The sequence below is a fragment of the Microtus oregoni genome, unplaced genomic scaffold, assembly GCF_018167655.1.
Source record: "Microtus oregoni isolate MIOR12 unplaced genomic scaffold, Mior012 000026F_ref0000081, whole genome shotgun sequence".
NCBI lineage: Eukaryota > Metazoa > Chordata > Mammalia > Rodentia > Cricetidae > Microtus > Microtus oregoni.
The window spans coordinates 1,499,652-1,643,830 of NW_024543085.1; the positions used below are offsets into that span (position 1 = coordinate 1,499,652).

A 144,179-nucleotide genomic window follows, 5' to 3' on the forward strand; every position below is an offset into this window, starting at 1 on the left:
TGGGTCTTTCCTTCTGCTGCTATTCCAAAAAGAAAACTTCAACCTGAACACTCATGGAACCTGGTGGATAAAGACATTAGGATGAGGAAAACTATCACAGGTTAAAACGGTAGAGGAAAAAGAGAGGCATGAAGTCCTGGGTAGCTGTTCTATGTATATCTGTTTGTGTGAACTCCTTGGTCTTTGAGGCTTTTGAACTTCTCTGAGAGCTTTCTACGAACCCTGGGAGAAACAATTAGACTTAAAGGCTCATGTGTTTGAATATTTGGTCCCCAATTGGTAGACTGTTTAGGAAGGATTAGGAGGGGTGGCCTTGTTGGAGAAGTGTCACTGGGTGTAGGATTTGAGGTTTAAAAGTCCATGCTAGTCCCAGGTAACTTTCTCTGCCACTCACTTGTGAATCAAGATGTGAGCTCTTGTGAATCAAGATGTGACTAAACCAGAAGTTGGTATGAGGGAGTGGGCTATAACTGTGACAGGCCTGACCATGCTTCTTGGGGGAGGACCATGGAAGACTTGGGAACTTTGGATTAAGGAAGATGTTGAACACTCTAAGCATGGCTTAGTGAGTCATCCTAGTTGGAACTTGCATCACAAAAGTTCTGAGAGCAATGTGGTCTACAAAGACCCATCTCAAGGGGTTTCAGAAGGGAACAGTATTAGTAATGTTAGAAAATGGGTCCATTTCCCCCCTATTTTCACAAGGAAAGTAGCTGCCTTTTCCCATGTCCTAAGAATCTGCCTGAAGCTAATTTTAAAACTATTGGATTACTTTTCTCAGTAAAAGAGTTTTCAAGCCAGTCTAATGTTGATCTGTTGAGTTGTCATTAGCAATCTCTCTTATGCAGGTCTACAGTGAAAAGGATGAACAGAGTCAAAATAAATTCAAATTGTGTAGTTTGAGGTGAAAAAGAGCACCAGGAAATTTAATGCTGGAGCCAAGGCTTTTGCTGAGAGAGATAGAGAGAGGTCTGATATAATACGGATAAGAGGACAGCTGCCCTCAGGGGAAGATCTCACCCACCTAAGTTTGTTAAAAAGAAAGGCCTGGGATGTTTTTCATAAAAAGCAGCAAAGGACAATTTCTGGAAATGTAATTCAGGGAAGAGTCAGGCTCCATCCCAAGTAAGCAACCAAATTTGGTGGTGCTGTTCACATGAGCTTGGCTTTAGAATAGTCAAAGATTCAAGAGTAAAGGGGTTGTGAAGTCTTTTTCCATGAGTAAGGAAAGCCACTGAGGCCACACATGGTGTGGCAGGTGTGGCAGTGGAGTCCCTGCATGAGAGGTCATTGCATGAGGCTGTGAATGTGAAGCCTGGGTCATCTTGGGGACCCCAAGATGTTGGACATGCCAGAACCGTAAGATCCCTGCCAAGGAGAGCTGCACACAGGGAGTGGAACCAACCAGCTCAAGGGAGAGAAGCATATTGCAGTCAGCAAAGCTGGAAAGGCAGAGTCATCTAAACATTTGACATCAGAAATGGAGTTGTAGGTTTTGGAATTTGCCCTGCTGGGTTTTGGTCTCGCTTTGGTCCAGTATTTCTTCACTATCCCCCCATTCCTGTATTTTGGGATGGTAATATATATTCTGTGCCTATATATATTATATGCTTTGCCTTTTTATTTTACAATCATTACAATTAACAAATTGCCTTAAGTCTCAGGAGAGACGTTGGGCTTTTAAAATGTATTCAGATTGTAAATTAAGGGAACACTTGAAATTGCACTAAATGTATTTTACATTTTGATATGGCCGTAAGCCTATGTGGGTCAGAGAGAAGAATGTTGTGGTTTAAATGATAACAGCCTCCACAGGCTTATATATTTGAAATTCCAGTCTTCAGTTGATGGGAACATTTAGGAGGGATTAGCAGGTATTGGCTTCCTGGAGGAGTTGTGTCACTGGAGATGTGCTTTGAGGTTTCAAAAGCCATTATCACTCCCAGTTAGCTCTCTTTGACTCTTATTTGTGTTTCAAGATGTAAGCTCCTGGCTACTGCTCCAGTGCCATGCCTGTGTGCCTGCTGCCATGCTTTCTGCTGTGATAGGTCGTGGGCTCCAGCTCTGTGAAACTGCAAGATCCAAATCAATTTTTTTCTATAAGTTACCTTGGTCATTGTATATTTACAGCAATAGAAAATTAATTAATTAATATAATAAGACCATTTACAGTATTAATTGCGTGAGTGATATTCACTATTTTTCACCACCCCATATATTTCGGTTGCAACAATGCCTCAAACAGCACAAAATATAGCCCTGCCTACTTAGGCCCAAGCTTCCAGCAAGTGCCTTGTGTTTATTGATTATGGAAAGTTTCCCAAAATGTTTTGTTTCCCAAATGTAGTACTTTGAATAGGTATGACCTCCATAGACTTATGTGTTCGAATAGGAAATTGCACTATTAGGAGGTGGGGCCTCGTTGGAGGAATTTTGTCAGTGTGGAGGCAGGTCTTGAGGTCTTATATATGCTCAAGCCAAGCCAGTGGCACTGCTGCTCCTGTTGCCTGTGGATTAAGAAGGATAACTTTCTTTTCCTTCTCCAGCACAATGTCTGCCTGCATACCACTATGAAAATAATGAACTAAAACTTTGAAGCTGTAAGTAAGCTCCAATGAAATATTTTCCTTTAGAAGAGTTACCATGGTCATTGCGTCTCTTCAAAGCAATAGAAATCCTAACAAGACACCAAATGTGTTCATAAAAGTCACATTCAAATAGAAAGGCTGTAACCAAATACTGTGAGAATAGAAGAAAACTTAAAATGTATGTGCATGCACTCATGTGTGTTTGTGTGTGCTTGGATTTCACACACATTTGGATATTAGAGGAGGATACTCTGCTCTATTACTCTCCACCATATTCCCTTGAGGTAGGGTCTCTCACTGTACTTGGGACTCACTATTTTCCAGCTAGATTGATGGGTCAATGATCTCCATCAATCTTGTCCCCAACGCTTGCCAGCCAGTGTTGAGATGATAGGCATCTGTGGCCATGAATGACTTTTGACATTGGTGCTAGGGATTGTAACTCAGTTCCTCATATTTGCGTAGAATACATGTTTGCCCATTGCAGTGTTGTTCTAGTCTTAGAAGCAAACTTTTAAACTGCATATGCATTTCATCCAGAGCCTTTATATTTGAATTAAATCTACAAATCAAAAATTGAGATAATTTTGGACTCAAACCATATGCAGTACAAACAATCCCTTCTGTTATTTTAACCATTTGGAATTTTTTTGTGTCCTTTAAAGGTAAAAAAAATGAAGAAATAGAACAATTATATTTGAGAAGCAAAAATGCCAAGTTTAAAATCTTGGGTTAAGGAGTTTTGCCAAATCTTGGCTCAGACACTACTGTGGACTGAGGACGAATGTTTTATGAGCTTATGTTTTAATTCTCAACTTTCAGGAATTGTTGTGGAAGCTGCAGAACCTTTAGGAGGAGAGCGTTGCTGGAAGAAATGGGGCAATGGGGGTATGCCTTGAAGTTTTGAAATCTGCCCTACATCTTGTGTATTTTCTGTTCTGTGTACTTTCTGCAGTGGTTTCTTCCCTGTCAAGATGTCAAGATTATAGAAATTATAATATTTTAAATTTATTCTTTGAGATTTTCTTATTTAGATCATATTCACACCTTCCCCATCCAACTCTTCCCTAGCCCCCAAATACGTGACAATCCCAACTTTGTGTCTTTTTCTTAAACCAGTGAGTTCAACGATTTTATTCATTATTAAGCCATTAACCAAATTGATCCTTTCTCCCTGAGGTTACTCTTATCAGGCATTTGATTACAGTAGTAAAGGAAGTAACTAGTATAACGACTAACCGTGATGTGTGGACAAGTTCTTCAAGTTCTCTTTATGCAGTGTTCTCATCATTAAAATGGAAAAAAGGAGGGGACCAGGTGTTATGAAAAGTAGAAGAGTTCGTGGTTATTGATTTGTTTTATAGAGTTCAGTGTTTCCTTGAATGATGTTTATCTTCTTGGCATCTTATTAGCTATGTAAGACCCACAGTGCCCATCTGCCCACAATAGTACGCAAAGGTCACAGTGTATTGGCACAGGAGATAGATAAGTCACGTCCAGCAAAATTCTCTCTGCACATTGACTAGCTACCCACTTGTCTGCGTAGATATTTTTGGAGTTTATAGCTGAGTCCGTACCTCAGAGCATGGTACATGTATGAGAGATCTATGTATTAGCTTTGGTTAGCCTGACTGGCAGGGTTGAACTGAGACATAGTTCTTTGTCTATTTGTGATTTTTTTTTTAAATGAAAGGCATTTCAACTGGCTTTATTGAATTTCTATGGAACTAACATAGTCTGAGCTTTGGAGGCAAATTTTCCTAATTAAAAGATAATAGATCACTTTAGCATTGGAGGTGGCAGTGACATTAGGTGGAATTGCGGGTCAATAGGGAAAGAGGGATCGCCCAGTTTGAGTTTCAGTGGAAGGGCTTCTGGGAAAGTTAAGATAGAATGTATTGAATTTCTTTAAGTAGAAAACAGGCATTGATCAGGACCATAAGGGACTGGTTGGCCAACACTTAAAACAAAATCTGAAATCCTCAAATACATTGTTAATCTAAGTGAGGGATGATATAGCATTAAAAACAATTTCAGATAAAATATTGTTATATTTTCAGGGTACTTTTCTTCAGCACTTCATGTGATTATTTGGAGATGTTGAAAGAAAATTAATTCCTTGTTGTAAACAAACAAGGAACGTTTTTATAGTTCTTAGTTTGGTAATATGGGGCTGGAGAGATTAGTGGTTAAAATCACTGGCTGCTCTTCCAGAAGTCCTGAGTTCAGTTCCCAGAACCCAAATGGCAGCTCACAATTTGATTCCCCCTTCTGGTCTGCAGGCATACATGCAGATAAAGCACCTCTATACATTAAATAAATATGTAAATAAATTAAAAAAAATCTTCAGAATTGTGTAGCCCAGTTGGCCTCAAACTTGGGATCCTTCTGTCTCTACCTCCTTCAGCAAATCCAACTGCAGTGCACCACACAACTGGCAGCAGGTCAAACCATCGTGAGGACACCTACTGAAGCAGTCTACCTGAGCTGGTGGGAGCTCACCAACTCCAGCTGGACAGGGAAGCGACCAACATAGGTCCAAACCAGTCCTTCTGAATGTGGGTAACGGCTGTATGGTTGGGGCAGACTGTAGGGACACTGACAATGGCACCAGGATTTATCCCTACTGTTTGTACTGACTTTTTTGGAACCTATTCTCTTTGGATGGATACCTTGCTCAGCCTATATATAGTAGGGAGGGCCTTGGACCTTCCCCAAAGCAATGTGCCTTACCATCTCTGAGGAGTGGATGGGGGATGGGATGGGGGGAAGAAGTGGAGGGAATGGGAGGAGGTGAGGAAGTGGGAACTGGGATTGGTACGTAAAATGAAAAAATGACAGTTTTTCTTTCTAAAAAATAAAATAAATTATTAATTTTTTTAAAAAAGGAAATGCTTCCTAACTTCCTTTGCCAATGTTATAACAGTGTTATTTTTCTTTATGTTTCCATGTCATTTTCCCATGCTTCACGCCTGTTATCAAACTATGACATCCATTTTACCTAAATCTGAGGTAGGAGTAAGACTCCTGATTTTTTTCTTTCTAAAGAATAAATCTAGTTTTTCTGCATGTATGTGATTACTTTTCAAATGTGGTATTTGATCTCTACTTTTTATGAACCACCTCATTTTAAACCCTAAAGTGTTAAGTCACATGATACATCATGAGCCATAATGTTACCTTGGAAGGACTGTGTTTTCCGCGTTGTTGTTTAGGAAATGAGTCCTAGATAAAACCTTATGCAGATGTTGTTCGGAGAACATTTCTGATGTCTGGAACTCTGATGCTACTTGGAAGGAGACCTCACATTAAGCTACCATCTCCAACAACACAGGCCATTTTGTTTTCCCACCCTCAGACTATCAATGATTGAGTTGTTACTTAGAAGGTTTTGATTTATATCCCGACACAGAAAGTAAACAGCCATCACAAACAATAAATGTTAGAATTATGGTAGGATGGGACATATATGAAACATTTGTACCAATGAGTAATGAATGATTCATGGTGATAACCATTTTCTAATGTCTTTTCCAATGTCTTCCACTCCCTCAGAATTATAATAGTCTCTTGTACACTAAGATAATTTTGAGCCATTTTATATTAGACAATCTAAGGAGATGATTTTATATTACAAAATCTAAGCTACCTCTTGCACAAGAAGGATTACATTTATGGTGTGGGAAATTAGTTTGGTTCTTCAAGATCTCAAGGTTATTGAAGTTTGTTATTTCTGCTCTCTGAACCATACAGGGAAATGCATCTTTGTGTTTCTCTCCTCAAAAAATTCCCAGATCTCAAGAGGCAGCAGTTTAGGGTGCTATGTCTACATATCACCCTTGTTTCTTTTATTAGTTCAGAGTGCTCACGTAATCCTCAGCTTTCCCATATCTTACGGGATCTGAAAAATCTTTCTAACAGTGGCCTTAATTCATTCTAATGGTATTTAATTAGTTACCTTTTATTAAGTCTGTGTCTTTTTCCTAAATCATTTTAGAAATTTGTAATCGTAACAATTCTAATGACCTGAGGTGATGCTGGACAGAACAAGTCTGGCTCCAGAATAATAATAACAAAAGGGTTTTATACTTTCCTGTCCTGGATTTCTTTGCTATAATTCCCAAATGTGTCTAATAAAAGACTAACAGTTATGGATGGTTTCATACTATCAAGAATATGAGCACTGTATCACTAGGATAGACTGAAAGTGGCTACACTAATAAAGATAAAGACCTTTTGATACATCTAAATCATTTAACCTATGCTTTTCGATCCTTCTCCGTTCCAGAAGAGCAACAAGGTGGGATGTTGGTAGTTTATGGCTGAAATGAAGGAAGCATGGAATGAGCAGAGACAAGATGAATGAATGAAAGATGAAAATATATTTTTCTAGAAAAATATGCAAATATACATTTTTGTCTTTTCAATATGCTCTGTATTAATTTATACATGTACACAGAAGAAGCATTTCACACAATTTAGGTATTACATGCAATACTGTGATAAGTGAGTTTGATTTCATCAGCTCCTACTACATCAGCACAATAACATCTCAAATATTCCAGCAATATATTATCACATTTGTAGCAGAGCTGCCTGAAATACAACGTGTTTGATGTTTGTAAACAAAAAATATGAACATCACCATGTAACACTGTAATTGGAAAAAAAAAAACACCTTCGTTTCAGTTCTCCCTTACATTTAGAAAAGGAGTCACGCTCTCAGTATCCAAAGTCCACGGTCACTAGGGAAACACAGTCTCCTCTGGGTGCACTAAATATGTAACCAGAACCAGTCATTTTTGTCTTTACACAGCTAAATCACTTCTGAAAGGCAATAATATAAAGATGTCATAGATGGACCAAGCTTCAGAGGGTTTTACTTAAACTCCTCATTTAGCATATAAGTTAAATAATGATAACCCTGCTGTTGCAGATCAAAAAATCAATAATGATATTGGTTCATTTGTGGATCTTTAAAAATATTATACTGGGGAGTAAAGAGAAATGCAGAAATATAATACTGGGTTTTGGTGAGAAGCTCTGTGTTCTAAGATGAATAGAGATGTGGCTAATGAAGTCTTATGTTGTGTTTCCCTCTCTTTTGCTGATAGCAGCAAAGAGGAGGTCAACTAGAAACTAATTTGTAATTAGCCACTCTGAGTTTTCCCAGAAAATACAGAGATCTTGTTAAGCTTTGAAGCTGGGTGTAAGAAAGCTAATGGACTTGTATGGAGTCTTTTAATTACCAGCCGTAAACAAATCTATCTCTTACTGCTAGATAGCACCCGAGGGCAAGAGGTAATCTGCTTTATAAACGTTGGAGTGATTTGCTTTATAAATCCTCTAGTTTAGGAAAGTGGAAAACTCTCTCTAAAGAGTGTTCTCTTTCATTGAGAATTATGTTTCTGGCAGTTTTGTGAGAAATTTGGTGATAGATTCTTGGTGACCTCCCAATTTATACATGTCAGTGAGCAAAGCCCATCCAACATTGAGATCCATTTCTTACAGTATTTGGGTCTTCCTGGTGGACAGGATTATCCAAAAGCAATCCGAGTATGGGACAGTTCCAGCAAATTCACTCTAAATGCCTTTTTATTCAAAGTCTATCTTCTTGCCCAGTGCACAGGTCATCTCTTTCTGTGTGTTTAAAAGTCACATCATCTTTCAGAGGTCATGTTATTTGTGCAGTTACATTGTATGGATGGTAAAAATGTAATATAGGAATTGATTGAAATAAAAAAATTAAAAATTAGATCCATAGCCAAATTAGAAAGAGTCTAATTCAAAGTCTAGTGTTAAAATTAAAAATATATAGAGTGTATTTTTTTTTAATTTCTCAAAGGTATAAATGGCTCAAGATTAACAAGGAGCACCCTGTATCTGAACTAGGTCAATTTAGTGGCATTTTTTTTTTTTGGATACCTTGCCTTCATTCTTAGACACTGGCATCTCAGTCCTAGATGAATGATAGAGTTCCCAAGTTGCAATGGGAGACTCTATTCCTAGACAGTCTTCCAAAGCAATAGTACCAAGAATAATTTTCTTCAAACATCACTATGGACAAATTCACTTAATAATTCTTCACGAATGATATGCTCAGCTCCTGGGAGGATGGGGAATCACTTGAAATGCATGGTCTATCTTCACCCAGGAAATGAAGGCTCAGAGGATCACAATGGCATAGCTTCACATTCAAGCAGAGTGTTCGGGGACGGCAGAAGGGTCTTCCTGGATGACGTTCAAGGGAATCACTTCAGTACGCTCTTGGACTGGGTTGTTGTTGACTGGAGGATTTCTCGGTTCCTGATGGCAGATGTAAATGGGGAGGCCACCAGGCTCAGCGAAGGCTGTAACGCGAGGAGCAGCGACCACGCGGTTGTTGGCGCGGCGGCGGCGCCTTCCCCAGCGCTGCCTCCACCGGATCTTGAGCTTTGCCCAATGGCGTTTCACAGCGACTTGCACCTGGAAGAACAAAGGGATGCTTGCTTTTAATGACTGTCAGCTTAAATGCTTGACTCTTGGGGCGAATGGAGGTTAAATTGTAGATCTGCTTTAAGGACAGAGTTTATAGCGTAGTTATAAAATTTTCCACCCTGGAATAACAATATGCCAGTCAAAGAAGCAAGTTACTAGTCTGAGCAACAAGAGGCAAGCTAGTCGCCATTTTTTGTTTGTTTGTTTTTGTTTTGGTTTGGGGGTAAAGTTTTCCGTCTTTGCTCCCAGCACCTGCGAAGGAAGGTTGACTAGTCTCATAATGTAGTAGGTAGGTCTTATTAGAGGAGAAGACTTAGGAAAATTTCTACTTGCTGCCATTTATGCTAAGACATGATTTCATCCAAATCTTAACTTGTGGATCATGAAAATGTATCCATAAACGACAACACAGTCCTAAAATTTTATGATAATAAACGCATGTTGTGGATTTACTCTTACCAAACAAGCCTCCAAATGAGGTGTTCCAGATAAAACTCTAAGGCAGCGAAAACCTTTTAAAAACGAGACTTTAGTCTCTTTTAGAAAAAACAAAAACAACAAAACAAAACAAAAGCCAATCAGAATAATGTAGAAGTCAGATCATTTGAAATCCAGGACTTCTCAGACAAACTGTGGTTATCCGTGTTTGGGTGTAGCATTTTAGATTCATTTATATCTTAAACAGACAGAGAGACAAATCTTGAAATGCTAACGGCGAGGGCATGCCATGCAGCTGGAGTTTGCCTTGATAACAGTCATACAGGCACGAGGGATGGCGTAAAGCATTTAGTTACCGCTTACTCACTGATTGCCATGGGCCGTATTGTAATCACTTGATTTGCATTAATTTATTAATTCTCGCAATAGCCTCCTTCCAAGGGCACTACTGTTCATGTTCACTCACAGAACAGAGGGCTTAGACTATGCCATGTATGCACAGTCAGGGAGCTGCAATGTGGCAGAACCCGAGTTCCAAGGGAAACCTGGCTTTATGTGTAGTGTAGAGAAACCCTTCGATGTTAGGCTTGTAATCTAGAAAGCATCAATGTACTCTTGAGAAACGAGGAGAGATGCCAGTTCAGTATCTTTGGAGAAAGGAAACCAATAGTTTCCACGGATTCAGTTTCTCTTAAATACCAAGGTTTGTCGTACAGCCAGACCTTACTTGAAGTTTTAGAGGCACTATTGCAGATGGCTACAAATGTAGTGATAGTTGGCATAAGTGCCCCAAGAGGGGGAAAAACCCTCTTGCTTTCGTCTTACCTGCCATTTCACAATCCCCACTAGAACATCCACATAGACTGAATTACCCAGTTCAACATTAGGCTGAAAGACTTGACGCCAATTTTAATTTTAAAAATTGTTATTACAGGAAGTCAGCCACCTTCTCTAGCTGCATTCCAAGTTTATTGGCTATCCTTTTGTGTAGTGATGACAATCTGCCTCCATTTATAAAGTATCCATAAGAAATAGGCCCTGAGTAGCATGCAACAGACACTGCAATGGCTATCGTCTAATAAGAGTAATTATCTCTTATAGGAGCAGATGGATCTGGTACACGGACTGAATGTACTTTGATGGTAAGAATAAGGGCACTAAACCTGTGATCTTGAACAAAAAGCAAAACCAACCCAATCCAGAAACTTTTATCACTTCCGGAAAACAGGAGAAACGTGTAAAGAGTAATAACACATCACATTCTGGATTATATATGTTTATTGCTCATTGTGAAAAAGCAACAAGCACAAATAACTTTAATTTTTCTCATTGATTTGTATCACTTTATTTATTGTTGAATTTGAAGAACGAGAGTTTGGTCTGTTGGTCTAAAGACATAGTTGTCCTCGCTTGGCTCCCGTACTTGGGGAGACACACGTTATACTGAAATATTCTTGGTTAGGTGTGAATGCTTGGGGTGCCTCTCTTTTTCCTTGTTAAGCTTATTATAAGCACCTGTACTTATGTGCTGAAGCATGAAAGGTGGGATTTCCCTCCAACAATGGAAAGAAAGTGTTCAGTCTCCCCCTTTGTTGTCACTCTGTCACAGTCTTACCTACCTGCCGCTCTTAGTCTGTCCATGCATCCTCTATATAAGGCTTTGTTTCCATGATGGTAATCACTGAAGCAACATGTTCATATTAAGTCAGAATTAAAATTTCAGTTTGTACCATTGCACTGTTGACCTATTATTCCCTTGGATCTTTGCCAAAACTCAATACTCAGCCAGGCAAAAATCTCATGACATACCTGTCCCAGATGTGGGTAGAAATAACTTCCTATGAGTGTGTGTGAATGCCTTGCTTGAGGTCAATGACAGAAGGGGAAAATGTATGCAGAAATGTCCAGCTGAGACCCAATGCCTGATATACTATATTTGGGGACTGTGATACTATATTTGGCCTAGCATACCATCTTTGTATTATTAGAAATGTCACTCTTATACCTTCCTCTAGCTACATGATCTTAATGAAAATAGAAATGTTTCAAAAACAGAGAAAACATACGCAATAAATTCCAGCTATTTCAACCATCAAGAATACCCCTTGGGTTTACTTTCTATGTCTGAGACTCCCAGTGACATTGTAGTTAAGACGCGATAAATATTATAGCATTTTTACAGATGAGTGCAATCCTCTTGTGCTTTATAAGGCCTGGCCCTTCTGACTGACTTTTCTATTAGCCCTGTTTTTTTTTTTTTATAATGTTTTAGATGAAAAAGTTTATTTTGTGCACTAAAAAACAACTCAAAATGCAGGAGTCTCCTTTCACAGAGTATTCTCATGGTGCAGTATTCTCCATGGGATGATAGAAGCCATGTTCATGTTTCAGTATTTACTATCAAAGGATGAAAAGAGGGCTAGAGGTTCCTCTATCAGCAAAAAACAGAAGGCCATCTCATTTTTATTCTAGACTCCGAGTGCATCCCTTAGCAATCATGAGTACACAACTACATTTTGCCAAATAGGGGAATAAACTTTTGGGTAAAAGAGGAAGATGTACCAGTGAAAAATGAAAAATAAATTTCTTTCTAAGTTGGACTTGGAAATGGGCATCAGGTAACAAAGAAGGCAAGTATTTTGATACTCACTATATATTATCTAAATAAATAATACAGCACGTATTAGCTATCAATTGTTAATGATTAGAAAATGTTTCTAAATATTAACAGGATAGTATTTGGTCATATCTTACCAAACTATGATTTGTCATAGTTACTTTTAGTAGAATTACTTTTAGCAGGAATTAATTTACAATGACAGAATACGTGTGCATTAGAACTATGTGGTGTTGGGAAAGTAGAGTACATTTTCTAGGGAAGGATCACATATATAGAGATAATTTATTTAAATTTAATTAATTTAACTGGGAGTCAGAAAGTCTGGACTCTGGTTATGGCTGTCACAATTGTATTTGTGATATTGGCTCAGTAACACCATTTTTTTTTTTCTGGAGCTTAGACTGATCACGTGTAATTTGAGTGGAACTTTCGAATTGCACTCCTTGCGATCACAGAGGCTCACTGAAGAACCTCTGGGGCTCCAGCAGCTCTCCTTTCATATTTTATAATTGACCTGTCAGTCAATATTCTGTTGGAGGACAGTGGACTCTGGCTGAAACTACTTGGGTAACCCGGTTGTGCAGTTTCTGCAGGACACTGAACCAGATATTCATATAAGGCTTTACTCCACGACAGCAATCAGTGCGCGTGTTTTGAGAATCCCTTTTCAGCCTCAACTTCAGGGTCATTTTGCAAAACATTTGAATACATGGTCTAAAATGGCATAAAGCAACTGGAAAATAGGAAAACACACTGACTGTTGCAGCCCGGGCGTGAGTTTCCAGAAAGAATAGGTATATGGCTTCTCATTCTGTGGGAAGTCAGAATGGCTTTTGCCATTGCTGTGGGGCATGATGACCCACTCAGCACGCAACTAAAGAAAGTGCGAACAGAGCATGCTCCTTGTGTCCTCTGTGTACCTGCACCTGTAGCCGAGACTCAGCTTGACGTCGTAGAAAAAACCCACTATCCCGTTCCTCACAAACCCTTAGGAGATTATGCAGAAAGGAGGTCTGGAGAAATTGCACTGGGGTCCTTAGGAAACTGTAAAACGCTGACTTTACATAAATGAGTGGTAGCATTTCAGGAAATGCATGCTTACCTCATGGTTGAAGAAACAGTAGATAGTTGCAACAAAGAATCCCTAAAAGGAAAAGAAACAAATGCATTTGAAGTTCTCTATATTTGCCTGATGCCATTTCCTGAAATCAACACACATAGACTGTCTAGAGAGGAATATCCCACCATTGCAACAGCATGTCATGGTTTGATGAAAACAGAAAGGCAGGGAAAATAATGATCTACCTCTTTCACTCAGTGATAAGTCACAAAAGTATTTCCATGAGAAGACTATTTTCTGCCCAGTGGTAGATCATTTACCTACCACGTATGACACCAGGGGCGAATCTTCAGCACAAGAAATTTAAAAATCCTTCTCTCGGTAGAGAAAGGTGTTTCTTGTAAAGATTCACAACTAGAAGGGCTCTAGTGGATTTGCTTAATCTATTGCTCTGTTTAATATGGAGAGTTTTGGTGAGTGTGCTGGCTTTGGTGGATTTGGAAAGTTTTGTACCTTAAGAATTAAAAGCTGTGGCCATCAGAGAAACCTTTTGCATGTCTGAGTAGGAAGCTGTGAATTAGTCCTGAATATGTCTTTAAGAAACCCAAACTCATTTGGGGCCTTGCTTAATCCTCGTAAGATGCCTTATGCTGAGGTTTAAATATGATCTCAATAGCTTAGGTTATTAAAGAAACACCCAGGATTTATTTTTAACCTAATTAACTTTGGCCTTCTCCTCACATTAGGCCTTGGCAGTTGGAAAAAAGGTAGTGGATTTGAAATTTACAACTGAGCGAGAAAAACTCTTGCTTCAGATCCTGGTTTAGAACCTCTCCCTGAGAACCTCTTCATGCCAGAATGACTTGACTCTCAAAGTGCCGAGCGGTTGCCTTTAGTAGAGTCTGTGAGGTGGCCCAAAGCTCCGGAGTGAGTGGAGATGAAATTCACTTGTCTAGGTTGGCTAACTGTGCAGCCCAGGACTGCTCTGGTGGCTCACTCAGTGCTCTCCTCTATGAGAAACCCAGGTCCACTGTTCCTGTCCAGTCCCAGAACTCTCCTGGATAGATTCTGACAAGGAGAGCTAAAGGAGCAGGAGGCATGGGCAGCTCTGTGTAAATGTGTTCCTCTCATCACTCCAGAACCACATTGGTTTAGGAAAGACATGCTTAGTACCTTCTAGATATACAATTAGTTGCCTGGGTGGGACCAGTAGAGGGTTATGATATCAATAAAGGGGAAACAAATGTCATATACAATCTCTTTTCCTTCAAAAGTTTTGTTTGCGTCTGCTGAGTTGAATATAATCTTACAAAGGCAATCATGGGTTTTCATCAGATGAACCTAGTAGGAAAATAAAGAACAGAGTAAACATGCGTGTTGGTTTCTTTACCTGGAAATGAATCAGAAAGTGCATGAAATAATCGTAGATCTTCCCAAGAATCTTGTTGGAGGGCCTCCAGGGAAACACAACAAACTGGATCCCCAGCAGGGGCACAAGGACCATGGTAGCCTTCACAGCTTTCAGGTACATGTAGGTTTCTGCCTGATGAGTTTGCCTCAGCTTGGTCACAAGAACACGGACGATGTTGAGCAGAAAGAAGAAATTGACCTGCAAAGATTCGTATGGCCAGATAATCCATTATTGTCATTGGAGATAGGCTGCCAGATCAGAGACTAGAGAACTTTTAAAATAAAACAAGTCGACATCTTCCGAACCTCAGATTTTCTGGCTCTGAAGATTAGTTTTGAAAATAAAGTTTTAAAATAATTTAATTGTAAGTGCTCAGAGTGAATTTTTAAATCCTAGCATAGAAATTGCCATTGTGCAAAACATGTAGACAAGAATGAGAGCTTTGATAGTAATTGAATTATCCTGACCTGAGTCCTCAACTGAATAAAGGAATAAAAGGAGATGAGAATAAGCATTCAGCCCCCGTCTCCTGCTGTGGGCACGATGATGTGACAGCGCCTAATCTGTCCCGTACGTGCTGTCACGAAGGCCCTTGTCAGCTCAAACCCAGAGCCGATCAAATTTTTCTTAAGTGAGAGACCAAGACGCAGCCTGGATGGCAATCCAAGCAGCACAGTTACTTAACTGACGACTCCTTAGTGCAGGTGAGTGTGGTTTAGAAACTGGAGAGTGTTTTTTTTTTTTTTTTAATTTTTCTTACTATGAGAAAAGAAAACTATCTTAGGGATTAAAATTAACACTGTTTTGAGTAATATAATTTGTTCCTACGTGATAGAATGGCATTCAATTAACTTTGTTTTGTAGCTATGGTACACGTGCTACATAGAAATATGTTCACAAAGCTGAGTGACGGCACTGATAACAATATCTCGAGAAACCGGTCCTTACCACCAGAGCCACCATGATGGGTCCGTGGACGATGTAGAGCAGGTGTGTCTCGACGCTCAGCCAGCAACTGCAGGAAGCGAGGGCGCACATCAGTACAAACATGCTTTCACTGTGGGATACATTAACGTCAAAGCTGGTGTGCACTTACTTGTCGTTGTAGTAGAGAGCACGGGTCACGGCATGGATGGTGGTGGGTATCACTGGGAACCCTAAAATTGGGAAAAGCACAGATCAAACTTGGATCCTATGCCAAGAGCTTACCTACAATTGTATGGATAATGGTAGCATTGTCACAAAGAGGGTGGCAAATTGAGCTGCCTATCAAGATATTCCCCTGATGTATTTGTATTCAGATCATTTGGTCAAGTCAGACTTGTGGAGTTTGGCTAAGAACATCCAGACAATTAAAAGCCTTTTTGCCAATTCCTAGGCACAGCAGGTACCTTGTAACTTGTATTATGATCCTTCCTAACACTGTTAAGTTTTTGAAGATGTTTTTGCTGTGAACTGGAACAAGCAAGTCTTTCACTGTGTGAATTATGTTCTCATATAGTGAGATTTTGGGTCATTCTTAAGGGATGTATCGTGGGATGCTAATTGCTATGAAATCTTTAATATTCATATGATTTCTTTTGGGTATTTTATTTTTTATTTACTTTGTGCACATTGATCCTGTTTCCTTTTAAGCAAGTGTTTCAGAGAAGCCAGTGTATTTCTATCTCTCTAAGTTCTGGTTGTGTCTTATAGAGGAAGTGTGGTATCCTCTTCCTTGACTAAATCAAAGTACTAGTAAAGATAAACAAAACTCCCTTTAGCTTTATTTTCAGAAAAATTTAGATACTATCTATTCAACCAGCGAAATTACATATTGTTAAAGTATGTTTTTTTTCCAAGAATGTATTTCAATGCAATAATTTTCCTTTGGAAAAGATTGTTTTTATACTCAGATGTACCTAGTACATGATAATACTATTTGATTTGATTGAAGCATCTGTAAAAAGAGGTTTGTTGTTATAGTCAGGTTATGAAATATGTCTCAGAAAAGAATTAAGCTGGTACCCTTCAAATTTTAGTAAATGAGATACAAAAAGAAAAGGTCTCAAACCTTATGTGAAAAGGTTTTCAAATAAAATAATATTGGTTTCTAAATGCTTAAATGAAATAATTCATACCACTGATTACATGTTGGGCTTAAAAATAATTTTAAGCTGGACTATTAGTACAACATATGATTGTGCTGCTCACAGCGCTTCTAACAGACCATTTCCTCATTTGAATTCAAAGACTCAAAATTATTCTCTGGATTTATTTTGAAGTACATATCTTAGGTTAAGACAGCAAAAAAAATAGGTATTTGGGAATTAGAGACTACGCGCCCACTCCACTTAAAGAAAAGCATGTTTCCTAGTGACTGGGGGAGACACTACATCTAACTTTTGTGGCCTGACACCATCCTATGGCTAGTGTGGCTTTTTCAATACAAAATTTTGGTTTTTTTTTTCTCTGTTCCTGCTTCTCTAGTCCCCAAGACTTACAGCAACCTTTCCTTTTTTACCAATGACAGTGAAAATAAGAGCAATACTTATTCTAATGGATTCCTTTCCTAAAACAAGGAAATCAAAGAAATTCTATTTGTTCGGTATGGAAATCCACTAGAAAGATTTTCTTCATTTTATAGAAAGGGGAATCAGTCAGAGCAGGAAACGACCTGAAGGTATGGCGCTGATTAGGTATCTAAGATGCCGAATATCTCGTGATGCCACACGGATGAGGAAAAAAGCATCTGGGAAGAATCCTGCTTTGATTTTGTGGTTGTTCAGCCACAGGATAGGTTTGTTATGTCTCTCACAAATCTTGGAGTTCTATTCCGTTTTAGATTCTGGATTTGGAAACATTTTACACACAGATGGCTTTGATGTCCTCTAAGGACAATTTAGTTCCCAGAAAATAGCTTTGGAGGGGTGCACAGTTTCTGTATCCCAACTTTGAATGAAGAGTGTTTTCAGATATGAATTGTGCGTTATTTTATTGAAATTGTAAATCCTAGAACCTATGCTACCGTTTTAGTATTTTCCAAAGGAAGTCGTATATTGCCCAACACAGTTTTCTCTGTTCCATTACATCTTCTAACATTCCCGTGAAATGTTTTTCTTGAGAAGTTGTTTGGGCTTCCCTTCACTTGTCTTCCTCTCACGCAGAGACAAAACTGTGTCAGGATATAAATGAAGGCTACTGCTTTAAAAATGTACTACTCTGTGGCCTCATATTTGTTTTGGGGAGTTGTATTTGGCTTTCTGAGTTTCTTAATGGTAAGGAATGTGGTAGATTTTAGTTTAGTTTTTTTTCTTTCTTTCTTTTTGGTGTGTGTGTTGGGTAGAATTTGAGAACAGACTTTGGCAGGCCCCAATAGTTGACTTTCTGTCTTTCCAAATACCTATATATAAGAAGAAAATCCTTCCTTTTGAAACTTTTTATTTTCTGTTGTGAGAATACTGAACAAGAGATCTACTGCCTTAGCCAGCACTGATTAGCAGTGCTCTTCTCTGTGGCTACTGTGAGTGTAATATTCTTTGATTCTACTTGGCTCATGCTAAAGAAGTTTTAAATATTGACTTATCAAGGAAGGTTAAGGTATTGTATAAATACTTACTTATTATTCCTTCCTTATTGATACAGGTAAACAACTCATTTCTTTTTTCTTTGTGTTGGTAATGTGCTAAGTAGAGATCTCTATTGAGCCAAAGATGCCAACAAGCTTTAAAATTAATTTACAGAGCACCAGTATGGAAAGAAAAATGTAAATGTTCCTTCTGTGTCTCTGTTTGACCGTCATAGGTGAGAATAAATTTATAGCTAGTGATTGTTTTCATGGGATATTTTCTGAGTTTGACAGAGAGATACTTCTGAAACACACTTATGGAGAAAATTCCATCAATTTTATTTCAAATAAATAAGTAAACTAGACCTGACAGAAATATATGAGAGAGGCCATGTTAAAGACGAGAATGCTGACTGTGTCTTCTGAAATCAAGACCAGAAGAAGGCTATAAACATGCGAATCCAGTTGGATCTAGCTCAAAAGTCAATTGTATGAAATACATACCCCAGCCAAGAAGGTAATACCAGCACAGGCGTTGCTCCTCTGCAAACATAGCCACGACAATGAGAGTGTGAAGATAGATCCCCTCACAGAGCATCCAGAAATAGTTGCAAGCCATCATGTATTGGTGAAAGAAGTGCAGAACCTTGCAACTTATCTGTTAGAAAGAAATGAAGAAACTTAGAGGAAGGCATGGTTATAGATCTGGTGATAAAGGGAGGAGTGCAATTATGAGCCAACATATCTGCATTGAACTCTCAAGAATTACCCTGAGTATTTGTTAACATATGCCTTCTATATTTAGAAATCAAAGGGACAGAATGTTAGTCACAAGTACTGTACGAAAATAGCCACATTGGCCAATGAAGCTGAGGCCACAGAATATTCTTTTCTCCATTAAATTCTGGAGACTTACCTAGACTAGAGCAGTTCATTTTCCTACAAGGTGTCTGAAACTAATAAGTTTCATCCAAATGTTTGACATTAAACTTCTGTACTAGTTTCTCATCCTGTGATCCATGAGGTAAATAACCCGAGACATTTTAAGTGCTGCTTCTGAAGCTGATGGGTCTGTCAGCCATGCCTTCTTAACCATAAAGAGGAGATGGCCAGGGAGAAAGTTATCTTGTATGGACCTGGAGCCCATTCTGACCTCAGCTTCTGTTTCAGAGGTAACCCTGTGTTTTATATTAGGAACCAAGTGTTTGTCAAATCCTCTCTGTACATTAGGATCAATGACTATTCAGAGAAGACTTAGGAAGCATACCAGTATAGACTTAAATCTTTTAACCATCTGTATAAGAAAACCACAAACCACATAACAGAATATCCTGTTATTTCCTAGTCATTTCTAGAGTGGGGTTCCTTTTCTTGGCAACATTGACATTTTGAGCTAGATAACTGGTTACTGTTGTGAAGGGTTGTCCTAGGTTTGTTGGCAGTTAACAGTATTTCTGCCCTTTAACTAACTGATGTCTATCGCATCATGGCTCCAGATGCTTCAACATGTTCTTTGTGGAGCAAAATGTGTCTAGGTAAGAACCCCTACCTGAGGGCACCTAGCATTGATTACCTTCTAATAACCACAAGACAATGACAACTAGACTCAGCATTCTGATTTTAGATAAAAGGATGTGGCTGTTTGCCCAGCGATTATTTTTTCGAATGATATGTATTCTATTACATTGCTCCTCCTGGGGGTACCTTTGAGTCTAGTTGGATTTCAATCTTTTTTTCATAAAACAATGAAATGAAGTGACTTTCATCCAAAGCACCTTTCTGGGCTTGTAAATTTCTATTGAATGCATAAGAGTTATAATTCATTTGGTTGGTGAGAAGCGATATGTTGAGCCAATATGTATTCTACTATGTTTCATTTCCCTTCAGGATTCATAGGAGAAGACCGGGTTGGTTCACAATAAAGTAGCTACTAAGCTTTCAAAGGTAGAATCAACCTCTGGTTCAGACCAAGAGGAATAAAAATGTTGAAAATAGACTCTGTCAGGAAATCTAAAGCAATACCTATATATGGTTTGGGAAAGAACACTTCTGACCTTGCAGTGCTTGCCATCAGATTCTCTTCCTTACCAAGATTAGTTGATTGACTCGTACATCAGTTTTGTATTTACTAAGTAAGTACTTGCTACGATGGCACTGACATTCATATCAGTAAAATGAGAAATTCAGTTTAGATTCTAGATTGCTTTTGAAGATTACTCTTTGAAATCCCAGCTTCTCCTGGATTCCTAGAGGCTGTGGTGACTTTTCTCTTGTAGGGGAAGAGATAAGAAGGTGGAGATGGCCTTTTGCCTACATGATTCAGAGTAGCTGAGGTTTCATGTTTAACCAACCTCATTTTCATTATTTTTAGTATTTACCTTCTGAAAGTCATTATAAATACTGAATTAGCAAGCATTGAGTTGTTCACCTAGTCATAATACAAGGTGAGGGCTCTTTGAGACCCTGGTCACAACTTTTTCATCAAGTAACCACTACATTGCTTTTGTTTTATATGTTTTATGTACAGACATCTTATTTGATACATATGTTATTGATTTATTAATACTGAATGCTTGGCCCACAGCACAAAAGCCACTACTTCAGAGAAATGTATTTAATACTTACTTTCTTTGTAAGTATATCAAGACTTTTTTTTGTTTTGTCTTATAACAAATGTATCAAAAGAAAATTAAAAATAATAGTCATATATTCCTTAAAGGTTCTATTCTTGCAGAGTTCAATGCTTATGGTCAGGGGAGTGACCTTCTGGTGGCAAGACAGACAAGTAAACAAAGAAATGTAATCATGCACAATGACTTCTAGAAATATATATTTTCTAGTTAATCTGACTATTAAATTATTTTAACAGTTGTTTTCTCAGGTACATAACAAAGTCTGGCATTTAGAAGAATCAATAGAGCCAACTAGAGGGGCTTGTTTTTAAGAACATTAAATTCTCTACTCAATTTGTGGACAACCAGCAAGGAGTGGAGTATTAGATTGTGTCAAAGCTGAACACATTGGTTGGTACTGTAAAGGCAAGGAGTGGAGTATTAGATTGTGTCAAAGCTGAACACATTGGTTGGTACTGTAAAGGCAAGGAGTGGAGTATTAGATTGTGTCAAGGCTGAAGACATTGGTTGGTACTGTAAAGGCAAGGAGTGGAGTATTAGATTGTGTCAAAGCTGAACACATTGGTTGGTACTGTAAAGCACTCTGTTCACGCTCTAGCCTTTGAACTTTTGAGGGTATGGTGGGGGGGGGATGCAATACGGACTATTTTATACTAAAAAAGGTGGCTGTCTATAAATTTACTTTTCAATTCCTTATGAAAATATTAAAACAAAATGGAGTGATACAAAGAATCTCTTTCCTCTTTCTTTAGTTATTGAGGGACAAACAAGTTCCTAGGGAAATATGGCAAACATTTAAGACTAAATGGCTTATTACATAAAATTCAAAGAGTTTCAAAATAAATTTGAAATGGGCTAGTGTGCTAACTCCAAAATGCCTTTTCCTGATCTAAAAATTCAAATTTTACTTCTTCCAAGCCTTGTATTTAAAACAGAAACAGACTTCGTTGCTCATTTAAGCAATCTCCAGTCATTCAGGATGTTTATTTGCATCTCCTTGGAGTTTCTGAAGATGTCATTTCATTAGTTCACTTTAATACCAAAACAGGAGGGTGAAGCTATGTTTACTTGATCAACAAAGATGAATAAATAATTCAATTTCTAAACATTTAACTTGATGTGTGAAAATATCAAAGATCTGCGATCTATGTTGATTCAATTTTTAGGTTAATTTTAAAATTTAATTTAACATATTGAGTGAGCCTGCAGTCGTTGTTACATATGCAACTGAGTCATCTTTATATGTCTGACTCCTCCACTACTTACATCCAATAATATTCAAATATAGGTGAGCAACAGATGCTGATTCAATTTCAATGAATATGACTTTGTATATGGCTCATCGAGTAGCTCAGCTGACTGTTCAACCCTTAATTAATATAATTATTTAATACATAAACCAGAATTGTCTATCAAGAGTGGACACAATTTTCAGGGCCTTTAATTTTAATAAAATACTACTGAAAATCTTGGCAATCTTTGTAAAGATCAGGACGTATCTGAAGGGAACAGGCTGCTGACATCCATAGAAAATGTACAAAACTGGGGTAAACTCTCCAGACCTGAACTTTTATGTTGGTTGCATTTGGATGTTTGTCATGCCCTCTGATGATGGCACTCCCTAAATAAAACACCCAAATAAATCCTGTTATCTTTTCCTGTGTCCATGCTAGAAGAGCTGCTTGACTGGAAAGCAATTTGCAAAAAAAAAAAAAAAAAAAAAAGTCTGCATATGTTCCATTGACTGTACACACTGTACACAGACACTCTCTAGTGGTCCACACTTAACTTCCATTAGCCCAATTTTCTAGTTTCCTTTACTAAGTAAACATATACTATGGTTCCACTATGGCTTGTTTTTCCACAAACTTACAAAACAACTTTCAGGTGTCAAATTGACAATTTAAAATATTTATGACTAAATTAATAAAGGTGTCTTGAACTTGATTTAGAATGTTCTGGTTTTTCCTGTTACATGCATTGACTTTCTAAAGTAAAGAAATTGGATGTGGTGTATTTTCAGTATTTGGTATCTTCTAAAATCAGGGTATGTGCAGCAAGAATTATGGCTTTTTTATCTAATAATCTGAATTCCTTGTTCAAGAAGTGAATTGTGTTTAAGAGAATTTATCTTTCATAAAGTTTAGGATTTTTTTTTTTGGCATTTTTAGCTTCATTTCGTTTCCAGCCAGTTCTTTGTTGTCTCTTCATCGTATGCATGATATCTGCATTTTGAATTTTTATGTATGTGCCTTACATGCTCTTGAAACTCCTCATTCCCCTGGTATTTTATGTATATTCTTCAGATTGGATAGTTACTCTTGATTAAGCATTGATTTCGCTGAGTCTTTCCTCTGTGGTTTCTGTCCTGCACATAAGCTAATCTAATGTCATATATTTAAAGTTCAGTTCCTCTTCTTTTTGGTTCTAGGATTTCCATTTTTAGTAATTTCAACTTTTCTGGTTAACATTTCTTGTCTTTTCATTATTCACTCACAATTTTAGCATAGTCATGTGACCAGCACATAGTCTGATAATTTAACATCTGGGTTAAATAACAGTTGACCTTAATTCTACTTCTTTCTTGTTGTAGGCCAGCCAGGCCTGACACACATGGGAACTTTTCTGTTGCAGCCTCCCGAGTGTTGGGATCTCAGGTGTGAATACTCAAACCCAGCTGTCCTTTCTCTTGACAGTACACCACATTTTCTAAAATTGTCTTTTTATCTGGTACCTCTGAACTATTTCTAGATATCATAATTATTGGGATGTTGTAGATTCTGGTTTAGAGTCAAGATTCTCTTATATTCCTTTGAAGTTTTCTCATTTTTTTTTGTTTGAATAGGTACTTTACATAGTTAAATCCAAAGCATAAATTCCCAGTTGGACTGTTGGTAACTTAAATATCAGTTGAGTTATTTTAGATCTACTAATACTCTTGGATTCCTTTGAACATATATGGTCAGATGGAATCTATCTATCTATCTATCTATCTATCTTGAAAGAGAGAGAGAGAGAGAGAGAGAGAGAGAGAGCACCTGAGTTCCTCACCTTTCTGAGAAGAATATCCTTTACTTTTAGGGTCCTGTAATTGCTCTGTTCAAATATTATGCAATATAGGAACTACTCAGCCATAACCATTTTCTCTTAAATTAGACATATAATCTATAACACTTTATGATGATTATAATGGCTGGATAAGAATAAACCAAATTTTAACAACGTATTTTTCACCACAGAACCGGTTTTGCTGTTTAAGTAAAATGAAGAATAGTAGGCCAGAGTAGACTGCCCATAATAGCATCCAAGCAAATGTATCACATCTGTTTGTTTCCAGTCTACATTCCCAGAGGATATTGAAATAGGTAACCCCATTTAGTTTAATCTATGTGGGCTTGCCATTCCTGTCTCTTTTCTCAGTCACCTCTCCATCGTTTATATGTTCTGCCTTGTACCCGCAGCTTTTGGCTGGGAAGGAGCAGTCTTTCTCACCATGGACTTTCCAATACCCCATGTCTAGATGCAGAGAATTCTTTCAGTTTGACCTTTCTGTAACCTCTTAGGATGATGCTTTGGTATGGTCTGATGGTTCAACTGTTGTGGACAAGTGAACGTCAGAAGAAAATCATGCCATTTTTGAGCTTGGGACTCTTTTGCCTTTACTTAGATAAGATGCTAAAAAAAATATAATCTGATTGTCTCAGCTTTTGAGATGCAAAGGGTTTCCAGTAAGAACCAATCTCCCCGTATTGTCCGCTTTAGAATAAGACAGAAAGTTCAGACAGATATTTCTTTCTAGAAAATGACAAGTATCCCGGCAGCTTTGTTCAGATGCAAAAAGAACAATGCTTTAAAAGCTGCCTCTTGACTCTACATAGAGATCATTGAATGAACAGATAGAACAAGAAAAGAGAAAATTTAGATATTATGGGAATGAAATGCTTAATGACAATGGGCAATTTTCACATCACTCAGTAAACTGAGGATCTATTCAGCCCTTATTTATGGCATGAGTTATTTTGAATTTAACTTGAAAAAAAAAACCAAAATAGAAGACGTGAAGGAATAAGAATCTTATCTTTAGTGATACAGGAAATAATAAACCTATCAAAAACTTTGGCGGGAGAAAGTGACTACCTTGATGGAAAAGGTGGTACAGAGCCACAGAGATTCACCACTGTTGAGTGGGATGTTCTATGTTCTTTCCTTCACAACTACATCAAAGATCTTATTGAAGGGGTACCACCACATTTGGGACATACGAGATGAGCTGACCTCTCTCATCAAGAATGAAATTCTTCTTTTTAATATATTACTTTAGTTATTGGATAGAAAAACTTTTGGGTACTGAGTCATTGGCTTGAGAACAGGGACAAAGATGGAAAATATGTCCCTTCACTGGTTTAGTTTGCTTAGGAGAGAAAAATGTCTTTGAAAATTAAGTACTGTGTTCTTCTTAAAAGGAGACAGATATCCCTTTTATTTGAAATGGAAAGTGTACTGGTGAATTAGCTTTTCTTCAGTTTATGACTATTTATATAATGTTCACCTGATATTTCGATAAATATTTGTAGATTGACAATGTCAATAACAACATTCCCTTTCCAAAAAGATTTTTCAGTTGCATATTCTTTCCTATTTATTTATTTGCACCCTTTTCCCCTCCTTCTCTCTATTTTTTATGGTGAGGGAAAACCTTCATTTTCTACTATTTGGATTGTTGCTGTTGTTTTTTTTTTTTAAGAGAGATAGTTCAAATCAGTACCTTAAAGTAACTTTAAATACATGATTCTGCATATGGCTTAGTGTGGCAGACGCCATGATTCTCCTGCCCGAGATGGACTTAGGTTAGAATCTTTCCCCGTAAGCCACGACCTTATGGTGCTACACAGATTTAACAGAAATGGGTTAATCAAGATGTGGAAGTTAGCCAATAAGAGGCTAGAACTAATGGGTAAGGCAGTAATATAATTAATACAATTTCTGTGTTGTTATTTCGGGGTTTAAGCTGGCTGGGCAGACGGAATCTGGATGGCGGGCTATGCTGGGCAGCTGGGAGCCAGGCGGGACACAGCCGGCTCCATTTTACTACAGGTTAGTACGATTGAGAACATAGTCCCTAGGCTTTATATGGTGGCATGGCTGTCTCATTAGACAGGGCAAATTTACTGCCAAGAAAAATGGAGTTTGGCAAAAACAGATGAACCTTCCATGTTACCATCTATTTTATTATCCTCAATTCTCTGGCAATAGGGACATGTCTTCTTTACTCATACTTCAATGGGGTCTACTAGAACCACAGAAACAATTTTCTGGATGAAAAATGATTTCCAAGAAATTGGGCTTTGATAAACACACTTGTAATAAACTACATTTGCAAGGTGAGATGATAGGATTTCACCTTGTGTCTTCCAGAGATAGCTTCAAGGACCAGAAACATTTCAAATATGCCTGTTTAAGAAAATTCCTGAAGCAATTTTTGCTTCCTTCTCCGAGTGGTGCTGTGCTACTTGTTTATGGAGGGTTTGATTTAGCCAGTTCTCACTGAAAAGCAGCAACGATTCAAATAGGGAAAGTACTGAAGCCAATCCCCTCATTTATTCCTTCTAGGAGAGGGGTAGGCTGTGCACTTTATGGATGTGAGTTCACCTTCAGATTATAATCATTGACTTTTGGCCTATACTATTTAAATGATTTGGTGAGAGGTTTGGGTTTCCATGCTTTCTCTCAGGGATAAAAATAGACATTTGGGAATTGTGAAAGAAAACACACTACGGCATCATTATTCACCATGTAACTGAGCTGATACCGGCAGCCCATTCTCATTTTGTCTAGACTTAGACAAAAGGAGGTTTCACTTTTAGATCCATGGAGAAATATATTCAGATTTGTGTTCTTTTCTTTTTTCATGATCAAAACAGTCACATTTCAAAACAGACGAAAGTATTACAGACTCTTACAAAGTGTGGCTGCAAAACACATTATGCTGTGTGAGCCCAGTTTCATTCCTAGAGACAAAGGAGTAGACAGAAGAAGGACATATTTTCACCTAATAGTATCATTTCTGTCCAGGCTGAAGACTAGCGTTAGAATCTTGAGTGTTCAGTAAACACTTAATTCTTTGTTATAGTGTACCATGTGTTTTCTTTATTTATTCCTATATATCTAAACTAATGAGTTTGTTAGATTAAAAAGGTACTGATGTGAGAACCAGCTTTTTGTTTTTCATGCCTCCAGGATAAACTTCTTTTCCTTTGCTCTAAGGCATGTGAGAGAATCAACCTCTTATCTACATGCTACTGGAAAGTGTCCTGTTTATTTCTCTGGCTGTCCTAAGATCTCGTTGACATTTTCCCAGGAAGTCAGCAGCGCAGTGGCCAGGCCAGCCCTCCAGACATCTGCTCACCAGCTTCACTAAAGGTTCTAGGCAATGGAGGAGCCACAGGATAGACACAGATGATTTTGTGATGGCTAAGAACAGCTTGACTGGAAGAATGCCTTGGCATGTCTTCCACTAAGACAGCTTATGAAAGGGAAATCATTTAGCAAAGACAGTTAATGAGACTATTATGAACAAGAAGTTGTGTAATAAAGTCATTGGAAATGACAAGCATGGAGATGCAAGGAATTAGCCACTTGGTAAGAGTTAGCAGAAACCTTGTGAGCTTACAACAATATTATGCTCTTGGGGAATCCTAAAAGTATTATCTTCTTTTGGTCTAGGACAACTTCTTAAGAACAAGCAAGGCTTTTTGTTGGTTTATTGTTTTTTTTTTTTTATTCTCATTTGATGGCTAAGTTTGCACTAGCTTCTACAGTTTCATAGTAAACTTGGTAATGGGGTAGAGACTAGCTTTTTTGGACTATTTCAAGATGATAATAAGGTCAGCAAGATCCTACAAACTGTGAGGGTCCTCTTTGCTAAGAACAGCAGGGGAGAAAGCTAAGCAGATGGGAGAAAATCCCTTTGTGAGCTTAAGTACTTCACAGTGTGACAGAGCACCAGTCTCAGGGCAGTGTGGTCGGTTATTCAATAACTGAAGTGCCACCCTTTAATGAGAAATGAAAAAGCCAAAACTCAGACAGTCCTGAGAGATGCTTAGTGCATTGCTTCTACTTTGATGGAGTTGGCTCATTAATTAACCATACTATGCATGGCTAATGACGAGAATCATTGCAATGGATGAGACTGCTTTTTCTTTTCTTTTTTTAAGAACATAAGAAAATAACAGACCGTCAAGAGTATAGAAAAGAGAGATAGGATTGAATGAGATTGGGCTAGTTTTGAATCCTATCTCCAAGTAGTCATAACAGGAAAGAAATTTTCCTTCACAGAACTTTAGTTTTCTAACTTTAAATATAGAGTAATATCCACTTCTCACTGGAAATGTTAGCATTAAAATAAATGAGATTAATTTTATTTCAATCCGTTGGAATTTAAAAAGAAAAGTCATCAAGGAAAATCCATTTGATTACACAATCAGGTAAGATAAGACTTTGTGTCCATTAGCAGATGGCAGGGGTTTTAAAGAAGAATCACAATGCATTTCTGAATATATCCAAATGGCAAGTGATTAGCACTGTAGGTTTCGTTAGAAGCCAAATTAAGCTTCTTTCCCATGCTATGCACTGTTATGCAGGATGCATGCTCTGGGCAGATTTCACGCATTTTTGTCATTGGGTTGGCATAACTGTCAAATGCCAGATTTGAAAAATGAGGCTATCTACAGATGCTCGCATAATACAGTTAAGCAGAGAAACAAAAGTTAAAATATGCCCTGGCCAGTTCTGTATGCTAGATAGTTCCAGTTTCTGCTTTTTGGTTCCCTCTCCTCCCCATTCCCACTGTTCTGGAAACATATAGACACCTATCTACACCTACTAAAGTTTCCTTGATCGCCAGTTTCTGGATTCAGCTCAGTGAATGAGACCCTCTACACAAACTAGTAGATGAGAATGAAATAGGAGAAAGCAAACCCCCACCCCCTCCCCCCTTGTGGTTTTGTCCCAGGTTGGTTGTGTCTGGAGACAGAGTCCCGAGTTTTTGAAGGCCAGTCCTCATCATACCACTTCACTGTTATTAGAGTCCATCTTTCCCTCTGCACTCTGGGGCAAGAGTGGTGACAGTTCCCACTGCATTGTCCACATATGTGTGTTATGATGAAATATTTGCATCTGTCAATGTTTCAGAACAGAAAGGATCAAATATTGGCAATTTCATATGCAATGTAATCATTATATCATTAAACTGTTTTGTAATTGACTTTATAGCAACTGAATTTCAGCATCATGCGAATAGTAACTAGCTAATATTTCTATTTCCCCAGTTGACTAAAGTGTAGACACATTTAGAAAGTATTATGAGGAGCACAATCTAAGAGAAAAAGAAAGAATGTTAAAGACAGGTGTGAATTTCATAAGCAACCCTCAGGAAAATTTTGGCAAAAGGAATCCATGGCAGTTCTAGGCGATAGAGCCAAATGACAAGTTCTCAATAATACATAGAATAATGGTGCACATGACATGAGTTTCATGAATGTCTGTCTGGTAGACCTTAAGTTATTATTTTTATTTCTTTATGTCAATATGGATCTTTTCCAAGTATGTAGACATAGAACTTGACCATGTTTGTGTGATTTATTTGAGTCCATGCACAAGGGCTTACAGCTGAGGTGACTGCAAAAGCACACCCTAAGAGAATAACAATCGCTTTTTTTTTTGTCCATATATAATAATCAGTGGCAAACTGGGATTTACGGAAAACCACTGATGTGGCACGTCTAGGATTATTTGTATTCCCAAGAAGTGCTCAGCATTATTTCCACAGATATTAGTAGATCATTGTCACTGATAAATCATTGGGTTGTCATAAAACATATGATTCATTGCATAATTCTTACTTACCTATGTTTCAAAGATCCCCCCACCCATTTAACGTGTAACAATTACGTTCATGAATCACTGATAGGCTTTCTTAATGTAAAACTCAACATCAGAATTAATTATGATTATACTTTAACTAACTAAGTCACACTTTGGCATTGTGCTTAATATTCATAGGTACTTAATATTTATAAAATTAAAATCAAAACCCAATAGTGCTTACTGGATCCCGTCGCACCAGATCACCGTTGGGCACTACCTCAACCAGGTGGATGATGATGATGATAGAGTTTAGAATGTAAGTGAGAAACATGTTCTTGTGCACCGTCACCCTTTGGCATCTCAGGCTCCTGGGAGAAAAACAATAAGAGATTAAACAGAAAGGACTGATAAAGCAACAAGACACAGAGAATCAATTGCTAGCATTAAAAGTGTATTTTCAATTATAATGATCAGAACACAGCAGAGCAATCACAACATGAGATTAATTTGGGGATGTCTCTTTATTTCTCAGTTGCCCTTCACCATGGCAAATAAATCATCATGACTCACAATAGTTTTCATTAAAAGGCATGATGCTAAAACCCCACCTTTGAATTCTTTTTTAAAATAAAACCACAACAAAAGTGAAAGAATAAAAAATATTCAAAATTATAATCACACAAAATAAATGTAGCCATGGCTCAAAGTGCTAGGGGCCATTTTTTTGAGTCCTTGTTTTGGTAGAGGATTAGTATCTTGCTAAGGATGTGCTCTCCCCTTGGGCTAATTATCTCTAGTATTATCAGGGTAATATTTTAATGAAAATTATATTAGCATTCTATTATTCAATCTATAAGTCACTATATATTCAAATGCATGTAACATACCTTAAACATAGAGAATTATTTGGATTTGGAACTCAAGGAAAGCTCTCCAGAATTTGTGTTATTCTCCAGTCATTATTAGTACCAAACACAATAATGATGATAGCAATGATAATTATACCAAACACTTATATTGCATTTATTTTGTGTCAGTCAATAATTTAGGTACCAGATTATCCATACTGATACTTTTTAGGTTTCTGTGTTACTGTGGTGTTACAATAAAGAACGCACATGTGGCTTACTTTAAATTTACACTTGTAACACAGGAGATGAGGCATAAATTATGGATGTTTTATTTTAATAAAGGTTCATTGTGTATATAAGCTTTTACTGTGGGATAACCCTTCTCTACTCTGTGAGTATATGTTGTTCTTATTGGTTAACAAAGAGGCTACTTTGGCCTATAGCAAAGCAGAATATAGCTAGGCGGGAAAGCCAAACTGAATATAGGTAGAGAGAAGGGCGGAGCTTGAATAGAAATGAACCAGCAGCCTAAGAAGCATGATGCCAGAAGACTGATTAAAGCCAGGGAAACATAGCCATAGATTAATAGAAATTTGTTAATTTAAATGTAAAGGCTAGTTAGTAATTAGCCTGAACTTTAGGACAAACAGTTTGTAATTAATACAAAGCCTCTGAGTGATTAGTTAGAAGCGACTGTGGAATGGGGAGGGACAGAGAAACCTCAATTTACAGCATTTCGAACTTATTTTGATTTGAAACATATGTAGGTGTTTTCCTGAGTCTGGAGGGGTTGGGGATGCAATTGTGTGTATATGAGTGTGGAGATCAGAGGTTAATATTTGAGTCTTCTCTGATTGCTCTTTACTTTTTGGGACATAGTCTCCCATTGAGTCTGGAGCTTGCCATTTCAGCTAGATTGAGTGGACACTGAGGACACTGAGCCTCTAGCAACCATATGTCTCTCCTGATGCCTTAGTGCTGGGGCTACAGACGAGCTGTACCTGGATTTTTACATGGGCGCTGGGAACCTCTGCTCAGGTCCTCTTGCTTTCACACTAAGCTCTTTACTCACGAGCCATGTTTCCAGTTCCAAGAGTTCGTAATACAAAATATAGTTATTTAAAAGATTTTTATATACATTCATTTAAAGAGGATATGATGCCTTAAATAGTAAGATTATTTTTGCAGTGTTTTTCTCATATTTGTTTCTGCTTTAATTGTTCATGTATTAAAGGAACAAGTACACCATTTGAATTAGGTTAGGCAGAGACATCATGCTGTGATGGCTTATTTTTTTTTATAATAATACCATTGTGTCTTCAAATCTCATCTTTCTGGACTCCTATCTGTGAAGTCATAGCAGATGTATATTGCCAGACAATATCCTTAGGCTATTTCACCTATTTTGACTTTTGTATTTGTCAACTATTGGTGATTGGCATATCTAAGGAGGAAATATTTACATGAACAAAATAAATAATACCTCTCCACAAGCTGGGAATTCTACAGAATTTCCACAGCACCTATTTATGTCCATGTCAGAATTTTGGCTGCTGTTCAGGTATTTAGCTCTAATTTTCTCACAGAGAACAAACAGACTTCTCATTTTTCCTCAGCAGTCTTATTTTATACAACAAAATATAGAAGAACTTAAATTTTATACTGAAGCTAGTGTAAACATTTAGGTGAAAGATACTATCCCAGAATATAGGACTTTTATAAAAGGGTAATGCAGTACCTCCTGCCTTTATTCTAGAGAATTATTTTCTAATATTTATCATGTCACAATCTTACCACATGTTAATGTCTCACATATCCTATGGATTCATGCTATAAAATACAAAATTATCATACTAAATTTCCCCACTATGGTGAAACTTTCTCTCTTCCAAGTTAATAACTTCATCATAAGTAATACAACCAAGTATATAGATACAACTTTAGGTTAAATCCTTCACTGGAATTTTGTTCCCAATTATCTTAGAAAGTTATTGTTTGAACAACAACTAAGAAGGTCAATAAATTGGCACTGGGCAATGAACTAAGTTCTTTCAGAAGCTTTATTTGACCTTACTTGATTGAATCAAAGTCACAGAGAAAGTCAGAATGCACTCTTCCTTCTCAGTGGGATGCTCTCATATATTGCCGGTCCTACTTATGTTCTGGTTAAATTCACTTATCATACAACTCATAATTAGGTTAGCTGCATTTGAACTTGAGGATGTGTGAGTAAAGAAAAGAGAGGATCTTTTCTCATCTGTCCACAGTGGAACCTTAGCTGTGTCAAGGGAATTTTTATTGTATGATCACAGGGCCCTTATGGGTTTGCAAAATTAATATGGGAAGGAGACACATTGCCTTTGAGGATGATAAGGAATAGATCTTTCTCTCTTTAGAGTAGAGATCAAAGTATGTTTAGCTCATTTCAGTTTTCTTGCTAATTTATCATGCTCCCACAATCCCCATAACTTTACTCTTTCAAGAGTTACTGTTATTTATGTAAGTGAAAAATGACGATGATAATAGTAATAAGTAATGAAGGGTGGCACTTCAAGAACTTTTGTATGATATTGTCTTGCTGAGAATAAAGATGCAAAATAAAGTTGACCCTAAAACAAAAACAAAGCGGTATTTTAAATGTGCTTACTTGAAAAACAGGTAGATCCCCAGGGAAGTAATCAAAGCAGCAATCGACAAAGAATGACCCACAAGAGCCAGGTAGTACAGGGCATATGCATTCTAGAGCAGAAAGAGTTGGAAAATCATTTAACAAGATAAACTGTGAATTGGAGAGAAACAGCAGTTTCTATTTCTAAATGTAGGCATAAATCAATAAAGGTTTACACCTTAAAATGCATCTTAAAATTATAACAAATATTTCAGAGGATGAAATTATTTATTCTATATTAATGGTGTACATAGAAACAAACTTTCAAAGGACCACTTTCACTTTCGAAGAACAAAATTTCTTGACACAAAATCATTTAAAATATTGCAGAAGTGATTTTTGAATAAATTAAAAGTTATTATCCCTAATCTTTGTAAACAATCTAGGTGGATTTTAAGTCCTGAGGTCTTGTATTCAGCAACAGGTATGTCAAATTCACTTAAGTGTAGATGAATAATCTTTCCAGATTCCTCTGAACCCTGAAACTTAGAACAACTCAGAGAGATTAGGGAGGTTGGTGGCAGAGCTTTTCACTTTTATTTAACTCTAAATTCAAGGAGATAATACCTTTCTATATCAATTTAAGTAAAATGAAAAATTTCCATTAGTGTTTTCTTGGCTGAAGAAGCCAACGTTCTCCTTGTAAGCAATTTGCTAATTCTATCCTTTTGATGGCCACAATTAATTGATTTCTGTTCTCTTGTTGTTATGTCAGCGTACTCAAAAGAATATTTTCCTTAGTAAATTCAGAACATTACAGTTTCTTTTTTCACATCTGGTACCTGAGAGTATTTCTTCTCACAGCCATATCTTTCTTACATGTGGTCAAGTATTTGAGGAGGTCAAACAGCAGTAGCGAGAGTCATTTATTGGTTTGTATTGCTCCTAACACCCTAACTAACATAGTCATATGAACCTAATTAACATGCACTCATGAAATTCCCTACATGGTTATATCACTTCCATCAAACTTCATTAGCTGACTAGTTCTCCATTAGAGAATAAACATATATCTATGATGTGGAATAATTCAATGTTTTGTAAAGGGGCCAAAAAACTTTGGTGACCTCATCTGATCTTCAAGGTGTCCCACTAGTCAACTGGTCTTTATTTACTTTGGTTTTGTTGTTGTTATTTTTTTTTCAGTTTTAATAAATGAAAACATTTATATGCTTCTGAACTTTTCAAAAGCTAAACAAAGCATGAAGTGCTTTTAGTTTCTGACTTAATGCACAGGTCTCTCTTTGAAGGAAATGATTGGTCCATGTGGTAGCTAGCAGGATCCTTCAGAAATTTTCTTTACAGCTGAATATCAATGTCATTTCTCCCAGCCCTCACAGTAAAGGAGCTAGTGGTAGATTTAGTAATATCTTCAGATTTTTAATGTAGCTAAAGACAAAATAGCATATGTTTCCCTCCTCAAGGGACTTAAATAAGAGTTTTAAAGCCAAGATATTATTAAAAGTATTTCACAGCCTGTAAGGCACAAGTATTATCAAATTGGAGTAAACACCTCTGGAAATTATCTGTACTGCCGTCAATATATAAGTGGATCAATGGGAAGCTTCACCATATGCAATAGTAAAATTGAGATCATATCCAACATGTGTGTTAAGAGGATGTAACTTTAACTTGTTGATTTCTGAAAACTGGAGGTTATGGAACTCTCTCAGGAGGAGCAAGATATTAGTGGGTCCCTTAAAAATGCTGCCTAATTTTTGGCACCAAAGGAAATCCCATTATGAGCTGTGTATAAAGAATTATCTTTATCATCACTGGCCTAATTTTACATTCAAACAGAAGTATTGCTACTGAGTACCAACAAGAAGGGAAATGCTATTTTCTCTAATGTCTTTAAGAAACCCTATTTCCTTACATAGCAATCTGTTGGTCTTTTGCTTGTTGGTTTTTGGTAACAGATATTTCATAGTTTTGCGTGCATTTCTATGTACAAAAAATGGCACTCTCATCCAATACTAAAATTTTAAGTAGAGCTTACATGCAGTTTCTCAGAAGTGAAAGCATTACACAGAGTATAGTTGGACCAGGTTCGATTGCTGTCGGGGTGTCTGAACCATTCTCCATTTTCATCACAGTATTTTGAAGCCTTTTCTGTTAATGGAACAGAATGGTAGTGCATTAATATCTCAAATCTAAAGAAGAAAAGTAATAGTCTAAAGCTCACAAGCCATTCCTAAGAGTGAATCAAATTGTAGAACACAAACATAGAGATAACATGGGACATCTTGCCACTTTGGCATTTACTGTGATAGAGTGAGTCTAGGTACAGGGTCTCAGAAGCCTCCTTGGTAAATGCTCCTGTTTACTCTCTACCACATTACTGTAAACTATGTCCTCTTCAGAATCCAATACTGAACTCACTTGTTCACTATTTGCTTTTGTGCTGTATATGTGTGTGTGTGTGTGTGTGTGTGTGTGTGTGTGTGTGTGTATGTTCCTGTGTGTGTGCGGTGTGTGCAGAGCACAGAGGTAGGTGTGTTGTAAATTTTCTCACTTGTTTTCCCTCTTATGCTTTGGGATATGATCTCCTAATGAACCTGGAGCTTGCCAATTTGGATAACGTGGACGTATCTTTCTGCCTCTGCTTTCCCAGCACTGGGATATGAGGGTGTGCCTCCGGGATGAGATTTTAATGTGGGTGTTGGGGAACAAACTTACATCTTCCTGCCTTTACAAACTTGCTGATTGAGACTCCTCAGTCCACCCCCATCTGTCTTATACCAAGCACTTCTTCAAACACGAAACCTCTTGACATTTCCCTGGAGTGTTTTTGTGATACTAAGATGGAGCTCTATGTCAACAAAAAATCCTAAGGAGTTGAAATGCGTTGAAGACAAATGTCTTTTTCTTTAGACGTGATTTTGACTCTTAAGCTAATATGGATCCATCTAAAAACTAGACTGAAAAAACAGACCTATGACTGGAAATCTCCACTTTGCTTATCAAAACCTTGCCTTTAAGTTAATATTTATAGCTACTTTGGCAAGAGCTCATGGCTAGTTTTGAACCGGCTTACTACTCTCAACTGCAGAACAGCTTTTTTCTTCCAGTCAAGTCACCTTAAATGAAGTTGCCGATCAAGATAAATGAATCGCCATGTGTTGGACAGAGATAATAAGGGCTTGAAGGATTCTCATCCTGCAGCAGTGTAGTTTCAGTTACAGGCACGCAGCTCAGAATCCTCCGTCATACAGCACCTTCCAGAACGAGATTCCTGGAAGTGTCTGGCCTACACTGTTTTTTTTTTTTTCCACATTATTTTTAAAAGAAGCCCTTGTAATTATACTTTGATTATATCTATTGTTCTGGGATGGGATTTTGGCTTTAATAAGTGAGATCTTTCCTTGAAGAAAGCCCCTAACGTATTTTCCAAATATTGCCTCAGGGAAAAGTTCATATCTGCTTTTATGGAGATCTAGAGAAACTTAAACACCTTTGGCTGGATCAGAATGCTTTGACTTTTGCAAAAATACCTCATCTTTTTCTAGAAACTGATATATTGTGTCTCTAGCTGATCCCATCTAGATTCGTTTTCTCATCTGGACCTCTTTTATAACTGAAGTTTATGTATCCTTCTCAGCGTCTTCTGGATTTAATTCAGTGGGACAGATCTTTCTTTTTCTTTGGTGGCTGAGTATGATTTTTCTGGCTCTCACCAGGCAGTTTCCGTAGTAAGTAACTACCCCCACTAACCCTTTGGTGTCTGCCTTCTCAAACTCATCTGTTGTACGCTGCTTCCTAAAGCAAGCTGTTCAGTATAGTTAATTGGCCTGCCAAGCCCCTAATCACTTCTAGGCCTGGATTTTCTTCATCTTTTATTAGATTCAATTTGCCCAATGCCATTTTCTACTCACATTTTTTTTCTGTATAGTTCTGGACTGAGGCTGTGAGAATCTACCCATATGCCACTGTACTATTTCTAAGAATTGATTATGGAACTACCTAAATTTCAGATCTCTATGCATGACAGTATTAAAATAAGTGACATTAACCCTTTAACCTCCCATGTCATTTAGAACCTGATCCTCCTAGACTGTCATTCTACTTAAGCATTCTGTGTTGGCATCTACAATATGTATGTGACAGGATCAAGACCTGAAAAAATCAACATGTCTTCTCTTAAAAGTTATGAATATACAATCTGTACAAGTTTGCACAAAGATTAAGAAATGTTTAATTCTTAATTGAGGGATGTCAAGATTATATGCTGAGCCAGAGTCGGCGCCGTTTTGTGTTAGAAACTGTAAGTATAAAAGGATAATCATAGTAAGAAAACACGTTACAACGTGAAAGGTGATGTCAACGTGAAATATTGTGTGTAACTTTCATAGTTCAGGGGTGCATTTGGTTCTACATGTCCACTTAACACATTTTTAGTCATAACAAAAATCATAAATGAAACTAAGACCTTACCAGTCACGTCAAAGTCCGGAAAGTAGTCTGGGCAGTTCTGAAAGGCCGTCACTCCGGCTGGTGTGTCGTCCCAGCAAAGCCACCCGTCCCAGGTACGGTTGCAATATAGGCCTGGGAGTGTAGAGAGAAGTTGACATTGGAAGATGCGACCTAACGACAGGACTGTGTAGAGGGAGCTGTCTTCATAAGGAGGGCTGACCCTACCACTGCAATCAAGACTAACCAGACTTCAAATGGGCCGTTTTTACTTTGGAAATAAACTTTCAGATGATTTTAATATATGTGGAGAAATATCTCACTGGATGACAGGCAGGTTCTTGTTTTGCTTTGTAAGAAGTTCTGAGGTTGGTTTCTTATAAAAGAAGGAACCCCAAATATTGCGTTTCTGTCCATTTTATTTAATTGATGAGGAAATAGAACGTGTTGCTCAGAAATCGTCAAATGGGATCTGAGGTATGTTTATAAGTTTTTACTTATAGAAAATTAACCTTTTAAAAAGTGTTTACCCAAGAAGCTGGATTTAAATTGTAACATGCAAGTCAAGGAACGTTCAGCATTGCAGTTTGAAGAAAAACTCGGTGAGGGCATTATTTATCAAAATTCATGACACAAATTAATTCCTCAAAAATCTGAAATAAATTTACATAGAGATGAGGATATTTTCTAATTTAGTAAAATACATCAGTATGACGCATCTAATAAACTTTTTGTTTAGTTATTACTTAAAAAACTGTACATTAGTAGAGTATACTTAATCATTTCTCCCTTGCTAAGTAGCTTTGTTTTAGAGTGTTTAAAGTTATGCAAAAGTCTTAATTGAATTTTTTAAGTGTTTCAGAGACAAGGAAGAGAATTAAAAGGCCATTTTAAGTTTGGCTAACAAACATTCTTCATTTTTATTTTTCTCTGGGGTTTCCACAGCAGTAGACTACCCTTAGCCCTGAAAATATTTAGGCTGTTTCAAAGAAGAAGGACATAGATTAACAATTCTCCCGGAGGCAAACTCTTTCCTCTTCTTATTCCCCATGGGACTGGGGGTGGGGTAGCAAGAGAGAAAAGATAGCAGAGGTTGTCAATGAATTGACATAGAAGGAAAGATGTGCCTAATTAATCCAAACAAGACAGGGGTTGACCAGGTTCTGCCTCAGGCAGTCTCTGCTCATCTCTTCCCATTTCCCCGCCATCATTCAGTCCTGTATTGTTCCTGCTTATTAGGTGTGAGTGCTATGTTATTGTTGTAATTCTGTCGGAAGGGCAAATGACAGCCAAAATGATGTTAGACGAGGTCGGGGGAAATCATTTCTGCTGCACAAAAGAGACAAGCACGTCATAATGCGGGGACTGCGAATCTGTTCTGTTCCAGCTCTCCATCACTGTAGACCGTAGGAAGAAACGCTCTTAAATGTTTCACACATAGGTTCACATGGCTTCTCTTACCTTCTCCTTCATAAGGGGGCAGCTCCTGTAATCTGTCATAGCAGCCGTACTGGGCTTCCAGCAGCTTCTTGCGCCCAAGGGTGCGCAGAAATGCCTCATTGGTAGGGCTGGGTTCACTGAGATTGGTAGGGGCCTGAACAGCTGGAGTTGGGCTCTGTGTAAAAGGTAAAATCATTACTTAAAAAGCAGGTTATAAAGTAACACGTAAATAAAAGTGATGATTTTAAAAGTATAAAAACTTTTTTATTTTATAAGCAACATTTATGCATAATTCCACAGAAATATTCTATACTAAATGTGTTACATTTCACATTCATATTTTATCCATTTATATTCGTACCAATATCTATTTGCTATTAAGAATATAAGGCAACCACACACACTCACACACACCTTGATCATCTCCTATTTTAATTTCATTGTCTTTGGAAAGTTTACACATAAACAAAGCAAATAATTTTATTTCTGAAACATCTCCATTATTAAGCCAACTTTTCCATCTTTTGGAATCTTAAGAATCATAGCTCACATATTTAAAAACGTAGAAATGGTGGAATAAATATGCTTCCCTTTTGTAAATATTTTGCTCAGGTTTAGATTGTATGCTCTGCCAAAATTTGCCTCATTTATCCTTCAGAACAATCCAAATAATAGTCTTTAAGCTCTTCATATTGGCTCCACGAGCACTTGACCTGCACCCGGTCATTCATGTTCAGTGAGGAAAGCAAAGGTAATACTTAAATGTTTATATTGGTACATCAGGGTTCAGAACAAGTTGACTTTGTTTTCCATTTCATCACTGCCTCAGGTCTTAGCTTCTTATAAGTTGTGTTTTTGAACATGTGTGTATGTGTGACTATTTACTGAAAATGACAAGCCAAGCATTACTGAGGATGCAGTGTTGAAGCACACAGGTGTGGATCCTGCTCCCGTGGAGCGTACAGTCTAAAACACCAGTGCTGCGCATGCTCCTGACACGGGTCAGGAGGAGCGGGGATGGCATGGAAGCAGGAGCCGGGACGGGTTGTGCTGATTGGCGTCGACTCACACTCACCATTCTTCCAATACTGAAACAAACTCCAGTGAACTTGGTTTGGAGCTTGGTTCAGTAGAGGTTGTTTCAACACTGAAAGAATAAAATCAGAACCTCTGTTGTCAGATGAACCACGGCATTCTGGACCTGCTCCTGGTCTGGTCCTTGCTTGAACACTGAAGGTGGGATGTTCCCAGTGGTTCCTGAATCTGTCAATGGCTTTCTTCCTAAAATTACACGCACCTTGGGTACTCCATTGACAGATGGATGAATGGATAGATAGGCAGATAGAAATGTGTAAATGCAGATAGACATATATGACATATTTCTAATCATGAAATTAGTACTGCTTAAAACAATATATTTACAACTTTCGTATTGTTAATTAAACTTTTCTAATAATTGCATGCAAATAAATTACTAATGAGATAGCATTATTTTCAACAGTAAGAAGGAAAAATAAAGCCAGCAGTGATACCATGAAACAATCAGACAATATGGAAGATGTGAAGAGATTCTACTAATTTTAAATATTGTGCTTATGCTATCACGATGCCATGCTTACAAAGGTGACAAGGAGACATGAGCATGTTACATAACCCGCCTACCGATCTGCCTACCAACACCTTGATTGTTGTTCTAGGTAGCAGTTCAGCTGTCATATATGTGGTGTCATTCCAGAGGATTGCAGAAGGTATCATCACACATATCACAACCAAGCTGCCACAGAGCAGTCAGCAGGTGAGGCATTACACTTTTGTATTTTTGCAGTAAATACTCTAAATGTCTCCCTTACGCCAGGTCCTGTAGTATGTTCTCAAAACTCAGCAGCAAGTTTCTGCCCCCATGGAGCGTACATTCTAGAAGATTTAATTCATACTGAACATGAAGGACGAAAGAAAATATCTCAAATAAAACGACTACATGTTAAGGTAACTCCTAATTTGATGTGGGACAATCAGTTTTTTTTTTTTTTTTGAGGGGTTACCAGTGGTTTCTAGAACGATTGTAACAGAGTCTGTTCAGCCTAGAATGTTCAAAACAGTTCACTTCTGCTTAGTTTTTGCTCTGGATCCGTGCTACTGTGCTGAAGACAGCACTGCATGTAATTGTATCAGGCACAATTGCTCACAAAAGACTAGGCATTCATTGACTTTCTAAACATTTAATTGAGAGGAAAGTGTTAAACAGCCTATTTGAGTCATTACTAACTTTAACATATGAAATGATCCCATTATAACCCATAAATTAGAACAATTAAAGTAGTAATTGTAAGAAAGAATATTAGCAAGGTTTAGAAATTGGCATAATTAATAAGATTTCCATGCCAATATCCTTATCACTGAATGTATATGCTACAATTACTTATGGTTTTGAGTTATGTTTTTTTCTGTATAACTAAGGATGAGGCACAGTGCTCTAGTGTGTTAACCCTGTTTTTCTACTGTGATCAGATGCCTGTTTGGTGTTCTATTTTCTGGGGGAACACAACTACGTAGACAAAGAATAACAAAAATTAAAATACTTCTGCAAGAATCTTGTTTCTGCTGTGTTTTCCTCGGTATTGCCACCGTTGCCGGTGTCATCCTCCCAGCATTGCTAAAGAAATTTTCACTAGTTTTAAATAATGTGCTACTTTGGCAGATTATTAAACTAAGAGGTACAAAATGATTGCTAGACATCCCATAAACATTTATTTGATCTACAAACATTCCCTTTTAATTAGATTCATCTTTACCGAAAGGCAGTATTTTTTTCTTTACTTATACAGGTGAAGGAGTCTAGGTGGACTTGCAAACCAGTCACTATATGGTAAAGAATAGATAAATGATGTTCTGGAACCCATTTCAATCCTTGCTTGGGTACAGAGTATGAGATTTTAAATGATATTTATTGGCAACTGTGATTCAGCCTTCAATGTTGTTCTAATATGGCCTTCATTGCTCATCTCCCTTTTAGATAATACTGAAGGTCATGTGATGGCATGTTGATACAAACAGACATTGATAGTGTCTTCTAAAGTAATTAAACTTCTAACTAGCTAAATCTTTATGAATAAAGCAATATGAAGTTATATAATATGCCAGTGCTTCCTCAGATACTGAAGAGTCGTAGTTTTGATCAGAAATATATCGGAAATCAGTCACTAGACTGATGGAATTTAGATTTTTTTCTTTTTTTTTCCTTTCTTTTTTCTTTCTTTTTTTGTGGCATGCACCACAACTACTCAGCGGAATTTGGATGTTTTAAAAGTATAGAAGAGTTCAGAAACCACAATTCAAACTCATATTTGAAAACCACGCAAAGATTCAGGAAAATTCTCAACTTTCTGTACTATGGAGGTGACTCAGTTTCTTATTGACTTTTCCAAACAAGTGGAACTCAATTGTCTAGATAAACTATGATGATATTTAAAATGATCAAAAGTTCAAAGGAAAGACTTGTTAACAAATGTGAGGAAAAATGACAGTTTGAAGAAACCAAGTTTTGGATTCCTTGCAATTGTCAGTTCATCAACACTCAGACACTCTTCTCTACTCTGCACACTTATTAACACAAGTGGAATACTTTTCTCCACTTACGAGAAGAAGCAGGAGCAGCAGAGTGAACCGGTTCACCAAATGGAACCTCAACCTCGGTTTGCGAAGGTTCCCCCTTCTCCTAGAAATATATAAAAGTAACAAAGATTTAAAAATATATATAGATTAGATATCTTTACATCATTCCCTCTTTAGACACACTAAATATAACATATGGAAACAAGAATATTATGCCCACGACATACTTGCAGGTACATGTTACATTTGTCCCTTCTGTTAACCAGACTGGTGTCCTTAAGACACTATTAAAAATTTCTGATCATATCTATTAACGTTTTTCAGCTCAAATGAGATTTCCTGGATTTAAAATGTTTTAAGTTGAATGAACAGTTTAATACAGGTTATAAGAAAGAAGGAAAGATATATAACTGACCATATGGGGGCAGGGAGTCAGGGGAAATGTGTATGAATAAGATAACCAGGTCATGAAATACATTTTAGAATATCAAGAAGTATATAGGTACAATTTTAGCACTAACTTTATAATAGCACTAACTAGTATAATTTATTATTATTTCTCAAGTTTAGCAAACCATGTGTATTATGCTATAAAACAAGCAATAGGAAACAAAATACAATACTTACTAGAATGTTCACCAGATATTTAAATCAGGCCATTAAAACTTTTTTCACTGAGATAATTTCAGTATTTTTTATTACTAATCTAAAAGGCTAATTATTACAGTTGGTATATGAATAAAACAAATAATACATATACAATGTATTTTTTGAAGCTTAAATATAACAATAAATATGAAGATTAAACTTATATAACAACTTTGCATTTCATAACTGAAATACAGGAATTCTAAGAAATCGAGAACCATCAGCTGACTTGAATAGTATGTGTCAACAGTGGGAACTGGTGAATATTGAAATGGGGCCATCAGGAAGAACTCATTTCTCTGGCCATCAGTAAACAAAATCTGCGGTTTGTGAAAGTTAAATAACATTAGGTTAACTCCTAAAGTAATTTGAGAATGACAAGTATTTTTTTTATAAATATGTTTCTTTAAACTTCAAGTTTCTATTGAGAGTAAAGTTCTTCCACAGCAAAGAATGAGTACATCATTCAAGAGCTCACTGCCCCTGCTCAAGAGCCCAAGAGTTAGAACTGATTGCTCTGTTACAAATATCCAACAGATTCTCATGAACTTGCAGATACCTACAAAGATGATAAAGAGGTGAAAATTTTAATATATGCTACATTTTTATTATTAGTATTTGAGTGGAAACTGTATTTTTATTAGGGGTGAGAGATTATGATTGCGTCTAAAATGGTATAATTACCTCTAACACTCCACCCATTGTTTTGCTTACATATTTAAATTGGAGTCTAAAAAGTGAGTGTCATGTACTTGCTTCTCTAAAAAAGTTAAGTTTTACTCAATTTACATAATAGTGCAACAATAAAGGGAACCTACAAAGTATCATTTTGAAATGCCACCTTATATTCTGACTACTGTTCATTAGTATTGCTTGGTCCACTTAGTAAAGTAGACACATACATGCTTATATTCTAAGGCATTATGATGAACGTGGGTGAGCTGGGTGAGACACTTTGGAGAATTAGGGAGGTGGTATGCATTTTAAATTATGATGTGAACAATAACTAAAATATAGACTGAACTGAACATTCATCAGCACTGAAAATACAGATCCAGGTAATTTCTGATTAAGAGGACCAGAGTAGGGTTTATGTTTTGACATATAATAGGAAAACGAAGCAGGGTTGTAAAAAGCAAAGACCTACAAGGAAGGGAAACTAAAAACAGGATGTGGAGATAAGAGAGAGGCTAAATGAAGAATACTAAGTTGAAGAGACTAACTTTGCCTGAGCAGAAAGCCTCTCATATGATGCAAACAAGTCTAGAGAAGCAGACTTTTGAGTATGTAGGAAACTTATTTAACTAAACAATCTTTGCCATTTTGCATATTGCCATATACCCGGACAGTTTTACTTGAGTCGAGCTCCGCTCAGATAATTGCTTTTTAATATATGTCCGGCACCCCTCCTAATCATTTAAGTGTGATTATTCCCATTATTCATTATGGTGTTTTTTGTGGGCTAACAAAATAAGAGAGACATATGATTGTGAGTTTTTAAACTGTCTTCGCGATACCACAATGGTGGTAAGTCAGAATTGCTATTTCCCTCCACACTTTTGTATTTTCCATACCAGAGGCTTGTTCAATTATCCATAAATTCTCTGAATGAAAAACTTGGGACCAACCTAAACTTTCTTTTTATTTAATGACTCATTTTCTAGAAATTTAAACCACTTGAATTTTTTTTTTTTTTTGCCTGATTGGTCACTCACTTCTAAAGATTTTGTAAAGTTAACTGGGTTGCTTTAACAAACTAAGAGATTAAGTGAGAATAATGGCAAAGGGATGGCTGATCAAGTTGGACTTCTAAATATTAAACATGGTGATGTGAACAATTTTCACCAAATCATTTGTTTCCTCCCATTATCTGAACAGCTAATATCTGAAATTCTGATCTGAGGGGCTTCGATCTAAAGCAATGGTTTTAGTCAATTTCCATATTGCGATTGAACTTTTTAGCTGAAGTGACCAAGCTGTTTTATTAAAGAATGAGTAGTAAGATTCATGCCTACACCCTGATTTCTCATGTGGGAAATAGAGCCAGCCAAATACTTCCACATAGACTACGTGAATTATAAATTTAGATTCAATTTAAATAAACGCTGGCAAAATGAATATTGAAATAATTTAGAAAGGCATAAGGGCAGAATCCCTTTCCAGCGAATTCATAACTTAGAGGAATTTTCAAATATAAAAAAAAAATTTGAGTAATTTCCTTATCTTGCTATTAATTAATGCGTTGTTAAATGCTGTGGAGGTTCTCCGTCATGTCAGCAGGTTAATTGCAGTTCAGTTACAGTGTGTCTTTTAACAATAGAAGAATGGTTTTCAAGGAGCTCTGTATTACATAGCAAATTTGGTATTCATAAGGAACAGAAAATCTGACTGTAAAGTATCCTGTGCTATTTACCCACCCACCAATGCACAGATAATCACCAATTACAGAAAGATAAACCACTTAGTCTCATGCTTTATTTCAAAAACGGGAAACAAAACCAATGACATGTTTTTGGAGGCCAGAGGTCACACAAGGTCTATTACTGTTTCTGGCCTGGAACTTGCCAGATAGGCTCAGTTAGCTGGGTTGTGAACCAAGGGAGTTACCTCTGTCCACCTCCCTGTCAGTGGGGTTTCCAGTGCACTCTGCCCTACCTGCACTTCTAAGATCTTAAAGTGGATTCTAGACATGTTAATTAAAGCCCCTTTGCTTGTACTTCATTACTTGAGTCACTTCCTCTGCCCCCAACTGGTATGGGATGTCCTTCTGTCTATGTGTTGCTTTTATTGACTGATGAATAAAGTAGCTGCCTTGGCCTGTAATAGGACAGGGTGGAGTTAGGCAGAAAAACTAAACTGAATGCTGGGAGAAAGAAGGCAGAGTCGCCAGAAGCCATGAATCCACTAGAGGAGGAAGACTCAAGCTGCCAGCCAGAACTTTGTTGGTAGGTAGGCCACAAGTCTCATGGTAAAATATAAAATAATGGAAATGGGTTAACCAAAGATATAAGCGCTAGCTAGCAATGTACTTAGGCTGTTGATCAAGCAGCAATTTAAATAATACAGTTTCCATGTGGTTATTTTGAGTCTGGGCAGCTGGGAACAAAAATGTAATCTCTTACAACACCTGAAGGCACATTTTGAAGTTCTACTTAGAAATTAGTTCCCTCATAAAATTATAGAAGAGAATATTTAAATCAGTTCTAAAGAGATGTCTTTACATTTAAAATGAGACTCAATATTTATTTAAAAAGAGATTAATAGAAGGGTGATTGTCCTAAATGAGTCTATTGTAAGGTGTGGTCTACTTTTCTTATGTAATAGTACCAAAAATACAAAATGCTACTGCACATGTTTAGGAAGAAAGATGGTAATAACTTGCTCATGTAATATATTTTCCTTATATCCACATATCTATTGGTACTTTGATCAGAGGAAGAAAGAGAACTGGGAAGAGAGGGAGGACGAGCAGGAGGGAGAAGGTGGGGAAAAGCAAAGAAGTAATGAATAACAATCAAGGGAGCTAGAAAGGCAGAACCACACACACACAGAGAGGGAAGACAGAGAGAATATATCACATAGGATTTCACAGTAGGACTGTGAAAACAATATTGTAACTTCTGCAGGTGGTAAGATTGTAACCAGTTTTATTTTCAAATTTTCATAAAGCTAGAAATTTTTTATTATTTATTATTTAACAAAAAACAATTTAAGTTCCCACTTCCTCCCCTCCTCCCATTCCCTCCATGCACCCTCCCATCCCACCCACCTCTAATCCTAAGAAAGGGTAAGGCACTTTTACTTGTGGAAAGTCCAATGCCCTCCCCACTACATCTAGGCTGAGTAAGGTTTACATCCAAGAGAATAGCATCCCAAAAAGCTAGTACATGTAGCAGAGACAAATGTCCGTGCCACTGTTAGTGATCATCAGTCTGCCCCACCTGTCAACCATATTCAGAGGGACTAGTTTGGTCCTATGCTTGTTCATTCTCAGTCCAGTTGGAGCTGGTGAGCTCCCATTAGCTTTGACAAACTGTCTCAGTGGATGAACCCCTCATGGTCTTGACCTCTTTGCTCATATTCTCATTCCTTCCACTCTTCAACTGGACATTGGGAGCTCAGTCCAGTGCTCCTATGTGGGTCTCTGCCTCTGTTTTCACTTGTTGTTGGATGAAGGTTCTATGGTGATATTTAAGATAATCATCTGTCTGACCACAGGACAAGGCAAGTTCAGGCCCCCTCTCCTCTATTGTTTAAGGTCTTAGCTGGGGTCATCCTTGTGGATTACTTGGAATTTTTCTAGAGCCAGGTTTCTTGCTAACCCCATAATGGCTCCCTTAATCAAGGTATCTCTTTCCTTGCTCTTATATCTGTCCTTGCTCCATCTCGACAATCCTATTCCCTTAAGTTATCCTCAGCCCTCCCCTTGTCCCCTCTTCTTCCCCTTCTCCCCTTCCTTCTACCCCTGCCCCCATTCTTCCAATTTTGTCAGGTGATATTGCCTGCTTCCAGTTTCTAGGTGGGTCTATATATGCTTTTCTTTGGGTTCACTTTTATTACTTAGCTTCTCTAGGATCATGAACAATAGGCTCAATGTCCTTTTTTTTGACTAGTATCCACTTATGAGTGATGGGGTACTGAACTAAACAGAGAATTCTCAATAGAAATTGCTTTCTAAAACAGAAGAGATGAGATTATGAACTATATTGCCTTGCACTATTTTCTTTAGTGTTCCTTGAAGGAAGGTTCCCTGTGTTAGATCTATAGAGCTCAGAATAAGAAAGGATATCATGTGTGTATAAAAATAGTAAGTAAAGAAGTTAATAATTTGAGAGTGAGTAGGGGAGGGGACACACTAGAAACTGGAAGGGGAATAGGAGAGTGGAAATGATGTAAATACATATAGTATCTTATATGAAATTATTATTCATAAATAAGAAAGTATTTAAGAAATTAAACTAAGAAAAAGGAAACTGAAGATAAGAACAGAGAAAGTTTAACTTATTTGATTTTAAGTGGGATTATTGGAATTATTTTTATAACCTAACTGAGAGCAGTCCTTTGTAAAGATAACTCATACATTAAAAGAAAACACCTTAGCCAATGGGAATCCATTTTAGTGTGAACCATACTCTACAGCAAAAGGTTTATTGCTGCTATCATGAGCATGCTGCTCTAAAAGATGAATTAGGATTAATTATCAATATTTAAGAAGGAATGTTGAATTGGCTTTTTAATTGCATTCCTAAAAAGAGCCCTGATGGTGATTAGGTGTTAAAATGTAGTTCAGAATTGTCATTACAAAAGCATAAAGGAGAATGAATCTCAGTGGCCAATGAAAGATAATCTTGATACCTAAAAATATCTCTCAACAAAGCATGAATGAAGTCGATCACAATCAGTAATATTACAGAAAGTGGTCCAACGTTCCCATTTTAATTCTTACCACTAGTTGAATCCATTAGAAATTTTCTATAATGGGGAAAAATAAAAACAAACAAACACAACAAAACAAAAATCTCCTCCCACCTCATATTTGCCTCACTTAATATATATGTCACTATTACAAGATTTATTTATAGTTCAAAATAATAACATTTTGTAATATGCATACTGGAAATAAAGAAACCCATGACTATGAAATAAAGAACCTCTAACAGACTGCAAGATAGTTGTACTATCAAATGTCAGCAATATTTGATACTCAGTTGATAATAGAATTTTTTAATCAAATACTTCCTTTATTAAACATTGTCTTTTCTCTCCACTCTGCCATATTGGGCAGACACTCATGGTGTCTATGGTAACTTATGTCTATCTTCATGATTTTCTAATGCCCTATTCTCTGTCCTACTTTTATATCACACCTCCACGTTTTAAAACCCAAGAGTTACATGTTCTAAGGGTCCAGTGTCCTCAACTGTCATTCCCTTTTTTTCATCATTAGGGAAAACTTTATTGTTTCCCCATTTAGCACAACAAACTAATTTAAATTTCCAAAAACAAAATAACTTCACACTGTTAGGAAAGAACAGAACATGTCTGTTGTTTCTCCTGAGATCTCCTAAGGGAACTCATTCAGTTCATCTACCCGATGAAGTCTAATAACTACAGAAATAGAGAAGACCACATTGTTTATATTTGTTACTTAAAAATATAAACAATGATCATAGGCAAACAGAAAATGCATTTTGGCACCAACAGATAAAGGTCATACATCATGTAAAAAGGTTTGATCTTCATTTATAGATTAAACCATTGCAATAGGTAAGCAGTAAGAAATACATACAAAAATTTTACAATTGAGTAATTTATGACATATGAATCACTTATCATTGTGTTTAGTGTTATTTTAATACAAGATTAAAGTTTTTAATGACAAATATCTTTAAGAAATATATTTTAGAATTCATGTTCACTTTTAAGAAATCAGTTTGGGGTTGACTTGGGTGTTACTTAACTTATAATATTTAAGATATAATATAATATCAAGGATCCTGCACTTAATTATAAAAGTATCCCCTACCCCCAGATAAACTACTGGAACTTTGAGATTTGACAAGCAATTAGGCCATGTTAAGAGTTCCATGATTCTCCAACGGGGTGCTCTAAACGAGGCACTGTAACTAAATAACCATCTCTATTTCACTGGAAGCTTTAATTACAAGATGGTGAGTGGGATATAAATGATAATTTGATAATCATTGTTACATTTGCATAGTAACAGCATTCTGACATGGAAGGCAAACAGTTTAGTTTGTAATTGTCATGGGGAAGTAAAAAAGAATAAGGAAATTGTACCAACATATCTTCTCTACTTTATAGACACAAAAACATTATAGAAACTCTTAAAAGTTGCCCAGGAAACAAGAAGATCTGAATGCAAGTCAGGAACAGAGGATTTAAATTCCGCTTCATCAAGGAACTCAGGACCGCGAGGGGTGCACCCACACACTGAGACAATGGGGATGTTCTACTGGGAACTCACCAAGACCAGCTGGCCTGGGTCTGGAAAAGCCTGGGATAAAACCGGACTCTCTGAACATAGCGGACAATGAGGACTACTGAGAACTCAAGAACAATGGCAATGGGTTTCTGATCCTACTGCACGCACTGGCTTTGTGGGAGCCTAGGCAGTTTGGATGCTCAACTTACTAGACCTGGATGGAGGTGGGGGTTCCTTGGACTTTCCACAGGACAGGGAACCCTGATTGCTTTTCGGGCTGGGGGGGGGACTTAATTGGGGGAGGGGGAGGGAATTGGGAGGCGGTGGCGGGGAAGAGACAGAAATCTTTAATAAATAAATAAATTAAAAAAAAGGGAAAAAAATAAATTCCGCTTCATGAGTGGAAACAAGGGATTCTCAAGTGTGGGTGAAAACTTTATGGGTACATTGGTTTCTAGGCCCAAACTCAAGGTATTGGCTCAGTGGGTATTGCACACGTTCCTAGGGAACATGACATAGCATGTTTCTGCTTCATATTGTCCTGGTTTGAAGTAGCTTTATCTATCCCAAATTCCTGGGGTAAAGGTTCCCGGGGAATACTAAGTGTCTGTCTTTTCCTTAATGGAGCTCATCCCCCAGTACCACCTAAGGATCTCTGCCGCAGTTCTGTGAAGACTCAACCTTGGTCTGCTTGGGCAAAGGGACATCTTCTAGTGAGACAGAGGCTTTCCTAACGGCATTTTGTTTAATCGTTTAAGACATATTAGTAAAAACATGTCTGAATATTGTGTGGCTTATAAATCAAATTCTTCATCTCTAAGTCTGGGTCAGAAAATCTGGGGAGCCTCTGAAGAAATGGAATGGCATGACAATCTTGGAGGATGAGTTTGGGAAGAGGAAGCTTGGAGGAGGGAGAGGCTACTTAGGAGGTGGAAGCTGAAGTCTGAGAGACACCAAAGGTTAAGTATGAAACACTGCAGATGGAGCAAAAGCTCTCTGTGTGGCAAATGAGTTAGAAAATCACAATGATATCATCTTACACCTGTCAGAATGGCTAAAATCAAAAACTCCAATGATAGCCTTTGCTGGAGAGGCTGTGGAGGAAGGGGAACCCTCATCCATTGCTGGTGGGAATGCAATCTTGTGCAACCACTTTGGAAATCGGTGTTTCGGTTTCTCAGGAAATTCGGGATCAACTTACCCCCGGACCCAGCAATATCACTCTTGGGAATATACCCAAGAGATGCCCTATCACATGACAAGAGCATTTGTTCAACTATGTTCATAGCAGTATTATTTGTAATAGCCAGAACCTGGAAACAACCTAGATGCCCTTCAATGGAAGAATGGATGAAGAAAGTGTGGAATATCTACACATTAGAGTACTATGCTGCGGTAAAAAACAATGACTTCTCGAATTTTGCATGCAAATGGATGGAAATAGAAAACACTATCCTGAGTGAGGTATCCCAGAGCCAAAAAGATGAACATGGGATGTACTCACTCATAATTGGTTTCTAGCCATAAACAAGGGTCACGGAGTCTACACTTGGTGATCCCAAAGAAGCTAAGTAAGAAGGTGAACCAAAGGAAAAGCATATAGTTGTCCTCTTGGCTATGGGAAGTAGACAAAATTGCCGGGGAGAAAACTGAGATCTTGGGGGTGGGGTGGGATGGGGGTAAGGGGAGATGGAGAGAGAGGGGGGAGAGGGGGAGAATGGGGGGGGAGCTTGGGAAAGGGGGAGGATTGGGATGAAGGAAGGTTGGATGGGGGAGCACGGAAGCACGGTTCTTAGTTAAGGGAGCCACCTTAGGATTGGCAAGAGACCTGAACCTAGAGTGGCTCCCAGATACCCAAGCCGAGGTCCCCAGTTAGTTCCTTGGGCAGCTGAGGATGGGGAACCTGAAATGACCCTATCCTAGAGCAATACTGACGAATATCTTGCATATCATCATAGAACCTTCATCTGGTGATGGATGGAGACAGAGACAGAGACCCACACTGGAGCACTGGACTGAGCTCCCAAGGTCCCGATGAGGAGCAGAAGGAGGGAGAACATGAGCAAAGAAGTCGGGACCACGAGGGGAGCACCCACCCACTGAGACAGTGGAGCTGATCTATTGGGAGCTCACCAAGGCCAACTGGACTGTGACTGAAAAAGCATGGGATAAAACTGGACTCTCTGAGCATGGCCAACAATGAGGGCTGATGAGAACCCAAGGACAATGGCACGGGGTTTTGAACCTACGTAATGTGCTGGCTTTGTGGGAGCCTAGCCAGTTTGGATGTTCACCTTCCTAGAAATGCACGGAGGGGGGAGGACCTAGGACTTACCACAGGGCAGGGAAATCTGACTGTTCTTTGGGCTGGAGAGGGAGGGGGAGAGGAGTGGGGGGAGGGGGAGAAGGGTGGGAGGAGGAAGAGGGAAGTGGGAGGCTGGGAGGAGGAGGAAATTTGTTTTTTTTTCTCTTTTCTCAATAAAAAAAAGTTAATAAAAAAAAAAGAAAATCACAATGGTAACTAGAGAGTTTAGAATAACAAACAGTAGCTGCTTCTGAGACTGGGGAGGGATTTGCCTGCATGGTTGAGGGTCTTACTGCAGGGCTGGGCTTCTTTCACAACCATTTCTATGTCTTATATATACTTGACAAATGTTCAGTACACTCAAGGTGTAATATCAATTCCTTAAGATATTCCATAAGAGAGTAGGATAAATTACTATTTAGAAGATTTTTAATTAAATTTCCAATCCTTGGAAATGGATAGCTTCTGTTTTTGGTTTGCAAGTATTTTGATAACGAGTAATTCACCAAGAATTTACTGATCATACTGATATAGACTTTTTTGGTAAGAATCAATCACAATAAATAATTACTAAATGTTAAGAGGTGGGAAACTATAACTCATACTTTACAGTTGCAAAGAACAATTGGAAGCAGACCCAATGGCAGAGCAATTGTTGGACTTCACCGGTCAATACTGTAAAGTCATTATTAAACACAAATGAGCTAGTAGCATTGTGATGAATGGTAGCTATTGCAAATAAAATGATAGGGAATTTCAGGATACATGGAAAAAATTAATGAAGTACTAAAGGAAAGTTCTAGGGATGAATATCAAATATCTGGAATGAAATGAAATAGGATAAACAACAGATTGAACTCAGCAAAGAAAAAGATCTGTCTGGGGGACAGTCATGCACTGCTTATATAAAAGCATGTAGGAAGGGGCACAAACAGATCTCCCTAATTGAGAATAGTTGTATATGTCCCTATTTTAAATGTCTTCTGGTTGAAATAGTCCTTTATCTTAAAACCAGTCATGTTCAATAATCGGTAGACCCATGAATTGCAACCTTTTTGGGGATGGGTAGGATACAGGCTGAGTATTGATCACTCTTCTTTCTACAGGCACAGCTGAGTATGCCTCGTAGGGATTATGGAAAGGAAGTAAAGCTTGCTTGGAGAGTTAGTGCAACCAGGTCTCATGCTAGTTGCCACATGATGTCTGGTACACAGTTTTAGAGGAAGTCACTTGCATTCCAGAGAGATGAAGGTGCTCATCTGAGAACGTTCTAGCCCATGGTTTTATTTTTCCCAGTGCCTCACATTAGTTTATTGTTAGGAAAGTCTTCCATTTGATTGTTACTATATGAAATACAAGTGATTCAGAACCTTAGAAACTTTCATGAGACCTTCGTAGAATTACATGGGATCAGCAACCCTGTGGTGGGTACACACATGGGGGATACAATCTTGCTGAATTAAATTTAGTAGGAGATCTTACAATACTTAAGATAATTATAGTTTTTTTTGATGGCATGAATTATTATGACTTGTGTTGACAACCTAAAATGTCTAATTGAAAGGTAATTGTGTCTGCAAAGCAAATACTCTTGGGCTGTTATTGAAGGGCCTCACGCAGTTTTCCCACACCTGCCCCTTGCACCCTCAAGAATATCATAGGATTCTGAAGAGGATTCCATGGTCCTAAATCATTCTCATGAAATCTTTTTCCTCATGAACAGCAACACAAATGGTTTACAAGCTCCTTCCCCACCCCAGCAATGGTTGCTGTCCCTAGGAGTTGCTATCTCTGCTCTCTCACTGACAAAGCAGAGCCGGTTATATAGCATAACAAAATATCACACACAAACTGGAGACTGTGGGAACACCAGAATTGACTGTTAATGCTCTCCTGATACATTGCCTGTCACGTGTAGATGAACCCAACTTCTCTCAAGACACTTTAAAGAAAATTGGTATGTAAGAAATACCAAACGGCACTTAATATAGTCAAATGTTCTGGCGATGTGAAAACAATTTCTATTTTCAAGAAAGGGCAATGTGATGATTTATGTTAATAAGTGTTTAAAGTAATTAAGTTTTTGGCATAGCATCCACTCCTAAAAGTAACAATACAGAACAACTGGTTATTTCTTCTGTTTTTATATTTACATGTATCAGAAATATGGAGTTTTATTCTTAACAATTCTACAATTATTATAAAATACTGTATTGAATAATGTTGGTTTTCCAAAAAAAAAAAACAGTAACACTTGTCAGATGTCAGCCTAGAATGAACAATTCTGAATCCCTGCTACAGTGCCACAGGGCTAACCATCTGTGTAGCTGAGGTAGCATCAGTTAGATGGAGCTTTATTTTCTCATCTGAAAAATGGGCATCATAATGACAATCTTGTCCTGTAAATGTAAACTTCAAGAAGATAGCTCCATGAAACACTTGGCATGCCAATACATACTTAGTATCAGACACTGGCATCTGCTATGACTGGGGCCTACTCCGTTTCTCTTTTGAAGTAAGAATGTAATGATTCAGAGAGAGGTCCCGTAATAGCCAGAGATATGGAAAGCTTTTAAAATCTTATAGAAGAAGAACAAACAAATAATAAATAAGATCTTATAGAACTAAGACAATAACTGACACTGAGGATATGGTTTAGAATAAAACAACAATGATAACCATGGAATAATAGTAACTTACATTATGGGTACTTAATGTTTGAGCACTTTAGATTTGCAATCCTATTTAACCTTCACAGCAAAGATGCAGTAGGTCCTGTTAGCATCCATTTTACAGACAAAGAAAATGAAGCGCAGAGGGGTTTAAAAGAGATGAATGAGAACTACATGACCTGTCCTGGGAGCATTATCCATTCTGGATGCAACTGAACAAAGAATTTCCCATTGACAGATTAACAGGGAAATAAATAACCTCGCAGTTTTCCCACTCTTCTCTTTCAGATCTGTGGAAATCATTCATGGAGTCTTATCACCAATTCTGTGTCTGAGGACGTGGGTAAAGCAGTTTAGTGTTCTGAAAACCCATTCAGCAGAATTTGTAAGTGAAATTAGATGAAGATTTAAAGATTGTATATGATTTGAGAATCACATATAATGATATTCATAATGATATTGACTCATAGTCTTGTTGAGGCTTTCCTGTCCCCTGTGATCGGTCATCTTAGGCTAGCTAATACAACCCTCCACTTCTCATCTATGAAAGGGTTTTATTAGCTGATATCTAAGACCCTTGAAACTTGCCATTCCCCAGTTCTTGTAACTGCTCAAGTAACCACTTCCAAATCTTTTATGTGGTGTTATGATCTTTAATAGACTCAGAGATCAAGGTTTTTTATGAAGTTGCACTTGACCTCTACCCATAAGCCAGTTTCTTGTTTAGTCATTAAAAATAAAGCATGAGATACTTTATTTTGCCTCAAAAACAGGGTAAATGAGACTGACAATGTGGGGATCTAATCTCCATTCATTTTGATAATTGAATTTTTTATTTAAGATGAAATTTTGTTCTAATAAAAGAATTTGCTATTCTAGTTGTGGCCAAGACAAAGAAGATCCACTTTTTAGTAGTAACATATCCAATTTCCACACAATGAGAAAAAGCCGTTAACTCTCTGTGTGAGTGGATGACTTTCTTGTTATTACAACATATATTGAAATTTCAAGTGTAGAGTCCCAGTACTTTTCCAGAGCAGACACCATGCTCATTCCCACTTGTCTGAGTCCCTTACATGACAAGGGCAGATCTGACTTATATAGGTAGAGACTCAAAAGGGCAAAGTAGGGTTTACATGAAGACTAGCATTCTCACTAATAAACTATTTTAAATTTTACAATTTTATTATGTTTTGTAATGGACTTCACATGTGTGATCTCAGATGTACATCATGAGAACCATTAATGGGAGGCAGCAGATATGGACCTGTTTATAGGAAAAGAAAATTACATCAGAAAAAAAGCTTTCTCATGGCTTACCATATGTTTAAGGCTAGATAGAAATCTAAGAGCCAAGTTGCAAAATGTCACTTGATTAGTAATGATGGATGAAACCTATACAATACACTACAGGGGCAATTATGTATAGCTGTCATTACATTGGTACATGTCCAGCATCTGCTTAGGTGTGCATGCTTTATTTGCAAATATTCTTTTCATATATTGATTAAAGTGTTTGATTCTGATGAAATAATATATATACTATTGACATGGTTATAGAATATTAATTTAAGTTGTGTTACATTTGTTTATGCTGGGGAATATTTGTTTTAATGATGCAAAGATGTGTTACATTCTTTTATGCTATAGAGATTTGCATTGGCATGGATCTTGCTTTATTGATACAAATTTAAGGTCAATTTTGTTACATGTATATATTTCTGCTCTTGATTAAGGTATTGTGTTTGTACAGCTCATTTAAAAATGTATAATTAAGAAATATAGATTAATAGAATCATCTATAATAGTCAAGCTTGTAGTCAGGTTAGTTAGGTTTTCTAGATGTACAGAGTTATATTTCAGATGGATAGATATTCTTTAGATCTTTCAAAGACTAACAGAATATGGCATTTAAAATGTTTTAATAATTTAGGACTTTTTATGACATGAGACACATCTGCTCCTGGCAGTACCAATCTACTTCAAGAGGATGACGTGCATTGAAGAGGTTCCTCAGGAAGTTTGTTAGCCATTTAGGCAAGAAACTGCTCTTGCCTGAACTACATGATGTTACGTTGTATGAACTGGACATGCAGGACCCACAGAGAAATGACTGCTGAACTTGCCTAAAGGTGAGACTGTCCTTCAGGGTTCCTGCTTCACGAAAGAGTGTGCAGGACATTCTGCAGGACACAGAACAAAGTAACTGAAAAACTGCCAATATAGGTGGAACTGTGTTTGAAATTTCCTACTTCATAGAAAGATCAGCCAGTAGGCTGAAGATGGATGCCCGCAAAGTTACAGAAGACCTTTGGGTGACTGTCCAAGCAGTGAGCTCTCTCTGTCAATTCTAGAATTTTAGAGTTGCTTACAGTGCACTTCCTGTTTACTTAGGTAATATTATATCCTTTTGGAGTCTTTGATGGAGTTGAAGAATAGATAGTAATAGTTTTTCTTAGTTATGATAAAAGATAAGGAGATATAAATATTGTCATTGTAATTCTTGCTTGATACCTGTTTTGTTATATGTAATTTTACTATGTTAAATTTAAAACACTCCTTTTTTATTTAAAGAGAAAAGGCAAAATGGTGTGGGAAGTCCTGTATATGTGTTGCTTTTACTGGTTAATGAATAAAGAAACTGCTATGACTTATGATAGGGCAGAATAGAGCTAGGTGGGGGAAGCTAAATTGAATGCTGGGAGAACGAAGGCGGAGTCAGTGAGAAGCCCTGTAGTCCCACTGGAGACAGAAACTGGATGGAGCTTTAATGGGTAAACCACAGCCACGGGCAATACACAGATTAATAGATAGGTTAATTTAAGATATAAGAGTTAGCCAGAATAGTGTTTTCTATTTCCATCCATTTGCATGCAAAATTTGAGAAGCCATTGTTTTTTACCGCAGCATAGTACTCTAATGTGTAGATATTCCACACTTTCTTCATCCATTCTTCCATTGAAGGGCATCTAGGTTGTTTCCAGGTTCTGGCTATTACAAATAATACTGCTATGAACATAGTTGAACAAATGCTCTTGTCATATGATAGGGCATCTCTTGGGTATATTCCCAGGAGTGGTATTGCTGGGTCCAGGGGTAAGTTGATCCCGAATTTCCTGAGAAACCGAAACACCGATTTCCAAAGTGGTTGCACAAGATTGCATTCCCACCTGCAATGGATGAGGGTTCCCCTTCCTCCACAGCCTCTCCAGCAAAGGCTATCATTGGAGTTTTTTATTTTAGCCATTCTGACAGGTGTAAGATGATATCTCAAAGTTGTTTTGATTTGCATTTCCCTGATTGCTAAGGAGGTTGAGCATGACCTTAAGTGTCTTTTGGCCATTTGAACTTCCTCTGCTGAGAATTCTCTGTTCAGTTCAGTGCCCCACTTTTTAATTGGGTTAATTAGCATTTTAAAGTCTAGTTTCCTGAGTTCTCTATATATTTTGGAGATCAGACCTTTGTCTGTTGCGGGGTTGGTGAAGATCTTCTCCCAGTCAGTAGGTTGCCTTTTTGTCTTGGTAACAGTGTCCTTTGCTTTACAGAAGCCTCTCAGTTTTCGTAGGTCCCATTTATTCAATGTTGCCCTTAAAGTCTGTGCATGCAAATGGATGGAAATAGAAAACACTATCCTGAGTGAGGTAACCCAGACCCAAAAAGATGAACATGGGATGTACTCACTCATAATTGGTTTCTAGCCATAAACAAGGGTCACGGAGTCTACACTTGGTGATCCCAAAGAAGCTAAGTAAGAAGGTGAACCAAAGGAAAAGCATATAGTTGTCCTCTTGGCTATGGGAAGTAGACAAAATTGCCGGGGAGAAAATTGAGATCTTGGGGGTGGGGTGGGATGGGGTAAGGGGAGATGGGGAGAGAGGGGGGATAGGGGGAGAATGGGGGCAGCTTGGGGAAGGGGGAGGATTGGGATGAAGGAAGGTTGGATGGGGGAGCACGGAAGCACGGTTCTTAGCTAAGGGAGCCACCTTAGGGTTGGCAAGAGACTTGAACCTAGAGTGGCTCCCAGATGCCCAAGCCGAGGTCCCCAGTTAGTTCCTTGGGCAGCTGAGGTTGGGGAACCTGAAATGACCCTATCCTATAGAAATACTGACGAATATCTTGCATATCATCATAGAACCTTCATCTGGTGATGGATGGAGACAGAGACAGAGACCCACACTGGAGCACTGGACTGAGCTCCCAAGGTCCCAATGAGGAGCAGAAGGAGGGAGAACATGAGCAAGGAAGTCAGGACCACGAGGGGTGCACCCACCCACTGAGACAGTGGAGCTGATCTATTGGGAGCTCACCAAGGCCAGCTGAACTGTGACTTAAAAAGCATGGGATAAAACTGGAGTCTCTGAGCATGGCGAACAATGAGGGCTGATTAGAACCCAAGGACAATGGCAGGGGGTTTTGAACCTACGTAATGTGCTGGCTTTGTGGGAGCCTAACCAGTTTGGATGTTCACCTTCCTAGAAATGGACGGAGGGGGGAGGACCTAGGACTTACCACAGGGCAGGGAAATCTGACTGCTCTTTGGGCTGGAGAGGGAGGGGGAGAGGAGTGGGGGGAGGGGGAGAAGGGTGGGAGGAGGGGGAGAAAGGTGGGAGGAGGGGGAGGGAAATGGGAGGCTGGGAGGAGGAGGAAATTTGTTTTTTTTTTCTTTTCTCAATAAAAAAAAGAGTTAGTCAGAAATACATGTGAGTTACTGGCTAAACAATATTTCAATTAATACAGATTTCTATGTAATTATTTTGAGTCTGAGTTCCCAGAAAGGAATGAGCAGCCTCCGCCTACACTTTTATGCTGCATTTGTTTAACTCTGTGAAACTGTGTTACTTTGTCTGTTTAAGACACTTGATGGTTTAATAATGAGCAGAACAGTCAATAACAAGGCAGGTAGAAAGATGGGCAGGGCTGGCAGGAAGTGAGAATAAACAGAAGGAGAAATTTGGGAGAAGGAGCAAAATAGAACAAGGAGATGTGGACATCAGGGGCCAGCCACCCTGCTACACAGCAAGTCATAGAGAAATAAGTAAAGAAAAATATACAGAAATAGAAAAGACAAAAGCCCAGAAGCAAAAGATAGGATAATTTAAGATAAGAAAAGTTGGCTAGAAACAAGCCAAGCTAAGGTCATTCATAAGTAAGAATAAGCCTCTGTGTATTTATTTGGGAAATGAGTATCTGGCCCCCAAAAGAGCCAAAGGAGTAAAAAATTAACAACTACAGACATTTTTCATAGAATGAACAGAGAGGGAGAGCAAGCAAAGAGATATCTTGATTGAGGGAGACATTATGGGGTTAGCAAGAAACCTGGCTCTAGAGAAATTTCCAGGAATCCACAAAGAAGACCCCAGCTAACACTTTAAGCAATAGAGGAGAGGGGGCTGCACTGGCCTTGTCCTGTAGTGAGACTGATGAATATCTTTAATATCACCATAGAATCTTCATTTAGCTACTGATACAAATAGAGGCAGAGACCCTCATCGGAGTACTGGACTGAGCTCCCAAAGTCCAGCTGATGAGTAGAAGAAATGAGAATATGAAAAGAGGTCAAGACCATGATGGGTTCATCCACTGAAACAATCTACCTGAGCTAATGGGAGCTCACCAACTCCAGCTGGACTGGGAAGGAACAAGCCTAGGACCAAACTAGTCCCTCTGAATGTGGTTGACAGTTGCATGGTTGGGACAGACTGAGGGGCTGTTGTCGGTGGGATCAGGATTTATCCATAGTGTTTGTACTGTTTTTTGGGAACCTTTTCTCTTTAGATGGATACTTTGCTCAGGTATAGGAGGGAGGGCCTTAGACCTTCCCCAGAGCAATGTGCCTTACCCTCTCTGAGTAGTAGATGAGGGTTGGGGTGTTGGTGGAGAGAATGGGAGCGGGAGGGTGTGGGAACTGGGATTGGTATGTAAAATGAAAAAAAAACAGTTTTCTTTTAAAACATAAAAATTAGAATTAAAGAAAGAAATCTCTAAAGTATAGATATATTTTGCAATCTGAGTTCAACGTTAAGTGGAAAAAAATGACCATGGACAGCTTTGAGTTTAAAAGCAACTCAGAAAATGTCGGTCTGAATATGATGTTTTAGGGTGCATTAAAACATTTTATTTTGTTTATTTTTTTATTTCAATTTAACCACAGATTAGCATGTCATAAAATTCTATCTAAATGAGTCTGAAAGAATTATTTCAGTATTCATAAAACCTCTAAAATAAGACTGTGGGGTTGTAGTATAATTGAAAGTTCTTATCTCCGCAAAGTAATGGCACGCGAATGTGGGGGTGCTTATAATTTCCATCATTAGTGAGAGTTAGAGTAGCTGTCTGCCTAACATTTTTACTTATTAGTCTTAAAATTTTTGCTGAAATCAATTTGATGTATGGAACATTGCCCCTTGCTACAACGTAAAATGGCTTTAATTTAATCCTTTAAAATGTGAATTCCGAGTGTGTAATAAAAATAAGTAGGTAGCACATTTGCGTGGTTTTTATGTGACCCACAACTCCACTGTGAACTCATTAGAATCTTCCACTAAAGAGCTCTGTGTTTTGTGGTTGGCATCCATTTACAGAGTTTAAAGTTTTGTATATGTAATAATTCAAGAATTAACTGCTCAAACATACCGCAAGGTTATCATATGTAGGCATAGATTTGGACCTTAGGTTGTTCACTGTAGTGAAATCTACTATGTGGCCCTGGACACAGATCTCACGTCTCAGGCTTAGCTGCAGGGGCATTCACCTGCTGACTGGCCCATTTGCAGAAACTTTAAAGTGTAAAGAAATTCTCTTAAAATGGTGAACATTTTATATTTTTATAGCTAAAGGTAATTACTTGTACAATTCCTTCCAAATTTTCCCTTTGAGCAAATAAAGCAGATCACAAAGGACTTGAGAAGTTTATACAGAGAACTAAGTTCATTTAAAGCATAGCCAAGAACAATTTGGGATGTCTTCAACTCATTCACCTTGTCTTGTTTTCTATAAATCTCCCCATGTTGCTACGGAAAATGTATGCAATTAAGTAAAGAGCCAAGTATTTAAATAATTGACTTTTTTAAAAAAAGTTTTATTATCTATGCCGATGGCAACACTTTCAGAAGAAAAAATTAGATTTCTTTTTTCATTTCTTTCTAACAGTGTCTATCTATCTATCTATCTATCTATCTATCTATCTATCTATCTATCATCTATCTATCTATCAATCATCTATCTATCAATCATCTATCTATCTATCTATCTATCTATCTATCTATCATCTATCTATCTATCTATCATCTATCTATCTATCTATCTATCTATCATCTATCTACTATCTATCAATCATCTACTGTCATCTATCTGTCATCTATCTATCTATCTATCTATCTATCTATCTATCATCAATCTATCTATTTGTCAAGGCTGAAAACTGAACACAGTGCAGGAAAAGCGCTCCATCACGGAGCATAACCCCTACAGATTACTTTTTAAAACCTAAAAATTGATTTTATTTTTGTAAATCTGAGCCACAATATCAAAGTAGAATTTAGGAAAAATTCCCAATTAATAGCTGGTAGAAAGCCAGTTTCTAATCTAATTTGATAGTTTGATAATGTGATTAGTGCCTTTTGAAGCAGCAATATTCTGATACTAAAAATCTAACAAGTAAAAATTTTCATAATGGGTTCTCATATTTTAAAAATATTTATTATGCGGTATATTTATGACTCTAGGGATCTAACACATTATATTTCTAGTTAACATAGTCAATTTTTTATTGTAGAGTTAATAATCCCTTTTTAAATAAAATAGAAAAATTTTTGCCTCATTCAATTTTAAAACACTTATCTGATGTGTATCAGGGATGTTTTAATTTGTTTTCTAATCTCATGCTTTAATGTCCTATATCTGGGAGTCATATGATGCTTATTAAAATATAGATCCAAGGCACAGTTTTAAGAAAATAAAACGTTAGGTGTTAGTTTTTGCACAATGAATAAATGGGGTAATAGAAAGTAGACATAGGTCTGAGCACATCAGTGATTGCCATTGAATTTTGAATAGACCCTGGGAAGCTGGCACAATAAAGTGCAAATTTCCCCTTCGTATTTCAAATAACAGTTCAATTTGTACTACCCTTTGACTCATAAATAAGCATTTCTGTATCTTTACAGGGTAAACACAGGCCTTGTTTCCAAGGCTCTTTATCAGTGTTCCCCTTTACAGCAGGTTCTCTCAGCAAGTTGGGTAGCCAAATTGAACATGTGTATACTAAAAGGCCTTTTGACTATTATTTTTATTTTAAAAGTTAAGTTCGGACAACAACTCTTTTATATTATTCTCAATTAGGAGGTAGGGTAACACAATCATCCTGCATTATGGAAGCAAGGAAGCACACAGAGAGGTGAAGGGATTCCCAATAGGAAGCCTGAGCAGACAGACATTTTGAATTTATAAAATCAAAACACCCCACTTTATTGTTTTTACAAATAAAAATAATCAAGACTACATCTTCTTTCCTGACTGCCAGGTTATCTGAACACTCAGCAGGCTGACCAGCATTTTGTCTTCGTTGTTGGAAACTACATTCATTACATGATTATTTCCACCTTTTAATTTAACTTTAATGCCCCAGCATACAAAAGTGCTGGGTCAAATTTATTTTGGTGGATTAATGTAACATGTTGGACAGGAGGTCTATAATTTCCTTAAAATACAGAATGTTGAAGATCATCCACAAGTGCCGCATTTTAAAATTCACTAGAGATGTGTGACATGCTCTGCTCTTAGCAAGGCTCCAGAGAGCCCAGATGGCGATTAGTCACACAGGTGCTGCAGGGCAAAGTTTCTGATTGAGAAAATTAGGACTGTCCATGGGCATCGGGGACACAGCCTCTCAATCTACAGAGACAAATGGGATTACTGATGCTACTAAAAGCATCTTATACAACCTCCTATACTTTGCATACATCCCTTGGATGATTTTAAACTTCCAAAATGTCTGATTGCTGGAAAATCCAATTCTAGAAGAATAATCGATTCTTTAGCTAGGCTAGTGATTCTTCGGTGGTCCCTAGCATAGACAGCCACTGGACAACACTCACGAACCTCTTAGAAGTAAGCATTCTTGGCTTAAGATCTGCTGACCTTGAAATTGTGAAGTAAGGCCATAGGTCCCCATATGAGTCTCATCAAAGAAAACTCATGAATTTCCTGAAAGTGATTTGGATGTCATTGGAGAAAAGTTTCTCCTGAAAATAAAGTGGAAATGTACAAATTGATTTATTTTTTTTTTACATTTATATTTAAGTTAGCATTGTGTGGTTACAGGTGGGATGCTTAACTCTTACCTTTAATGTACTTATTTTTGAATTAATTAGAACTGACATAGGTGTAATGAAGAACTCATTAACATAGCATTATCAGGATGTTAAGTGAAACTTTATTCTGTAAAGAAGAATTTCTTAAAAGGTTGGGGTAATTAAGATTTGGAGGTGTTGAACATTTCCTTAAGTGTCTTTCCACTTTAGAGTCCTCTGTTAAGAGTTCTCTGTTTAGGTCTGTACTCCATTTTTTATTAGATTATTTGTTCTTTTGCTGACCAATTTCTTGAGTTCCTTGTATATTTTCGAGATCAGACCTCTGTCTGATGTGATTAGTGAAGATCTTTTCCTATTCAACATCCTTAGTTATAAGAGAAATGCAAATCAAAACAACTCTGAGATTCTATCTTACATCTGTAAGAATAGCCAAGATCAAAAACATTGATGACAACTTATACTGCAGAAGTTGTGGGGTAAAGGGAACACTCCTGCATTGCTGGTGGGAATGCAAGCTGGTACAGCTCCTTTGGATGTCAGTGTGGTGATTTCTCAGAAAATTAGGAAACAACCTTCCTCGAGACCCAGTAATACTGCTTATGAGTATATATCTAAAGGATGGTCAATTGTGCCATGAAGACATGTGCTCAACTATGTTCATAGCAGCATTGTTTGTCATAGCCAGAACCTGGAAGCAACCTAAATGCCTTTCGACCAAAGACTGGATAAGGAAAATGTGGTACATTTAAACAATGGAGTACTACACAGCAGAAAAAAATGACATCTTGAATTTTGCAGAAAAATGGATGGAGCTAGAAAATACCATTTTGAGTGAAGTAACCCAGACCCAGAAAAACAATTATCACATGTACTCACTCATAAGTGGTTTTAAAACATAAAGCAAAGAAAACCAGCCTACAAACCACAACCCCAGAGAACTTAGACAACAATGAGGACCCTAAGAGAGACTTAAATAGATCTAATCTACATGGGAAGTAGATAAAGACAAGATCTCCTGAGTAAATTGGGAGCATGGGGACCTTGGGAGAGGGCTGAAGGGGAAGCGAGAGGCAAGGAGAGGAGCAGAGAAAAATGTAGAACTCAATAAAAATAAAAAAAAGAGTGGGGGGTGGGCTGAGTGTGGTTTAAAGTTTTTATCTATGCATAAATTACTATTTTGATTTTCCACCTCCATCTTTTATGCCTTTTATGCCTTAAGATTTCAGGAATGTTTCATTCAATTGCATATTACCTTAACTATCACACCAAATAGTACAGAAAGTCATAAACCACCTTAAGACAAGGTGAAATGAGCAAACATTCAATTTAGACAGACAATATACAATTTTTAAAATATCCTTTGAATTTATCTTTTCATACTCATCAGACCAACTCCAGAACTCCACAGGAGTACAAATATACATGGTCTTTATTTATATTTAGCCTCCTATTCCTTTAATTTTATTCAATTCTCATGTCAGTTTCCAGTTCAACAATGTCAAAGGTGAATACTACTCATATGGCAACTTAGAAACAAAAAAAGGAGAAATTCTCTATCCTAGAACAGCTGAGATTCCTCAAAGATGTACTTAACAAGCTCCCAACCAAAACTCATTGTGAAGCTAGGTTTAACAATGTGCTAATCATCACAAAGGAATTAGCGTGAAACTGTTTCCTCCCAAGGCCAAATCAAAGGCCACGCCCACAGGTCTCTAAGAGCTCCTAAGCCTGATAGGGTCCAGGGGCAGGAATGTAGTAATGCTGAGGACAGGATGAGAGCTCTGCCCAGCTTGTTTGGTCTTGTTCACTCTCCATTAATCCCTAATTCAACACGAGAAGTCCTGTTGTTTGGCCTGATGCTTGCTGAACCTCTGTTACTGCCTTATAACAGTAAGGTAACTTCCAGGAGGAGGGAATGAAAGAAACTGCCACTGCCAGGGAGTGTCGGTTACTTGAAAGAGTCATTGCAGATGGGTGGGGGTACTAAAGTGAGCGAGTTGTATCATTGCTCTGTCTGCTGAGCCAAAATCTCAGTCAGTGGCTGATAAACATGGAAGAGGATTATTAAAGCATTTGATTTCCGACACTGGAATGTTACTGCAATGGGCTGAACAATAGATACAGATTGGATTATAAGCTCCAGAGGGACAAAACCAAATTCTAGCTTTGTGAATGAAACATCAAAATGAGTACTGAATATATATATATATATATATATATATATATATATATATATATATATTTAAGGATCAAAGAGCATGAGAATTGAAACTGAGGGTCTGAAGGTGGAGGGGGATGGCTTGTTCCCACATTTGTTGTTATTATTTGTGGTTTTCCCTGTTAAAGATCTATTTACACGTATAGTACTAAATAATTGCTGGAAGGTTTTCTGCCTTTAATATTTTGGGAAAATTAAAAATAAACAATTGAATATGTGGAATAACAAATAAAACAAATGGAAATCAGAAAATCTACAAGAAAATTTAAAAAGAAAATGTCACTTAGAACAATATACATTCTTGGGATCTATTCTCCTTTCAATACACAGTAATTTTAATTTTATTGAAACTACTATAGAAGCCAGGAGGTGGTGGCGCACACCTTTAATCCCAGCACTCAGGAGGCAGAGGCAGGCGGATCTCTGTGAGTTCGAGGCCAGCCTGGTCTACAAGAGCTAGTTCCAGGACAGGCTCCAAAGCCACAGAGAAACCCTGTCTCGAAAAAATCAAAAAAAAAAAAAACAAACCTAATATAGAATCCTGCTTACACTCATAATAAAGTAAACATAAAATGATCCAGAAATGAGTAAAGTAAGAAAAATTACCCAATACCAACCAAAATGAAGAAAATGTTAAAAAATTGAAATGGTGTGGCATAACCTGAGGTAAGGTTGGCTGTTACAACTAAAAAAAATTAATAGGATGAAATAAAGTAAGTTTTCTGGATCAATAAGCAATTATACTATATTTACTACATTAATTTATGTGTCCCATTCATTGGGAGGGGAGTGGGAAATTTTTTATTCAGACTTCTTTTTACATTCTCAATTGCTTTATAGTGTGTATTTGTATTTTCTTATTAATTTTGTCCTATACATATAATTTAGCCTTTGCCTATGCATTTGTTGATGGAAGTGTTTTTATTTTATCCCACAAAAGAGTTTAAATGCTTACTTTCAACCACGCCAGTTTGCTGTCTGCCCTTCCCCTTCCTTTTCTTCTCTGGATAAGAAGGCCTGAGCCCTCCTTACCTGCACCTTGCTCTATCTCTGCTTTATGAGTCCTTTATTTGGGAGTTGGAGTGGGATTCAACCCTTGGCAGCCATGGACCCAAACTGACCATTTCTTTAGAAAGCCACACTTGGCTAGGGAAGCTCGTGACAAATCTTCCCACAGCCGTCCTCCAACTGCTAAGCAGCAAAGATATTTATGTCACAGCGCGTCTCCACACCTGCGGTCAGGGATTTCACGCTGCTTGGGGCTCATTTCATGCAGAGCAAGAGGAAGGGCTCTGTTGCAGCTTTCCCAGGCTGAATATGAGCTCATTTTTCCTGCTAGCTGTCCTACACTCCCCTCAGACTTCAAGGAGGGCAGAGAACACGCGGCAGAGCCCTGCTGCCTGACTTTCCCCCTTATGATGCTGTACTGGACACAGTTGGATCTGCTATGTGTTAAATTGGTAAAATGGAAAAAAAATAAAATAAATCACTCAGGAAAATCATAGTGTCTCTGTAACTCGGAGATCCAGTGTGTATAGAGGCCGTTCCTGTTGATACTTTTACCAGGACTAAAGAAACCTCATCGGTTCTTTAATAAAATACGACCCTTATGTGGCTATCTTTGGGGAGCGTTTTCAGCCGCCTGCTCACTGGAGAGGGCTGGTTTTGTTAAATTAAGATTTAGGAAGGAAAAATGACTTAAAATAGTGCGTATTGAAAGAATTTAAACTAACCTATGCAAATTCTGCCTCCAGATTCAGAAGATCCAACAAAGTAAATTTGTTAAGCGACTGAATTTAACAGAAATCAAATGTGGTGTATTCCTACTGCTGGGATTATATTTCCTGAGAAATTCAAGTCAAAGGCCATTGGCTTGCTGGACTTGGATGGGGTTTTGCCAGGGAAATGACGGATGCCCCATTGTTGGGGCAGCTGATGCTGAGACTGGCAAGGATCCTGAGAACATGTTTCAAAAAAGACCTTTTGCTGGCAAAAGGGATAGAGATGACTTCATGGGACTTCTGAGTCTAGAATTGCTTTGCTTTTATTTCCAATTATTTTTGCTGGATTTTTTTGACACAGTGTTTTTAATTTTTAAAAAGTCTAAACAGTAATAACCGTCCACTCCCTAAAGTTACACTGGAGTTTTGCTGCTGTTCTGAGACTGACCTCACATGACCGCGCACTCAGTGCTTACAAAGTTGAGGACTGGAGTGCAAACAAGAATCCTCCTCAGTACACTCTTGTGAGTTTTTCCTCATCAGCTAAAGCATGTAAAATGGCAGCACACATCACTAAACATGCAAGTTTGATTTCACTTCCAGTTATATCGAATGAGATGCTGTAAGTGCACAGACACAGACAGTAAACCCTGAAGAAAACACTATGTTCCCGAAACGTTTGCCCACAATACCTTTGGAGCTATTAAGATTACATCTCAGGACATCATTAGTTTACTAACGCTCACAAGGGCTCCTCCTCAAGGGAGAGGTTTGTTTGTTGTTGTTGTTTTTATGTTAGATAATGCCCCTGAGTCTTACCTCATGGGCTGAACTGTTCAGGAATAGTGTTAGGGCATCTGGAAATTTCTAGAAATGTTATTCAGGTTATTCACAGCCTGTTTGATCCTGCACATTCTAGCTGGTAGCCAGAACATCCAGCCTGAAGATCAAGTACTCAGTTAATAGAACCCACTTGTCTTTGAAGTTCTTGGTGCTCACGATGCTCTATACAGTACTTCAATTCACTGTGTTCTAACTGTGGGACGAAGACAGTGCTTTTGGTTGTTTGAATAAATGGATATGGCCAATAAAGTCTTTGTTCAAATAGAAGCTTAGAGACTAGACCATTCTTAGAGACTAGACCATTCTTAGAGAGAGACTAGACCATTCTTAGAGAGAGACTAGACCATTCTTAGAGACTAGATCATCCTTAGAGACTAGACTATTCTTATAGACAGACTAGACCATCCTTAGAGACTAGACCATTCTTAGAGACTAGACCATTCTTAGAGACTAGACCATTTTTAGAGACTAGACCATTCTTAGAGACTAGACCATTCTGGTAAGGCTGAATAGCCAGAGAGCCCCAGGAACCCTTCAATTTCTTCTCCCTAACATACAGGGATTATAGATGTATCTTACTAAGACAGGCTTCTACGTGTTGGCTGGGGGTCTGAACTCAGGTCCCCAATCTTGTGCTGCTTTTTATCCACTGAATCACTTTTTCCAGACCCCCCTTTTTGATACTTATGAGCAGTATATCACATTTCAAGTGATTCTCATGGTTATCAATTCTGTACCACTTTTCCACTAGGAAAATAGAGTGTGTGTATTGGATAGAAAAGAGAGGAAAAGATCTGCTCTCCAGAATTTTCTAACTGTTTTTTTTTTTAGCATTATTAATTTGTTAGCTGCTTAGTTTGTAACTATCCAGTTTTAGAAGATGATCCCAGATCCTAAGGCTTCTCTTGAGGCTAAGAATGGGGGTATCATTTTTCATAGAAAGTTCCCTGAGAAAAAAATATTAGGATAAGAATTATAATCAAGGTTAAAAACTAAAATGAGAACTAAAGGCCTGATCTGAGAACCAGCCCAGTCCAGCGGGCGATAGAAACCAAGTGTAGCTCAAAGACATGATGAAGTCCTTACAATGTAGAGCTTATAAAAACCAAAGACACTGCAGCCAGTGTTGTCACTGACTCTGATTTATAGGCAGTAATCAGTACTTGAACACAAATTTCAAAGGCAGTTACATTCTCTACCATGGTCATATGTTGCCACAGCAAAGGTCTTTAAACTGAGTGATATATCGTCAGTCACTCAATGTCTTATCTTTTGAAGAGGTCACGTTAGCAACATAGCTGACTGTAGTGGTTTGCTCCACAGCAGTGGCAGTCACCCTTTGCCCCCTTCTCGGTAAATACCACAAATGTCAAAATGTGAGCTGAGATCCTTTCTGTTTTTCTCAATATAGGACATATAGTCCTTTGCAGTTCACTACCATATGATGCTATTTTTCTTTTACACGTAAATCTGGAGACAAAAAGATTTGTAAAGTTGCCAATGTAATCAAAGCTGAGGGACCACCTTTAGAATTAAACAGGGTTTCTATTTAGATTAACCACACACACACACACACACACACACACACACTGGTGTGGGGAGGGTAACAAAGTACCTACATAACACATTCAAATAGTTACATTGCGCTGTGGCTTTCATCTGAATTGTCTGGATGACTGGCGGATCTGAGCTTCTGTTGTCTGCCTAGCTGTGAGTACAATTCAGATGCAGAGGAGATACCAGTGGTACTAGTTACCCCCAGTTCTATGGCAGTCATCTCGGTTCTGCAAATTTACAAGATGTTTACTAAAAATTCTGTAGTATTTAAGTCATATTTTCAAGTTTTTTTTCCATTTTTTTACTGAGAAAAGGAGAGAAAAAAAAAACAAGTTTCCACCTCCTCCCAGCCTCCCATTTCCCTCCCCCTCCTCCCACCCTTCACCCCCTCCCCCAATCTCACTCATGAACATCGACGCAAAAATCCTCAACAAAATACTGGCAAACCGTATCCAAGAACACATTAGAAAAATTATCCATTATGATCAAGTAGGCTTCATCCCAGGGATATTTTCAAGTTTTATATGCTATTTTTTTATTTAAAAAAAGAGGGAAAAAGCTATATATATATATATATATATATATATATATATACACATACATACATAGTATAAATCTATAGCAGGCAGACATAAGTGGATCACAAATTAACATTTAAGCCCCAAAGAAGATACTTGAATTCAAAATTATTGGATCATAAAATAAAATATAAAAATAAACTAAATACCTTGGGTAAATATTTAAATACTCTATTAAAAAGCAAATCTGTCTCTGAGACTTTCAGCCAAGTTTAAGGATCTGTCTCTGAACACAACGGACACTGAGTGTTAACGCTGTGCCACCTGCTGGACATCTTGTCTGCTTCTCCCTGGCAATCAACTACAGAGTCAAAACCCTCTGGACTCTTTGATAACAAATTGTGCTCCTTTTACTATTAAAGGTTTCTTATGTTGTGGCAATGAAAGTTACATATTCAGAACACTATTAAAATGGTCAAACAAGAATATTAACAGCACAACCTTCTTTCATGGGGCTTTTGAGAGCCAGTTGTTTAGATCTATTCCATGGCCACAATAACAAGTTCATTTATAGGTATTGGGGTAAACATGAAGAGCATTTTGTCAAAGGTTGTAGGGATGTCTTAGATACTATCACCTGTCGTTTTGGGAAAACACATCTTAGAAAATTTTATTTTATTTATTTTTGGGGGTGGTCTGGGGGTGGTATATTTCCTGGACAGATGGAATAGAAAGTTACAAACAGTCTGTGCATACAAACAACACAAGTGAGGAAAAATTCAACTAGCAGTTAGTAAAATAGTCATTAGTGCCAATAAAAAAGGCCACTAAATTTAAGTATTTATACCCAAAACAAAGAAAGTCAGAGAGAATACAAAGACTTGACTTCTGTGAAGACATAAGCTAAGGCTAAGTGATCTTGGCCATTGTTAGTTTGCCTCACAAACTTTTAATTTCCTCTACAAGGTGAGTTATCTAACTTACAGAGCGGCCGTGGAATTAAAATAGATAACACACCCTCTCAAGACCTCAGATCTAGCAGGTACTCAGTAGAGATTATGAGTGGCACAGATTAAACTCTACTGGTATGCACATATACAATTAAACTCCACTAGTATGCACCTATACAATTAAACTTCTCTGGTATGCACATACGCATGCCTTAAAACAAACCAAGGTTAAAAGGCAATCTTTGTGAACTGATCTGGTATATTTCTTTCTAACTCCCTGGCTTGAAACATAGTTTAATTATGTTTGTTTTACAGTTTTTGTACTAATGATAATTGCATTTATTTATCTTTTGTCATTATCTCGGTACACGAAGTATTGCTGTATTATATTACTAGTGTGCTTTATTGAATACAAATGTAAATTTCATTAAACAGGTGATTAGAAAATATGATGAGGAAGGAGCTTGAATAGAAGTCTCCTATCATTTTCTATGCAATCCACCTCTGATACATTAGACACGGAAGCTGCACAGGATAGACCATGTTCAGTTTGGATGTCTGACAACCCCTGAAGTTCATTCTCACTAGAGAAGATGCACACACATTTGTTCTATGGAACAGAGACGACAGAGGAATATGCTTTTCTGTTTGCCTGATAGAACCCAGAACCTTGGTTTGCTTTTGCTTTTGACAAGTATGGTATTATTTCAGAAGGAGAAAGTTTTAAAGCAAAATGTACTTTCTACAAAACTAAGGTTTATTTTCCCTCTTAAATCTGGTATCTCCTTTCTTATCAAATTTCATTCCTGGTGGAGGTACAACATTGGCAAGATGTTCACTGGTACCCTGGGAGGAGAGTGAAGGTCGGTCTCTGAAGGGCCGCAGTGTGAGTTTGTTAGAGAGTTGTTTGGTAAGGGAATGACCTGGAAGCTCTGAGGAGGATCCCTGGGCAGGTGGAGGTTTGAGTAAGATTGTCAGCAGGGTTCCTTAGCATTTTATGGTGCTAAGTTTATAAATTCATGTTGCAGAAAGGAAAAAAGCTACTCTTGTGGGTTCTTATTTTCCCTAGAAGCTTAGAAGAAGATTAATGTAATGGTAATGAAGAATAAAGTGGGACCTCCAACAGGGTTGGCAGAGCCCTTTAACAACATCTACATTATGTATGATGGCTCAAGGAGACATTTTTGTGATCCAGGGTCAACTCGGGAGATGCAGGGCTGAGTGTGGCCACAACCAAGCTTTTAGTGTAGCACTTATTCTTACTGTACCTAGATGAGGCATCGGTGTTTTTCTCGAAACAGAGCTGTAACATCAAAATCCTAAGAAAATGAGCCAACCATTTTTTTGTTTTTGTTATGTTAGCTTGTTCAAAAAATTTGGACCTTAATATCAACTTTGAAACTTGCCAGGGTCAAACGATAAACCTTGATATGGTAATTTACATTTTACGTAGTGTGTGTTTTCATGGGGTTTGATGAATTCCCATGAGAGACTTTGCTTCGATGCTTCATGTAGGTTTCCATTTATAAGACGGTGTGTATTTTAATAAATAACTATGAAAGTTGGTGCACACATTATGTTTTATTGTAAAATAACCTTTATTCGAAGCTTTGTTTACTCAACAGTCTATTTATCATGAACTCCCACTCCTTAGAAACTGACTGAAATGTTCAACACTTTAAGGCAATCTGTGCTTTATTTTGAAGGTTTAGAGGCATGCTGGGTATACATGCCTTTCTAAGAGAAGGGGGGTCTAGGCTGGAGGAAGGTAAATGAGACAGAAGTTAGAGAGTACAAGTGGCTCATGATGAACGGTGACCCTGCTAATGTCACTTTTAGCTGACAAAGCAGAATCTCAGACCTAAGGAAGTGTGTGTGGGGCGGTACTGCAGGATAACAGGGCACAGAATGCATCAATTGCCGGTTGGCAAGAAACTTTGAGACCAGTCGGCCATATTATTCCTAGTTTAAGCCAAGTATATATATATATATATATATATATATATATATATATATATATATATATGCCTGTGTTATACAAATGGAGGTCTCCTCTTCAGGAATAGGACACATCAAAATTATAAAAGCAGAGTCCGTGGATATCCCATTTGTCAAGTCATACGTGTAACATATGGACGTGTGGGACACTGGTATGTATTACTCACTTCTCCGGAATGTTTGGTCATTTACTCTGCACTGTCAACGCACCCAGAGCCTGCTGCGGTGGCACAGTGATCCAGAGAGGCAGGAACTAATAGCCCTACTCAATGAGGAAACTACTGCTTCCTGCAGGCCACTTTGTCCGTAAGTAGGGCGGAATGTTTGACCTGAGAATCTCTGCCATCACAGTCCCTGCTGTTAACTACTGTACCAAGCAGTCTGGAGGTGCTGGCTATGGGAAATGTCAAGGCTCCCCCTCCCTAGGATGGGTGATAGGATTTTCTGTATAAACAGTACAGACTGCTCCTTTGTCAGAATGCTACATCGAGCTGGGGAATCCCTTAGGGAAATCGTAAGTGGTCTGGAGTCCAAGCTGTCAGAAGAGGATTTTGATGTGACCAGGTTTCAGCTATGACCCACCATGTTCGTGCTGCAAAACAGAGCAAGCCCAGTTAACTCAGGCCTCTGAGGAGCTGTGGGGAAGCAAGCGGAAGGTGAACTCATTATCCTTAAAGTGACTGAGGGAATGGTAGGCCGCACACTCCTGGGGTCATTTGGAGTAGTGGAATAGAACAGGGTTGGTACCTCAGAATAAATGAGTTTTACATGTGAGAAAAGCCATTTATGGAATAGCATTCAAGGCAATAGTTTGGGTGGTGCCTGTCTTCCGGTTCTTTGCAAAACTTTCAGGCAGTTGTCCAAGGAAAGATACTGAATCCAAGACTTTGTAAAAATGTGTATTGATGTAGGCAAGTAATAATGTCAGAGAATCACCTATCAAGAACAGCATAGTGCTTATCAAGTCTATTCAAACAAACAGAAATGACAAACTAATATATATTCCATAGTCATATCTTTAAAAAAGAGCTTTGGTAAACAAGAATTTAATGACTAGCAAACTCGACTTGGGCTGGCTGGTAGACATAGGTTTTTTTTTTTTTTTTGGTTTTTGCTTTCTGTTTTTATTTTTAAATCTTATTTGTGCTCTATTTTAGTTAAAACATGACGTATTCACTGGGGTCTTTTTCAACTGTGTGAAAAGGATAAAATTTACCTTTAACAGAGAGGAAACATACAGAGAAAAGGGCTTGGGCATGACACGGATGACTTCCTAAATCCACTAGTTAGCTGGAAGTTAGCTATGTACTTAGCAGATACTTGATTTTGTCAAGAATAGGGCAAGGCCGCTTTAATATAGCAAAGCAGGCATGGATGGTGAACATAGAAATGGGATTTTAAGCTCGGCGCTTGCTGTCAGTGCAAGAGCAGAGTCTAGATCTGCAGAGCATGATCTCATTGCACCCCAAGACCTGGCTATGTGCTCATCATTTTAAAAATGGGTTTTAGTTTAAAATATCTTGTTTATAATTCTACTAACAAAATTTTAAAAATTTATATTTCCAATGTAAGTTAAGGGGAACTTTACCTTGTACTTGAACACATTAAGTAGGCTGACACAAGTTCATAAATATAACTTCTTAGCAGTACAGCTAATTAGCAACTCCAACATTCCGTGTACTTTTGCACATATAATGTATAACACTGTAAGCAGAATAATTTCTCCATTTAGATATATAATTCTTGGAATTTCTTTTCTTAATATGCAAGGGACATCTTTCTAATGCTGTTCAGTATCTTCATAATACATTTCAGGGTCCTCTCTTTGTGTGTAGGCAACATTCACTTTTGAAGAATTACAGAAATAATAGAAATAACATTCTAGAGACACTAAAAGACAGGGACAAAAGATTCACAATTTTCTTAAGGAGACAATAAGTAGAAATATTGGGTCAGTAACAATATTTTCTGTTTCTCCCTAATAACTAAAGAGGTCAGGTCCTTTACTCTTAATAACTTTGACTATTTCTCTCATCTTTTGCAATTCCCTGCTTACAACTTTTCCATTTAAAATATTTTTCCTTTTTTTTAAGTTTATAGGAACTCTTCTTACCCCCCCCCCCATGTTTGATAATTTATCTCATTCAAGCAGATCTGAGTTCAAATTTCTGTTTTGCTTCATTCCTGAGAATGATTTTGGGAGTTCCCTAATGTTGCTAGTTCTCAGATTGTGTATATACAAGTGAAGATAAAAGCAATACTTGCTAGTATACTTTTTACAGTTGGCAAGTAAGACTTGCATATGCCTGTGTTTTACAGAGAAGTGTTCGGATGTGTGCATGTGTTACAGAATGGTTAAGTGGAGCTAATGAAAACACAAGAAGAAAGGAACAGTTTTTTGTTTCTTGGGTGCTAAAATTAAGGCAAAGATTGTAAGGTCTTAGAATGGTGAGTGTGTGTGTGTGTGTGTGTGTGTGTGTGTGTGTGTGTTTGTATGTGATTTAAAATGAAATCTGTCTGCTTGATGCATAGGAAATACTCTTTAAGCCATAATCATCATTAGAATACCATCATCATTTTTGTGTTTTGCTTAGAATGCTATGATCTTCGCTTATAAAAATATTCTCTTATATTTGCCCTACAAAAAGCATTCATTTGTAATATTGTAGAAGGTATTTTTTTGATAATTGTTATTTTCCTAATGGTTTTATTTGATAATATGCTAAACTCCAATATGTATCTAGACACTTATTCTGTCTTATTAACTTCCCCCTTTCTGCACAAATCCCATTGGTATTCTATCCTCAGCTTCATGGCATGTTGACCCTTCATAAAACAAATCCCTCACTTTTCAACATTTGATTTCAATGATTATTTACTTATGTATGTGTTTATGTGTGTACATTCTGCCTGCCTTCAGTTTCATGCAGTTGCAGGGATATGTGGTCTGTCTTTCTTCTGTCACTGTACCACACTGCCTAAGACAGTGGATAACCTGAATAAGCCAACGGAAACCTTAGATTATTTAAAACTAGACTTTTCTGCCATCACTTCAGCTATTTCAATTATTAAACCATTACAAAGAGAAGAAACAGAGCAAAAGGCACAGGAACTCCTGTAACAACTGCCCTACATCTAATTTTAGTAAAAAAATAAAGTAATTCTTGCTTTTCACATAAGGATTCCGTCAGCAGCAGCAGTTTCAAAGGAAGTCATGTTGTTATTTTGTGCTCCCCTTTCTCACGCCATGGCTCGGTACTGCCTATTTGTCTTTGCCACTTAAAAGAAAATCATTTACACTCCTATTTGTTTTAGAGAGAGAATATGACTATTCCTTGAAAATTTCATCTTTCAAGATCTAGATGAATGCTCATTTGAAGTAAATAGAACTGTTTTTCTTCCTTCTGTACCTCCCTGAAGCTCAGGAAAGACATAGACCGTGAGCAGTTCAGTTTTCTGTATCTGGTTGTACTTTGCAGTCTTTTAAATATAGCTTCTAAATTATATTAATCAATATTTAAGGAGAACAAGTGGCAATTTCTTCTTAAGTTAACTTATTTGTTCCTGATATGAATTTAGACACATGGAAAAGAAGTAATGGAAATTCTGGAAGAAAAGGAAATGCTAGAAGCTTGAGTAATGACAAAGCAACCTACCCCAGGCAGGCTTCCCTCAGAGGCAACTACATTGTATGAGTATTTTTCTGACCTTCTCACTGTCAAGGGAAAAACTGGGCCTGGAGAAGTGGGTCTAGCAGTCAACCTAAAATCTCTAGAGCTATTGGAAGGCAGGGAGAAATTCAGGTTGTGCTGATGAGACAATCTCTTCTGTTCCCACCCTGTCTGCTAAAGACTAAGTCATCTTGCTCACCAGTCCCTTCCAGCAACTGGCTGCTTCCATTTTTTTAGATGTCTATCAGGAAGTGTCTTCCACAGTCTTTTGGTAGACAGGCTAAGGCCTTTGCCCTTTTGTGGTTTAGCAAAAGGATTTATATTAAAAATATAAACTATTATCTGATCCACATTATTTCCACTCTCTGCAATGGACCTGTAGTCACAAAGACAGAGGCCATAATGTCTCTTCTATTTCATATTTTAGTGCTGGGAGGAGGGATTGGCAAAGTACCCAGGCACTTGAAAAAGCATTTTGAAAATGGCTACTCACTACTTTAAATGGAACAAAGTTAATCTTTGAAGAAATATTTTTGTCTTTTAGCATAAATATTTCAAAGCCATTTTCATAAATTAGTATAATGGCTGAAAATTTCCAAGTTCTCTCCCCTTGCCTGGTTCACACTTTACACTGGTCTCTTTCTCTAGTATAATGCTGACTGTCCCTGGGGACCCAGTCTTGCTATTATCCCTATCTTGTGGTTGACACACCATGTGACAATTTCTTTGCTGCATTTTACATTCAAATCACAAGAAGGTATGAAACATAATTCATATGCTGAAAAATTAAAGCTTAAGATACTCATTCTCACAACACAGTGTATACTCTATATGAATCTGTATTTGAATATATTAGAAGTCACTATTTAAGTTCCAGATGTCCAAAGAACTTGAACAAGAACTAGATTGCCTACATTAAGAGAAAAACAAGCCCCATGGAAGAAAGGAAAAGGAATTGGTTTCCTTCCTCATTTGTTTCTTCTGAGGACTGAGCTACAGCACACTTCTGCTTTCTTTTTAAAAAGACAGAAGCCTTGTATTCTTTAGTACTAGGGTGGAAAAAAGTGTGTTTGACTTAAGGAATCAGTGTATGCAACTTTTTAAACCTCCTATCAACAATTAAAATGGTGCTGTACTCCTGATATATCAGGTCACGGTATAGGTAACTTAACCACAAACCAAAGATTCATGAGAAAACTTAGGATCTGCACTTTAGGCAAACGTATCTGGTTTGCCCTGGTCATCCACTGAACCTTCTTTTACAGATATCAAGCCATTGTTCACGTTTGAGTTCTATTTTCTCACTAAAGCTATGCCCTCCAGCTACAACGTTCTTTATGCACTGAAGAGTCTTCCTTATGTCATCTGATGAGCTCGTATAATTTCTGTGAGTCTGCTTTAAAGCTCCCCTGACTATCCTGATATGTATAATTAGTCATTTTAGATTTCTTCTGTTTTTCTACTGAGAAGCTCTCATGGTGGGCCCATATGTACAAGGACATATAAGGTGTACATTTTCAGAATGCTGGAGGCAAACTCAAACCATGTGAATCCGAGATCACCATCAGCAGGACTGTGACAGGGCTACCGTGGAAACCAAGGATGTGTTGCCTGCAGAACTGTGAGAAGATGATTACGAAAAAAGAGTAAAGCCTTTACTCCCTCCACTAACTAGATGAGGTGTTTCAGCTCACCTTTTAATCTGAACTATACATTTCTTAATTGTAAGATGAGGATCAAAATAATAACAAGAATATATAAGGGGTGCTATTCTGATATGTATTTATCTCTAGGTTTGATATCTACCACAATAGAAAAGAAAAACACACACACACACACATACATGCACGCATTCATACACACACACACACACACACACAGAGAGAGAGAGAGAGATATCAAATATTCAGAAATCTGTGCATAAGAAAGGCCAAACACTGCTGACAAGCAGTGTGTGTGTGTGTGTGTATATATATATATATATATATATATATATATATATTTATCATTATGTATTCTCAAGATGACACCACCATGGCTACTGAAGTAGCATTTCTTTCCACAGTGGTAAGCGCCTATCAAAGGAGAGTGTGAGACAGTGCACGGCCGTATGTATAGTACTCAGCTGGAGTTCAGGTGTTTTGTATATGTATATTCGATGACAGTCTATTGGACATGGATAGTGTCACTCTTTTCCAGCTATATACTGGTTCCCTTAACTGCCTTTCAAAACCAGAAAGCATATGAACTTTAAGCATAAAGCTTAAGTCTTAGAGAAACCTGTGAAATATATTTTGATAACTCTCTTCATTCTTACATGTTTTCTACTTTTTTTTTTAGAGGTAAGAATCTTATAGTATATGAGTGACGCCGTTCTCTCCAATTGTCCCAAGTATGAGGCAGAGGGACTGACAAATTTTTAATTAGTATGTTTAAAAATAATTATCAGCCATTCCGAAACTCATTAGATTAAAAAGGAACATTATTGCTCTGCAAAAGAAAGCTTATGTTCGCAGAACAAAGGGCAGTCCTTTGTAGGGAAAGACTTTAGTAGTTAGGGAAGTTCTTGACGTTGTCTTTGAACTTCTTCTCATTTTCTACCAGACAGTGAAATTCTGCCAGGGGTTAAAGATCACATTTGAGAACAACTATTTTCAATTAAAACCCACATGGGACCCTGAATAGCCACAAACTCAGCACCAAGTAGATACGATCAAGCATATAAGCTCTGATTTTTACTAGGAGTGCAGGGTAGGGATTCAGACTATAGTATGATGTGCTGAGTCTGGGTTCAAATCCTGCCTCTGCTTTTAGTTATATGACCTTCTCATCTGAAATCTTTATAACCCTCTGACCTTAATTGGGAAAAGTGAGACCACTTGTGTCTACTGCATGAATTAAACGGTATAATTCTTCCAAGAACTGTTGTAGTAATCACTTATATCAGTCAAAAATGACTGCATTGGCACATTACTAATGATGAGAATTAATCTCTTAATTTTAACTTATTCTTTTTTAAAAAAATTTTATGATTTATTTATCTTTATTTTATGTGCATTGGTGTGAAGGTGTCAGATCCCCTGGAACTGGATTTTCAGACAGTTGTGAGCTGCCATGTGGGTGCTGGGAATTGAACACGGGTCCTCTAGAAGAGCAGTCAGTGCTCTTAACCGCTGAACCATCTCTCTATTGGTTTCTTTAAATTTCAGTCCTAGTATCTGTGAACTGGAGATAAAAAATATATCCATTTCCAGGCTATTGTACAATCAAAATGAGACAATGTGTGCCCATATATTGTTGGCAAAAATATATCTGAAATTGAATTGTAACACACAGTATCTGTTCTGGATCTCTGCTTAGAAACCCCGTGACAGGAAGGAGAAATCACACTAATGAACGACTAAATATGAAATGCAAGCCTCCAACTTCTCTCCCACCATGTTTGCATTGCCAGCTGCCCGGTCAGCCTCCTCAAGGTGCTTTGTCTCCCAAACCCCCTTCCTACCCACCAGCACTTGTGGCTAAGTCTGAAACCACATCCTTTTCATTTTAAGAATATCTCTTGCAAGTTAGTAGTTTCTGATGATGGAGAAAGACTGAGAGGTGAACCCTCCTGCACTATTGGAATCTTAATAATTTCTTAACAATCACCCAATAATTTCCTAATTCTTGAGGAAATTGAATAATTTGTTGTAAAATAGGTATGTTCTACTTCAATAGTTTTTATTTTACTATTCTATAATTGAGCTGTCACACTAGGGGAAAATCTCAAATTAAGCCCATTTTACAAGAGAGAATACAAGAAATGTGTAAGAGAGCTAAATGTCCAAGAGTTGAAATGAGTATAAATGCAAGTATGGTAAGGAAACAAAAAATAGCATAGTAAACAAAATCACTTGCATGAGACAGTAGTCTGAGCATGGGTGAAGGACATACAGTTTTCTTTGAGTTTCAGAATGGACCGTCCCCATTCTATTGCTACCCCAACCCCTGTTTTGCCCAAGTACACAAAGTGCCTAGGCAGTCATCAGATAGGGAAATGAGACTGTTCAGGGAACATGGAAAAGAGTTGTCACTCTCCAAAATAGAACTTGGAAAGTTTATCATCTCTGAGTGAATAGGAAAATTGACCATTTTTAGACTAATTAAAATTCAATGTATTTTCATTTGCTATTTTGTGCCCACACATTTATTTCCCCCTCCACATCATTAAAACCACAGATACCATGGGTTTCTGACTAGTTTTCATGGAAATAAGTAAAATGTAGTTTTAAGGTTCTTTTAAAAAATCGTGTTATATCGAGTTGGGCTTTATATTTTTGATAGAGGTTGCATCTTTGAAAAAATTAAATCAACTTGTTTTCATTTGATTTTGCTTTTTATGAATGAAATTGCCAAGCTGGAAAAGGACAGTTTCCACTTTGGGTAAAGCACAGTGCACAGTGGGATGCTACAGGCCTGGGTCTAAGCATGAGAGCTGGAGAGGAAAACAAGGAAAAATTTTATTATTTCTATATATTTTCCAAGACAGAAATTCATGGATCTGTTGTTTAAAGACAAACAAAATACAAAAGTAAAAGACATTTTGCATTAAAATAATAAACTTTGGCTGTTATAAACTTAATAGTAAGTACATTTTTATTTTATGATTTACTTACGCTTTGAATTTCCTTGGAACCATTTTCAAATTCTATGTGTGGCCGTCCTGCTCCCTCGGTTTCTTCTTGTGGGGAATGTGCGCTAATGGCACTTACCTTAGGTGGATACTGTAAATATCAAATGCATTGAAATCAATAAAAAGCACAGAATGTTAGCGGCTCATAGAGAGCTCTGCATAAGTGGTAGATATAGTTATCATTATGGTATTATTGAGATACTTTAATTAATATCTCCATTCTGTGTATGTCGTGTCTTACAAGTTCTTAACTGCTCTAAATCCATCCTTAAGTTCAAAAACCTATGATTTAAAAGTTGGTTATATTGATAGAATACTTTTGCCTTTTAGTTAGTTTTACATTGGCTATTAAGTCTTTAATATCTTTAGCTGTAGTATAAAGATTAACATTTGAAATTAACACTCAGACTTACAACACAAAGAAAACATCATTATTGATGACTATATTTTTTTTTCCTGAAGAGAGTTAAGTACAGGTTTCCCTATATGAAGAAAGCAAGATTTGTGGGAACAAGGTAAAAAAAAAAATAGTAGTTGGTAGGTTTATAGTGATAGGGGAGAGCGGGAGCAGGGAAGGGAGGGGGAACTGTTGTTGACATGTAAAATGAATTTTAAAAAGTAGCTGATTTGAGCACGGAAAAGTATAAAAAGAGACTAAAAGAGAGACAGGGGAAGGCTTTTCTTTGGGAAGTTTTACATCTGGGCCACACAGGCTTACTGTGTGGGTTGAAAGTCCTGGACCTACCAGGAGACTAGATGAAACAACTGAGATAGGTCACTCCTGCTCACGTGTTTCATTCTCTGCTCATCTGGGAGTGTAGTGGAGCAGGAGGATTCCCGCAAATGCTTATGCCTTCCAGTTACTCTATCAGTCCCTCAGAGAGTACTAGACATGGATTCAAAGGATGGGATTCTCCCGACAAAAATACCATCTTCTGCTGGGGGGGGGGGGGGGGATGATGACACTTCTGCTGTCGTTTTCCCCAATGAAAGCATTGGATTCCTAATTTAATAAAGGTCAAATATTAATTACCAAGAAAACATATTGGCTCCACCTTAAAGGCAGAAGTGTCGTTTTAACATATTAAAATGCAGCTCAATGTGATCATAACATTAAAATTGGACATCAAGCTGCTACTCCTCAAATGTGCCTAGATATTAATATTTTAGTAGCAAAAAAGAAAAGCCAAGTTTCTCATTGACCTTATATTCACTAAAGATAACATATCTAATTTGTAAGAATATATATTTTCCTCATGGGATGCAATAAAATTATTTTTATTTTCAATGGGAAAAAAAGCAACCTAGTAAATTCTTATTTTTCCTGAATTGGCCCCCGAGCTATGATCATTTGCTTCATTGGGGTTTTGCCTTAATGCCATTTTTGCAGTCTATGTGATGTTAGGGATGAAAAAGTGTTCTAATATTGTCCTGACCTTTTAGCCTTGTAGGAGGCCCAGGCAAGGTGCTGAAGCCATCTGCATGACTGCGTGCTCTGTGCTATGAACGTCTTTGAATCTTAGACTAAAGAGATTCCATCCAAATGCTCATAAACATCAATATTTTCTTCAGGACACCCTTACACTTGCCAGACTTCCACCTGTCCCACATAAGAATAGAAAAATTATTACCATTGGGCTAAAAAGTTGGGTTAATTAGTATATGAATTGAGTCAATTTACAATTAAATTTGGCAGCCATACAATTTGTCTTTTCTTTTGCCCTTGTTGACTGCGATGATTTCACGAGGAGCACTCTAGAGAGAAAAGCTCCTCAAATAGCCAAGCTTTTCTTTAGGAATCACTACTAATTGTTATAAAGTGGCCATTTCCCCCATTGTATAAACAGGATGAGCACTTGTTATTTTGAGCTCCAGGGAAGTATAAAGAGTTTTCATCTTTTGTGGTCATCAAATTGCTGTTAATAATTAGTAAATTCATTTGATGACTACTTAAAAAGGGACTTGGTTAAATAATAAAAGCCTGAAATTTAAAATCAATATTACATTTCATATTTTCGTTGCTGTGAAGGAATGCCCTGCTAATATATTTAGGCATCTAGAACATTCCATAAATATAGGCAGAACTTGAACTATTCCAAGCTGGGATTTGGGGTAAATACAGTCATAGTATGCCTGTAATCCCATTGGGTGGAGCTCTTGCAAAAGCTTGACCATTGCAATGATTAATATTCTAATTATAGTTTTTTTAAGGTCTCAAAGTCACCATCAATTGCCATTAGTTGGAGTTGGTTAGTCAGCATTAGTTTTGAGTTGTAGCTCTGCCATATTCAGGGATCCATGAATTTTGGCAAGTTTCTAATCCTGCTTCCTCATCAATGGACTGGACTTTATTATATTCTTTAAGGACACAGGATATATAAGGGTGTCCTGAGAAGTGACTGAATAGTGTTGCATCCAGTGCTCAGTGGGCCACCATGAACTGTAGTTACTATTTTGTTGTATCTCCCAAACTTGGAGGACTTAGATTAAAGAAGATAAATCTTCTGTTTAGTGGGAGTTGTTTCTGGTTCTGGTTTGTACTAGGGAAATAAGAACACCCTTGCCCACAAAGGTATAAATAGCACCCAATTAGCTTCATCCTACGACAAGAAGCAGAGCTATAATTGTCCTTCAGAATTCATGATAGATTGGTTTCAGGACCAAAAATTGTGGACAATTAGTTTCCATATATAAAATAGCATAGTATTTAATTGTAATCCAAACACCCTCCTGTCATTCTGGACTACATGTAATAACAACTATAATATAAATTCTATTTTAAGAATTCTTTTTATTTTTAATTATGTGTACGTGTATATGTCAGTAGTATGCACATGTGAGACCAGGTTCCTGTAGAGGTCAGTCGCATTAGATCCCCCTAGAGCTGGAGTTATAGGCAGCTGTGAGTCATCTGACATGTGTGCTCAGAATTGAACTCAGTTCTCTGAAGGAGCAGTATGTGCTCTTAACTGTTGAGCCATCACTCCAGCTACTATAGATGCTATTTAAATATGTGCTTGGCTGGATTGTTTACAGAATAGTGACAGGAAAAAGCAGCTTGCCCATATTTGGTACAGATTTAATTTTCAAAAGCTATCTTCAGTGTAGGCGCAGTAATCGAAGTCTGCAGACCCCATATGCAATAGCTGTCCTCTTCTCTTTGTGATTTAGAGGGGTAAGGGGCACTGGATATGGTTCTGCATGTTTGACTGTCTGTCGTGATGCTCGACCTATTCCCTGAAGAACAGGGAAAATGTGTGTAATAAGCCCCAAAACGAAAACAGATTATTGATTTGGAGGAAGTATCTGGAAGTTCCGGGACAATCACAAATTAATTCTTTAAAATAAAACTTCAAACTTCACTGTGACAAAAATCACTTCAGGAAAAAAAATCCCAGCATCATGATAGCTAAGTTTAAATAAATTTTAACGTATCCCAGAACGAACATAGATAGCTCTCTGGATTTGCTGGGGAGATGAAACAAATGGAGGACTGTCCTGCATAATCTGAATGGAAGGAAGGAAAGTTAACATGCATTCATAACAAAAAAAGAAACAAGTCACAAAGCAGCTAGAATAGATTCATCTTATCATCCGAAAATTGACACATTTATCCTAAAAACTTAGTTATACAACTTCTAAATATATAACCAGTCCGAGAAGAGTTTGTGCACGCTGAAATGCTAGAGTTCCTAGAGGACTAGAATTTATAAAGCCCTTATTGGTCTTTCCCCCAGTGTCCTACTGGAATAAAGAGATTTAGAAAGTTTGTTTCAGAGAATTAATGTCAAAAGAGAATATATTGAATAAAAGGAAACATGCTATACACATATTGTATGTGTGGACACACACACACACACACACACACACACACACGTCGTCCCCAACACGCAGAGTCTGTGGAGTCTCTGAAAGACTGACAGATGGCCGTAATACTACATTTTGTTTGAGGGGTCAGTGGCTGTCAGAGAAGACTCGAGGAACGAAGCAGCACTTAAGCGAAACTTGAGGTTGTACAGTTTTTAAAAATGAGAGATAAGTGCTTTTCAAACTAACTGAAATGACTGTACAGCTCAGGCCTCCTTTCCCACCCCTTGAAGCAGGCACCCCAGGCTGCAGCCCGTGATGGCGTTCTTCCTCCTCTGTCTCCTGGTGACTGCAGACCTGGTGGTTTTCTTTCTGTCTGCCATGGAGCCACTGGCTCTGTGTTTTCCTGCGCATCTAGCCTCCCATGTCTTTGGAAGGTTTGATTTCCATTTGTCCCTGAAAATTTGGTGTCCCCAAAGGCTATGCCTTAAATGTTTAGCTTTTCATTTTAATTTCCTATGTTTGATGTTTTTCTTTCCTCTTTCTTTTAACTCCTTTCTACTGTTAGCTGCTAAAACTGCACTGAAGTTATTCTATTTTTTAAATTTAGTATCATAGTCTTTTGAGGCATGAATATCCATATTTACTTCTATGGAACACCACCATGTACATAAAACAAAATATATCATGTTTCTTCCTCCCCCCTGCAAATTCAACTCTGTATCCTTTTGTTTCCAAATAGTTCTCATCTATGCTAGGTGGTTGACACCGTAGGTCTGTTGTTATCTGTGAAGGAAAGCTAGAATTCCTCATACAACTAGGCAGTGCTTTCATTCATCTCACCTCCAAATTTATCATTGACTAAATACTTAAAATACTACCTTTAAATAATTTCCATACTGTTTCGTACTATTGTATCTCCAAGTGGCCCTAATTATTTCTCTTTCTGTTACGGCAATAAGGCTCCAGACTTTCCATTAATTTGTATCCATCCCACTTTCAATCTAATTTTTCTCCTATTTTTTTTCAACAGAGTGATTCATTCAAATGGGAAGTTTGACCATTGTTGTCCCTTACATTATTTTTTTTAACCCCTTGTCTTTAGGATACAATGCAATCCCTTTAGTCCAGCAGGCACATTAGCTGCTTGGTATGTTATCGGTGGCCTGCAAACCACATATCTGCAGTTTCCCAAATAACACGCTGTTTCAAGCTTTTTGTTTTTAATATATATATACATTATATATACATATATATGTGTATATACATGTGTATTATATATGTGTGTATATATAATCTCTTTTGTGCAACACAACTAATGTTGTCCCTTCCTTTTTTGGCTTTTTATGTGTGATCACGTCAGTACCAACTCGTGTCCTCTTGAAGAGGATCACTACCCTAAGAAGCATCCCTGCTTCCCATTGCAGAGCACCCCGATCACCTATGACAGTGCATTTGTTAGTTTGTCTGTCTAGTTCCCTCAAATCAGGGACTGTGATTTATCATAGGAGTCTCTGACTAAAACATAATAAGAATTTAGTAACTATTTAATGAGTGTTGAAATATGAGTGATCCTATCACGGCAAAAATTTGTTGTGTTATTGGGGTGGGGTGGAGAATTAACAGAAGGATGAACAGGTTAGATCTGAAATGCTGGATTTCGAAGCCCCAGACAAATCACGCATAGCTCTAAGACAAGAACTGTCAGGAGAAACAAACCAAGGCAAAAGAGTCTTCAACTGGACCAATATATAAATGGACACACACACACACACACACACACACACACACACACCCCACCACACCAGCTTTGAAGAAACAGTATATAAACCAAAGTTGACAGACAAGGGCAAAAGGTTGAAGGAGAAGCATAGTCTCTAAACCTGGAGTCAACTTTCCTAGTCAAACTGCAGCTCCAGAACTGGAATTAAGGAGCTGCTGAGATTTTCTCCCTCTCATTGACGGAAAAAAAAAAAAAAGTCAGATGGGGCAATGTCATGAAGTATCTTAAATAATATTCTGAAGAGGGGGCTACATCCTCGGCAATCACTGAATAATTATGAACAGAGGATGACAAGACGAAAGCTTACAATCTTTTGTTGTGAATTCAACACACGGGGACTGAAACGTGGCTGAATATTGGGAGAATATTTAGATATTTTGATAATGGCCATAAAAGGGGTGGCTGTGGAGCTGGGGAAAAAGCATAGCATCCGTCAGAAATTCAAAGTACCCTTGAGAATTGATAAGACGTGAAAGAGAGGCATGCACTGCCAAAAAGAAATTCTAGTGCTACAATAGAGTTAAATATTGATTACAGAAATATTGATTGCATTGCACTGAATCAGGTACTTTATTTTTTTTTTTTTGAGAATTAACTCGTGTTTACAGATGCTAAACTGTTCTCATACACAGGACACGAGTGTCCATTATTTCTTTAATTATGGCCACGTCTTATGCCGCAAGTGCCCTCGGGTGCCTACAGGTGTCAAGCAGTGGAGTGGAGCTGCAGGCACAGACGAGCAAGCAAACTCGGAGGAGAGGGGGCTTCCAAACCAGCTTGGTACCAGGGACATTCACTGTGCCCTTTGATGGATATTTCCTTTCCTAAAAAATATTTTTTTCCCTTCAGGAATAAAAACAGAACTATATTCTAAATCCACACATACACATTGCTTCGAGGAGACCGACTTAGGAAAATTGCACTTAAGGAATATGAAGCAATGGCATTTTCTACTGATTCTTCCTGAATGCTCCAACACCACGATATACTTGAAAAATGCAAAGTTTCAAGATCCATACACTCATCATAGATCAGTTTTCCAGCTTTTATACACGGAAGCCAGAAGTATGTGATTTTTGTGTATTGGTGAAATCTAAAACAACCCAGGATCATTTTTACCAACACAAAATATTACCATTTGGTTTTTCATCAGCTAAAGCACTGGAAGATCAAATCAACAATTGAAAATCACGTAATTGCCGTAGCAAACCATGCTTTTAATTATCCTTATTATAGAAGAAATGCCAATTTGTGAGTGGCATAATCATTCTATTTATGTACGCTTATTTTCTATAGATGAAAAAAAATCCTTTAGGACAAAGATATGATTTTTTTAAATGTACTGTCAGACTTGAATCAATACTTGGCATTTAGTAAATAATCAAAATGTTTATGAATAAATTACATTTAAAATATAACACTTACATAGAACCTACTATGCACAAAGCAACTACCTAAGTGCTTTACAACTATTAATTCATTTAATCCACATTAAAAAAATCTTTTAAATAGATTTAGCTTTTATAACTAAAAAGGTTGAATTACTTGCCCGATCCGTGCAGCCGAACACTGAGGAGCCAGGAGTCCTGCCCGAGCACAGCTGTGCTGGAATCTTTCTCTTACCTTTTGTCACTTGCAAATAGGTGCTGTCTTTAAATTTTTTAACAATATAAATATTTATTTAAGGTGTGCTTTAGTGATACAGTTGAACTCAGAATAAGAAGGTATGGATTTGAGCACATCTTTAGTTTACTTAACTTGTGGCATTAAGAAAGTTTATAGGCATAATAGAACTTCAATTTTCTCATATATAAAATCAGGGCAGAGGTTTTCTTTAACCTCAAAAGTTTATTATGAATTTTACAAAATTAATTTGTATGAAAATACTGGAACACAATTGGCACCAGAATGTTACCTGGTATGCCAGGGAGGATGGGTTTTAATTTTTTCCTTCTCACCTTTCAAAAGGTATATATTTGCACACCGTGCATCATATAAATCTTAGCAAAAGGAAATCAAACTGAAAAGCATTATTTTTTAATATTTACTGGAGATAGAGTTCACGTTACAGTTCACTAAAGCATTTTCTGGATGGGCAGATAGCTTGTTTTCTGGGAAAACATATTTTCCTGGGATCTGTTAGTATTTAAACATCTAACATCAAGGAATAAAATCTTTCTTCTGATTAGAAAACCAAGTTATATGTATCACATACGTGGAAAGAAAGAATAGACAGACACCATAACAAATGATTTTTATTTTCACCAAGATCTTTCAACATTCATTAATCTATAAAATCCAAGATCAGACCAGCAATTCAGTAAGTGGCATATATGGTCTCTAAGACCCTCCAACATTAATAGATTCTATCAAATCTTATGGAAAACTGTATTGGCTGATTCTTATCAGTCATGGTTACATGTTATAATCACCTAAAGATATATATCAATAGACAGACCTCTTCCCCAGATATTCTAGTTTAATTAGGTTGGGTAGGGTCGGGCATGCTTCCCCCACACCTTTATTTTATTAAACAAAAATTCTCTCAGGGATTCTAATTTGTGGCTCAAGTTGAGAACAGCAGTTCAAGTTGTCAGGGAGACATCACTGGCCCCTTATCATCTCTTTACCTTTACTGTAATAAACACCAACAAGAGACAGCATTTTTATTCAAGCCAACATTGAAAAAGTCTGTGAGGTGTTCATGAAGAACCGAGATGCCACATCATTTTTATACTAATAATTGCTTGACGTAAAGGCTATCTTTATTCATCTGCTGTCTTCTAAAACTACAAGATAATGGGAACTAGGAACCATACTTATATAAATTTAAATTTACATCTAAGCATCATGAAACAGTACAATTCCAAGGCTGTTATATGCTCTTGTGGGTCAGTTTACTGTTTTCAATGTGTTGGTGTGGTGAATAAGCAATAAACATTTTTACAACGTGGTAAATGTTATTCTCATAGTTTTAGTTCTAAAAATTAACTGTAGATTAGAGTCATTAATGAACCAAAACAAATCCCAGATGGGACTGTTAGAATAGAAATGAATGTGGTTACTGGCAAACTGGAAGGCTTTGTGAACCCGGGTATCCTAGTTCCTTTCATAACAAAAGTATATGAAACCAGCAATTCCAACTTGTTAAAGATGAATTCTTTAACTACTGAAATTATTAGGCCAGCAACAAGCTAGTACAAATTGTCTTTAAGAAATGTCAAAGCATAAAAAGCATCCCCACTTTGTCTTGAACAGCAAGTCAATCGGCTTGACTATGTAAAATACTTGTCTTCGGTAATCATTTCAAACACTGAAACTTGGACACTCGGACATTTAACATGAGCTTCAGGAAGGTGGTCAACCTTTAGCTTATTTTGAACATTTTAGTCTTAGTTGCCCAATAATTTCAACAAATATTCTTGATTAGATGGGTTTTCTCAGACCCACTTACACCACAAAGGTGGTCGTGGATTCCTGCAGACCCTGCCCCCCCCCCTTCTGTTTATGTATCCTATTGGATTAAAGCTATCTTACAGAACTTTTAGGTAGATTCCCAAAACAAAACCGGCACGATAAGTGACGAATCTAATTGCATTGTTGATTTCTGACTTCGCATGTCCTTGCACCTCAAGGAAAGCGACTGTTTTGAGAAGAGGAATTAATTTGTTGAAATGTTTCTTGATGTCTTTCACCCCGGCTTGGAAAGAGCGTCATGAAAAAGAGGGCTCTTCTGGAAACTATGTACACGGCAGATTTCCCTAATAGGTGTGAAGAATGGCTGCTATGCATAAATGATTGTTGGAAAGTAATTCTTTGTAAAAAAAAAGAAAAAAAAAACATGACCAAACAAGCAACCTCATTCACTCCTGTAGTCAATTTCAAGACTGTTCTAAGACTGAGAACAACGCAATACATTTTCTAAATGCCGATGTCCTCTACTAGTTACTAAACACCTCTTAGGGAAAAACCACGACTTTAAGTCTAGAAATTGTTAAACTCAATAAAATGAAGACTAAAACTTTTGAAAGAAAATTCATATGAGCAATATTATAAAACTCACTTGGAATCAGAGAGCTTCTCAACACAACATTGTGAACTATAACACCTTCCAAGACACCTGTTTTTTTCTTTAATCAAGGTATAGTGAAGCAGCCTAGCCCAAACAACAGAGACGCTACAAGAGACCTTAACATCACAATCAAATTACAATTTAGCAATTAAAAAAAAAACAAACAAAGTATCAATCTCACAACTCCTCTAGCTATTTCTGAGACCCCCAAATCTTTAAATCCCACTCACTCCCGCCCCAAACCCATCTTACCAGGAATTCTCTCACTCGGTGTCTGGGCAGCTCAGGCGTCTCAGGAATTCAGGCTTCACTGGGCATTCCCTGGCAGGGAATGCCAGTCTCAGGGTGAGGTGCGGAAGTGCGCACCTGTCCAACCAGGAGGGTCCGCAAGCTGCAAGGTGCAGCCCACCCAGGGTCCTGGGGGGCTGGCTTTCCTAGTTTAATGTGAGAGCAAATTGGGTTAGTCTTGGGCACTCTCCTGCTCCCCTCCCAATTTCCAGGCACTTTAAACCCTTGAAGGGATAGGTTCAAAGCCCAAGGTTGTAAGCTAGGCTCAAGGCAAGGGTTTTTTCCCCCATTGCTCTCTGCTCCCCAAAGCGCGGGAGGCTCACCTTAGCGGAGCCTGCCTCTGCTCGCCCGGAGATGAGGCTGTGCGCAAACTTCTCCGACTTAAGTCCTTTTCGGTGCGCGCCACCCCCGCCTTCCTCCCCACTCGCGGAGGAGGGGGACGGACGCTCGCAGAGCCGGCCCCGCCCGGACCCTCCCTACACGTCAGTCCCTCCAGCCCTCGGAGGGAGGGGCTAGCAGCAGCTCCTGCTCCTCCAGCCCCCCCGCGCCCCGGCGGGAGAGGGGCTTCACTCGCCGCTGTTGCTCCACCCCCCAAGAGTTCCCGATACCCCTGCGCTGGGAGCCCAGGAAAGCAGGGAAGGGACCCCAGCTAGACCTTGAATAGGGAATAACTAGGGGGTCGACAGATTGGGCAGAGAGTCGTAACCCGTCCCTGGAGGCAGCTTTCTGGGAGTCCAGCCCCTTCCCGGCGGATGCAAATTCCATAGGGAGGTGAGTTTCCCAAAGAACCCTATCCCAGAGAGAGTGGCACCGTAGTTCCGAGAGTGGTCACTCAGGGCACCACACCAGAGACCCAGAAGAGAGTGAGGTATGTAGTGGGGCGCGGTAGTAAAATTGGGGTGGGGGCGTGAGAAAACAGCTGACCAAGACCCGGAGTGCTGAGTAAGGATCCCGGAGGCAGAGGGTAAAAAAAGACCAGAGGTTCCTGCAAGCCCTGGACCCCTCTGGATTTGGGCAGGCGCAATCTAGGGTGCAGGTTGGATTTGGGGGACACATTCTCTTCACCGAAGAAGATGATGCTGGTGAAGTATCTTAGGATGGGTGACAGAGAAGAAAAGAGTCTGAAGTGCCTGACTTGGTGTGGAGGACAATTCCTCTAAAGCCAGCAGGAGCCCGGGACAACCCGATTCCAGATTCCAGGTGGGGCTCAGCGGGAACTGTCAGGCACACCTTGGGAGGCAGGCAAGTTGCTTCCAATGGGGGGTTGCCCTCCACCTCCTGATGTCCGGAGCTGAATGCAGTCAGGTAGAAGCAGACACTTTTTCCCAGACTGTTCAAGGAAAAGCAGCTACCTGTGTGTCCCAGGAATGTAAGGTGGCTGTAACCGTCGAGGTTACCAACACACCTGAGCAAAAGGGATAGTAATAATAGGATGGGGGTGAGGACGGGGAGGCAGAGAGCAGCACAAAACACTTTCCTAGGCACTCAGAGGTTAAGCTTGGTCAGTTCTGGGTAACAGAGATGCAGGTGTCTTTGCAAGGGGCTACAGCTCTTTCTGCTCCTCCATCCTGGGAGATCAGTGACTCTAGTCAAGAGTGTGTGTGCTTCTTTCCTAATTTGAACCCTGACTCTTTAACCTAGCGAGACTACAGGGGCCCTTAATTTGCATAGTTTGGGACTTTCATTGTCCCAGTGGAAGACAGGATCCAGGGGCAAACAGCTTTTCCTTGGGGGTCCTCTTTGCAGGCTCCCGCTTCTATATGCCCCCTCCCTTTCCCTGCCACATCAGTCTGGTGACCTAGAGGTCTGAGTGTGACTCATCACGCATTGCATTCAAACCTAAAGCACCATGCCACTGTAGGGGAAGAGTCTTCACCTTCATTTCCGGGCTCTAAGTGGTAATAATATTGTTAAGAGTATGAAATGTGACAAGGAAAGGGGCTGGATATTCGGTTGAGAAGGAGGTTTGCAAAGAAACATACGGAGTGACATAAACAAAATCTGTACGTGAAACGTTCTCTTTTTAATTAATTCGTGCTAATATAAAAATTAAAAGAGACCCTCTAAATTCATAATTTAGATGCAAATCTTGACTGCGTGTTTTAACATCCGTCCTCACTGGCTCTCTGATTTCCTAGCTGCTGCTAGCCAGCCGACATCTAATCAGACCTTCTTTTAAGAATTCTTTTTGATAGATAGCTTATTTGCCTTCTTTGGGTACAAACAGCACGGAATTATTAAAATTGTGTACGCATCTCCTATAACAACTGCTGGGGGTCAAATGTTGAGAATTCTCCTTTATAGCCCAAACCACTAAAATATCAACGAATTAGGGAAGCCGTTGGTGAGAGGAAGTGGTACTGCCTTGGCACCGAGTGATCCAACAACTACAGAGATTGCTAGTTGTTGCTAGTTGTTGTTGCTAGTTGTTGTTGTTGTGGTTGATTGATCCTCGGGCATGTTACCTTATTGGTAACAAACAGTAGCATTCTGAGAGCAGATTGAACTTGTTTCAGTAAAGCCACAGCATTAACATGACTCAGATAAAACAGTGTTTAAGAATTAGCAAGGAACATCGTACGTATGTCAGAAAGCCTCAGACCACATGTGATGTAAGCAAAGGTACCTCGACTAATTGGGGTGCTAATTGTGTCAGAAATAATGATGGAGAAGCAAGAAGTCATTATAGCCAGATTTCAGGGAAGGCAACATAGTTGGAGTGGGATCGGAGATGAGACTTTGGTCTCTCAAGGGGTTTAAACTGACTTTTCCTGCTATGTTATTACTACCAAAATTGCTACGCACCTGTTGGATGCACCTGAAATCACAGAAGTATAAGTCTGTTATTGTCTTAATGCTTCCAAATTATTTTCTATGTGGTCCCCAGAGGGCAGAGGTGGGGACAAACAGTTAAGAAGGCTTTGCATAGTGCTGCTGACCTTCTGAGAGCTATGGCTTTTTCCTACAGCCGATGCAGTGCAATAGAGTAGAACATAGCAGGATGGGGTGTTGTTTGGGGAAGCATGGGTATTGTTCCTTTAAAGTTCAGTCTCACTTCTATGTGTCTGAACTGGACTGCAGAGAAAAATAGATTTCTTCTTGACGGTCAGAATCTAAGGTGGCACAAGCTTAATTTGTGCCGAGCTGCTGCTTTTCAAACCGGATGGCTTATATTTATTTGTAAATACACCTTTGAATGAAAGAAGTTTATCAAAGGGCTGTTCTGGAATAGCACCTTACAACTGATAACCCTACATTTCTGGAATTATCACTGATTACTTTTGACTTCAAAATGTTGTAGCTTTATGGGAGGTTTCCGGTCTCCTCCTGTCCCTCTTTAAACATTTTGTCCTTTAGGCAGCTTTGACTTTAGGGAGAGTCAGCTATCTATCTTGTCTTACATGTTTGGAGACGGAAGAACTAACTGCTTTAGAGACAAACTCCACCTGCCTTTAAAATTCCCAATTTTCATTTCCCGGAGTGTGGAGTCTTGCCACGCATAAGAAAAAGAGCTTGCCGGTCAGTTAACGAGTGAACTCCTGGGATCTGCTCAAATCTGCTCTTCATCACGGGGGTATAGGCACGAGCTGCTGGGCAGGTGGGCACTGGGACTCTGGACTAAATCCTCCAACAGTGAGTATTGCACTCATTGAACCTTTTTTCTAGCTTGTTTTCTGTGAGTTTGTTCTCTTTTTACAAGGTATCTAGACAAAAAGTTCCTCTCAGAGACCTAGTCTGTAGTTTTAGTGATCCCTAATAGCAAAGCTTCCGTACATTAAAGGCATATTTATTATTTCTTGGGTCTGTCATATACTGGGCCAGCCACTCCTGTGGGATACAAATAGTATAATATGCTCTTCCCACCCTCGGGAAGCCCACAGCCTCGATAAGGACATGTAGCGTTTTCTTTCCAGCCTCCTTCCGCGCACAGCAGCTGGTGATTATCCTGTATGTAATTACCCTTCAGATTTACAGACTTCAGATGACAGCAAGAATAATAATTCACCTTGGTGAAAAATAATTTTTTTCCCTTGAAATAATGTGAACTTTGACCTGATAGATCATGCTTTTTCTGGAAGAAAGTCGGCTTTGATTTTCGGGCTTTTTTTTTTTTTTTTTTTTTGAATGAAGCTGGCGAATCTCACAGGGGGCTGCACAGTCATATTTCTCAGCAGAATGCATTCCCTGACATCAGAAAGCAAAACACCAAACTAAAGCAAAGCCCAACAACACATTCCACGTGAACCTGGAAATGTCTTTCTTAATTATACGTAATATAAACTTTCCTTGGGTTAACTGTTAACTCAGTGAATAGATAACGGTAGTAGGAGGCATAGGCAGACCATCCACTCTGAGCAGTAATGGAAACTAATTAGTCCATGTCTGATGAAGTTGGGAAATAGATGCTTCCTGTTTTATAAAGAGAATTCCAGAGAGAAACCCAGGATCCAGGGAAAAAAAAATCTGCGAAAACAAATGCATGCGTCCATTCATTTAAAACAAACATGAATAATTGAGCAGCTATGGCTTACATGCTAGTAGGGGGAATGAGCGGTGTTTAATTTCAGACACCGATGCGTTCACGGAGATTGCTGACAGACAGTTGAGAGGCCAGCGTGGCAATGTTGCTCTATCTGTCAGGGAAGCTTGTCCCTGAGCTGAGCCCCGCACACGCACCTAGGAAAGTCCTCATGATGTGCTTGTCACCCACCCCTGATTGAGAGATACCATTTGGCCAGGAATCTACTCATTTTGGGATTGTGCCTGTATGGGCATGTGTATCTCTGTAAAAGGTTTTCTGTAATTTAGCTGTATTTGGCCTGTTCTTGGGAATTTGGAAGATAGGAGGTGTGGGATGAGTAGCCACAATTTTCTGTACTTCCGGGGATATTTCATATTAAGTTATATTAGTAGTGAAAACTCTTGCATGATACTGACCTTTTAGCTTATATTGGCAGGGTATCTTGTCAGAGTGCTAAGAGGAATAAACAACTTCCCGAAGAGTTACAGTAAAACCTTAAATTGTCGTTACTAGCTCTTAACTTTCTGTATTATAGTGAAAAAACTCAGGGTTCAATCAGCTTTTCTTTATTGAAAACTTACCCGGCACTGTTTCATTTTACCAAGCCATCTATAGCCTTGCCTTATCTTAATTCTATGGTGCAGGCATATTTCATTACGGTTGTACAGGTGCACAGGCAGCTGCTGAATGTGTTAGATGTTTTGACAAAGTAACCAAGATGCGACTGCAGGCTGATTAATTCGTCCACATACTGGATCGCAGTGTTTCAATTAAGGCAAGAATAGGGATCACCTGTCCCCTCAATTCCAGTGCTGACTGGTAGGAGAGCACAGGGAGAAAGAAACACACCGAACTTAAGGGCAGATACAGGGTCAGACTGTCTGCTTCATTTCCCATAGGCCCGCTTTCTTAATTAAAAACAAATAACACAATTTTATGATTCTAAATAGCAGGAGGGGCCCATGATAGGCATCTATAAATATTTCAGGAATAGATTTTAATTATAGAGGTTTTCAGAGAAGGTGCCAAAGGTGTACAGATTTTTCAGAAGCAGAACTTGCAAAAAAAAGCAGAGAAACCTCCGGTGTTAAGGAGAGGGTTGTATGGTGGGATGGGACTAGGAAGGATCATGGATTTCATCCCTGGGGTGATGCTGGACTACTCGGGTCACCCAGGTTGCTATTCTTCAAAGCTGATTACAGGAAATAAGTTGATTACAGACGGCTGTTGCTATCGGGAGAGAGAGTGAAATCGTGCCTTCAGAGCCTCTACCTGCTGCTGACACTTCGGCCACAGCTTTCTCCCAGCTTTGCCTTCTCCACCTCCAAGGGGCAGTATTTTCCAGCATCCTCTTCAGTACTGCTCTGCTTAAAGAACACGTTCTATCTGGTGTCTTGTTGTCTTGTTTCACCTCGTTACCTAGACCTTTTTAAATGATTTTTTTTTTTTACCCCCGGGTTTCAAAATTTGTATTTGATGGATTCTGCCTTCCCCTTTCTTAAAGCAAGATTCCTTATAATTTTATCCCTCAGGGATGGACCAGCTAGATACCCACCTTCTTGAAACTGTCTCTATTCTAAAAGTATTATTCCAAAGGAACTGTTTATGTTTCTTATGAATCTGAATTGAGGTGTCACAGGAGGAGCTGTACAAAAACCTCCTGCTGCTGTGGACAGAAGGTTTGCTTTAGCAAAGGGAGGTAGAGTTGATCCTACGTTAGGTTTGAAGTGCTGTAAACTACTTGGACATGTTGATGCAATGCGGTCTCGCCCTGACACCTTAGGAGTGGACCCTGAGATGCTGTATTTCTTTCTTCATGTGTGTGTATGTCTGTGTTTTGTCTGTGTTTTTATGTAGTGTATGTGTGTGTCCCCACCCTGTGTGTGAGTGAGCATGTGTGTGTTTTGTCTGCGTTTTTTTCTTGTGTATGTGGGTGCCCCCCACCCTAAGAGTGTGTGTGTGTGTGTGTGTGTGTGTGTGTGTGTGTGTTTGCTCATGGAGGTCAATGTGTGACAATGAGTGCATTTTTAGTACTTCACCTTAATTATTTAAGATAGTCTGTCTCTCGATGAATCTGGAACACAGAATCTGCTAAACCGACTGCTTGGCAAGCCTTATGATTCTTCTGGTTTATCACTCCCATGCATGGGGATGGCCACTGTAAACAAAGAGGCCTAAGCTTTTACGTGGTTCAGGGGACGGAACCCGAACTCAGGTACTAATGCTGTGCAACAGACATGAGCTTCAGAATTTCTCTAGAGGTCGCATGTTTTACATGCTGGTTTGTAGTTATCTTTAAAGCAGCAGCACAGTCTGCCTATTTCCCTCAGATATATGCATTGCTTTATACACTGCATGAATTTGTAAATACGTTTTATTCTGTAAGATTTAATGATTTGTAAATATGTTTTATTCTATAAGATTTAATGATGTATGACTACATGAAATAAGATTGATTCTGTTTTTTTGTTTAATCTTAAAAATAATTTAGCAATGATCTATAGGTAGATATAGTGAGGACAATTGCAGGAAGCTGGGAAAGAAATTTATTCTTGGGGGTTTAATCAACAGAATTTAATTTTCATGAAAGAAGCCTTGGCTTTAAAGAAGCTAGTCTTTTTTTTTTTTAATTTTTTCCATTCAAAAAATTTACACTTCCTCCCCTCCTCCCATTTCTCCTCCTGCTCCCCCACTTACCCTTCTCTCTCCTCCTCCCTCCTTAAGAGAGGGCAGGGAACCCCGCTCTGTAAGAAGCCCAAGCCCCCTCCCATCCAGTCCTAGGAAGCTTTGCATCCAAATGGACAAATAGACAAATAGACTAGGGTTCTAAAAACCAGTACATGCAGTAGAAACAAGTCCCAGTGCCTTTATCAATGGCTTCTCAGTCAGCCCCCATTTTCAGCCACATTCAGAGAGTCTGGTTTGATTGTATGCTCATTCAGTCCCAGTCCAGCTGGATTTGGTGAGCTCCCATTAGATCAGGCACACTGTCTCAGTGAGTGGACTAACCCCTCGCAGTCCAGACTTCCTTGCTCATCTTTTCCCTCCTTCTGCTCTTCAACTGAATCTTGGGAGCTCAGTCCGTTGCTCTGATGAGGGACTTTGTCTTTATCTCCATCCTTCACCAGACAAAGATTCTGTGGTGATATTCGAGATAATCATCAGTGTGATAGTGGGGCAAGGCCAGTTCAGGCACCCTCTACTCTGCTGCCCAAGGACCTAGCTGGGAACATCCCCATGGACACCTGGGAGCCCCTCTAGAGCCAAGTCTCTTGCCAACCCTAAAATGGCTCCCTTAATGTAGGTATCTTCTTCCTGGCTCCTATATCTGTCCTTCCTCCATCTTTACCCTCTCACTCCCCCGAGCACTCTCCAGTCTTTCCCTTTTCCCCTCTCTCCCCCTCTCCCCTACCCCCAACTCCACCCCCACCCCATGCTCCCAACTTTTGTCCAGCAATCTTGTTTGCTTCCAATTTCCAGGAGGATCTACGTATGTTTTTCTTTGGGTTCACCTTGTTATTTGGCTTCTCTAGGCTTGAGAACTGTAGGCTTAATGTCCTTGGTTTATGGCTAGAGTCCACTAATAAGTGAGTACATACCATATTCATCTTTTTGGGTCTGGGTTATTTCACTCAGGATAGTGTTTTCTATTTCCATCTACTTGCATGCATAATTCAAAATGTCATTATTTTTACCACTGATTAGTACTCTAATGTGTATATGTTCCACACTTTCTTTATCCATTCTTCCATTGAGGGGCATCTAGGTTGTTTCCAGGATCGGGCAATTACAAATAATGTTGCTTTGAACATAGTTGAACAAATGCTTTTGTAGTATGATTGGGCATCTCTTTGGGCATATATTCCCAAGAGTGGTATTGCTGGATCCTGAGGTAGATTAATTCCTATTTTCCTGAGAAACCACCACACTGATTTCCAATGCACAAGATTGCATTCCCACAAGAAATGGATGAATGTTCTTGTTGCTCCACATCCTCTCCAGCAAAGGCTATCATTGGTGTTTTTGATTTTAGCTATTCTGACAGGTGTAAGATGGTATCTCAAAGTTGTTTTGATTTGTATTTCCCTGATTGCTAAAGAGGTTGAACATGACCTTAAGTGTCTTTTGGCGATTCGAACTTCGTCTGCTGAGAATTCTCTTTTCAGTTCAGTACCCATTTTTTAATTGGGTTAATTAGAATTTCATGTCCAGTTTCTTGAGTTCTTTATATATTACAGAGCTACAGTAATGAAAACGGCTTGGTATTGGCATAAAATCAGAGACGTTGACCAATGGAATCAAATCGAAGATCCGGCTATTAGCCCACAAACCTATGAACACCTGATGTTTGACAAGGTAGCTAAAAAGAAAGCATCTTCAAAAAATGGTGCTGGCATAACTGGTTGTCAACCTGTAGAAGGATGAAAACAGATCCATATCTATCACCATGCACAAAACTCAAGTCCAAATGGATTAAAGACCTCAATATAAATCTGACCACACTGAACCTGATAAAGAGAAAGTGGGAAGTAGTCTGCAACACATGGGCACAGGAGACCACCTCCTACGCATAACCCCAGAAGCTAGTCTTTCTAAGGGAAGAAACACCTGTTGGCAAGGAGATAGATGATGCTGACAAGGCGGTAATGGAGGTATTGGGTAGTTTTGGTACTTCTAGGGTTTGATGGTGGTGGGCATTCATGGTAATTGTCATTTGTGGTGATGGTAACAGAGTTTGTGACTCTGGTCGTGCTTACCATAGGAGATAGTGTCCGCTCAGTGGTGGCAATGGTGGCGACAGTTCCTGAGCTGTGCTGAGGGCTGCAGTGGTACTGGTGACAGTGTTGTCAGTTTTCAGTGAACAATACAGGGATAAATATCAATTTCCACTCTTGTCTTGAGCTGTTTACAATCTTTGTGTATGGTGACAAGTTGCTTAATTTCTTAGAGCCTCTGTTTATGCAACTAAAAATGCCACAAAATGATAATTATGTGATTGTACTATAGAGATAAAGCCCTTAAGAAAACAGAAAATTCACGTTCCATGTTCAACATATGTTTATTTGGCAAATGTGCTTGATTTGTATTATTAGCTTGTAAGTGTTCAATTGAGTTGATTTCAAACTTAAAAATTCAGTTCATATTTTTCTGTCTTTTTCTTTTCTGGTTGTATCTTTAATAACTAAGAACATTTAATAACTCAGAACATTCCTGCAGCCAATATGGGTAACTGATATGATTATTAACCTTTGAATGTTAAAGGAATAAAGGCAGTTCAGACATTTCATGCTTAAAATTTCTTTCATACATAATTTCAGTCCTATAGAGACTGACACTTCTAGAATTTAATAATGAATTTTTCCTTCTAGAATTTTCAGTAGTCTGATAACTGGGTAGTTAGTATCAGTGCTTGTGAATATGGACTTGTTTATATATGTTTTTATATCTTACCCCCTGGTCCCCATGCAGTACCATTTTCTACCCAGTTACCAAGTGAATGTTCCAGAAATAGCACCAATTGATAAAATATCGGTCTACCACCTGTCAGACACTGCTAAACAGGTCTCATGCATTATGCTATTTGGTCTCTGTATCAACCCTGAAAGGAACGTTTTATCGGTCTTATTTTGTAGGTAATTATAATAGTTAAGAATTTTGATCAATGTCGTGGAATGCATAGAAACTTCAAATCATGGATCTAGAGTTTACTATGTCTAGGGTCATGTGTGGCTTCTCTCATGCTTTCTTGCTTATCTACTTCTGTACCTTGCTCATGGTTGGCGCTCATTCTAAAACACACTTCATACGCCATTGTTTATGTAAAATATCCAAAGTCACTCAAATACATAGTCAAATGACTTTAGAAAACTTCCTTTTTCATTTTGTAACTCATTTCCTCAACAGAAAAAAAATGGGAAAGAAAATAACTGTTTTTGTATTCTGCAAATGAACTAAGATTAAATATGGTATTTTTATGTTTTATTCCATACTTGTGTAAGCACATAACTGTGCATGCATGCTTATAAACTTCAATCTATAGCTATTGAAGAAATTAGATCAGTTTATGCACAAAGTGTTGCATCGATTTATAGAAGCAGATTTCTTAGACAGGAATATCTAGTTGAAAAATATTGAACCTGTAATACAAAGAAAATTTGTATCTTAGGTCACATAGTTGGGATAAGGAGCTCCGGAATTTGACGTTTTATTAATTATTATTATTATTATTATTATTATTGGTTTTTTTGAGACAGAGTTTTCCTGTGTAGCTTTGAAGTCTATCCTGGAACTTTCCCTGTAGACCAGGCTGGCCTTGAACTTAGAGAGATCCTCCTGGTTCTGCCTCCTGAGTGCTGGGATTAAGGGCATGTGCCACCACCGCCCAGCCATTTTTATTTTCTTTATCAGAATATTTCTTTATTTCGTTACCTTGGAATATTCTGCCTTGCACACCTTATCAACACTTGCCACTGCGCTTCTTGCACCTCTTTAGTGGAGAACATCACACTGTCACTATTGTATATGATTCTTACCACTCGGTTGTCTTATTCATCTTTGCTCCCCACACCACACGCAGAGCGTTGAATATCTGCTATCACGATGATGTGCAGTGATCATTCATCAGGCAGAACCTGAAGTCACATGAGTCTGCCGTTTCTCCTCAGCTCCGAGGGCCAGGTACCACTGCTCAGAGGAAGATGAGAGGAGCCTCAGGTTACAACGAGTAGAATGCATTCACTTGACCTCGGAAGGCAACTGTAGCTCGGCTGTCTTCCTATAATAATACAGATAAGTGAGAATTGCTGGAGGATATTTTTTTGCCATAATAATTTTCTTTATATTTTTAATTCTCATATCTATTTTGTTTATTTAATAAAGTATTTCAGGAAATTGGGTGATACACATTGCAGGATATTTGGAAAATAAAAGGAAGAAATGAATTGCCTGTAACCTCAATAGTCAGTGATAAGCAATATTAACATTCCGTTTCATTTTACCCATTAGCTTTTTCTTGTAGAAATATTAATGGTATTTGCTTATCTTTCTCTTTTCTTAAATTACATTTAAATTGAGATTGCAATTCCCTTTAGAATGCAACTCTGGTCATAGTCCAGGATCTAGTAAATAAAAGCGCTTTATATAAAATGGTGTGAAATGACCTCCTCGGAACCCAGGAGCTCTGTCTAACCAGGTATTTGATAGGAAACTCAGAGAGGTCTGGGATACACGGTTTCCATGCCTTGGTAACTCTTCAGATTTTCTCAGGCTGCAGTCTCCTTTTCCAGCTGGAACCACAGCAGCATGAACAACAACCACAGGCACCTGTGTACAGAGAGCTTCTGCCAGTACAGCTAAACAGAAGCATACTCCAGAGTAGCAGACATGAACAGTTTGAGCAAAACAGAGTTTTGGTATTTGCATGAGTCTGCTTGTAAACATTAATTTTGACCGTGTTTAGGAAACTAGAAATGATTTCATTTCCGGAACTATTTCAAGGCTTTGCTGCGAGCAGTTGTAGATTTCCTTAAATTTTGTATACATTTCGTAACGTACATAAATAATGGTTGATTTTTCCAAAATGTTCTTTATAAAAAAAAAAAGTGAGAATGTAGACTCTAGTGAGAAGGTAGGGAACCGGTTAGGACCAGGATGCTGAAGCTGGCTGGTTGGAACTGTTTTGCCTTATTACCTACTCCGCGAGACCTGAAGGGCTAGCAAAGATCCAAGCGTGGCTAGTAATATCAGGGTTTAATTTGTCTTCAAGAATAATATGAAGATAGGTGCCCAAGAGAAAACATTGCTAGTAGGGTCCTCCTATACACAGTCCCCAAAGCTCTGGGCTGCTTTCAGCTTCCTTCTCCATTGTTAGGGTCACAGGTTCAGGTGGGTGAAAAGATACTTCTGGTACCAAAAGCTGAAGGCTATAGATCGTAGAAGAAAAAGCATTAACAGGTATATGTATATGGTAACTTTCTTTTAAAGAAGGTTCCAGAAGCTACCTAGCTTCTCTCTTACTAAAAACATGTTAGATGGAGCTGTATACATGGTTCAGAGGTTAAGAGTAATGGCCCCTCTTGCAGAGGACCCATATTTGATTCTTAGGATCCACGCAGTGGTTGACTTATGTCTGTAACTACAGTTTTAGGAGATATGAGACCTTTTCCTGGCCTTGTTTGTCAGTCGTTACACACACACACACACACACACACACACAGGCACATATATAACAAAATAATAAAAAATGCCTGGACTATAGTCAGATGGTTATGTTCACTTGCAAAAGAATAGGAAGAATCTTATCTTTATTTGTGTTATTATGCATATACATTATAACTTTGTAAAATAAAAATGCAATGGCTACTAAGGACAATTTTTTATCTTTTCCAGAGAGATTTTTAGAAGCCATTGCAAATAATATTTATATTTTTATCTGTATGTATCTGTGTTTTGAGTAGCTGTTTAGTGGAACTGAACTGCGCAGTATCAGATGCCTGCTGTAGACGTCGGCAGACTGCAACCTGTGGGCCAGATCCTGCTGCCCCCAGCTTAGTAAATAAGGTTATGTGGAAATGTGGTCACGCTCTCTCATTGATGTGTTGTTTGGGGCTGCTCCACTATCACAGAAGCAGAGTAAGGCAGCTGCGGCTGTGATTCAAACAGCTGGCTCGCTTTGCAGAGAGAATGTTCATGGAGTCCTGCTCTGGACACTGCAGTTTCGCAAACTTGAATTATTCACTTTTTCTTTAAAGCATGCCGAATCACTAGTAATAACACTGAGAGGCATCTATAATAAGACATTCTAGGATTTTGTATATTACTATTTAGGTGGAAGATGATAAAAAGCCAATACGTAAAACTAAAAATAGAAATGGAGTTTGAATTATTAAAATTGGAAGTGAGTTTTGAAAAAATATCAGGACCTTTCAAACTTAGGTCATGGGTTTATGGAAGCCTATTATTTTCTCTGTTTCTCTGGAAAGTTCAAACAAATATTCTGTAATTAAATAATTTTTAAGGATTTAAAACAAGAGTATATGGCTTCTCGGGAAAAATAATTGCAAAAAGCTGGAATCAAGAACCAAAAATGACACTGGGGAGACGAGCTGTCTCAGCTGGTACAGTACTCACCATGAGAGGATGAAGACAGGTTCGATCCCGAGAACTCATGTAAAAAACCTGGGGTGTTGCCCTTCACATATTATAATTCCAGTGCTCAGGAGGCTGAGATGGGCCAACTCCTGTGGCTTTCTGACCAGTCTAATCTAGTGAGTTCTGGTCTAATAAGTGACCCTGAGGAATGACACCCACAGTTGTCCTCTGGCCTCCACATACACACACATACATGACTGAAAGGCACACACATATGTACATATATGCACACACGTAGAAGAGAAGAAAGCAAGATTTCAGGGGCCGGAGCAAAGTGCAGCAGTGCCTTCTGGGCATTAAAGGATTGACGCACAAAGCTCTCATTGAAGTTGTGACTCCTACACAGAATACAGCTGTTCCATCTTCCGTCAGGGATGAATGAGAGGTTCTGGAGTCCCGATCCCTTGCTGTGGAGGGGAGGAAATGCAGGCTTTCCTTTCTTTAAGGGTGTGGCACCTGGTACGCTCCAGTTGATGGTCCTATATCTATGAATATGTAGGCAGCACAAATCAGACTCAGAGAGTCATTAAAAAAGAAGAAAAAAGGACCAGAAGTTAGGAGGGGTAAAAGGACATGGCTGGATCTGGGAGAAGTTAAAAGGAAGAATAGAGGTTGATGTGATCAAACTACACTGCATGCTTGCATGGAATTCTCAAAATAAAAACATTAAAATAAAATCAAAGGCAAAAGAGATCCAAGTCGATTCTAAATTGAATGCTGGAAGGAGGCTCCTTGTGGAGTTGCTGCTGAACAGGCTGCTCCTGTTGGAGTGTGAGGTCATTGGGGAAGACCCTTCAGGAGCACATCAGCAGTTCCAGAGACTGCACAACTGTACAACGTGACTGTCTCGATAATTCCGTGCATGCATGCAGTGTAATTTGATCACATTAACCCCTATTCTTCCTTTTAACTCCCCGGAGATCCAGCCATGTCCTCCCACCCCTCCTAACTCCAAAGACAGCTCCTGGATCCAGAAGCAGAGAGGGATCTGAACGCTCTGTAGTTTTTGCTGTTATTTTTGGCAACAATTTCAGATCATTTTCTCATACTGGAGTGAATTATTTAGGAAGACTAAAGTCGTGTGATAGACTTTTTTAATATTTAAACTTTTTCAAAAGGGTGCTTGTAATCTATAAACAACTTGATATATAAAGGGAAAATAACTCTCTAAATTATTTAAGATTTACCACTTTAATGACAGTAAGTAGAGTCTCATATTTCCTTAGAGCAGCTTTCCTATCTTAGAAAACTAAAGTGACTGTATATTTATGAGAGAAGGAATTTCAAAACCTCTATTGCTGTAAAATTATATCATTGTCTTTTAACATATAATATATATGCATGAAAGCTGTTTATCTGTCAAAATTTGATTATTTTGCCAATTACAAGTCTAATTAACTGGAAAAGGGTTACATTTTAATTAAAATTTATAGTGACTATTAAGGACTATAGTGTGCTTAATATGTGATATAAAAATCTCACAGTATTATCAATAGCTCCCAGGTTTGAGTACTTACACATTCCAAGTCATTATCTTGAGAATAAAACAAAAATAGTCTGTATTTTTCCAAACTTTGAAAATCAAGCACCTATTGTGTAAAACGAAGGTATTATGTACTAAAGATGGGAAAACATCCATAAAACAAACTCTTAAATAACACACATGACATGCTAGGGGTAGGAAGAAAAGTAAAGTTTATCAAAAGAGACAAGATCCCTAATAGATGCGCAAGACATGGGAGGTGTCAGACAGACAGTAAAGGGTGCACCCCCATACACAGTCTCTGAAAAGTCAGAAGCCCCATGTATATCATGTTTGAAAAAAATAAAAAAGAATTTCTTCATGTTGTTAGAGTATAAGAGCATTGAAATAAATGAGCAGAGGGGAAAGTCCAAAGGCGGTCTGTAGTGGATTATCATCGGGGACTTCTAAGGAGGGAAAGGATCATTCTGTCAGCTCTGGGTTTTAGTCATCTGCAGGTGAAAGGGAGTGAGGCTGGTACAATGAAATCCAGGTAAAGAACACCCGGTGGGTGGGGCACAAATCTTTGTGGTGGTGGTTAATCGTGGTTGTTGGCAAAGACCATGAAAAGGAAGAGGTGAATTTTTGTTTTCCTTACTTTGCAGAAATAAATCTATTTGGTAATGAGGGATGGCAAAGGGTGAGGAGCAGGAGAAGAGAAGAAAGAGAAAGGGGAGAGAGAGAGAGAGAGGGAGAGAGAGAGAGAGAGAGAGAGAGAGAGAGGGAGGGAGAGAGAGAGAGAGAACACAGAGGAAGAAAACAAACCGTTATCAGGGTGACATCTGACCATGGCACTTCCATGATGTCAGAGTACACACCAGTCTGTGAGGTGGGAACTGGGCAGGGAATAAAAGTTATGCTTCATATTTAATTGATATCTACTTGACACCCACGTGGAGATAATGGAATTTAGGCCAAACATGGGGCCTGAAGACAGACATTTGTGATTAACTCTTCAAAAATATTTGTCTGTGTAATTGTGTGGATCTTGTCTGGGTGTGTCTATGTCTGTATGTGTCCAAGGCTGCCAGAAGAGGGTGTCAGATGCCTTGAAACTGGAGTTTTAGGCAATTCTAAGTAGTTTCGTGTTGATGCTGAAAACAGAATGGAAGTTGTCTGGAAGGTTCTCTAAACTATTGAGGAATCTCTAGCCCTGAGAGACTCTTTCTTGACAGGTAATGATAGAGACTATAGGTTTAGGGAACTTGTGAACGCTTACGAATACAGACTAAAGTGAACATGAGTGGCAATCTGACAAGAAAGATGTTCCAGTATGAATTTTTTCCCTTTGGAGGCCAGGAGAGTTTCTGTGTGAGGCTCCTTTCTCCTCTCTCCACTCTCTGACAGTAATTGAACCTGCCTACATCAGTGCCTACATCAGTGCCTACATCAGTGCCTACATCACTGCCTACATCTTACCACTGATGCCATTTTCATTTTCTCATTAACAGGACTTTTTCTAAAAGATACATGGTATCCCACATGGAAAGTAGACCAGGGATGCTGAAACCAAATGTAGAATTATTTTAGAAAGTGTTTCTAACAAGCATATATGCTTTCCCACAATTTGCTCCCTAATATTAATATTACGTATATCATATTACCATTAGAGTTATTCTCAAGAATATTACTTTTGGAAGTAGCATATTTCCTTGGCAGTATGTTTTAAAGAAAATTATATACACTTTAGTGTAAACGGTAAATTAAAATGGCTTCCTATATTTCTGTTACATTTGAGCACTTACATTTTTATAGAACATCACTTGTCTTTTTTGACATGAAATATTGGAAACGTGGAGAAATTCATGATAATTTTTATCTGTTGTCACTTAATATTGGTCCATTCTTCCTAGTTCAGCTTTTAAATAAGTGTATTTGATATTCATAGACTAAATTTAATGATAAACTTCACTTATAACTTTAAAGTTATTTGAATTTTTTGCATCATTGTTCACTTCAACTCCAACTTAATATTGAATGTTAAGCAATATCTCCAGCTAATAATTATTCAATGAAACATCCCCACTTGGGGCATGTTAAGAGTTTGATACAGAAGCTGGGAAAACTCCAAAGTAAAGAATAGCGGGTGCCAGGCGGTGGTGGTGCACGCCTTTAATCCAAACACTAAAGAGACAGAGGCTGGTGGATCTCTGTGAGTCTAAGGCCAACCTGGTTTATAGAGCTAGTTCCAGGAGAGGCTCCAAAGCAACACAGAACCTTATCTCAAAACAAACAAAACAAAACAAAACAAAAAAGACGAATAATACACAAGGTAAGGCAAGTCTTAATGTAGTCATAGAGAAGTCAGAGGTAAGCAAGGTGACCTTGCTGTTGTGATGACCTACTGGGCTATTAGGAACACTGTCTCCCCTTTTGTTGCTACTCTGATGTCATTAGAGTTCATGGAGGTGATCTATACTTTCCCATTATCTCACACATACCTTCTGTTTATTTCATGTTACAGGAGTTCAATCATTTTGTAGGAAAATTGCAGAATATGGTCTTTTAGCTAGAACTGTTCACTTAAATACAACTGTGTCCTGTTATAGCAACTAGAGAGGGTGGATGGGGGTGGGGGGTGGGTCGGGGAGAAAAATCATTGGCCTTGCCAGTCACTACACCACTGCTGTTTTAATATCAAGTGCTTAAAAATATGTTAAGCCCTTTGCCAACCCATTGATGGGAATTTCTACAGCTTCTTACTTCTGGATTGAAATCTACCAACCAACTAGACCCCAGTTTACTAATGGTGGAAATACAGTGTAGCATAAGTTATAAGGCCATTTAATTTAAAATAAAAGCAGTGATGAACTTAATATGACAAAACTCCTCCCCTTGTTGGGAAGAAGAATGTCTCTGTCTGTGAGCCTTACTCACTAGGAAACCCTTTGAAGCTTGTTGCTCTCACTGACTCCCCTGAGCACGTACCTCGCCCCTTCCCACAGACATCTGTGTTTCTCACTAAGGAGAACTTGTCCCACTTCATCTGACTTCTGCCACAGCTTGTGCTGTTATCCCTTCAATTTTCACCACAATTTCTAATGTGCTTCTGGTCCCCTTAAACACGAAGTTTTCGATCTTTATTTCTTACATACATATCCATCTGAATGTAAGTTTAGAATTACTGACTCCTTAGAAATTCCATAATAGCTTGTGAGAGAAGACCTACCCCAAACTCTTTTCATCAAGAGCTGTAGCGTCTAGTGGGGGAGAGAACAGGGCTCCTCCTTCTGGGGCTGAGGAGCAGCCCTGCTCCCTGTACCTAATAATCATGACAACATGATAGGAGCTCTCTCAATGGCGTTTTGTTCATGGTCCCAGGAGAGCAGAGCACACTTTCATTTTGTCGAGGTGAAAGGATGCTCAGATTGCTAGTGGAACTCCCTCAGGCTACCGGTGAACGTTACATAAAGAGGATTGCATAGAGGCAAACAGCAGATGTCGCTGATATTCCTGTGCAGAACCAAGGACTCTGCGCATTGCTGTCTTTGTGTACGTGTAGCAGAGCAGTTGAAGTGGATGGGAAAGCCATCTGTTTAGGGAGGTAGGTAAAAGCGAGGACTGTACAATGACATCCCTTGCAATCATGATGGGGCACAGTTTATAGTCTCCAGGATGCTGAATACTATTGTTTAGACATGAGACCACTGGGGCCCAGTGCTTTGAATGGGAATAATAGTACTTCAGATGGAAATAATAGCACTTCAAGGTTACACAAAGAATGTCTTCCACACCCCTAGACTTGGGACAAAGAGAGTACTGGAAATTTTGTGTGGGGAGGAGAGGGGGGAAGGGAAACTTAAAAAATAAATGATGAGTACTGCTAATAACTCAGAAAATACAAATAAAATAGCAACATTCTCCGATTTTCTCATTTGAAATCATTGCAGCTTAAGTATTTCTATGGGTGAAATCTCTCAATCCTTCATAAGAATTTAGCAGTGGTTTTTAATAGTAATTCAGCATTTCCAGTGATTTGTCTTGTGAATAGTGAGGCAGTGAAAAGGGAACATTCCCATATAATCAGGACTGAACACTAAAGCTCTTTAAGCCTCAGTTACTTTATACATAAAATAGAGTTAGTGGTAATGATTTTAACTTTGCTAACAGCAATATTTTAAATATCTGCCTCCTCAGATATTCAAAGTGAAAATTAAATAATATCATATAATGAATTTGGCATAGACCAACAATCATTGCATGTTTTTGTTATGTAATACTCATTATATTAAAGTGGCTACAATTTTACCTTCTAAAGTAATTTTCACAAAACACACTAGACTTCCTTAAGCTGTCATGGGAATGATAACTATGTTTTTTTTATTTTTCATATTCCAAGTGGTTAAATTATTTCACAGTTTATCAGCTGTTATCCAATTCCACATTTCATACTCTGGCAAAACTTCCTTCTTCTATAAAGGAAGAAGGGTTCAGACCTACAAAACTGGAACAAGGGATGATAAGTGGCAGTTCCAATGTGCCTTACTTTGAACCCAAAGAATTTCTCCTGCTATTACAGCCCACCTTTTCTTGGAATAATGTTTCGTTGCTTCACATTTTACAGGGCCTTAGCTTGACTTGGCATTTTATCCAATCCTTTACTAGATCTGCCAATTAATTTAAAGAAACATTTCTAATATTTTATATAATATTTGCATATTACTTACAATAAAATGAGAATACACTTAGAACAAACTATCATCTCAATAATGTTTTAGCCTCTCTGGAAGCTATAAAGGTGTGTTGTTGTTGGTGGTGGTGCTGTGTGTCTGTATGTCTCTCTCTCTCTCTCTCTCTCTCTCTCTCTCTCTCTCTCTGTCTCTCTGCATGACACATGCATGTGATAATCCCTCCATACCTGTGGTTGCTTTATTAGGCACTCACTCAAAACTTGAATTAAAAGTATTGGAAAAGAATTGCATTATTATGAACATGTACAGACATTTTTATTGCTATTTTCCTAAGTAGTATAGTATAACAATGATTTATATATAATTTTTGTTGTGTTAAGTATTATAAGTAACAAAATAACTACAAGGGTACATGAGGATAATGTATATGTTGTATGAAAATTCTGTGCATCTTATACAAGGAACTTGAACATCCTCAAATTTTGATATTTGCAGGGAGTCCTGAAACTTGCACAAACCAAGAGATAAATGAAACACCTACTCCTACATGTTTGTGTACACCACACACACACACACACACACACACACACACACACACACACAGAGAGAGAGAGAGAGAGAGAGAGAGAGAGAGAGAGAGAGAGAAAATCAAAAACACATTTGTAGTAAAAGTGATGCCTTCTTCTTTTTCAGCTATTTAGATCTAGAACTCCATGCAAAGCTCTGGTACTTAGGATGAACTTCATGGAAAAGCTCCTTTTCTCTATTTGATATCCATGTGGATACCAAATTTAGGGTTTCCGACATGCCAGGTGCAAGTGCCCTACCACTGAGCTTCTGCCCCAGCCTATCTTTCTTCTCTTACATCTGTGGTGTGAAAACTTACCTTTGTGATCAGTGGACTTGCTCTTAGGGGAAGATGTTAGCAACATCTGCAGTTTGTACCTGAACCATTAAGGGAGCTTTATTTTCAGCACTTTTAGAAGGCCCACTCTACTTTGTGAATTTGTGATTAATGATACGAGCAGCTATCCTCTATATTCTTTGTCTGTTATTGGGTTACAAATGATCAGAGAGCATAGACACTTCAAACAGAAGTGTTTATATTCTCATACAGCTTTTTGCTGGAATGGCAAGACTGGATAGTTGTGGTTCTGAGCTTTTCATATGGCTATTCTGTTTTTGTTTGTTTGTTTGATTTGTTTTTTTTACAAAACCCAAAACCGGGTTTTTCTGTAGCTTTGGGGCCTGTCTGGGAACTAGCTCTTGTAGGCTGGTCTTGAACTCATGGAGCTCTGCCTGTCTCTGCCTCCCAAGTGCTGGGATTAAAGATGGGTGCCACCACCGCACAGTCCAGCTCATAAGGTTATTCTTTTTTTTTAAATATTTATTTATTTGTTTATTATGTATACAATATTCTGTCTGTGTGCATACCTGCAGGCCAGAAGAGGGCACCAGACCCTATTACAGATGGTTGTGAGCCACCATGTGGTTGCTGGGAATTGAACTCAGCATCTTTATTCTTTTTTTTTATATTTAAAATAAAGCAGCTTTAATAAGATTTATACATTTATTGACTCACTTTTTCTACACTCAAAAGTACTCATGGAAACTTGTTTTTTTTTTCTCCTTTTCTCAATAAAAAAAAGAAAAGAAAAGAAAAATGCTAGCATCTTTATTCTTAAATTAGTGCCACAGTCCCTGGGAACTTTGGCTGGATGGAGGGCTGAACTTCATGACAATCAGTTGTTGTTTGCTGGCTGGAGACTTTAGTCAAGCCAGTAGCTGCTCTGTAGAAGCCTGAGAGTCCCGATGATGTCAGCTGGAATGTGTAACCCAAGAGGAGATGCCAATGCTTAACACAAGATGCCTCCCATGGAGACAGTCCTTCACTCTTGCTGTGTAACACTGCTCAGAAGTGAGTGTGTATATCTAGCTCACTCTCAAGATAGGGAAGTAGAACTTTATCACGTAAAAGAAATGCCATCAAAAATTTTGTGGACATACTTTGATCATGATACTTTGGCATTATTTTAATAACCCCCCTAGAAACTTCAGCAAGTCAAGAATTTGCCATATTGTCTCTCTTCTACCTCACCAGTACTTCTCCCTGTCAAGTTATAAGCACCTGTGAGTGTCATACACTGAAATCGGTGGTACTACAGACCAATTAATGTACCCCTTTAATTATCAAGAAAGTTCATATTTCCACAGAACAGGGTAGATTAGTTTTCTTAGGAATAGGCTTTATAAATGCACCATTCTTTCCTTATGATAGAATTATAGTTCAAGTGTTCTTCCTTTAGAATTTTTTCTCCTCTACCCATAAGAACTTCACCAAAGTGACTGTGTTCTGTCTTATGTGTCTTTGGCTAAGAGTCACTGAATTGTTGTAGATTCTTCACTTTCACAAAAAGATTATTTTCATCACAATGGGGCACAATTTTACATTAATGGCACCAAAGAGCCACGGTCCTAACCATCTGTACCCTCTTTCTCTCTCTCTCTCTCTCTCTCACTCTCTCTCTTTCCATACTGACTCTGGGATTGTCTTCATTACTTCATCCCATTGAGCATCAGAATTTCTGTGAACACATCCATGAACACATGGATGGGGCTGAACTTAGTGCCTCTCCTAACTGCTCCAACCAGATACATCTATATAAGTGAAGTCATTTGGGACAGGACAGTCCCTGGTCAACCTGACAGTTGACCACACACTCATGGAGAGCCAAATGTGACTACATGTGACCACATGGAATAGAAATAAGCCATCCAGTTAGTTCTGACTCTTCAAAGATGCTTGGAGTTTTTGCAGTGAATTCTAATTTTTGTGGTTTCAGATGTTGGCATAAATATAAAAGAAGAGTATTTGAATATCCATGTAAGTGATGTAGCTTATCTCTAAATATCCCTAGAATCAATCAAGATCACCACATCAAAAAGCAGCAACTTGCTCTCTAATTAAATGTTGCTTGTCTTGTGCAAATAATTTACAAGTTAAGGAGGTTTTTTTGTCAGCAAAATGAGGTCCAGACTGAAAATAATAGCTAACAAGCAGTAATAATATTGGATAAATAATATAGAAAAGAATAACATAGAAAAAATTAAAGAAGGCAAGAAAGAGAGAGAGAGAGAGGAGGGGGAAGACAGAGACACAGTGATGGTTTTAGCTTTCTGGGGTTGTCACTCAATCACATGGATTTTAATAGGCAGTTGAGAAAAATTTCTAGTTGTGCTGTTATGATGGTTAATTTTAATTAGGCAAATAAATCTTGAATTTAGCTTTAGTAAGATACATATTTGGACATGCCTCTGAAGATGTTTCCAGGGAGGGTTAAATGAAGAAGGAAAACGCTTCCTGAAGTTGGTGGCATCATCTCAGGGGCTAGGGGCCCAGACTGAATACCCAGATGTACGAGCAGCAATACACACTCGCTGTCATGCTCCAGGGAGACGGACTGCCCCTTTCCAATCTGTGAACACAGTGGAAACCTTCCTTCTTCACTTGCTTTCTGCCAGATCTTTAATCACAGCAAGGAAAAAAAAAAACTGTCCTCTAGTTTTCCTAACAAAGCTTTGAATCCTAGAGAGTCTGTCATATGTCTGATGCCAATATCTGGGCTCCAAAAATTTCCTTAGGGACAAACCAGAGTCAGTACCCTGTGCAAGGCTCCTTCTGTGTTCCTGCTATTCTCCTCTCTTATTCCTGCTCCTGGGTTTTGAATGAAAATCTCAAATTTAGAATATAACAGATGCTGAATAAATATTTGTGGATTACATGAAAAACTATTTAGTAGAATACATTAGTCTTCTGCTACTAAAATCTTTCCTAACATAAAGATGAACTTTCTCAGGGATACTTAAAAAAATAAGAAAAAAACAGTGAAATAAGTTATCAATGTTCATGTTCCAGTTGTTCCAGATTTGCCATGCTTTGTCCCCTTCTTTCCCCACCCCTTGAGAATTACTGACTCTGGACAGCACCAGCCTTTGATCCCTGCTAGTAATTTAACCTCCAGAAGCTTTTCTGACTCCATGTACGATTCAGAGCACTTGGTTGAAGGCTTAAGAATAAGTTCTGTATCGTTTTCCAAACACACCACAGCTATACGTGGCTAGATTTCTTTTCCTGCAGGGGATGCTTATTTATTCAACAGTATATTTTAAAGATGTTTTGATTTTTACTTATATTTGTTTCTGTATGGGTATGCACGACATGAAGATGATGCAGAGGCCCCAAGGCCATACTGGATTGCTCTGAAACTGCTAGTGTGGGTCCTGGCATCAGAACTCAGGTCCTCTGCAAGAGCAGCAAGCTCTCTTAACCTCTGTGCCAACTCTCCAGCCCTTGTTTGTCAAAATTTTAAGTGGTCTTCTAAATTTCAGCTGGAAGAATCATTTGGATACCCAAATCTTTCCAGTGTCAAAAGCTGTACTTCATTTTAACGTTTTAAAATAAAAAGCTCCCTCCTAATCAGACTATGTAAATATAGTAACTTTACTGTAAATGTCTATTTCTAGGTGTGTACCTGCTTGCTAAGTTTATCGCCCAACGTTGGATGCATGTTTAGAGTAAATACCATAATAGTATTAGTCAAAATACAGTCTCTCCCTATGCTCTTCCTCAACCTCAAACAGTCCTCCTGGAGGCCACGTGGAAGTCAGTATCTGCTCAGAGTCTTTGGCCACCACCTTCTCAGGTCAAATGGCAGCATGGGAACACTTCTGTCCACGAAGTGGATATCTCTTCATGACAGCTTGAATTATACAGAATAAAATGATGAGTAAAAGCAAATGGGTTTTCATAAAGTTTATCTTATAAACATCTGATAGTGATTAAGGAAAGGTTTGTGGTTGATAGGTGTTTAATCCTAATTTCATCTCAGACATCCGAAGATTAATAATATAGATTTATATGTTGGGAACACAGTCACACATGACTGGAGTGCCTCTGTGAGAAATGATGCTGAGTCCTTTAGAACTGAAATAATTAAGCTTTTTCAGCTTCCAGCTTACTCTCAGGTTTGCTTTCAAGAATATTTAACTTCAGCACTATCGCAATTGTTAATGCTATTTTTAACTAAATTTTCTTTTTTTTTTTAAAAAAAATACAACAAAACAAAAAGCAAGCCAGTGCTACTAAAGCTTTCATCATATATTCCACTGGTACAGACATGTAAGGTTCAGTTTGTGCTAAACTATTGTTTACCCTAATTACTTATACACAAAAGTCTGCCTAGTATTATTATAACTTAAAGTGGGTCTCATTATAATACATGATAAAAATGGAGTAAGAAATGATATAAATATATAAATTGTCAAAAAAGTAGGTAAAATGTGAAGTAAGAAGATTTAACCAAATTGGTCTTATTAACCAAATTAAGATGAAATATAAAATTTTAAATGTGATTTAAGTAATATTTCTATCTTAGTCTGCACAAAGACAAAAACAGCAAATAATAGGTCACTATCTTTTACTTGGGGATAAAGGCATATTCATTTTACATATATATGTAAAATTTATATATATATACATATATATATATACATACACACACACATGTCTTTTATACATCTTCTTTTTATGTCAAAAATAAAATAGGACTGCAGTAAAATGATCCTGCTATTTGTATATGTGTTTTGTTGGATATAATTTTTCAGGGTGTATCAAAATGTGCTTTTTAAGAGTAAGTGGACATGTTCTATATTAAGGGCAGTGCAGCTTATATTATTGGTTTTTCTTTCTTTGTATTTCAGTCTTTATTCTTCCCACATTAAACCCATCAGAAAAAAGGAGATTATTCTTTATTTAATATGGGTGCATTAAAACTTTGGGGATTCTAAATTCTCTCTTCAATATGCATGAACACTTCCAAAGATTGAATAAGATAATGTGGCCTTAAAAAGTGATCATTCTATTTCCCCTTTTATTAGAATATAATCTGGAGACAGATAATGCGTAATGCTGGGTAATGGATCACATCAACTAAGGCATGCCAATAAATCCTTGCACTGACCTTACACATAATGCTTTTCTCAGAAAAAAATGTTTTAAGTGAAGAAAAATCTCCTCCTCGTTGTGTTTTGTTACATTTTCTTTAGTAAGAGAGGGATAATGTTGTCTGCTGTGTGTTTTTTCTCCTGATAGCTTTCAGGGGGAAAGAATTTCATTTAAAAGAATATCTACATCTGTATATCACTACAAAACAAAGGAGATTATTTGGAAATTGACAGCAAAAGAAGATAGCAAAACAATTATAGAAAAACACACACACAAAAAATCAAAATTCAAATGAAATAAATGCTAATCATTTAGTTAGTAATAAAACATTTCTTTATAATTTTAGTGTAAAGCTATTATGTCCATCTTTGGACATTTTGTGACTCTTGTTCCTTCAGCAATCACACTGACACCCATCCTAGCTGATACTGATAATGATATCATCAAGTGAATGATACTGTCACAACATCAGGCTCACACTGGCATCTTACAACATTAAAGACGTCCCTGTGTTTTCCCTCAAGGCCCTATTCCAGGCAAAGACACAATTACTCCTTCAGCCTGCGTTTAATTCCCAGCTACACCTCAGGAAGTGTAAGGGGAGCGGTGTGGCATGTTGGTCTTCTGGCACCAAACGTTACATGTGGCTTACAGACAAGGGGCGGCAAATGCGTTTCTGTCTGACATAGCTGCCGGTATTACCCAGCTTGGTAGGTTTTGGTCCAAGAAGAAACAGAATATTTCTTTTTACGAAAGAACTTGGTATTTTTAGAGAAGAGTTCTCTTTCTTGGTTTCTCCTCTTACTTGAACCTGGTATCCGAATTTTGAGTTTCATTGCACAGAATTTCTTAAATTGAAGAATAGAACCTACAGATGGGTTCTGATACTAGCTTCTTAAAAGACAAGCAATTAAGTTTAAGATGAAAATTATATCAAGTTAAGATTACTCAATGAACAGACTAAACAATATTAGCTCTTATCTTATAATTTAAAAAACTTAAGTATTGTATAGAATTCTTTTTTGTTGTGGGTACATAAAGGAAAGATTAGGGCATTTTCATTCCTGAAACAAATTCCAAATATATCTCTTTTCTACAGGGCCACTGTGCCTTTCTATTTTAAAATATAAATAGTTTTTCACAACTACTAAACACCCTATGCACTGTAAGGGGCATTAATGCCCCCTTTCCATCATGGTGACTCCTTTACATAGTTAGTGATGGCTCCAAATGATCTATTTCTAGCAATTAAATACATCCCAGTTTTTATGAAATTCATCTCTATGTAAATCCTGCTATCTGATGGAGGAGTAATTATTGATATGGAACATGAATTCATTGATATATGCATTACCTCCAAAATAAAATCTTTTAACTCAAACTTAAAGAAAAAGAAGAAACTCCTATTTTCCCATTGTAATTATTTAGCATTTTCTATGTTCTCAGGATCGGGTATCAGTATCCTAACTGTGTCTTAATTGTTTTCTTGGTAAGAGAAGAAAAGGAAGTTGGTGACTTCCGTTACCATCAGCCCAGATTATTTTAACTTTGGTAAAATATTTGTTTGCTTTCTTTTTTGAAACAGAATCACCCTTTATAGACTAGGTTGGCCTCAAACTGGCCTTGCGCCTTATCCTCTGGAGTATGAGGATTACAAGTGCATGCATCACCATAGCTGGCAAAAAACATGTGCCTTCCTCATTATTTCCAAGTTCTGGTGATGGCCAATATCAAGATATATGGCTTGTCAGTAGGCCCAAGATATATGGTTTGTTAGTAGGCACAGATTCCAGTGCATTATCTGTGTCTGTCACTCACAGTATCTATCCATTGTAACAGATGGAGCCCAAGTTGTGTTATTATATATTTTCTGTATCACCTATCACCCTTTCACTCTTACTATAAAGAATTTGGAAAAGAACTCGACCCATGAAAGGATTAATTTCCATAGTTTCACAAGTATGGAATAAACTTTAGCAATGTGAATTAGAAATTTAGAAAATTTAGAAAAAACTAATTGTGTTTCTACACTTCAACTAACAGGATGGCTGACAGGAAACAAAAAGAAATGACAAGTGTGTCAGCAAACAACACACAAATTGATGACCTACGAAGCAAATTAGAATAGAATATTTTCATAAACCGCAATTAATAATATTGACAGATGAAATGACAGTGTGAGGAAGAATTGAGGAAGGAATATTTTTTCTCAGTAATGAACATTGCTTAGAAAAATTCTGTAAACTTTGAGGCAAGTCATGAAATAGTCACTTAAACTGACCCACTTTTGTCTGGCCTCAATGTTGTCTATAGAATCAGTACTGCTTTTATTATCAGAAAATCAGTCTCAAATTTCCAGGTCTTGGCTAATATTTCCTCTCTCTTACAGCAGAGAATCTTGCTATAGTTTTCTGTATTTGGGTGGTAATTTTGTGAGAATATAGATGAAGACAACATCTTTCTATGCACATAACAACCCCATGCTAATACACTGTTGTGGTTTGACACCACTTTTAATTGCAGTTTCTTGTATATGATGCTTCACACCTAGTTTTCTTAATCAAAAGTCAAGACTTCTCTGAAATTGGTGACTGAGAAACTTAGAATATCTCTGAGAACACACAAAATTGTAGGACAATGATTCAGAAGATTGATAGTTTTCTCTTTGATATTTCAAATTTTAAAGGGGGTTGGGACAGACTATAATTACTTTAATTTTAATTAAAGGAGACACTAATTTTAGACATTTCCGTTTCATAAAACGTGTAATGGAATAGATAATGATCATGGAGCACTCTCTCCTTTCTTTCAATTTATCGGAAACATCTCATCTTTTCCATTGTTAGTGATGGGAAATAATGGAATCTTTGGAAGCTAAAACAACACATTTTTATACATGCAACATGATGAGAAAAATAGAGAAACCCATTGTACAGGTACATCTGCTGATAGAAGAGTTGTAAATAATGGAGACTGATTTTGGTTTTGGTTTTTAGTACTGCCTAGGCTTTTTCAAGCGCAATGAATAGAGACTGTTTCCACGTAAACTCTGTCTCAGTAGATATCAGTAATGTGCCTCTGTTGTAGGAAATAGATATATTCATGGACAGGTAAGAAGAATTCTAGGCCTTGTTTCTTTTAAAGTTATGTTCAGGCAGAGAGAAAAAAATGTGTGTGCGTGTGTGCGTTGTGTTTGTTGTGGTTATCAATATGAGAAATACGAAAGCGATAGAGTAATGATAATCTAATGTTATGAGATGAAGCAACCTAAGATTCATCAGTAAAGGAACAGAGGTATAGGAAAAACTTAGGTTAATTTTTTTTTTCCCATCAGGTCCTATGAACCAAAAGTTCTTACGTTACTCTCTTTTCTCTTTTAGGAATATCTCCAGTAGACTCTCGTGTACTGTGAGTATATTACAAATTATTGATTTCCCAGTTCAGGGATATGGAGTCCATTCTCAAAAGTTGTAGTTGTGACCATCTGTTAATCATCAATGCCCAAATATTCCTTACCTTATTGCACCTAGACTTTGTGACTTAAATCTAGGTAACAGGATACCATGAAAATGGTGGTTTGTGTATAAAGTAAGAGATATCATGGGTCACTTCCTACTCTTCTTGGATCACCTGCTCCAGAGAAAGCTAGCTGTCACACTCTGTGCATGTATATTTGGCAAGAAAACTGGATTTCATGCCAAACACCATTTATTGCATGTCCATAGATGACTAATCCACAAACATATTGACTACAAGCTGATGGAAGGGTCTAATCTAGATTCACATATCTATACTGTATTTGGACTTCAGGCATTTCGTTATTTTCAAGCATTAATATTTGGGAGTAGCTTGTTGCATTATAATAGACTAGTGATTGACCTTGTCTTAGAGACTTCAATGCTGTGAGAACCCTCTTGTTAGAGTGAAGGTATATTAAAGTTAGTTGCTATAGAGAGACATCTGGCTCAGACCTAGGTAAGAGTGTGTTCACTGAATTCACGGGTGAACCTATGGTTATTTATTTGATACCCAGGTGCTTATAAAGATAGGTAGACTTAGTAGATGATTGAACCCTCAAAATGATTCCTTTATCTTTGTTTTTGTTTTTAAACACAGCCTTAAAACTTTTTTATTTTATTTTATAGTGCTCAAATACTTAATTTAAAACCTTCTCAGTTTCTTATTTTCTAAAACAATAAGACCCATGAACTTTATTTTCTTTTTGTTTAGTTTACAAGGCTCTTTGCCTAGGACCTCTCTGCTAACTTGTCTTTTCCTTCGGTGTGCCTTTTGTGGAGGGGTACATGTCACTCAAGGCCTATATGCTAACACATTGTTCCAAGCATGGAGTGTTTTTTTTTTTTTGTCAGGTTGTGAAACTGTTAGGAGATGACATTCAGAAGGAGAAAATTCTAATGTTGTTAGAAGCACACCAGTTGAGGTGATATGAAAAATATCCTGCAGAATACCCATGCAGTCTCCTTGAAGTGTGTATTCCTCTCAGGCCCACAGGGTGATGAATGCATCACCAGGTTCATGTTTGTCTCCCTCACCTTGATTCTATCTTCTGGCTTTGATCATCAGGAGCACAGCTTTCATATCACTACTTCCTTTTGCCAGCACCTAAGATGTCAACATTCTTATCTAGGTTTTTAGTCATTCTCAGTCATTTCCAGTGCTACCATGAGATGGTGAATAGGGGAAAGGGTTTTTAGATTCTTGAGAAGGAAGTGGCAGAAGTCACTAGAATTAATTTGCTCACCATGGAGCATCAGGAGGATTGTGTTCCTTCATTATTGCACATTTACTTCTTCAACGTATACTTATGAACACAGCATGGTGAGTAGCAAGAGTATTGACTATACTGATTATAACATGCATACACACACTTCCTTCTAAGTGGCTATACTTTTATCTCTTTGGGTTAGAAAGTGTATCCTGGTCTACCCTTGTCTACTGTGTAGCTTTGGTCTCCATGCTATAGGATTGTTTTAAAATTCCTTTCTTTCTTCCTTTCTTTCTTCCTTCCTTCCTCCCTCCCTCCCTCTTTCTTTCTTTCTTTCTTTCTTTTTTTTTCTGCAGCCATTGTGAGTACAGTACTTGGGCTAGCCATTAATAAGATTGCCTTTTTTCAAAAATCTGTAGAGAATTCTAAAGGAGATGAAAGTTTCTAAGAGTTGCCTAGAGTGATGGTGGCATAAAACAATATTTTTTAAGAAGCGCTGCCATCAGTGTATGAACAGTGAATTTAGGAGGTATGATGTAGTGGCACATAGCTGTATTCTCAGCAGCTGAAAGCCTGGAGCAGAAAGATCTTGGTTTTAAGGTTAGCCTAGACTATACTTCAGAATAAAAAGAACTTGTCTTAATAAATAAATACAACAAATAAATTCAACCAAGTCAAAACAGATATGACAATTACTTCATGTCCAACCCAGTACTTTGAGTACTTGAAGGCATACAGTGTATCCAGTTTGCTCTCAAATCTATTCACCCTCACCCAACCATTCCTGAACAGCATTGCCATTCTTTGCAGTAGGTTCTGACTTCCAGTTTCTCCCCTGTGTTCTCACTGTGTAGCTCACTACATATCCACCAGCAGGTGATATTCATGGGTAAGATGATCTGAGTCTCTTCCATTTTGGATCTCATTTGATCCCCTCTCTCACACTGCTGTTCCCTGACTTAGACACTATTTCAAAAGTTCTAGAAGGATCCTTTACAATTTCTGTCTAATTTGGAAAAGCCTACTTTGAAGAACATCTTGCCTTCACAATTACGAGGCTGTTTGCTTCTCTTTCTAGCAGCAGGAGCCAAAGGGCACTACTTAAAAGCAGAAGTTTAGAGGCTATTCAGAATTCCGCTCTGTTAAATATGTGGAGTGTGTTGATGACCAATTGGTGCATTCTTGAGTTCCTTGTGACAGTGTGGGAACTGGCTAAGGAAAATAATAAACCTAAATCTCATTTTTTTTGTCTACGTGTTTTAAATGCCCACACAAGTACAGTGCCCCCTCCAGCCACTTAACAGTCATACTTCTGATTCATCCAAATTATAGTAATTAACTGTAATCATATAGAAAGAAATGAAAATTTGCCACAGAGTGTTTGTTTAAAAGCATCCATTCATTATAAAAGTGTTCAAATGTCAGCGGATGCATAATAGATAAGAATATAATATTTGTCATAGAATTTTCCAGTTGCTATATTGTTTCTTCCCCTGTGACTGTTAGAGTCCACCAATTTCCCCTCTCTGAATTTTTCCATTCTTGCTGTTAACTCACTATGGGCAAGCTCTGCCAGCTCTATAGTTTTACCTTTGGAAGCTGGTCAGAGGAAAGCTTCAGAAATAATATTATTCATGAGCCTCAAAGAAGCTGGCCTGGCTGTGGAATTGAGTTGAGCCAAGAATTTGTTCCACTTTCACAGTCTATACATGACAATAATGTAGTGATCGGTATTGACCTTGAAGACGGTTGGCGTGACAAGTTCAACTATGCCGTAGTTTTATCAATTCTTAGATGTGGATTCAACCTTAAAAAATCTATCCCTCATAAAATTATGATCAGACTAATTACACAGAACAGAACATTGACAGTATGGTAATAGATTTCTTTCAATCAATAACACAAAGGAAGCTTTAGTGTTCAATATTTATCAGGTGATTTTAGATATCTTTCTATTTTATAAATAAAATAGATATCTATTTTAAAAACTACTATTAGCAAAAGTTTAGAAAAATACATTTTTATGTTTTAAGCTTATATTATGAAAAATTTGAGCTTGCTCTATCATCTATCTGCCTATCTATCTGCCTATCTATCTATATTTATCTATCTATCATCTATCTATCTATCTATCTATCTATCTATCTATCTATCTATCTATCATCTATCTATGTATCTATGGATCTATCTATGTATCTATGTATCTATGTATCTATCTATCTATCTATCTATCTATCTATCTATCTATCTAATCTATGTATCTATCTATGTATCTATCTATGTATCTATGTATCTATCTATGTATCTATGTTTCATCTATCTATCTATGTATCTATGTATCTATGTATCTATGTATCATCTATCTATCTATCTATCTATCTATCTATCTATCTATCTATCCCTACATGAAAAAATGTGACATTTGGTTTACTCACTTTAAATTATATTTGTATCCATGGCACAAGCGTGACGGATGGTCATTATTTATCCTCTGTTCACTTTGTTGTCAATTTGCTGCTCTTACAAACAATGCCATGATAAATATGCATGTGCATGGCATGAGACTATTTCCAACAGATTACAGGAAATGCGTTTTGAAAATTCTCACATATCTTAAATTATTTTTAATTTATGTTTTCTCTGTCTATGTATAAGAGAGTTGTTATTTTTGTATAATATCTTCAAACTCAGAAGTATGTGTCTTTACTTAATCTGCCAGTCTGGGAATATTAAATAACACAGCGGTTCACTTCCATTTATACTATGGTCAGAGTGCTTTCTGTGCTTATGTTCTATGGGATTTTTATTTTTGTAAAATGTTGTTCATATTCTTTGCTAGTTTTTAATCGATTGTTTAATTTGAACCGATTGATAGATAGGCCCACTGTAAAGACCTCCATCCTGATAGCATGCACACTTCATTTGTTTGTACCGTTCCACATTTGCTATTTGCTAACATGAATATACTTAAAGTTAATTTTTGCCACAGAAAAAAGCACTTTATATATTTAATATTAAGTAAATAATGCGTCAAAATATTAATATATTTAAATATCAGAAAGTTTTCAACTCTTAATACTTGCCACTTAAATTTCATTGGAAGTTCTCAATTTTTGTCAATTTTTTCATACAATACATTTCAGTTATATTCTTTCCCCTGGACAAATGTGCACATAGATGCACATGTTTTGACATATAATTGCATTATATCATAGTCAATTTTCTCTTTCATTTCCTTACCAGTTTATTTCTATTTTTGATCATTTTAGTAAGTTAACTGAATAACATCAAATATGTGCTTCAATACATTTTTGTACCAAATGGCCCAATAAGATCTTTTAAATTAAATTTTATGCATTAAATATACTTACTACATTATTATATCATTTATATTTTATTATTTATAACACTGTTATCCCTAAAAGAAAATATATTCATTTAATAGCAGAGTTTGATGAGTTTTTAAAAATGCAATTATTTATGTAACAATCAACAAAATCATGACTTAAAACATTTTTTGGCCCCTACTCTTCCCCATTGTCCCCCTTTCAGTCATTCTGCAAGTGAGGAGACATATTCACTGTAATTTGATTTGCATTATTTTCGCGAACACTGGTGTTGTACATGGTGTAGGGGTCTCTTAGATAACTGGGCATTTTCTAATGTAAATGATCAATTCACACATTATGCTTAATTTCAGATTGAGCCCTTTGCCTTCTTATTACTTAGCTATAGTAAACTATTTCTAAGTTCATAATCAACACATGAATTAATAACATTTTTATAATCTAATCAAGCTTTTTTTTTAAAAATTGTGGTGTCTTTTAGGAACAGATGTTAGCAACATTTATAAAGTCTTGTTAATCATTTTTCTTTATGGTGGGTACTTTTAATATTTATTGTGTTAAACGTTTATCTGTAGTCATGGAACTTAACTCTTACATTTCCTTCCAATAGTATTTTACTTCTAGTATTTAGCCTTATGTCACTCAGTGAGCAATTTTGAATTAGACTCTCAAGAATAATGTGAATTAAAAATTGAGTGTTTCTCTATACATAGAATATAATATTGAAAGTATTTTCTTCATTGATTTCCTTGACATTTATGTCAGAGATCAATTGACTATATACATGTGTGTGTCAGTGTCTAAGCCATGTTCTTCTGTTTTGATCTATATATGTGCTTACCCTTGTTCCAATTGGTGATGTTATTTATCTGTGTTTGTTTGAAAGAAATAAAAAAGGTTTCCAAATCTAGTTTTTTTACTTCAAAATTATCATAGGTATCTTTTCAGTTAACAAAACCATTATCAGCTTATTAATCTGTATGAAAAATTTGCTGGAATTTTTGTCTGGATTGATTTGACAATGTAGACCCACTTGAAAGAGACAGACTTACTTTCTTAAAGGCCTTAACTCAGTCTTTAGCCTAGTCAACCCTCTACCCAGGTACCCTTTGCTTCCCTCAAGGGCTCTAATCTTTGTATACAGATAATCCTCACATATAAGTTCATAACTACTTCTGTGAGAACATCCTCTAAGAATATTTATAGTATTCTTTATCGCTTTGTGTGGAATTATTTGCCAAAGTCCATTTTCCATCTCAGTGCTATGCATCAAGTAACAATTTCTGCGTGTTTCTTTATATTCTATAACTGTGCTAAACTAGATTTTCAATTACAGTTACCTTTTGGTGAGAATTTCTAGGGTTTTCTCTATGAACAATGATGTCTATAGCTATAGTTAGGAATAGTCTAGTTTGCTAGCTCTACTCATTGCATCTCCTTTATCTGTCCATTGCAGTGGATGTGACCTTTCACAAATGTTTCATTATCCTCAGAGCTGAAACTGTCTAGGTCTCCCTGGTAGTGGGATAATATTCAGTATTTGTTATTAGGCACCAAATTGACTTTAAGTGTGTGCACATGCTTTTGGTTACAATGAGAAATGCCCTTCTGGTCTTGTTCTTCCAGAGTTGTGATATGAATGAATGTTAAATTTTGTTATTTTAAACTTTAATTGATATGATCTAATAGCTTTTTCTTTGTTTAATTTTTTTAGACAGTGTATTTCGATCATATCTCTTCTCATTCCCCAACTCCTCCCATAGTCTCTTCATCTCCATACACATACAACTTCATCTCTCTCTCCGTCAAAAACAATATAATACAATACAAAGAAACGAAAAGACCTAGCAAGACAAAAAACACCCAAACAAAGCAAAGCATACACATATGGAAACCATTTTCTGATGACTAACTTCTCCTGGGCATGGGGCCTTCCCAGGGTTGTGTTTGATGTACCTGACAAGCATTGGAGACAACAAATTTTCCTTTTCCCAGCAGCAACCAACTGCAAAGAGCGTCTTAGTAAGGGTAGAACTTTGTGTTTACTTTTCATTCTCAGCGTTGAGACTTTCTTTAGTCTGTTAGCATGAAAAATTGTGTTGATTTTTCCCTTTCTAATGCAAACTTATCAAATGCAAACTGAACCTCTTTTGACCATGGTGTTATATTCTTTATTTATTGGAAATGTATTATTATTTTTCCCTTTTTTCTGTAGTTAGTTTGTTAATATTTTAGGGCTCTATCTTAGTTTTCAATAGGAAAATTTTAAACGTTTCACCAACTTAGTTGATCAGTAAGTGTTTCATAGTTTTGAGGCACCTGAACTTATGGCGTCGATGAATTCTCTGGGTTTCTGGGTCTGACAGGCCAGTTTCAGTGAGATTACATTTTTTACTAGAAACTCAAGAGAAAAATCAGTCTCAGAATGATTCAGGTTTGTGGCAGAATTTGTTCTCTTGTGTTCCTTTTTTCCTTGTTAATGGTCAGGGTGGAGCTGCACTTAGCAGATAGAGGCCAGCTTTACTCCTTGACAGACACTCCTCACAACTCCCAGGCTAGCGGTGCCACACCAGACCCTGTAGTGGAAAATCTGTTTCTTTTCTCCTTGGGGGCATTCTCTACTTCTAAAAGTACGTGTGATCTGATCAGATTCAAGTAACTACACTTCCACTTTAAGGATAACTTCACCGATAACCTAGGTTACCCACTGGGGTAAAATCTGTCATATTGAAGATTGCAGGGATTATGCAGAACATGTCTCAGAGTGGTCAAGATCCTTGAGTTTAGCTTGCAAATCATCTGCCACAAGATACCATCTGGCCCTTAAAGATTCAAGTCCTTGCCAAAGCACAGCTCATTCCCTCTCTTGCCGAGGGCTCCAAGAGTTTCACCCCATTATAACACTGGCTTAAGCCCAGAGCTCATCTGAAGCTCATTAGCTTGAAAATCCAATCCGAGTCCCAGAGCCATCAGAAAAGTAGCAAGCTGTTGCCCTTCATGCAGTGAGAAGTGGAAAGACACATGCTATCAGGTCCACCAGTTTGAGGTGGCAACTGACATGGTGGGCATGCGTCTGGCCAGACTGTCCTTGCAACTCACTGTACTTTGATTCACAGTGGTAGCAGAGTGAAATCACCATCCAAGTGGGAGAACCCCTCAAGTGTAGGCACAGTTTGATGTGTGCAAAATGATACATTTGTACTGAAATTTTCTTTTTATTTGTCTCATTCTGGTCTTTTGAGAACAAGATCAAGTTTTTCCCCAACTTGCTATGTATTCATAGATAACCTTGAGGAACATCTTCTGTACCCTACCTTCCAAAAGTGGAGATTACACTTGTGCAGCTTTGTCCCCAGATCATTCAGTGGCAGGCATCATCCCAGGGCCTCAAGCAGGCTAGGCACATGCTCTGAGGACCGAGAGACATTTGAACCTCTATTTTTAAAGCATTGCTTTCTGTTTTCATATTTACTATTCTCTTCTCTCCCATTGCTCTGAGTACAATTAGCTACCATCTCTAGTTTCTAATGAAAAAAAGACCATTGATTTAAAATGTTCTCTGTCTATATAAGATTTTCTATTTTTAACTTCATTCAAAACTAAAATTTCTGTTTCACTTTAATTACACTCTAAAACATGATGTTTACATTTTTTATTGGCTCAAATTGTTTTCTAATTTTTTTTATTGATTCTTATTGAGCACTACATTTTTATCTGCTCCCCTCCCTATCTCTCCCCTACCCTTCAACCCTCTCCCAAGGTTCACATACTCATCATTTACTTAGGAGATCTTCTTTTGTTCTACTTCTTGTGTAGGTTACATCTACATATATCTCTCTTAGGATTGTCATTGCTGAGATTGTGATTTGTGGGTTGGTTTTCTTTTTTATATTTAAAAACTACTTATGAGTGGATACATGTGATATTTCACTAACCCCACGTCAAACAGAGGTCTGTTTTCAAAAATATACAAAGAACTCAAATGACTCAAATTGGTCATCAAAAGAACAAATAATTCAATAAAAAATGGAGTGCTCACCTAAACAGAGAACTCTCAACAGAGGAATCTAAATGGCTGAAAGACACTTAAGGAAATGCTCAACATCCTTAGTCATCAGAGAAATGCAAATCAAAACAACTCTGAGATTCCATTTTACACCTAATGGTGTAAGAATGGCCAAGATCAAAAACATTGATAACAGCTTATGCTAGAGACATTGTGGGGTAAAGGGTACACTCCTGCATTGCTGGTGGGAGGGCAAACTAGTACAAACCCCTTGGATGTCAGTGTGGACATTTCTCAGAAAATTAGAAAACAACCTTCCTCAAGACCCAGCAATACCACTTTTATGTATATATCCAAAGAATGCTCAATCGTGCCACAAAAACATGTGCTCACCTGTGTTCATAGCAGCTTTGTTTGTCATAGTCAGAACCTGGAAACAACCTAAATGCATCTTGACTGAAGAATGGATAAGGAAAATGTGGTATATTTACACAATGGAGTACTACACAGTAGAATAAAACAACAACACCTTGAATTTTTCAGGCAAATGGATGGAGTTAGAAAACATCATTTTGAGTGAGGTGACCCAGACCCATTTTTTCTAGTTTTATGTGTGTGTTATTTCTTTATTGGTTTTTGAATTACCTAATATGAAGTCTAGATACATAGGGAGATTTTCTAGATATATTTATTTTTTGATCATTTGAAGTTTACTTCATTTTGGTAATGGAGTATAAAATTTTTAATTTTTAAAATACTGAAAGATTTATTTTATAATCTATCCTCTGTTCATGTGTATTTTATAAGCATATTAAAAGATTATCTATCTTAAACAATTGGGCACACTGCTATGCGTAACTGGCATCTGGGTTCATATTGTTAACAGCGGCATTTCATTTTTTAATGTCTTTCTTGGGACCATGAGATAGCTCAAAACAGTAAGGCAGACCTTCAATCATAGGCCTGTTTGTAGGAGTACCTTCTTTCCCTGGACATTGAGAATTCCTGAAAAAAAATATGACAACTCTCTGATAAGATATGGATGGCTAGGTCAAAGTGGCCTAACTACTTAGCACACAAAGGAAAAAGGAATGTTTCTGTTTCTATTTCAATATCAGTTCCCAAAATGTAACTCAGGAGACCATGCTAAGTTGTCTTCAGTAAATTTGCGTCTCTTGCTTTTCTTTGTTCTTTACTCACCTTTCTTTTCTCTTTTGGTCAGCCCTCCTGAGACTGAGTTTGTTCATCTGAGGTCACAGATTGGTAAGTTTCTCCTTGGAAAATCTAGTCTCTGTATCCAATGTTCTTACTCTCTCACTGTTGGTTTTAGAACCAAGAAGTCCCTTGTCTCAAGTCCCTTGGAGACAGTACAGTGTCTGAAATGAAATGCCTTGTGTTCATTTGTGATGTGATTTAAATGTAGTGCAAACTATGGGACGAAGATTCATGGCCCATGAACAATACTCTCAACTGAATGCTGCGTTACAGCTTGATCTGTTCTTTAAAGTCTTTTCTACATGTGTAGATGTCCCTTATATCCACGGTTTCATGTTCTTTCTTGAGGTAACAAATATCAGAGAGCTCTGTATTCAGGTAATATAATAGTCTTAATGGTCCTGGATAACAGTTTTTTTTTTCACAGTAGTACTTCTCAAGTCTATCTATCCCCCCAAAAATATCTCTCAGCCCTTTTAGGGTCCCATATAAAAGGACATTTCTTGAGACAGATTTTTTTTTTAATTGAACTGTGGAACACATTGACTTGTGTTTTATGGGACATCTCTGGAACTAACCATCAAAGCCATTAGTGACAAAAGTGTGGCCTATCCCAATAAGCAATATAGTTGTTAGAAGTGATATTTAGTAGTGAATTCAGGATGACAGCGAACTAAAACAATACTTGCAGGAACAAGATCAAGTAGAGACCTAGGGTAATCTTCAACCAGATCCCTTTTCACTAAAGGAAAAATTCTCCTTAGATTAGAGGATTAAGTAATATCTCAAGGTTCTTTCTCAGGATGAGAGACTTCTGAAGACTACCTGAACCAACTTCCACCAAGTTCTCCGACTCCCTTGTGCGTTCAGAGACTTCCTGCCACTGCACTCATTTTGTCTCTGCCCGTGCAAGATTCCCCAGCCTACAGCAGTCTTGAGCCTGCCTGTTAGCAGCAGTTGTTACGGAAACTGATCACTAAGTCTCGAGCTCATGAATCCATCATCAAGCTCGATTCATCATGCTCACCACTTTTTCGATATTGTCCTCCGGAATCTTCCCTCATATTTTCCTTCCAACACGAAAGAGATCACTGTTACCCAACTTAGAGATTTCATTCTTGATCTCTTTCTTCAGGGTGATCTCGTGGATTTCACTTGGGATGAGGTATTAGAGTTTCTGGAACTTCAGTAAAAGTATGGATTATGTCTCTCATTAAAATAAAAGTGGATCTCAATCCTGGTGTCTGTGTGATCATTTTTCTACTCGTGCAAATAGCCTGATATCTTTCCTGTGTTCTTAAGTTACTCCTAACAACCACTTTGCTTCTAGGGCTTTATAACTCCCTTAAACTTCTCTAATATCTTGTCACCCAAAATATCTCATAAACTCCTAACCAATCTAATGCTTTTCTTAAGCAAGTGGCTTCTGAAGGTGCTGCCTGTCTCAGCTTTCCAATTAACAGGGATAGGAACACACAGTTACACCCTTTAAATGGATATAACTCAGCACAAACTTATACCATCACTCAAAAGAGATTATTCAATGCTTATCAAATAAAATGGCTCTAGTCACCCATCAAATAGCATAGTAACTTTTAAAATATGACTGTCTGACATCAGCTCATAGCCACATATTCATTTGTGACCTGATTCTTTCCCATGTTAAGCTTGCACGTCAAGCTCCAATGTGTATTACTGTAGAAGACAGAGAAGTTTTCTCTGTTCTCGATAGTTTTCCTAACATACTCAGTAATAAACTCTGACTCTAAGGTATTGGTCCCATAAATATGCACGTTAACCAATATTCAACTTAAGGGCAACCTAAAAGTGATAAAGTTCTACTCATCTCAAGGCGAAGATTCGATGAAATAAAAATTCTTACCTCTAATGAAAGTCTACCTGGACATATCACAATGGTATCACTATAAAGTTTCTAAGTCCTTGAACAATTGCTTACATTATTACAACATGCTATTGAGGATCTGTAATACTGAGTACATTTTGATCTCAGTCAATTCTATCTCTTTGAAAACACACCCCACTATCAGCTGGCCCACAGACATAGCCTGTGCAGCTCTTCCCAGGGCAGCACTCCCTTATCATCATGTCTTTCATTTACTTTTGAAACCCCATGAAAATCCTTTGGCCCTACAGTCAACTCTGAAGGTCTTTAATTTTTCTGTGCATAATTTTGCCTTCTTTTCTTTTTCTTTCTTTCTTTGTTTATTTTTAAATTTTTATTAAGAATCTTTTAATACAATCTTTTCTCATTTTACATAGCTATCCTCGTTCCCACTCCCTCTCCTCTTCCCATTTCCCTTAGCTTTCCCCCACCCCACTCCTACATCCACTCCTTGAAAAGGGTAAGTCTTCCCATGGGGAGTAAACAAAGTCTGACACTTCACTTTGAGGCAAGATCAAGGCCTTCTCCCCTTTATCTAGGCTGAGCAAGGTTTTCCTCCAAAGAGAATGTGCTCCAAGATGCTAGCGACAAATCTAGGTCCCAGTGCCAGTGGTCTCATAGATTACCCAATCTGCACAACTGTCTCCAACAAAATGGGGAACAGATCTAAACAGAGAGTTCTCAACAGAAAAAAATGCAAATGTCTAAAAGACACTTAAGGAATTGCTCAACATCCTTAGCTATTAGGGAAATTCAAATAAAAATGACTCTGAAATTCCATGTTACCCCTGTCAAAATGGCTAAGAACACCAATGATAGCTTAAGCCAGAGAAGATGCAGAGTAATAGAAACATTCCTCCATTGCTGCTGGGAGTGCAAGCTTGTACATCCACTTTGGAAATTAAGTGTGGTAGTTTCTCAGAAAATTGGAAATCAATATATCTTAAGATCTAGCAATACCACTCTTGGGCATATACCCAAAGGATGCTCACTCATATCACAAGGACACTTGCTCAACTGTGTTCATAGCAGCATTATTCTTAATATCCAGAACCTGTAAACAACCTAGGTGTTCTTCAACCAAAGAATGGATAAAGAAAATATGATACATTTATACAATGGAGTACTACTCAGCAATAAAAAACAATGACAACTTGAAATTTGCTTGCAGAAAGATAGAACTAGAAAAAAGCATCCCCAGTGAGGTAACCCAGACCCAGATAGACAAATATGGTATCCATAATATCATAAGTGGATAATTAGACACAAAACAAAGGATTAGCAGGATATAGCCAACAATCCTAGAGAACCTATGTAACAAAGAGAACCCTAACAGGGACACACATGGATCCCCCTGGGAAGATGACACAAACAATATCTCCTGAAACAAATTGGGAGTATGGAGAGGGAAGAAGAAGGGAAGGGGAAAGAAGAGGGCAAAGGGAGAAAAGGAGGGAGGAAGAGAACATTAGGGAACAGGATGCTCATGAAGGGGAAGGACAGAGGGGGAGAGAAAGGGGAGCTATCTTGATTGAGGGAGCCATTATAGGGTTAGAGAGAAACATGACACTAGGCAAATTACTGGAAATCCACAAGGATGACTCCAGGTAAGACTGTAATTTCCCTTCTTTGCAAATGAATTGACACCAGTATCTCAATTTATAGTAAAGCAGACATCCAAGTTGTTCCTGCCAATCAATCAGTCTTAATTCCTCTCTTTTACTCAGCTAACCAAAACAAGTTATTCAATTAATTCTTTTATTTGTGAGATTGGTAATAGAGTGTGGGGTTTGGTACAGGAACAGCTGGTGTTGTTCTTCCACCCTCTGCCCATCATCCCTTTCTGTTGTGTGTTGTGACTGTATCTCAAATGCTTTTGAGGAACTACTGGACCAAACTGATTGATAGTGTTTGTAGTCCCCACAAACCAACGTGGTCATGATTTACCACCTACTGTCTGTGTCTAGAGGAGACATGCTGTATCTGTGCAGGTAAGCCAGGGGCAGTACAGGGTATGGTAGAAAGACTGAATCCAGAGTGATGGAATTTGAGAGGGATAAACATAGATGGGGTGGAGAGAATAAAGAAATACTTTCACAATATGGCTGGTTTAGGGACTGACACTCCTGAATAATCCCCTACCAGGGGTTGCTCTTCTTCATATTGTACTTTTACTATTGTAACTTGTCAAGTTTGCTTCTCAGGATCAACATTTCCAGGTCCAGATGATGCTTCAACATGAATCCAAACAATACTATGAAATACCACGACACATAAGGTCTTTAGGATGTCCCTGATGTCCCATGCCTGCCAGGTTAGCAACAGTATATGAGGACAGTGATATTATCCCATTGAGCCTTGTAACTTCTAGAAAAGATCTTTGCTCTAATGTCTAAGATTTGACCTTGCTGCTTTGTCATGGAAAAATGTGGGAGAATAAATAAGTTTGGGGAGCACTACAGCATGACAGTCACCCTATCACTTGAAGCAATCAATTAAAATTAACCTGTTGTCATGTCAAAGAGCTTCTCTAACACCATGTTCTAACCAGTCAAATAACACACATTCAGAAGTGCCATGATACAGTCTTTTATTGTATAGTAGAACCTAAAGCAACGTTTTTTTCCTTGTAAAAGGAACCATAGTCCACTGTTGCCTTGCTTGCAGGTCTTCTATTGCTGTTCTGTCTGCTGCTCCCTTAAACTTCTCTTTCTATTCTGATCTCACAAATAAATTCTTTCACTTCTCATGACTCAGGACTACTACATTTCTCTTTTATGGATCTGACACTAACTCATAATAGGTTTTTTGTTTATACATCATATATTTTTATATCTCCCACACCTATAGGTAATATAAAGCTTCCAATGTAAAACTTCTTATTCTTCACTTCATCTACTGCTGGGTTAATTTTATATTTAAGGCAAATACATGTCTTATCAGCAACCATTCATTGAACGGTTAAGTCCACTGGGGGATGAAACAGTACTGGTCCGTTTTATAAAATAAACATGAGTACTTTTAAAGATATTCAAAATAATATTTGTTTCCTTGTTTGAACCAAACAGAATTATGGGTAAATATATCATATTACAAAATTTATCTTATTGGATAAGTGATTTGATCAAAGCTAGATTATATAGTCATACTTACATAGTTATTAGTTTTAATTATAATCAAATATAAGCAAATGATAATCTCATTTATATTCAGAACAAAATAAAGGAAATTAACTTCTCATCTAAAACTTCAGGAAATTAAGCCAAATAATAATTATAGGGATAAGGATGAAGCAACGGCCTTGTCTACTACAGTGTTCTCTGCATAATTACGCTGATCTAGAGTGATAAATGACACACACACACACACACACACACACACTTCTTTGAGGAAACATGTTTTAATTATCTTATGGTTTATTTTGGCTCCCAATCTTGAAAAGAGAGATGTATCAATTTGTACTTTCAAATTTCAAATCATAACTAAATAGAAATTACCATCAATACTGGTTTAATGCTTTTTATATTTACTTTTCTGTACAATTAACATGAAAATGGGATTTAACTTGTTCTATAAATTTATAAATCAAAATTTATATACAAAATATGTATATAAAAATATACAGCCTTCAATGTTTTTAATCATTAAAGTTCTCCATGTAAAGGACTGGGTGGACTCAACACCAAGAAACCTGGTTCAGGCTTCTACATGTATTGCTTGATGCCCCTGAATAATGTTTTTACTTTTCTGCGTTTTTTCTTCTCTTTAAAAAGAAAAGGGTCAAGCTAGAAGATCACTAACATCCTTACTAATTTTAGCACTCTTTATCAAGGCCCTACACATACCTGCACACAATGCCCAGATAGCCATCTTGTTATTTATTTTCAGAGCTGTGGAATACCTTGGCCAGTGACATTCTAGTGTGAGCTTCAAGTCTTAGACTGGCAATGGCATCAATGAGCTTGTGTCACAAGAATTAATGAAAAAGGAGACTGTGGGTTTTAAAAAACAAAGAGGATGAATGGGGGAGTTCTAAGGGAGGAAAGGAAAGAGGAAATATGTAATTATATAACAATATCAAAAGGAAAAGAAAATTTAAAATCTACCACCCTCTAAAAGCAATAGATACTTACTATTGATGGAAAACAATGTGATTTCTATTAGTATGTGTCGTTAAAATAATTGGATTAAAATTCATAAGGCTCACAAATTTTCTCTTCCTATTCTGAATTTTCCATATAACTAATGCATAACTACTCTCAAATAAGAGTACTTGGAATAGTTGTTTTTTGACAGCATTGAGAATAACTTATTTTGTTTTATTTACTTCTGTTTCTTTCATTTAAGTATGAGTTGCTACTGAAAATAAGCCCAGATGTCAGTTTTGGCACAGCTCCTTGTCAAATTAAAATAAGGCAAAATAGCATAGCAATCTGAAACCCATACTGTGCTGCACAGCACATTGTTTCTGCCTTTGACAACCTACTGCATTTGATAATATATCTTAATTGATATTTTAACATCTTTATTAGATAATAAATTACTAAAGGATTAAAATAGTTGCTGAAGACCTTCCATGTCTCCTAAAATGACTGTCACATCATATAATACATAGATTTAAAAAGATATAGAATATAAAAATCTTTGGGTTGACTTGAATGACTTTATTATTCTACCAGCAGCCTTTGGAAAACAGAAGAATAATAGATAGAGAAGCATGAATGCTTAGAATTTGTTCTATTTGCTTTCTGATTTCTTAGTGTTCAAGATAAATTACCAAATTCATGCTTTGTTTAGATGGTAATTTTGTATATAATCTATATTCTATATTTTATAATCTGTATTCTATTGGCATAGTTCACAGATAAGTTGATAAATAAGAAACACTTTTATCTGTTGGCCATGTGGAAAGAAGGGACATAAATATGAATCAGGATGAGTAAACTCTAAACTAGTCCTTGTAAAAATTGGGGACATAATCAAACAGATCTGTGCATGTCCCTGGAAGCCCAAATGCCATATTAGCAGTGGATATTTCCTTGCTGTCTTCTTGGCAGCAGGCCCGTGGCCTGCTCTTACCCTGAAGCTACTAATGTGTGGCAGCTTTTTCCACTGAAAACCTGCAGTGCATTCTTCATGGGGAAGACCTCTTGTTTTATTGCAGCATGCCAGGGTGTAGTCAAGGCACAATGAGACCACATCTGGGTGAATTCCTTCATGTTCACACTTCAGCCATTTAGCAAATGATGAAAATAAAACATGGTATCTTAGAAAAATCATGAGATTAACATTTAAAATAATGTAATTGGATCATTTACTTTTTAAATCACATTTTAATTTTCATACCTGTAGTTTAATCTTGTTTCTGAAATCATACCATTGGTTTATTCAGTAGGATTTTAAAGTAAAGTATAATGAGAATATGCCACGGACATTCTGCTACTGATCCGGGGACAACCTTTGAACACTGATGCCAAACCAAGACTTTGAACCACAACATTTTAATTACTGGTTTAGCTCTATATTTCAGAAGAGTTTTCTAAATCTAAATATCCAGGGGATTTTCCTAACCTATTAAAGAAAGACATTACAAATAAAAAATAATTTGTTTGTAGGGCACAAATGTACTTTATAATAGAGCTCTGTCATAAAGGTCTAACACAAAAGAATTCTGTTATATAAGTACCACAAACATTAATTTTGGCAAACCCTAACCTACTGAATTAGAACTCAACATCATAAAGTAACACACATGCAGAATGTAAATAACTAAATTTGATAGGCAAAGGTACATGCTTGATTTGTTCATTAGTAAAAAAGCAAGTTAGTCTTCAGCACACACGGAGTTTCCAAAAATCGTCTAGATCGAAACAAGTTTACCTTCAGAGGAGTTTCTAAGAGTTCAGGGAGGGGTTTAACTGCTGAAATGTGAGGTGGTGACCAAATGGAAAACCTATACCATTTATATCTTTATTTAGTTTATTTTGGGAAAACACATAGGAGAAAATGACCCTCGGATAAAGGAACAAAAGTTAGCAATAAATCAAAACTCTATAGGAGTAAAACACCTCCTAGATACCTACTGTATCATCAGCTCAATGGAACACCAGTTACTCTGAGAAGGTGCTCACTGATGACAGAGAAGCATGGCGGACTGGAGAATGAAAGGGACATTCAGTTCCTGTTTTGTTGCCCAGAAAGAAAAACATACCTGCAATATTTTTTGGTAATACATTAACTTGACTTCTTTTCCCCCAAATAGTGTTTTCTCTAATAATATAAATCATAAATTTTTTAAATCTGAAACAGGTTTCATCTAAAGAGCTTTTATATCAATCTGTCATTATCTTTCTGAATTTATTTCTATATATCGGCACTTCTCTAGAAATAATTTTATTATAACACATTAGAGGACTTAAATTCACAATAGTAGAAAGCATGGCGTATGTTTAATCAAAGATAACTTTCACAATAAAGCATTTAACAAAGGCTTCCATTTAAATCAATTTTCAGTGAATATCTTAGTTTTCAAAATTATTTATTTATTTTTATCCTACGTATATGAGTGTTTTGTTTCCATGTAAGTGCACTTCATGCATTCAAGTGCCTGTGGAGACAAGAAGAGACCGTTTGATCCCCGGGAATCTGAGTACCACATGTGGTTGGCAGCCAAGCCCATGCCCTCTACAAGAGTTTCAAATGCTCTTAGCAGCTGAGCCATCTCTCCAGCCCCAAGAATACACTTTACTGTTTCTCAAGAAATAAATTTAAAAAATAGATGTAACAATAAAATCTCTTTTTTGTCATAGTTATTTTTTTTATTTTTTTTTAATTGAGAAAAGGAAAAAAAAAGTTTCCCCCTCCTCCCAGCCTCCCATTTCCCTCCTCCTCCTCCCACCCTTATCACCCTCCCCCCAATCCTCTCCCCCTCCCTCTCCAGTCCAAAGAGCAGTCAGGGTTCCCTGCCCTGGGGAAAGTCCAAGGTCCTCCCCCCTCCGTCCATGTCTAGGAAGGTGAACATCCAAACTGGCTAGGCTCCCACAAAGCCAGAACATGTAGTAGGATCAAAACCCCGTGCCATTGTCCTTGGCTTCTCAGCCCTCATTGTCCGCCATGTTCAGAGAGTCCGGTTTTATCCCATGCTTTTTCAGTCATAGTCCAGCTGGCCTTGGTGAGCTCCCAATAGATCAGCCCCACTGTCTCAGTGGGTGGGTGCACCCCTCGTGGTCCTGACTTCCTTGCTCATGTTCTCCGTCCTTCTGCTCCTCATTGGGACCTTGGGAGCTCAGTCCAGTGCTCCAGTGGGGGTCTCTGTCTCTATCTCCATCCATCACCAGATGAAGATTCTATGGTGATATGCAAGATATTCGTCAGTATTGCTATAGGATAGGGTCATTTTAGGTTCCCTATCCTCATCTGCCCAAAAAAATAACTGGGGACATCGCCTTAGGCTCCTGGGAGCCACTCTAGGTTCAAGTCTCTTGCCAGCCCTAAGGTGGCTCCCTTAACTAAGAACTGTGCTTCAGTGCTCCCCTATCCAGCCTTCCTTTATCCCAGTCATCCTGTTTCCCCAAGTTCCCCCCATCCTCCCCTTCTCACTTTTCTCTCCCCATCTCCCCTTACCCCCAACCCACCCCACCCCCAAGATCCCATTTTTCTCCCCGGCAATTTTGTCTTCTTTCCATAGCCAAGAGGATAACTATGTGTTTTTCCTTGGGTTCACCTTCTTATTTAGCTTCTTTAGGTTCACCAATTGTAGACTCCGTGACCCTTATTTATGGCTAGAAACCAATTATGAGTGAGTACATCCCATGTTCATCTTTCGGGTCTGGGTTACCTCACTCAGGATAGTGTTTTCTATTTCCATCCATTTGCATGCACAATTCGAGAAGTCATTGTTTTTTACTGCAGCGTAGTACTCTACTGTGTATATATTCCACACTTTCTTCATCCATTCTTCCATTGAAGGGCATCTAGGTTGTTTCCAGGATCTGGCTATTACAAATAATACTGCTATGAACATAGTTGAACAAATGCTTTTGTCATATGATCGGGCATCTCTTGGGTATAATCCCAGGAGTGGTATTGCTGGTTCCAGGGGTAGGTTGATCCCAAATTTCCTGAGAAACCGAAACACTGATTTCCAAAGTGGTTGCACAAGATTGCATTCCCACCAGCAATGGATGAGTGTACCCCTTCCTCCACAGCCTCTCCAGCAAAGGCTATTATTGGTGTTTTGATTTTAGCCATTCTGACAGGTGTAAGATGATATCTCAAAGTTGTTTTGATTTGCATTTCCCTGATTGCTAAGGAGGTTGATCATGTCCTTAAGTGTCTTTTAGCCATTTGATCTTCTTCTGTTAAGAATTCTCTGTTCAGTTCAGTGCCCCACTTTTTAATTTGGTTAATTAGCATTTTAAAGTCTAATTTCTTGAGTTCTCTATATATTTTGGAGATTAGACCTTTGTCTGTTGCGAGGTTGGTAAAGATCTTCTCCCAGTCAGTAGGTTGTATTTTTGTCTTAGTGACAGTGTCCTTTGCTTTACAGAAGCTTCTCAGTTTTAGTAGGTCCCATTTATTCAATGTTGCCCTTAATGCCTGTGCTGCTGGGGTTATACCTAGGAAGCGATCTCCTGTGCCCATCTGTTGTAGGGTACTTCCCACTTTCTCTTCTATCAGGTTCAGTGTGTTCGGACTCAATAAAATCTCTTTTAACTTGGTATATTATAAATACTTCCATTTCATTTTATGTATATGGGTATATAGCTGTTTTGTCTGCATAGATACCTGTGTGCCACAGGCAGGCCTTGTGCCCATTGAGGCTGGAAGAGGGTGTTGGATCCCTTGCATCTGGAGTTACAGATGGTTTCGAGCCTCCATGTGGATGTGGGAATCAAACCTGAGTCCACTGAAAGAGCACAAGCGCTCACATACACTGGATCATCTCTCCAGGCTTTGGATTTTTAATTGGTCGTTGAGTATCTATTAGGATGTAGATTGTAGCATAATTGTAGGAAATACAATATACAAATCATAGCTATATAATCTTGTTTGGGGATACATAAAATAATGGACTAGTTTATCTGAATGTTTTAACATGTTTATGATTGATGACACTTATCAATAATAATGTGCTTACAGAAATATCAATCAAAATAATTACATTAAACAGTGTGGCTCTTTATGCAACTTGAAGATCAGGCGATGTAGTTCTTTCACAAATCTGACTTTATGAGGTTCAGTTTAGTTCACTGAAGCATCCTCTCCCCAAAGGCAGTCTGCAGGAAGAATAAACTCCACTTCCTCCTCACCATTTCCCACAGCTCAACCGGCTCCTTTCCTCACAGTATCACACCTTCGGTTTCTGCTGCTGGCCTGGAAAGCAGAAAACACTGACTGCACATGAAACTTCAGATTAAACAAAGCTCAATGGGAAGGAAGGAAATGCATAGCTTACTTCCTTCAACTGTCAGCTCCCAGCAGACTTACCAAGCCCTTTTATCACTAGGCATTGGTACAAGTTCTCAAAGTCTTCCTTTCTTCACTTATGAAGCACGTGCCATTATAATAACTACTTCCTGTAATCTTCATAGAATTAAAGTAATTGATGTATAAAACTCCTCAATTGGTATTCATGGCAACGACTATTTTACTAATCATTCCCAGGATTTCTGATCAAAACCCAAATTCATTTGGTTTAGATGTAGTGGCATTTCAATTGTATTTTAATAAATAAAGACTGCCTGAGTAAAACAGTCCCACTGGTCAGCCTTACAGACCAGGTTACACAACTTTAATCCAGTAGCCACAATAGTTACCATAGAAACCGTGCAGTGCATGCCTTCAATCACAGTGGTGCACACCTTTAAATCCAGATCTAGAGAAGATTATAAAATGGGAGGAACAGCTCTCAAAACACAGTCTGATTCTGAGATTCCTGGAGACAGGATTGCCACTTCAGACTGAGGACGAGGTAAGAGCCAGTGGCTGGCTGTTATGCTTTTTGGATCTTCAGGCTGAACCCCATTTTCTGACCCTGAGTTTTGATTAATCATGCATCATTTAGGAGCAGATGTTTTAAAACATTATCATTAACACTTGTGAGTGTATGTGTGTATGTGTGTGTGAAAGAGAGATATAGATAGAGATAGAGAGAGAGAAAGAGAGAGAGAGAGAGAGAGAGAGAGAGAAAGGTAGATGATTGTGGGACTAGAGATGCATCTATGACATCACCATTGTGCTTATATGGATTCCAGGTGTTGAACTCAACCAACAGGTTTGTATGGAAAAATATTTTACTGCTAACTCATTTGCCAGTAACTAGACAAAGATTCTAAAGAGTTGATTATGGATCAAAGACCTCTACATAAAGCCAACACACTGAACCTTATTGAAGAGAAAGTGGAAAGTACACTTGAACACACTGGCACAAAATAACACTTCCCAAATATAACCCCAGTAGCTGAGACACTGAAAGAAACAATTAATAAATGGGACCTCCTGAAACTGAAAAGCTTCTGTAAAGCAAAGAACACAGTCAACAAGACAAA

General features: G+C 37.8%; 1 protein-coding gene across 2 annotated transcripts; it reads right to left on the minus strand.

Annotated features, from left to right (window-relative positions):
• Nucleotides 1–7,078: 7,078 nt before the first annotated feature.
• On the minus strand, nucleotides 7,079–93,015 carry Calcr (calcitonin receptor). Of its 2 annotated transcripts, XM_041675604.1 has the most exons (16): nucleotides 92,927–93,015; nucleotides 92,568–92,749; nucleotides 82,637–82,744; nucleotides 42,645–42,723; nucleotides 39,030–39,183; nucleotides 37,593–37,703; nucleotides 35,158–35,270; nucleotides 33,138–33,229; nucleotides 29,881–30,007; nucleotides 28,842–28,949; nucleotides 18,646–18,799; nucleotides 15,691–15,751; nucleotides 15,543–15,609; nucleotides 14,574–14,792; nucleotides 13,226–13,267; nucleotides 7,079–9,053 (listed from the first exon to the last, which is right to left on the minus strand). In XM_041675604.1, the coding sequence occupies exons 3-16, from the start codon at nucleotides 82,657–82,659 to the stop codon at nucleotides 8,784–8,786; spliced, it is 1,620 nt and encodes a 539-aa protein (XP_041531538.1). In that variant the 5' UTR covers nucleotides 82,660–82,744; nucleotides 92,568–92,749; nucleotides 92,927–93,015; the 3' UTR covers nucleotides 7,079–8,783. The 2 variants fall into 2 exon arrangements, with proteins under 2 accessions (XP_041531538.1, XP_041531537.1); XM_041675603.1 differs by lacking the exon at nucleotides 28,842–28,949.
• Nucleotides 93,016–144,179: the final 51,164 nt, after the last annotated feature.

Bases quoted from the DNA above. Each gene is read 5' to 3' on its own strand.
- Calcr (XM_041675604.1), bottom strand. From the start codon at position 82,659: ATGGTTCCAAGGAAATTCAAAGC. The intron at 30,008-33,137 runs GTAAGCACATTT...TTTTTCTCCCAG, and splicing joins GGGATCTACCTGTTTTTCAA to GAGCCTGAGATGCCAAAGGG. The intron at 9,054-13,225 runs GTAAGCATGCAT...TTGTTCTTCCAG, and splicing joins ACTGTTTCTTCAACCATGAG to GTGCAAGTCGCTGTGAAACG.